Here is a 141,791-nt window from a genome sequence, read left to right on the forward strand (position 1 = left end):
ATTTTCTCAGTAAGATGGTGAAGGTGGTACATTTGTTTCAATAATCACTGCCTGCTAATTCTTAGAGGGCAGCTTGATGTAAATATCCTGCACTCCGCAACAATAGCACTAAGCTGCTCCTTCACTGTGGTGGATAACACTGACAAAACATGGAACATATTATATATAAGGAATGACCTGAGCCATCCATGATAATGTATTCAGCCAACTCTACATCCCGGGTGGGCTGCAGGCACATTTGTGTGTATTAAATTTGAGACAGAACCTTAAAGTTCAGCCAGTTTCAGCCACTGGGACTCATTCCTCTCTCATTCTGTCCCTCACCGTTACATTAATAGTGTAATCAGTAGAGGGGAAATGGGAGCTCCACATGCTATAGATTTTCAACTGTTGGCATTTCACACCTTCTACAAATCAGATTTTCACTCTACTTTGCACATCAACTGCCCAAAGTATGCAGATTTGCCAAAAAATGCTGATCATGGCTGTTAGTCACAAGCGAGACAATCCTGGGTCCCTCGTTTGCGCGGAGGTTTTTGGTGTTCATGAGGCAAAACACAGCTACTGTAAATGTAAAACTCTGTGTTTTCCTGATTTTACCTCAGGATCCTGCTGACAGTGGTGGTGATCTTCCGGATTCTGATTGTGGCGATCGTTGGAGAGACCGTGTACAACGACGAGCAGTCCATGTTTGTGTGTAACACCTTACAGCCCGGCTGCAACCAGGCCTGCTACGACAAGGCTTTCCCCATTTCTCACATCAGGTACTGGGTGTTCCAGATCATCATGGTGTGCTGCCCAAGCCTCTGCTTCATCACCTACTCAGTGCATCAGTCTGCCAAGCAGAAAGAGCGGCGATACTCCACAGTGTACCTGTCCCTGGACAGGGACCAGGACTCTATGAAGAGAGATGACAGCAAGAAGATCAAGAACACCATCATAAATGGGGTTCTGCAGAACACAGAAAACTCCAACAAGGAGGCAGAGCCCGACTGCCTGGAAGTCAAGGACATCCCCAGCTCAGCCATTCGAACTACAAAGTCAAAGATGAGAAGGCAGGAGGGCATCTCCAGGTTCTACATCATCCAGGTGGTGTTCAGGAATGCGTTAGAGATTGGGTTTCTGGTGGGTCAATACTTCCTGTATGGATTCAACGTCCCTGCGGTGTACGAGTGTGATCGATACCCTTGCATAAAAGATGTTGAGTGCTACGTTTCCAGGCCGACAGAAAAGACTGTGTTCCTGGTCTTCATGTTCGCAGTCAGCGGCATTTGCGTGGTGCTGAACCTGGCGGAGCTCAACCACCTTGGCTGGAGGAAGATCAAAACGGCTGTGAGAGGCGTCCAGGCCAGGAGGAAGTCCATTTATGAGATCCGGAACAAAGACTTACCCAGGATGAGTATGCCGAACTTTGGGCGCACGCAGTCCAGTGACTCTGCGTATGTGTAACCGCCTGTTGCACACAACACGAAGATGCTGCAGGACAGCTGTGTAGTCATGAAGGATGACGAATACATTCAGTATAAAAACCCATTTGCATATCACTATTTAATCAAGTGAAGCATTGTCAAACAGGTGTAGTTCTAATCCCATATTGCACAATGTTTTCCAAGATATCAAAGAATTTATTGGTGGTAAAGTGATGTATTTAATCAAGACTTATCAACATGTGAATTTGACAAGATATGGATTTTATGGACAGAGACAAATATGTATCTGCTTGTCAAAGAGGTGACACACTCCATGGTCAAATGTATGTGAACACTACGGCCATATGACGTTACCTGAAGTCACCTTAAGGTTTAGACAGCTGCTCCTGCTCGGCCAGCAGAGCATTAGGAAGGCCCTGAAATGATTTAGGGTGATGAGGCATGGCTCACAGTCAGAGGTCCACTTAATCCCAAAGGCCTGAGCAGGAGCGAAGGTCAGGTCAGCTTCTCCTGTCCAGGCTTGTCAGCTTCTTTTACAAAACACAGAGGATATACAGCGTTAACACAACAAATAAAACCAGTGCTGATGACATCAGAACATATCAACCTCCTACATGTCCCACAGTGCAACTAGAGAGATGGTACTATTGAGACTACCCACCATGGAGCGCCACTAAAACCTGCTTTTAAGGGCTTTTATCCTGTTTACATTTAAACAGCTGGTTAGCATTAAGCTGATGGAGATTCTCAGTCATCCAGGTCTGAAGCAGGGCAACTGGACTTGGAGAGTTTCTTGAGGGTGTTTTGCTGCTCCTCCAAGCAGCTGTTGGGAGCGGGAGTACAGGTTTATATGTGGTCTACCATCTATATTCCCCACCAAAGCAGGATGACCTCCTGCACCTGCGTAATAGGAGTAATAATACACAAGGTGGTATGTGACCAACCCTCGGACTAGCTTGTTTTAAAAGGGAGACGTTTAACCTGGAAGAAATTATAATAATAATAACTTTATTTATAAAGCACTTTTTTAAACACTCAGCTTCAAAGTGCTGTACAATAAAATCCAAGCAGGAACAGCAGAACTTGGTTAAAATACCATCCAGTAACATTCATAAACACAAGGTGAGTCAATAAGACGTAAAACAATTTAAAATATTAAAAATAGAATAAAATACAAAATAATGATAAAAATAAGAATAAAGCATAAAAACAATTAAAAAGCAATAAAGTAAAACAATAAATGAATGGATAAATGAACCAGTTTATGAAAACGCTAAACAATAAAAGTGAGTTTTAAGAAGAGATTTAAAAGAGGTCACTGAGTTAGCCTGCCTGATTTCCTCTGGCAGGGAGTTCCAGATTTTGGGCGCATATGCAGCAAATGCGCGGTCACCTTTTGTAATTAGCCGGGTTGTGGGGACTGATAGGAGGAGTTTTCCAGAGGATCTCAGGCGGAGTTCAGGCTCGTGAGGGGTTAAAAGGTCCTGCATATAGGAGGGGGCGAGGCCATTTATTGCTTTAAAAACCATCAGTAAAATCTTAAAATCAATTCTAAAACTCACAGGGAGCCAGTGAAGGGCAGCTAGAACTGGTGTTATATGGTCACTTCTCCTTGTATGAGTGAGAAGCCTTGCAGCGGCATTCTGTATTAATTGTAGTCTGTGAATGTTATGTTTACTGATACCAGAGTAGAGGGCGTTGCAGTAGTTTAGCCTGGAGGAGATTAGTGCATGTATAATAATAAATTGTTACTCATACATTTGACCATTGAGTGTGTCAGATTTCAGGTGGTTTTCTGACGTCTGGGTGGACGCTGACTAAGTATTCTTGCACTAATAAGCCAAATGAACATGCCTATCCTGAGCTGTGATGATAGTGTTTCAGTGACATTCCAATGGTTCCAAACACCACATTTACAGATAAGCACACAACCCAGCAGGTGAAGTGGTAAGACAGTAGAACAAACGACTTAAATCTCTCATCTTTGATATCTAAATTGTAGGAATCTCATCGTTTTTGGATGCCTGTGTTTGCACCACTGACCTTAACCTGTGATCACTCCTTTGCTTTAGCTGAAGGGGAGTCTGAGTTTTTTTTTTCTGTTACACCCAAGCGCCCATTTCTCTCATGTTTTTTTTGTTTTGTTTGGTTTTCACATCATAAAGTGCCATACATGTACATACATATATATATATATATATATATATATAGATATATTATTGATTTTTTTCAACATGAACAAACATCATGACATCATCTTTCATCTTCAGAGCTGTATGGAAATTGTGCGCTCCTTTGATTTTTAAATTTCAATCTGTAAACACATGCATGTTGATTTTCATCAAGCTGAGCATACATTTGAATTTCAATGAGAAAAAACAGGTGACACATTATTGTCGCTGGTGCTACGAGTATAACCTGAAGTATCGGTCTGTTAAGCGAATGTGAAACCATAATCATCAAAGAGTAATAAAATGGATGCCCATATGAAGAGGAAACGTGTGGTGTGTGGTGTTTATTAGGGGCTTTGTAGCATGCAGGAGACAGTTCTAAACCTGGTGGATCAATGTCTATAACTCTCTGTGTAACCTTGCTACGTTGATAATAATTCTTCTAAAAATAGCTGAAGCCTGAACACACACTGGCTGTGTGCGTATATTTAGAAACTGGCATCCCCTCCCTGCTCTGTAAGCACACTGTCTTTTGTATGCAAAGTGTGGAGACAGATGTGAAGGCTGCAGCCAGCGATGATCCGCTGTGACGAGCTTTGATCCGACGTCAGCGCTTTGTTCTCGCTGTGCTTTTACTTTGAAACATCTCAATGAGTAACAGAGTTCAATGAGTGTAATGAGACTATTTTTATTTTTCGACAAAGACCAGCTGTCATTACAGGCAGTGTAATGTAACATTTATTATCTATTCTATAGAAGCTCACACCAGTCTGATCCACAAGTCTCTGTCTCATAAGGATAGACGTGGTGGAGTTGTGTATACATTTAAGAGGAAGCTACTTTTGGACATTTCTCCTAAAACATCTTTAGAACTCTGGTGGCAAAACAACGAGCAGTGACCTCACCATCCTGTAACATCATGTGCACAATCCTCATGAAAATCTACAGGATGTGGGATGATGCTTTGAGAGTTGACCCCCCCCCCCCCCATGAGATCTAAGAGATCATGACCTGGAAAACAAAACTGTGCATAACCAGGTGAACTCAATCAGCTGGTGAGGCATGGTCGCTTCATTCTAATCATAAGGGAGTGATTTTAACAAGTCCTGACTCACATCAACAGCACGCTGACCCAACGACGCTGACCCAATGATCAGTGGCTAATCATGGCGAAGCAACAAATATCTACAACAGGTAGCTAACAGAGCCATGCTGGAGCCGTAGGGAAGCCCCTTTAAGCACTTTAGATATGTGACAAGACGGGTAGATGGCCTCAGGGCTGACACACACACTCACTCACTAGTGAGATGATATCTCCCAGCTGGTGTGATCCCACACAGAACACTCAACCAGTTGCTATGGTGACCCTGGATGGATGCTACAAACACACCTCTGGCTGTTTACACAACCAGGGAACGAAAAAAAAAAACTTCACATTTAAATATGGATTCTGAGTTGATGAGTTGCTCTGTCCTTCTCTGCTTTCCTTGTATTCATGGATTCTGCCTCACCGTGTTATTTGCGGTTATTTCGTTGTTTCTCATTCGCCTCTCATCTCAGGCCATGTCCACTTTTAGTTCAAACACCATCATATTTAAAATTTAAAAGCACCTGTATTTTCACTGTTCTGGTTTGTGTGAGTGTGTGTTTCCTCAGGGGAGTGTACAAGCCAGCCAGAGCCACTTAGAGCTTCTTCAGACACACAGCCACTCAGCATAAATATTCATAGCATGCAGTGAACATTTTACGATCAATGCCTGCATCTGTCAGATGTAGCGTGGCCACAACGACTGGTTTTGAAAGAAGCTGTTGACCCAGTTTGCTTTTCAGTTGCATTCAAGCTGGTGAATTCAGGACTCTCAGACAACTGGACAGCACATCCAGGAAGTGTACGTGAGCTTAAAATGACCTCTCAATATTCTTTGGTTAGATAGTTGTGTTTATTTGTAATTCTGGGGTCACCTGAGCCAAACCAAGTCATCACTCTTCTGATCTATCTATTGTGACCGTGGAGGTCGACGCACGTGTGGCGGCCTCCTGTCGTACCCTCTTCCATCAAGTCCGATGGCACAAGGAGGTCTTGAATTACCGCCGAGCTCCGAGTTTCACACCAGGAGTCACGGCGTGTACACACAGTGACCTTTACTGCACCGCAGGCATGAGAAGGAACCTCTCTGGATGTAGTAGAGATGTGTTTCTTTATGTGCCACATGTCTCTGAACAACAGAGCGAGGAGCTTTTATTGTGGAAAGAAGCAGCAGGTTTATGAGGGAGGCCAGATTATTCAGAGAACCTAATCCTTATTGGGCTATACCGTCTAAGTGGATTAGTAAACACTGCATCGCTATCACTTCATTTGCAGCGGTAGCCAGCCATGTTACTCTACTACTGATCTTGGCAATGTCACCTACACACTGTCTCTTTTAACCATGCACATGCAGAGAGGAGGAATCTACAGGAAGCGATAGGGTGCAGTTCTGTTTACCCTGAGAGACCTGTGCAATCCACGAGTGTTTTAATTGGTTGATTACCAGCAATGCCAACTTTGCAACTCTTTCTAAAATCACAATTTCAAACAAATAATGGCAGATCCATCACATATTGTCCTGTAAATAAATACGATCAGAAAACATGCAGAAAGAAAAAGTCTAAATTAGTCCACAGTGATATTTTCTGGAGGCACCTGATACAAGCAATGCAATTACAAATGCAACACAACCTCATCTCTCCAAGCTGATCAGCGATAATCAGAACAATCCCTAAATCCTTTTATCGTCTGATTAACCCTGTACACTGAGACTCTGGTGATCTTTTCTCTATACACTTAGAAATGCTACTTCAGGCACAAGATCACCACCTTTTCTATTAAACAGATTTCGTTCCTCTCACCCTGTAGGCTTTTGCTCTGCTGAAGATATTAATAAATGGAACCAACAGCATGTAATTCATCCAAACTCACCAGGCTGATCTGGTCACTAAATCTGCCAGCTTGCTGTTTGCAGATTACATTATTAGCTTATGTACAAAGTCACAACATCTAGATAAATGCAGTGTGGTGTGAGTTACAGCTAGCTGGCTAAAGCTTAGCCTAGCTTAGCTTGCTTGGGAATGCTATCATTAGCAAATATGGCAACGCTGGTTGAGTCTAATCCGAAATGCAAATAATCTTAGTCTGTGTGCATATATGCACTTCATATCAATCCTGTCCTCCTTATGTATAACATTATATTTATTCTTGTTTCTATGATTTATCTGTGACCAACCATGATGTGATAAATCATAAAACCAGACACTATGATAGCTGTTTAAGAGGAGCATGCTGTTTCTTCATACTGCTCCAGCTGCACCTGTCAGCTCCAGCTGCTCTGAGCAGCAGTGAGACTCAGGAGGTCTGTTTTTTAATGTGGGGTCGTGATGATAACAAGAAGGAAGTGTTCTTCCTGGTGCAGCAGTCACAGTTTCTCCTCATTTTTTTAAAAAACTTCAAATGCTTTAGAAATAAATTTAAAATCTCCGTCCTGAGGTCGATGGCCAAGGTTTGAATCAGTAGAGGCAGAATGAAGAGTCGCCTCACACTGATTTATAGCAGATTTCCAGGGTCCCTTCAGTGTGAGGGTCTGATGAAACCTGCGCAATCAATAAGAAAATAGCCAATCAAACAGCAGGCTGGGGTGATATATAGACACACTGTAACTCCTGTCAGCCCATAACTGCTCTGATCCTTGATTGAAAACATCAGAAGGTTTTCATTTATCACATAAACACCGCAGCAGACTGCTCCCCCCCCCCCCCCCCCCCCCCCATGAAACGGGCCATGTATTATTAATCTGAAACTGTTTCAATAATGCAGCATCTATTACACAGCTCTGCACTAATCTAGTTTAATCTGATATAGAGCAGAGTGGCATTCTTCCTTTGGAGAAATGAATGTTAAACACAGGACTGTGATCTCCCCTCCCCCCAGCTAGCATAGATCCACATCAGCAACCACCACCACCGGAGGAACCAGCAACAACGACGTCCACCAAGGAACTGCTCCATAACTTCAATAACTTGGTTTATGAGCATAATCTGAAAAGGGAAACGTTCACTAACACAACACAAAATAAACTCAAAACTAAGGTGCTGTGTTGGTCCGACGTTCCATGCTGTCTGTACTTTGTTTCCTCAGACACGATCCAAGTCCTCTGCATTACTTATAAGCAGTGGTGGAATGTAACTAAGTATTTATACTCTGTTACTGTACTTAAGTAATTTTTTGTATGTATTTATATTTTACTTAAGTAAAAATAATAGTGCATACTTTATACTTTTACTCCATTTCATGTTGCAGCTGTTACCTGTACTTTCTCCTCCACTACATTTCTACAGTGTCTGTAGTTCCTTGTTCCATGTGATGAACACAGTGCTGGACTGATGTGAGGTCAGACTCTGCATGGAGGCAGTGTCACGCTGCCAGCTGTGTTTCTATAATGAGCCTCAGTCATGATGCCGGTGCTCTGGCTCAGTTAGCTAACTAGTTAGCTGCTAGAAATTAAGAAACATGTACATTAACTACACATGGTCCATTTTAATTTGAGATGATTTCTTTGATTATTTTAACCTGTTCAGATCCTTTGCAATGGAAATCAATAATATATATTCAGTGCGTGAGTACTTTTACTTTTAATACTTTAAGTACATTTAAGTATTTAAGTACTTAAGACTTTTACTTAAATAGGATTGTTGATGTAGCACTTCTACTTTTACTTGGGTATATATTTTGCTGGGTATTTGTACTTTTACTTAAGTACCAAGCTTCAGTACTTCCTCCACCACGGCTTATAAGTAAAAACAGATGTAGGGGAGCTACAGATACAGATACAGTGCTGCATAAAGATTTAAACAAGAATATTTGACCAGCCTACTAAAAAAGCCATGCTGTTACCGCTTTGAAACCCTGATCTTCCATTCATGTATCTCTAAAATTGTGTTATGTTATGAGATTCTGTGCTAAAAAAATGTGCTAAAAGTTCGCAACAGGTAAATTCTTACAAGATCCAGCAAATGTTGACTTACAGTCATTTAAACAGGACACTGACTAATTCTGACGAACCCACAGGGGCCTGCTGATACACTGAGTACAGTGATGTATTTTTGTACATGTGGGTTCGAATCATTTCAGCGTGCATAGCAAAACATGTCAACAGAGAGTGAGCAGTGTTTGTTGTGGTTGTGTCCTGTTGCTGGTGCAGCTTTGTCCCTCTGTCTCATTGTGCGTCATGCTGTTTGACATCACGAGTCATCCTGCTGACACGCTGCTTTAGAGGTCACTCCTTGATGAGACGGACTGTCTCACTGTGAAATATGTGCTGTGACATCCCAAGGTGCAACATGCTGACACCTGCACACAACACTACCATCACCCTGGATACCCTGGGCCAGGAGTGGGACTGTCGTGCAGTTGTCGGGAAGAAAAGGATGGTTCACATCCTCACACACAAACTCCCATCAGCCTCCACCACAGCCAGCCAGCCGTATGCAGGATGCAGGGCTGTCAGTGTGTGTGCTGACAGCATGGCCTGTTTGCTGAGGTACATACACTCGACTGCTGGGAGAAGCTTCAGATCAACAGGAGTGTGGGTCAGCCAGCAAAGTTTGGGCCTTTCTCTTTTTCTTAATTTCTGTAGACAGCTCATTTTGAATTAATCTCCCCCTGAGCCATGTGTGGTTAAAATGTGTGCTGTGAATCCCATTAGCTTTAGCTCTAACTACTAGTTAGCACTAATGTAGCTCTTAGCATAAGTTCAATCAGGAGGACTCTGTTTCCCATCATTCACCATTTATCCCGATCCACTCCTAATCTCTCTCCCTCTATCCCTCACTCCACTGCTCCCCCTCTCTTCCGCTCACTTAGTCAGACCCTTAATAGAAAGCACCTCCCTCACCAATCAGCTTTCGCTTTCTGTCCCTCTCCTGACCAATCACAGCGTAGCACGAAATGTAAAAGTCTCCATCTCCTCTCCAGCTTTCTTCTGATCGAACCCGGCAACCCTCCTCCACCCCAAGCTCCACCAGATCCACACCAGTTCAGGCCTCCTATCTCCTGCCCTCCAGCTCTCCAACACCACCAGGTCTAGACCCCGGGGGGGGGGGTCTTCTGATCCAGCGGCCTCTCCTTTTGTGTTTTCCCCCCTTTTATCTTTCTTATTCAGTTCTCTGAGTATCTCATGATTGAAATGAATGTCATTTAGTTTTGATATCTCTGTAGCTTTTTTTGCGATTAGTGATGTTAATTACTCGAGGAGAAGAGCATATAATGACTTTTGTTCAGGCAGCCCCCGCAATTAAATTTCTGTTGTACTGGTTCCATGCACCAAATGGACCGTTTCTAACGTGGCTGCTCAGGCAACGTAATACAAGTGCATTGACGAGCCAAGAAGAGCATTTGCACATCTGTGTAAATGCACAGTGGCACTCAAAGAGGTCTGATTATCCCACTGAAATAACTCATTCACTGTGGGGATGAGTGTCTCATTAGTTGCAATAATATACAGATGGCTTGCGAGAGAGCAAGAGATTTCTATAGAGAAGCCTGTTTATCTGTCACAGGACGTCATCACGTAGACAAAAAAAAGAGGCATGAAAAACAGTAGAAAAGGTCCCCTGAGTGCAACGCAACAACAGCCAGCAAGCTAGCAGGCAGTTATACCCCGTTCACACTGGGGAAATAAATCTGGCTAAAGCGGGATTAGGGCCGCATCCAGATATATCCAGATGGTTTTGGAGTGTGAACACCTCGAATCCGGCTGTATCCAGTTTGATTTCAATTGGCTCAAATCTCAAAACTAAGGTGTTGTGTTGGTCCGATGTTCCATGCTGTCTGTACTTTGTTTCCTCAGACACGATCCAAGTCCTCTGCATTACTTATAAGCAGTGGTGGAATGTAACTAAGTATTTATACTCTGTTACTGTACTTAAGTAATTTTTTGTATGTATTTATATTTTACTTCTAAAAATAATAGTGCATACTTTATACTTTTACTCCATTTCATGTTGCAGCTGTTACCTGTACTTTCTACTCCACTACATTTCTACAGTGTCTGTAGTTCCTTGTTCCATGTGATGAACACAGTGCTGGACTGATGTGAGGTCAGACTCTGCATGGAGGTGGTGTCACGCTGCCAGCTGTGTTTCTATAATGAGCCTCAGTCATGATCCCGGTGCTCTGGCTCAGTTAGCAATTGGCTCAAATCTGGATCAGGTGTGAAAGCAAATGTGGCTAGCGAATCCGGCTAGCGACGTGATACTTCCGGTTAGCTACAAGCTACTTCCGGTTAGCGATGTGCTACTTCCGGTTCACGGGGTGCGACACGGGACAAAAAAACGCACGACGCATGCGCACATGCGGACCGTGGCCTGAGCGGACTCTGTATATTACGAGGCGCCACCTAGTGGTTTGGAGGACCGCAAACAACTTGTGTGATAGCCGCTTGTGTGATAGCCAGATTCGAAAATAGGTCTGAACGTATCCAGCTTAAAGACTATCCAGATATAATCCTACTCTAGCTGGAATGACTTTCTCCAGCTAGAGTCCAGAGAAAGTCCAGTGTGGAGTGGCTAGTCCAGTGTGGATCTAGCCACATTTGAGCCAATCCGGATTGAAATCAAACTGGATACAGCCGGATACGAGGTGTTCACACTCAGAAAAAAAACATCTGGATACATCTGGACGCGGCCCTAATCCCGCTTTAGCCAGATTTATTTCCCCAGTGTGAACTTGGTATTACTGTATATCCAAAACTATGAGGACAAAAGTATGTGGACACCCTTACTGGGTTTCATTATTCGAGTTCTCTTTCCAGTCCATGCAGCATCTGTAAAGTCTGATGATGAATGATTCACCTAATTAATCAATCTTCATTATATGCGTATACATCAATAAATGGACAGTTGGAACTGGAAACAGGAACATTTTCCACTGGTTTGTCCATAAAATGTTGAAATAAATTGATTGATTAATAGTGAACAACTGATCAATGATGCAAACAATCATCAGCATCACCATTTCCTGCCTTTAGAAGTAAAAACAAGGACAACATACACACCAGTACTGGCGTGTTGTAACAGTAGTCATCTATAATAATCTATTATTTTGTCAAAAAGTGATTTGTGATTTGTTCGTCTTCTGATCAAAGAAGGTGTAAAAAAAAATCAAACACAGTCGGCCCTTCTGGTGCACTACAGCAGACAAATGTCTGCTCTGGATGATTACCAGCCTAAAAGTCAGCTTTGTTAGAATTCCTCTTTAACAGGCTTTGTCCCCGTTTCATCTGAGACACCATTAGGCATATTTGGAATTGGTGTTATTCAAAGCAGAGAGTATGATTGTGTCTGGCCTCTTTAATCATCTGGCAGCCAGCGGCATGTGTGGATTAGGGGATTTGCAGCTGCCTCTCTGTCCCATTGTTTTTCAGGTGAAGTAGGCCAGTGGTTTGGGACATTAGGACTAAAGCCAGCCTGACTGCCACAGCCTAAACTGAACTCACTAGAGTCTACTTACAAAAAAAACAACAATACACATTTTAGCAGTCCTCACTGTGACCCTCTTAAAGTTTCCCTCTTACTCTGTGCTTAAAAGTAACTGTCGAAGTTTGGCTTCTTTTCTCCTGCTGGCTGTAGGATGTCATGATGAATGTTACCTGTCTCGCCGCCTCAGGCTCTCTCTGCAGGAGGGTCTGGCACAGGTGAGCACTCAGGTTTACTGTAGCCTGTTGTGGTCTTGGCCCCAGGGTAAACTACCGCTGGCCCCAAAACCACCGAGCTAAGCACTGCCCTCTGCTGTAGAAGACGTCTGTGTGTGTGTGTGTGCGTGTCATCTCTCCATGTGCGGTCGGGGTATTTTTGGAAGCAGTAACAGCTTGGACAAACTGAGTGGCTGTTGTTTTTCTTCTGCATCCAACTGTACAGAAAAATGAGACCAAGATTACTTCTTACAGATATTTGACAGCAAGCCATCATAATTAATATAATAAAATTAAATTTATTTTCCTTTGATGCATGATGCCTTTTGCTGACTGGTGAGTGCAGCTTTGGATGGATACTATAGAGAATGAAAGCGGCACTTAAAATTGGTCATAGTTGGTGTAGCTCAACATGAAGGGTTAAGGGAATGTAACCACTTTTGACTTGTACTAAAAACAGCAATCAAACCAACACACAGTTAAGCTGGCTGACCACCTTATAACATCACTTACACTTTCCTCACATATGCCACTCTGTTCCTAAACTCAGCAAAGAGCGCCACACACCAGTGAGTGCACTGGAGGTAATGCAGGTAAAAAAAAAAAAAATAAAATAAAAATTGTGTACCTTGCCCAAGGACACACAACAATGATTAGGGAGGAGTTGGAATTGAATAACCAACCTTCCAGTTAATGGACAACCCTGCTCTACCACTGAGCCACTACTGCCCTTCAAAATAGTTGCTGGCCCGTACGGGGATCGAACCCGCGACCTTGGCGTTATTAGCACCACGCTCTAACCAACTGAGCTAACCGGCCATAAAAAACTATAATAATCCCATCAGGGATCAGGCTGCCCAGCAAAGAGCACCACACACCAGTGAGTGCACTGGAGGCAATGCAGGTGCCTTGCCCAAGGACACACAACAACGATGACTAGGGAGGAGTTGGGATCGAACCACTAACCTTCCACAGCATCCTCCCAAAGACTTCCTGTAACATGTTTGTCATCTAAAAGAACCTGACCGCTGCAGACAGCAACTGCAACAGCTGTCCCTGCCCAGCACCAGGTGGACCGGCGTTGCTCTCCTCCCTGTTATGTTGGCTTCTGTGCACCCATACGTCGTATAAGCAGCCCTAAATACCTGCGACAAGGCTGTCATGTTGTTCGAGCTCCATCGTCATTTCATCAAATACAACGTGTTTGTAAAAGTCAGCTAAATTTAGTAGGTCTATAAATCTAAAATTGAATTTGTTCAGCCACATTATGTAACCATGCCAGTGAGAGTGGTTATTAAAACTGCAGTGATAGCCTGGGATTCAAGGACATTAGATAAAAATCACAAACAACAATAAGACAGAGACACATCAGATTATGTCCAGAGAATATTAACAGACACACACACCATCAGGCTCTGATAGCACAGCAGGGGTTCAGAGTAATGGCTGCTGGATTATACCACAGATATAAATAGACTGAGAGGAAGTCCAATACAGCAGCAAGTGTGACATATGATGCCGGGTGTAGAGAGCGAACAGGAGATCAGGAGAACACGGAGCTAAATCTCTAAGCGCCGAGGTCAAGTGTCCCTGCTGTCTGTCTGGATTCACCTTTGCGGAGGTAAATTAAAAAAAAACACTCCAGCATGTGGCTGTTTGAAGGGATTCAAACCCAGGTTACCGTGTCCTAGTTGACTTGCAGTATACCTGCCAAATAGCTCGCAGGTAATTTGCTGAGGAGCAGATGCATGGGTTGCTAGGTAATGAAGCAGAGAGCCTGATCTAGAGTCCATATGGCCTTGTCTGAGCTGTACATTTCTCAAAAGCTCCTCTCTCTGTACCTTGCCTTGTCCATGAACCACCACTCCTCAAATAACCCCCCTCTAACACACACACACACAGATACTTATACTCACCAATTTCATAAATCAGCTCTTGTTAGATTACGGATGTTCTCTGCAAAGCTGCTTAACACATTGTCATTCACCTCAGCCATCCCGGCACCAAACACCTGGTCCTGAACAGAAAGGAGTCGTTATTTACTGGACAAAAAGCTAAAAGTCAACCTCTGATCTCTTCTTTAAGAGCTCCTTCTTAAGGAGACTGCTGTTCTCTTTTACACTTTTCACCTTATTGGCTTGAATTCATAAACACTAGTGTAGTGCAGTGAGTAACAGGACTTTTTTCCCGATGTTCTGTTCTCATGTCCTCTCCTCATTTGTCTGCAGCCAGGCGGGCAGAGCTGTGAGGTGTGACCCGACAGCCCTTCGTCTGGGCTTTAAAGGCACCAAGGAGCATTTGTGTGCTCGACTCGAACCTAAACAGCAGCAGCAGCAGCAGCACACACAAGTTGATTGGTTTCTGTGATGGCGTTACTGAGATGGTGTTAACATCTGCAAGTACCTCTTTAGATGGGATTTTTGGCACTGAGCCGGGGTGGATGCAGCTGTCACGACTGGGGGGGGTGGAGGGGTGAAGGGGTGGGGGGTGTCAACTGGTATCGGGGTCAGTTTCTTTCAGGTTGTTTGGACCACCTGACAGTGGAGACCCAGATGTTCGTCTGCTGCTGTAATTCTCTGACAGCAGCCTGAACACAGCTTCCTCCTCAGCTTCCTTTAGAAAAAAAAAAGATGAAAGGACGTTTGTCTTTTAACTTCAGCTCTGACAGAATCCATTTTTTTTAATCTAGTAGGACTTTTTTTGTTGTTGTTTGAATCACATCTTCTCTGTGTAGCCTGCAGATGCTGATGGTTAACAGTATGAAACGGTGTGGAAAACACGCACTACTAAAAACTCATTGTGTCCTGTCACACTAGATAAACACAAAAAAAACACACTCCTTGCTGTCCCACTTTCATCAGCTCCCAATAGTTATGTACATGTGTCCTTAATCCTCCTCCACAGCCGCAGTCATGCTCTTCAGCCACACAAAAACAAAAACAAATTTTCAGTTTTCTTCTGTTTTCAGGCATCATTCTGCTGAAGCATTGATCACACAAGGATCCGTTTTTTTTTTTTAATCACATTGCATGTGATCCTAAAAGGAACATTCAGATTTCACCTCCCTGTTGAGACAACAATGCAAAATGCATGGGCTTCCAGATGTTTGCTGACAGATGTCAGTGTCATGCGAGCATTAATACATAGCTGAAATGCATATGAATGTTCTCCGCTCTCGTGTGAGCATGTATATGTGCATGTTGGAGTCTTGATGTGCCTCTAAGGCTGCTGTGATCCTCTCTCCTCAACGTGCTGATAACCTTCAGCTGCCTGGCAGGGGAAATTTATGGTGAAAACTCATGATCGTGGGAGGATGATAGATGGTTGTGGTGACCCCAGTGACCTTTCCTCTGGCAACAGATTCGGATGTTCACCTCACTGTAAAGCTGGAGCTATACAAGATATAGAATGAGAAGACAAAATAAGGGTTACAGCCAAAAATTGGGGTAAAACATTAACATTTTTGATGCTTCCTGGACTTTTGTATATCAGATTTCCAGTCTTGGAAAACATGAAAACCCCAAAACTCATTTAAAATGAGAAATATAGCTAAATGTTCTGGTACAATAGGAATTGATGAGCCCACACAGGTATTAGTCAACTGCTTTTTAAATAATTTCTTGCCACTAGAGGTTTAATTTAGTATGACAGCATTAACATAGAATTGAGTATACATATATGTGCAGATGTTGTAACAGAGCAGATGGATGATCCTGACACTGCTAATCTCTACATTCATCACTAGACTCCGGATTGTCCTCCTTAAGTTGGAGCCATTCATAATGAGTCACCACTCAGAGCAGAGTGATATTATTGGTCTGCAGCAGGATCGATTTGATGCTAAGTCACACAGCAGCAGCAGCTGTGCAGCCGCGGTGTCACGACCGCAGCTTTCCTGCTGATGCTCGTCAAGAAACCCAGCTCCTCCATCAACATGACACACTGCACACTCACCGCTGTCACCGTCAATGTTAAGACGTATTGACTGGTCACAAGGAGCAGTTTATTCAGAGTGACGTGGAGGCATGAAGACAACACTTAGAGTGGCAGCTAGCTATGCAAACCTTGTGGCTGTTAGAGGCTGTCAAAAATCCCCAAACAGAGGGGGGCAGGTGGATGAAATTTTCCTCCTCCTCTTGTCCTCCTGTCACACCAGTACATCTGTGTTCAAACCATCACTGCACTTTTATATCTTACCTATGATTACATTTGACATTTAAACTACTTGGTTAAGTTCTGGTAACGATCACAGATTGGTGTAGCTCTCGATGAAGGACTATGGGAATGTGTCGGCCAAATACTGACTGGATGAAACCAACACAGACCATCAGGTCCAGCTGTCACATAAGACATCACTTATACACACTTTTCTCTCAGATTTAAAGCAAGTAGCTGCTCCTGCAGTTTGGGTTAACCTTCTCATTCATCCATGGTCAAAATCTCTAAAAAGATGGCCATTAAACCTAAGCATCTATAGAGGAGAAAGGAGAGAGATGTTTTTAAAGTGAAGCCAAAAACACCAGACATTTCCCCATCATTTAACACAAGCCAAACTCTCATTGATAGTCTATAGTTATGTTCTACTATGGCTAATAAAGGATTTGGAAGCCACCCTGTTGTGATGTTCAATTAAAATGATCTCTGATTTAATGATACATAATCATCGACATCTATTAGATGAAATTGAAAGGAATGAATAATCATTGTCTGCAGGTTTGTCTGTACTTTCTTTAGTCTGACCACTGTTAACAAGGTTTTGTTTTGTTTTTATTGTTTGGGCACCATCTAGTGGTCACATGTGAGAAGCAAAAAAAAAACAAAACAAAACAAAAACCTTGAAGTTTTGTTAGAAGTTACTTCTTTAATGTATCAAAGTACATCATCACATAAAGCGACTGAAGGCAGCTTTTCAACTTTCTGACGTTCTCTCAACCTTGATCCACCTACACTTAGATCTCAAAGACCGCCATCACAAGACACATAGACACAGACCAGCAGACAACATACAAGGACATCAACATGTAGGACGACACAAAAGACACTGCACTGTGCACGCATCAGTAAGACAGACGTCATGATACCACACTGTAATATACTCAAATGAAACACATACGTTGCAGAGACGATCAATATATGTGAAGATATTTAACCAATTAAACTGAAATAACAGTTCAATGGCTGTCATAGAAAGGTCTGGAGTGGTCAGGGGTGTTTAAAACCATCATACAAAAAAAAACAACCCACAAATGTCAGTCCAGCTTTCTCATAAAGTAAACAGTAAACCTCTGTACACATTCACACAGCACAGTGCAGATGATCCTCAGTGAGACAGAGGTGTCTCCAACAGGAAAAGCGAGGGTTAAAAAAAAGTCACAAGGACAGAATATTTAGTTCTCACTGCTACACACGGTTGTCAAAGAAGCGTTTTAATCTTTTTTTCTCCACTCAGGAACAGTTAGTGTCCATGTTACAGGAAGACTTCATCCTCATCCTCCAGCAGATCTACTTTGAATACCTCAGGGTCAGCTGTAAAAAAAAAAAAAATACACAATTAAGGTGATAAGTCATTCATTTTGTGGCTGATAGCTGAAATACAAGTAGAAAATCTGGGTGTTCGTGTCACCTTATGAGCGGTGTCTGCAAACTGCTGGGCTTTGTGCATCAGCTCCACCGTCTTGTCCTCAGCACGAGTCAGTCTGTCTCCACGCTCCCCCAGAGACACGGTCATCCTATGGACCACATTACCCACAGTTCTTCTTTTGACAGCGTGCCCAGTCTGATCTGCTCATACATACCAACAACAGTGGACAGATCTGAAGTCTAAAACCAGTTCATATCAGACTGAAGCCACTGACCTGTAAATATGCATATAAACCCATAACCTATAAACTGCCATACCTCCTATCCACTGAAATATAACGCTCATGTTTGCCTTAGCAACTTTCATTCCAACACTCTTTGTATACAAAAGAATGAAATGTTTTAGAATGGGATGTTTAATTAATTTGAAGTACAACCTCACCTAACCACACAGAATATCAATAATACGATTAAGAGTATTATAATAATAAGAGTTCTGTTATCAGAAAATTCAGATCAGCCAATCATTTACTGATGTTTGTCACATGACCACTTGTAATTGAGAGTCAATAATAATGCTTTCCATGTTGTGTTGTCCTTTTTGTTGGACACTAGAATATGTCACAACTGTAGCCTAAATTTAGTGATATAGTTATTTTCAATAGATCCATACATGATGCATTCAAGGACCACAGTTCAACGACATCTGACTTTTCTTCCTGTTACAGTTTGCTGTAACAGTAACATTTTTCATTTTTCATTGCAATGGATGGATGGACAAATGGATGGATGGATGGATGGATAGATGGATAGATGGATGGACGAATGGATGGACGAATGGATGGATGGATGGATGGATGGATGGATGGACGGATGGACGAATGGATGGACAAATGGATGGATGGACGGACGGACGGATGATGGAGTTTTTGGTATTGAAGTGGAAACAATGGGTCATTACTCACACTATTAAACTATCTGTTAAACTAAGGACTATTCTTGTCTAAGAGCCCAGAAACATATCAAAATCGTCTTGGCAGGGCTTAACAGTGAAGTCTGCCTGGCATCATACTGTATCATCATCATCATCATCATCATCATCATCATCATCAACTGAATTAAATGTCACGGTTCGACTGAGGTTAAGTGTAAAACTGTAACATGGTGTCTTGCTGCAGCCTGGCACGTCTCCCGTACATTACGCCGCCGTCAGCGGGTTCAATGGTGTGCCGTGCTCCCTCTCCCTCCAGGCTTCCAAAAGACCGACCATTGTATGGACCTCCCCGAAAAAAAACCAAACAAAGTCCTCTCTCATCCGACATCCACATCACAGAGAGGCTCTTTTTGCAGCAGCAGAGAGGTGCAGCTCAGTGAGCACAATGGACAAAAAGACAGAGAGAAAATGACCCAGAGACACAAGCTATGACCTGAGCAGTATGAAGTGGATGATGAAGGAAACTGGGACACTGAGTTTTTAGTCCCAGAATAAACCGGAAGGAAGGAGTGATAGGTGTTTAGGTCAAGCTAAGTGCTCACAGACGTCCGGAGTTTTTAAAGCGTATTTTTGTGTCTTTAAGTCTATTTTTGTCTCTGTTACATGCTCACAGTGTAAAACTTTTGGAGACAAACATCCCCCACCTGAGAGTCAGTTTAATGGCTGCCTTACCTCGACCTGGTGAACGGCTCTGTTTTGCAGCCATCATGTTCTTCATGCGATTCAAGAAGGCTTTGCAGCGGTAGATGACCAAATTCATGGTGCAGGCATCTGAAATGAAAAGTTTTCATAGTATCAAACTTGACAGAAGAAGTCAATACTTCAAAGAGACTGAAGACAGAATTCTGACTTTTTTCCCGAGTTCAACAAATTTAAATTTTGTAAGTAAAAAAAATAAAAGTAAAAAGTTGGGTTCAAAATTCAAAATGTGATCTTGGAGTTAAAAGTTGGAATTCTGGGATTAAAGTCAAAACTGCACATTTAAAATGAAAATTCAGATGTTAAAGGGTAGGGTAGTAGGGTAGGGCACTTTTTGTTAAATTAGTGTAACTTCTCTTTACAATCCGATTGCAACCAATTAGTTCGGCAGTTTCGCTTTAAAACGAAAAATATGAATCATCTGTGGAAGCTATAAAACGCTAAAAACATCAGCCAATCCTCCGGGTGGACCCTGCACGGAGTATTGGCTGGTTGTCACTCTCTTCCTGCTCTGCACGCACCAGAGAGGTACGTGCATGATGGCCGAAGTCACAGACCGCAGCTCGTCTTCAGGTAATGCGCTTCCATGTGATTGGGAGGCGTGGCTTCGGGGTGAGCTCCGAGAGAAAGGGGCGTGTGTTTACTTTCCAAATCTGGCTGACTCTCACTGAGTTTTCAAAATCTCCTACCCTACCTTTAACATTAAGATTTTTGGTTTAACTTTAATATCAAAAATCTGAATTGTGTGGCTCTAATCTTGAGTAAACCATGTGACCGTACCTCCCGTCAGTTTGGACTGGCAGTTGATGAACTCCGTCTGTTTGGGTGGAACGTAGCTCTTCCGTCTGGCCTGCAGGGTTCTGGATGCAGGGGGGTGACCGCTGGGACCGGCTCTGACCTCATGCTCAGCACTCTGACTCACTTTTCCCCGTTGGCTTGCGATGCTCAGCTTCCCAGGTTTTCCCAGAAGGCCTGCTTTCCCTTCCCAGTAAGCCTGGCAGGCGTGGTAAAGGATCTGGACAAAGATGCATTTCTCTGCCGAGGAGCTGGCCACCCACTGGTCCGCAGTGTTGTCAAACACCAGGTCGAACTCTGGGCTGTCCTGGAAAACAAACTTAATTCATGTGACATTTTATTTGGACCACTGCTGGTGAGAAGAAAATGCCTGAATGCGGCTGACTTTGTTGGGGTTGATGCCGTTGACCTGTCTGAGCTGCTCCACCGTCCACTGAGACCTCCGGGTGAAGGAGGAGGAGCCGTCAAACTGCTTCACCTTTGTGATGAAGAGCTGGTGTGGTCTGGTGTTGGTCACTAGATAAAAAGGATAAAGCATCCTGTAATAATCATTCTGGTTTACTACACTCAAATTCCTGCACTTCAGACACATTCTGTGTTGTTCTGATCTTTCAGTTTCACATTTAGAAGACAAAAACACTTCATTAGAGTTCATATGTTTGACCTCCATTCTGTGGTTGCCATGGTTACCTGTCCCAGCCTCTTCCAAAATGTGGGGAACGCGTTCTGATTACATCAGCTGTTGGACTTTTGTTGATAAAAGTTTAGGGTTAGGGTTAAATAGGGAGCTCTGGAAGTAGGACACACTGAGGAAGAGGAGGTCAATCACACATAATACACTCATTCTAAGCTAAGTTTCCCTTTTAAACACACACACACACACACACACAGACTTTTTAACCTGAAACACAGATGAATGTGGTGTAATCTCCTTTGGCCCCAGGAGGCAGGAAGGACATCCGCTTCCTCTTCCTCCTCTGCACCTCCACCGCCACCAGCAGGCGCTCATTGCGAGGGATGAAGACCTCTTTGTTGATGGCAGACTGAATGTTCATTGTATTCCTGAGACCTGTAGGTGATGGATGGACACGACTGTGTCACTAAACAAATGTCCAGACGGTGCAGGGAGGGACGGAAAGACTAAAAGATAACATCTTTACTAAATAAATTGATTTAATAAAACAATTGTCATTAATACTGAGTTTAAAATAGAAAAGATAACTATAATTTTAACAATATTTGTTTACCCAAATAAACAAATTGAAAAGAATTTAAATTTACTGTCTTCCATAAAACACAATGTGATTGTGCTAAAAGACATTTTTGTGAGACACATTTTGTCTCATATATCTGTTTAAAATTCTTTAATCTACATCCTCACTCTGCACCTTTAGGTCAGAAATTTCACTTACCTGGTCTTGAACTTTTTTTTTCCTCCACCCTATACCTCCTGTGGAAACTCTTGGTCTTCCAATGAGAGCGCAGTGTTAGTTAAAATGTTAAATTAAGCAGCGTGTTAAAGCCATGAAATATTTCCCAGGGTTCTTGGCATGAATTTATATCCGAGGCACACCGAACGGCGTGCCTTGCTGTGAAGGCGCAACTCAAGCGCTGTCCATCCCATTTCAAGTGGCTGACAGACACGTGGTTCAGCCAGAGAACAGTCAGCAGCTGTCTCACAGACAGAGCTCTCTGTGGACACCCAGAGTGCCTCATTATTAAAGACAATATGAAAAAAAAACACACACACACATATTTCTGCAATAATATAACCAAAACATCAGCAGTTAGTGAGCTCACAACAGCTTGGAGGAATTTCAGCCTCAGAAGCCAAAAAATGTTGGGATTACCTCTCATGAACTGCTTGTTTCGGGGGCTTTCACAACATTTTCTTTGTTTAATTCACTGGTATAATTCAGAGTTCATTGTTCCACCAAAGCTGGCTGCTCATCCTGGTTCAGATGCAGCAGAACAGGTCCAAAACCATGATACTACCACCACCGTGTTTTCACAGACAGGATGGGTTCACATACTGGAACACACTGTCGTTCTTTCTCCCAACATCAGGCTTCTTATTTCAGCCAAATAATCCTACTCTGGTCTCATCTGTCCACCAAATATTTTCCCAGCAGCCCCCTGGTTTGTCCACATGAGCTTAATCAGAAATCAGAATCAGAAATGCTTTATTAATCCCAGGGGGAAATTGCTTAAAGTTGCTTATCAAACTATTTTTTTTTTGGGAGAGCAGTGACTTCCTCCTTGCAGCTCTGCCATGCACATCATGGATGTTCAGTGTTCTACTGATGGTGGATTCAGGTACATAACATAAATAAGCGTGTGTGATCTTGTGGCTTATTACATGTTCTAGGAGAGATCTTTGTTGATAGATCATTCCTGGGGAGGGTAACAATGGCATGAAGAAAAAAAAATCATCTGATTATTTCCATGTTTTGTGAAAATAACAGCGTCATTCTACTCTTTGAACTTTTCTCTCGGCTCCACAAGATCCACAAATTCATGCTGCATTTGATGCTTGTGGAAAAACTAGGACATCTGAGCTTTTTGTTTATGTGTAACTTCAAAGATGTTTTTCTTAAATAGACAAAAAAGAACCGAAGGCTGAATGAAAGTGTGTCAGGCTGCTGAGATCAGGCTAAATAAATAAATAAGAGACCAGCCAGGCGAAGGTCATCTTTGTTTTAATGAAAAATCAAATATCTATCAAGGTAAAGAACCACGTCGTCGAAGAAGGAACAGTACAGTGAGGGTAGAAAGGAGGTGAGCATAACCAGAACCTTTCATTGAACTGAGCAAGTGGCCTTAAAGGATTATCTGATTACAGCTGCAGACAGTTAACAGAATAAAGGACTGAAAAACATGGCACTTCACAAAATGTAAACAGTATACTGCCATTTCCAATCAAACGTGTTTGCCAAAAACATTATTCTCTGCTGCATGTGATATGGAAATCTATTTTTTTTTTTTTTGGTTTTTGCCCTGATTGATTACCCTCACAACACGGCCTGTGTTATCAGGAGGACACACTTCTTTGAATTCTTCTTCTTAGATATGGCACAAAAGACAAGGTGCTGCATCATCCCTGTGACGTTTACCACACAGACATGAGTCATGTAAACAAGGTCAGATATGAGGAAGTGCATGTACCTCTTTAAAACTTACTTTAAAACAGAGGTTTTTACACGAGATATAGTTCAAATATGGACTCCTTTGTCAAGCATGAAAATTAGGTTATCTTTATATGGGATCAGTGTGAGTGTGTCAAAGCATTCATGAAGGCAGAGCTGTTCGGAAGTCACATCACAGAACCCGACCGATATTGATTGTTGGTTTTTTTTGGGTGGGGGGGTTTCTGATGTTTTTAATAGAAGAATATGCATTGTTCTGCATTTTTGTTCTGTAAAACTGTCTTTCTGTGATAGGCTGATATCTCCTTTATCATAGGCATAAAACGTATATCTCTGCTGACAGGAGTTAGGAACTTTACATGCATCAGGGAGCAGAAATTCAAACTGGAAAAGGCGGTACTGCAAACGTATCACAACACAATAATGAACATAAATGTAAAAAAAAAAGAAAAAAAAAGATGAGAGAGCGTCATTTATGGCAGGATTGAATGTTTGTCTGTAAGCTGGTCCTAAAATAGGATTTTAATGACCATGGCACAAAACATCATGGCGTTGAATGAGTTGTCACTGGTAAGTCAGTGAGTATTTCATGTCTCACTGACACTGTCACGGTCACCTCTCTGCACTGATTATTGGCCGTCAGCCTCTGTATGTGTGGGGGCATCATAAGCAGGTGCCGTGGTTGTGAAACAAGAGAAGAACAACAGATAGTGAGAGCAGTAAATAGTTAGTTGGCAACTTACAAACATTTGGCCACCATGTCTGTCTCAAACAATGTCTGTGTAAACACGATGATCAAACACACAGGTTATCTCCCCCTATGTGATGATTTTACTATTATGGGGTTGATTTTTTTTTTTTGGCTGAAATCCTTTCTTTCTCAAGCTGATTGTTTTGGAGTCCAAAAAAACCACTTGGTGCTTTTTAAACTTAAGATATTATCGACTCTTTCTGATTATCTGTAAAGTATTCAAGTTTCCAGCTCAGTGTCTAAGTAGGAAAATAAAAGGACATATTTCTCTCAAGCAGGAGACAAGCAGTAGGACTTTCTCTATGGCTACAGTTACAGCAGCAGTACATGGCCAGATGAGTAACCATCAGCTGGACATCACAAGTACGGCGCTTTGCACAGGAAACAGGGGACAGGCTTTGAGCACACACACCTCAGTCAGGGCTGTGCACATGTCCACTCAGTCAGGAGCAAAGGTCACATAGAGGTGTGTAAACTAGAAGGAATTTAGGTGGTGTGTGTGTGTATGCATGTGTGTGTATGCATGTGTGTGTGTGTTTTGGGTCAGTTCAGTTTCACTTCACTTATAAGCACTGCTCAGCTGGAGGTTCAAATTTGAGGATCAAATGTGACCATCAAATTTAACTTTAGTGCATTTAGACTTAACATTTTTCAATCCTTTATATATATATATATATCCTATTTATAATAACCTGCAATATAAAAATAAAAATGTAAAGATAATTTTAAATAATTTCAAAAGTAAATTTTATATACTGTAACCAGTCAAAACTCATACACTATTTATATTTATTATTTTACGTGGCAAAGAATTATTTAAAAAAATTAGAGGATGCAGAATGAGGTCATGTTATTCTATTCCCCATCAGCTGATTGCAACTTCAATTGAAAAGATGTGAGTAGAAAGTGAATTGACCCCCCCTGTGTGTGTGTGTGTTGCCATGGTCACCGTGCACTCCTGTTATGAGGTGTCTGTGTTGTCTTCTGCAGGCTCGTGTGTCTCCTGTGGTCTGTACATAAAGGTGAGGAGAAACAGGGCCACGTCGTAAGAGCACCAATAGGCCGTGTGCGAGGTCACCGCTGACCAATAGCGGCTCTCCACCAAGCCTTCCCGCAGCTCGAAGTCGATTCGTCTCTCCAGCTCCACTGGAAGAGGGAAAAGACAGACTGTAGTGAAACATACAGGGGAGCGATGCGGTTTACATCTGGGTTTCTCCGGCTTACAGGAGGTGCTGTCCATGACGGCTGAGGTGGACTGGGACATGGTAGGCTCCGCCTCGCTCCTCTCCTCCTCTGTTAGGTGTTCCTTGTCCTCGCTCTCTACCACCGTCACTCCTTCCTCTCCCAATGTCACGTTTTCCACATCAGAGGCTCCACCCTCACAGTCTGAAGGCTCCTCCTCAACTCCTCCCACCTGGCCACTGGAACGGGAAAAGCGGGAAAACAGGATTCCTCCGATGCCCTTTCCGATACTGGCGGCACCTGAGGGGCGGCGAGAAGCACTCGTCACATAACATAACTGCGAATCACCTGAAGCGCATTGATCCATGCTGACGCACTGTGCCGTGCTGGAACTCCTCGGAAAAAAGTGGAGGCTGAGCAGCTGTGTTACCCTGACCTCTGCTGGTTCAAACACTTTTTACTTCACTACACTTAGCCGACAGATTTACTCACTAGTTACTTTAAGATACTTTCACCAAACATATAGACTTTGTTTCCTGAAGAGCTCATTCATAATAATCTTATCAGTCAACTCTGAATCTCTGAATGACATTAACCTGTATAAAATCAACCTTTATTGAAAAACGATAACAGTACTCCCCATCTACTGCATAGAGCAGACCTGGGCAAAGCACGGCCCGCGGGTCACACCCGGCCCGCTTGCGTCTTCTATGCGGCCCACGGACCGTGCACACAATATTAAACAAAGGCAGCAAAAGTCAGCTGTTGAGCACGGCACTACCGGTAACATCTTCCCAACCCTCCTTGTCTCTTTCACTCTGCAGTACTGTGTCACCCCCTCTACCCTTTGGAGAGACACGGTCGTGCTGTGTACGCTTTAAAAATGCTGCGCGACTATGCTGAAATGTACGGTAACACACACAGAAACTCTACGGCGCATTCAGATGTTACCGCGGTGCTGCTCTTAAAAAGCTCAGATCTTGCCCGACGTTCAGAACTCTGGGATTTGCTACTTTAACTGGTACTTTAACTCTAATGGTTTTCTTCTGTAAAAATATCTTCACATCATCTGTGCTGCTCTGCACTGTGTGTGTGTTTCAACATACAACCAGCACACACTCAGAGTAGACATGGACACACACAGAGAGGACAGAGGAGGGACCAGTAAATGATTCTTACAGTGATGAAAATGTAACAGGAGCATATTTATAAAAAGGTAGATACTGCACCAGTGGTCTCCAATTTATATTATTATTTATGAAAAAATGTGACCCTTTGCTTTTCTTGTGGAAGTCTATGTGGCCCTCACAAAAAAAAATAAATAATTGTCCGCCCCTGGCATAGAGTAAAATGTTCGTCATCACTTCCGAGGGGCCGAAAACGTTTTGTCAGGAACTAATTGCTTCCATTGATTTGTTTAGGCGATATGTGCTGCCCACTGCTGGTCTTTTTTTTTTACAATATCAGCTAATCGACTTTCTACTGTGACTGACAGTGCTGAGCATTAGTTGGCCTTCACCTCCTTTGCAGGCAGTTTTTCCCCCTTATTTCTTACTTTAAAGCAAAAACAACCATCAATGCAGCCACATCATTCTGTGTATGTGTTCACCCATGATGCTGGCCTTGCCCAGGCTGGTGATGGACTCTCCATAGTGCCGTCGGGCCGGCGGCGGGGAGGTGCAGGGGCTGGGGATGCTCTCCGAGTCTGAGAAAGATGTCGTCTCCTTTGAGGGGTTGAGCAGCGTGGGTCGGATCTGATCATACGGCGTTGGGCTGGAGGTGTTGTACCTGCACCATATGAAATTAACCTCCGATTACTGAAACACAAATTAGCATTGTACTGTATGCCTGGTCTTACCAGTGGATTTGCACAGGTGCGATGTTACTGTAATGCTTTAAGATTAAAGGCTCCAATCTGTATGCCTGAAACAAAAACAAAACGCAGGAGTCAGTGAGGATTTTTTTCACATTTGTTGTAACTGCAGGACGGTCGTTCAGAAGAGAGGCTGATCCTAAAGAGCAGGTCAACGTGTGACCTGAGGAGCAGCTGAGGTGACTGTAGCTCACCACGGGGTCGGTGGGATGGAAGAGGTTGAAGAGGCGTTTACAGATAGACGTCGGGAGGATGTGGTCCTGCACTACATTGTTTCCAGGCCGGATTCCTCGCAGTGCCAGAAAAACAGCCAGAGGGGAACCCATGCAGAAGAAATTTTCTACCTGCAACATAGAAAGTAGCTGCAATTAGGTCACGTGAAAAAAACAAGACTCTCCTCCTCTCAATCAGGTTTCTGAAACTAAATCTGACGCCTATTTATCGGCCATTAATGCTGAACACAACAATAACAACAACAACAACAACATGTGTGACGAATGAATTTTACCTTGAATTTCAAGGCTGGCACTGCAACACAAGCTGAGGTCTGCAAACCCTGGAACTGATCCTCCAGATCCCTCAACCTGGACAGGATGGTGGAGAAAATGAATTGGTGGAGAAACTTCATTAACAGGAATCAAGTAGAGGAATTAAAAACACATTACAGAGATAAGGACATCAGTCTAGTTCAGTTAAATGTATTTTATTTGATTCGTTCAGTTTTTTCATAGTAACAGTTGGAGATTGAGCTGCTGTCGTGATAATAAAATAAAACGTTTAATATTTTGTCAAAATATGCGTCACGGTCGAGTCCTGTGCGCAGGACAGTGTTCGATAGCCTACATGGAATGACATTCCTGACACTTATATGAACATGGAAAAGTTTGCATTCGGAGTCCCGTCGATCTTTGGATCCTCATACTTGTGCGAGCTGGTGTTTTCCATCATGAACTACATAAAAAAAGTAAACACCGCTCCAGCCTCACAGATCAGAGCTCTGAATCCTTCGTGCAAATCAAAGCGACGTCTTACAGCACTGAAATGGACATGATACGCTGTGCAGTGAGGTTCAAGAGCAGAACTCACATTAACCAGGCGAAAGAAATAATTACACAAGCTGTTATTCTGAAAATACAGATTTTTATATCGGACCCTGAACTAACGTGTTTCATTTTCAGGTTGACCTCTGTAGCCCACGGCATGGAGGAAATGAATGACGGCACACTGAAATCAACATAACATACAAACTGGCATTTTCTTGTTTAGACAAATATTATGTATATCTATCTATCAATATAAGCCCTATATATAGATTAATATTTCCTCCGATTTAGTGGTCGTGTAGATTAGTAGTTAGGGGTTTGTGGCCCCAAGTGTGCTCTGTTCAGTGGGAAACAGGCCCAAATGGCTCTTTTAATGCTGAAGGTTGCCGACCCCTGGTCTAGTTATACAGCTACTGCTGTATAGATACATAAAATTGCTTGAGGACAACTAGGGATGTCCCGATCCGATCACGTGATCGGAAATCGGGCCCGATTACGTGATTTCAGACTCGATCGGAATCGGATGTTGCCTCCCGATCAGGACTCGAATATATATATTAGGGCTGTCAAAGTTAACGCCTTCTGTGCAGGGTGGTTCTGTGTCTTGTAGTGTAGGGGTATGACAGTCGCTTTTGGCGCGACAGGTCCTGGGTTCGAGACCTCGATGTGCTGCGTGTGTGAAATCTTCCAGTGCGGCGACACACACACACACACACACGTACACACGTTTTGCCGTAATGAAAGTATCGGATCGGGACTCGGTATCGGCGGATACTCAAAAGCAAATGACTCAGACTCGGACTCGAGGGCAAAAAAACCTGATCGGGACATCCCTAAGGACAACATCAGTTTAAATAAATTTACATCAACTGTTCCTGTTTATCACAACGTGCAGCCAAGCACCGTCGACAGCTGCAGTTCTTTTACAAGTAAACTCCTCAGCCATTAAAGAAGGTCAGAGAATCCAGCCTTCATCGGTGTGTGAATACTGGCATATGTTTGGCCAAGAAGGATCTTGAAAGAGCCTTTTTTTTGTTTTTAAATTAGACAGCATTGTCACACCACTGTGATGCAACTGCTCTGTGCTTGCAGCTGAGCGCACTGCAGACAGCAATAAAATGGTTGTCTGCAAAGCAGGACTCAGCCTGCCTCACAGCTTGGGGATGTCAATAGCTCACACAACCTTTCCCACGGCTTAGAAAAAAGCATTAACGCAGAGTAAAATGCACAAACGTTGGTAGTAATACTGAACCCTTCTGCACTATTTTTAGTACAGTACCTGAGGCGCGTCAGTCTCAGCTGCTCCTGAAGGTTTCGCTCCTCATCTGCAGGCCACCGGGCCTTTGTCTCCTCCGGGTCAGGCGCTTCTTGATGATGAAATCGCACTGGGTCCCAGCCTGTCATGATGTCATAGGTGATGACGCAGCCCAACGAGTGCGACACTATGGACACCTTCCCGTTTTTCTCAAAGTCTGGATTCCGCGTACAGAAGAGCGAGTATAGACGGTTCAGCTCCCGAGTCAAACCCCGGGTAATCTATACAAACACACACACACACACACATGAATATTTGATTCCTCTGAGTCTTAATTAATCATCTGTTACTTCACAGTGAAACAGCCCATACTGTAATTCAGTGCTAGTCAGGCATGTTGGATTAAAACAGCTTATCCAGGATTTAGTTATGAGGGGAGTTGATTCAGACTCCAAAACTCCCAGCAGTTTGACAATGTGCTGCACCAAAGCTGTGAGGGTACAAGAAGGCTGGACCTCGGGCTGGCATGTAACCCAGGCTCACCTCGTCTCTGTACAGAGGACTTGTATAGTACATGATGTCCATGGCGCTGCTGTTTAGCATGTCTCTGAGTCCTCGCACTTTGTCTGGCGTGATGGAGTCCACTGTGTCTGCAGGTAGCACAAACTTTAATTAAAAACAACAAAAACACACATTCTTTATGTGCCTTTGCTTGTTCAGAATCACTAGACATCAGTCACCTCGGATCATCCTCATCATCACTGATGACTGGCTGTCAAATTTTGGGAAAAGTTTCGGACCAATACCTCTGGTCTTCTGCTGTACATATCTAATAATGGCCAATAATGGGGAAACCCCTTTTTTCAGCTTCTATTCTGAAAGAGCAAACTGACCTCCATCCAGGAAGAGTTTCGACCTCCACTCCACAGGAAGGAACTCTACATGCTCTGTGGTGCGATCAGAGAAATGCCTCTCCTCCATCTTTCTGGCAGCATCTCTCATCCTGCTCACCGGGCCAAAAAACAAACAAACAAACAATCACTTGAAGAATCATTTTTAATGGATTCACTTCTAAAAAAAACCAACACATATCTTACATGCTGGTGTTCCTGATGATGCGACCCTGGTCCATCTTCTGGCCAATACCATGCACCACAAAGACGATGTGTGTAGTTTCAGGCGGCGTGTCCTCGGGAGCCGCCTCCTCCACGTAGCCCCGATGGAGACGCGTCCCACTGCTGGAGGCTGACGTGAAGGAGAGAGTGTGACTTTTTTTCCACCAATTCTAAAAAAAAAGCTCATTCAAATGACAACTTTAAAGCTCGCCGGAGCAGTACTACATGTACCTTTTGAGAAACCCAGCTTCTGGGTGACGGTACGTGCGATCTTGGAGGTGGTGGCGTCGCTGTACAGGTACACCTCGTCCACACTGTGCCAGTCCACGTGACTCCTGCTCAGCTTCAGACTGTGAATGGCTAAGAGACAGACAGTTACACTGTGATTAAGAGCGACTGACACACTTCCTCGAGCGCAATTAATTCATCCTCCCTCATGAGAGTGTGCGGAATGTGTGTGAAACTCTGCTTTTAGAAGTTACACACTCAGCGCCTCCACCTCTCTCAGGTGAGCTTCCTATTGGTTCAGCAGGAGTCAGCTAAAATAACATCACCTGACTTGTTTTGTGGCCTTGCTCTGAATAGCTGCACCTGCAGCTTCTATAGACATTCCACACACACTACTGTCTGCTACACACACACACACACACAGCTTTTCTAGATCTAAATTCTTGCATTCCATACAGTCTTTGCTGTCCACGGTGGTGGTGGTGGTCACAGCCTCCATCTCGTAGGTGTCTCTCATCTGTTGCCCACGGAAACGCGCAAGGTGCTCCAGCTCGATGAGGTCACTCTCATCTTCGTCCAGGGGAAGCCACGTTCCGTCGATGAACCACTGACCTCTCATCACAGGGATTCGGTCTTGCTCTGAGGGAAGGGGAGGCGCAAAAAGAAATGATATTAAAGAAGTGGAAGACATGAGCTGTGTTCCACTCAGATTTCTAATAGGGGAAAAAAATAATGGTATTGAAACCACCTGACGTGGCAGTTTGGATAAAACACAATCACACACACAAGCTGCCCATCACATTTACTATTGGCCAACAGGCATTAACCCCTGGTTCAGCGCCACACTCACTTTAACAGGCAACTGTGTGTTTTCAGTGTGTTTGTGTGCCACAACATTTCCAGTGAATATGAAACAATCTGTGAGTTGTTCGGGTCAGCTTTGTGAAGGAAAGATATTTTACTAAACTCACTCAAATATCATCATCAGTGATAGATAATAATCACTTCCCCACCATTAATATTGACTTCACCTAATGGCAAAACCATCAATGTATCAATTATTTATATTGTTGAACAAGTAAAAATGCAAAATACCCTCAGGTTACAGCTTCACATCACTGTAAACTGTGTATTTTTGCGCATTTTAATCACTGTTTTACGCACAAAATGCACATTTTTTTTTACTACACTTCTCTCTGTGACAGTTTCAGCACTGAGTGTGAGACTGAACTGCAGCAGCTTAGTGCTCATGGTCACTCATTAAAAACAGCTTTTATCATAACGGATAGAAATCAGTGGCATGCTCACGGTTCCAGTACACGGGGTAGCATTCCTTCTCTCTGATGTCCACTTCATACAGCCCCCCTCTGACGCACACTGCCTCCACGTTGATGCTGATGTCCTCCGGATCTTTCACCTCCTCTGACACCGAGCACCGCTGACCTCCGCCCGGCTGCTGCTGCACCACCGCTGCTGTTGGCTCCGGCCGGTCCACGGCACAGCTTTCCGGATGACTCTCCCCGGACCGGGTTCCCTCCTTCCCGTCGGCCTCGGCTGAATCAACGGGGCGTCTGACCTTGTCAGGGTCCTGTTCACAAAACCTCCGATACACAATCTCGATTTTCAAAGAATCGTGTCCGACGAAAGGTTTCCACGTCCGCTTGTCTTCTTTGTAAAACCACCGGACCTCCTCTGGTCCGAGCTCCGTCACTATCTCACCACGATGCCTGGAGCTATTGGACCGTATGCGTTTCTTGGTTGTGACATTTCCATCGCTTTCCGTGTAGTTCGGATCGATGTCCAGATACGAGGAGGCAGGATACTCCTCCCCAGTCAGGCCCAGCATCATGCCATCCTGGGATAACCGGTGTGAGTCCGCCCTTAGCAGCGGCAGGTGTCGGTCCATGCCCGGCGGCTGCACTGGGTCCCTGTCCACGGCACCAACACTGTCTCCCATCGGATTGTCGTCGTAGCCGGACACAAACACATCATTTGCCATATCCCATTCACTACTGCTGACAGAGTTATTCTCCGAGCTCTGCTGGCGGATGGTCGGTTTCTCCTTCACTTCATTGCTCATCGTGTAGCCGCGACTTAATACATCAAAACAGTCTAGTAAAAAAAAAAAAAAGAATCACACTGATGTCCCTGCCATCAGACAATCACACCATATTAACGGGTCTTTCCCTCCAGCTGGAAACATCTGTATGCCGGGTATGTTTTGACCTAACAACGGTATATTTAACATTATAGCTACATCATGTAAAAACTACATAAATGACACATGTACCCCCTGAGAGTACACATCGCCGTTTTTTCGCCTTGGCTGCCCGGAATAATTAATGAACAAGCTAGGAGGATGGAAGCTGCTCCATGTTGTCAAGTTACACCCGGAAATACCGCACTTCCTGTTGAAACTTTCAAAATAAAGTTCAAGATGAAGAAGACGCGGATAGAACCACTAATTTCATACAAAACTCAACACACAAATATCGATTACCTTCAGGTATACATTTAAAACTGCTTGAACCGTTGCGTGGTGTTATATGTATTCCCAGCATAGATTCGCGACCATAGACCGTCCATGAAAGATGGACGCCATTGTGGCGCCACACATTAGTTTGTAAACTCCCGTTTTGAAGGCTCGATGTATTTACTTCCTGGTCGCCATCTTGACACATTTGGAGCCTGGAGTGACCATATTTGGATCGAGGGGGGCGGATCTGACCGGGAAGACGTGGACCGTACACCCGCCCCATCTACACCGGCGAGTCTTCATCAAGCTAACACCCCCCGCCCCACCTGGTTCTGTTCTACCAGACGCAGTTTGCGACGCGTTGCGCCGAAGGTGTGGTTCTATTTTGGCGCTTTGTCGAGCCCGTGTGACTCGTCAATTTACACCAAACAGACCGGAAGCAAGACACCAGAACAGCAGAGTGTATCCGGTCAACTTTCAAAATAAAACACCATGATGGCACCAAATTGACCGTACTGTGATTAACTTACGTGTGTGTTTTGCCAAATAAACGTTTTAAATAGCGACTTGCTCTGTTGTCTAACAACAGAAGCAAATTACAAAAAACAGCTTTATTATTGGGTGCAAAAATGAGAAACAAATGATCAATCTACTAATCTAATAATTTACTGTATTTGGCCTATTTCTATGGTTTTAGCTACAGCATAAAATAATGCATAATGTTTTAAAATCTTACATTTGGACACTGCATCATAGGCCATGGTGCTAAGAACAGTAAACAGGACTGATGAAGCCTTCAAGTCATTCAGGTCAAAGCAGTGATCATAGTCCATGGGCCAGACGAGATGTCGGTACCACTCAAGGTGGCAAAGGTTCTGCAAAGTGACAAAGTTTCACCTCATTAACAATAAAATAACACAAAAAGAATCAGATACATGAATAAGATAATAAACTGTCTACATTAACAAGTGAAACAGCGACCTCTGCTGTCTGTAAGTAAAACCGAATAAAAAGCTTACAGCACCTGGTATTCCCAGGCGGTCTCCCATCCAAGTACTGACCAGGCCCGAGTCTGCTTAGCTTCCGAGATCAGACGAGATCGGGCGTTCTCAGGCTGGTGTGGCCGTAAGCGAGAAAAAGTTTCACTATTATCTTTTTTTTTATACATGTTGATCATCTACAGAATGCATATCTTGATCATATTTATGTCCAGTTATGACTTTTATTGTTGTGTTTTACACAACAATAAACATCTTATTTTTGTTACCAACAACGAACCAGAAGTGCTAACCTGTCATGTAAGTTTAGTAATATAATAACAATGAGCATAATGTTTTACAATGAATTTAAAATGAGTTTGAAGCTAAAATTAACACGTAATGCGTATCACAAATTGTAGCATTTTTATCTCCTTTGGGCCACCGTAGTTGTGTCTGAGGAGTTCCTGTCATGGCCGCCACGGGAACTGTTTACTTTAGCATTTCATAATAAACTGGCTTATTCTTAAATATTATGAAATGGCAGCTGTTTTTCTGGTCACTCTGTATGAATACTCACCTGTTTTCTACATTAGTGTGGTTTCTCTTTGTTTCATTGTAACCGCCGCCATGGTGCTTGGCTGGTAAGTGATACTTAGCCGAGTTAGCTTAGCCATCGTCATAACAACAGCAGTTTGATACATAATTTTCACAAATCAGCTCCACACGAGACTCCATTGGGTTTAATCGGTTTGAGCTAGCTTTGTTTATAGTTTTAACTTGATGAAGTGGCGCTTTTAACATAATTACCACGGCGAAAAGTCAATGTTTCTTCTCGATAGCTACATGATAAAGTACCATAGCATCACTGTATTGAAGTACCACAGACAGATCTGTTATCACATAAGGATTTAAATTATTAGTTAGCCACATTCCACACTGTCACTGTAGTAGTTGTAACTACCTGGCTGTAGACCTAAGGTGCTTTTTGTTTCTCTGTTAGGGATGTAATAGAGAAGCTGTAAGACCAAACCTAAACACTTCCGCATTTTTGCTCACTCTGCTTCCTGTCCTGTAGGGTTGGTTTTGATGTTCCAGTGATCCTTCGCAGCTCTGATGAATCAGAGTCCACTGCACCAACCCCTGAGAAACAAATGGTGCAGGTGACCAATCCCTTCGCCCTGGAGTTGGGATCTGGGCCAGAATGTGTCGCTGGTGAGGAGAATCATCTTCAGAAGCATATTGCACTCAGTGGGAATAGTGGAAGTAGTAGCCTATGTTGGCTTAAAATGTCTGATGATGCTGAGATCATATCAGTGATGCACAGCTGTAAACATGCAGGATATTAAATACTTAAATAACTGCTTCCAGTTGTAGCTCTTTGTGTTGTGTCCCAGGCTAACATAAGCAAACATACCTTTGCAGATGGTGTATCATTGAAGCCTTGCTGTCTGGAATCCTGCGTCCTGAGCTGTTTTTGGGGCTGTGAGGTCAGTGCCCTGCAGGGAGCACTACAGGTCCACCAGTACGGCCCAAGACTCAGCACGCCGCAGCTTTTTCAGGAGGCCATACACCATCGCTACCGCTGGCATCAGAGCTTCCAGTATCCTTTACATTACTAAAAATGGCTAAAACAAAAAACACTTACTCTGCCTCTGAGCCTAGCCTAGTTTTGTTGTATTTACAGTACTGGGTGGGTGCTTTAAACACTAAAGGATTCTTTTAAGATCAGAATTTTCTCTCTCTTAGTGAATCTCAGACTGTTTCCCCAAAGTGTTTTGGAGTAGATACTATAATAATCACTGATGCAACAACAGGTCCCCTGGGGTTAGCCTCTTTGACCCCATTCTCCCAGTATTGGCAGTGATGACAGAGAGGAACGCCACTCACAGATTCCCAAGGAGTTGGGGATCACAGATTTTGGGCCGTTGCCCAGACAACGCTACCCTCTTGTGGCTGTGTTGACGTTGGCGGAAGCAGAAGCCAGGGACATATACAACATTGTGAGTTCATTCACTGATAATTGGGGAAGTGTGCTAGTTTCTTGTATGATGGTCTTAGGAGACTTAGTGCTGCCTTTTCTTTTTTCAGGTGGCCAGTGTGACAGTCATTCATGTTCCTGATGACAAACACAATCTTTCTGCCCGGGTTCTATTTCAATACCTACTCACCTCACAAGGAAACATGTATGAGTTAAAGGTAGGTCACATTTCCTCCCGAACTGAAACAGTCATGTGCTCTACATCTTATACATAATGTGGAATAATGTGATATGTACCTGCCTCCTGTCATTTGCAGCCTCTCTTCATGTCAGCTGACAGTGGAGGGGTGTCTGGGCCTCCTGACTCAGAGCCGAGTCCTCAGCCCAGTGAACCCAAGACAGATGCCAGCAGCATAGAGCAGGATTCAGTGCTGAAGGAGGGTGAGGACTGGACAGAGGGGATGGGCAGAGACTGTGTGGTGTGTCAGAATGCAGCAGTGAACAGAGTGCTGCTGCCCTGCCGACACGCCTGTGTGTGCGACAGCTGCGTGTCACACTTCCAGCACTGCCCCATCTGCAGAGCCTTTGTCCTGGAGTCCTTCGCCCTGGCGCAGGGATGTCACACTGAGCCAGTGAATGCGATGTGAGTTCAGCTGGACTGTAGAGACATGCTAAAATCATCTTTCACTGCATGGCACACTTTTGATGAAAGAAAATTCAATTTTTAGGCAGCAAATGGCACTATGAAGGAGTTAGACGAGGCCGAGTTCAGAGTGTCAGACTTGCAGAGCAGCTGCCTCTTTACAGACACCACTAAATACGTTTGGCCATTGAACAAAATGTAACCCTATTCCTACAATCCAGCCAAACCGTTTGAGTGGAAGCTTTTGGAACCTAGGTGATTGTACTGTACATCGAATCAGGAAATCCAAACTCTGAATTTATCCAGTCTATATGGTAAGCAATAGCAGGCGTTAAGATTTTACAGAAATGTAAAGTCAGTCACATGACACAGCAGGTCATGTCATAGTTGGTTTTATGTTCGTAAGGAATGTACTTAAGAGATTTTGGTATTTGATATACTTATTTATTATTGTTTCATTCTGTGCATGTGTTTTAGATTATTGTGAGTTGACCTATTTTAAACTGACTTAACTCAGTATTTATTAACGGGACTGTAAATTGCGGCAAGTAAGCATTAAAACAGATGAGTATTTATCAGTATGTGTTTGTTAATTCTATATACCTGGAAAATTGAAGATTAGCTCTATCTAGTCACAGCCGCTCCTGACTTCTCTCTTGATACTTGATGATTGATTAAGCAGCAGTGGCTCTGTGGTAGAGCAGGGTTGTCCAATAACAGAAGGTTGGTGGTTCAATCCCAACTCCTCCCTAGTCATTGTTGCATGTTGCGTGTTGCTGGGCAGCCTTAAGTAATTTCCCTGATGGGATTATTAAAGTATTTCAAAATCCAAAAAAGATACTTGATTCATTACATCTTTTCCAGTATGTGGTCTGCTTACCTTATATTGTCATGCTCCAGTTCTGCTTTGAAATGATGTTACAAGGCCAAGAGAACAGGTTTAGGCATTTGAACAGTCAGCCACAATAATCAGCTCAAACTGGACATTGCTATGAGCTGTTATTAAAATATTTAGGCTGCTAGCTACCCTACACTTTCAGATTAAAAAAAAAAGCCTCCTAGTACGTGGTATGTGTAATACCGACTTAACCAAGTGTGGACATAGTGGTGTTAAGAGAGCAATGCTCACGTCGTACAGACCTTTTTCCACTCTTAATTATATCGAGGCTATAACAACTGAGTATTTCCAGTAGTGACGACTGTCTTAACAGACAAGTCTCCTGCTGTCATTACAAACACGCAGCAGACAGCTCCATCACACTTGAATCCTCTAAGAGAAAGGAATAAATGCCAAAACACTGAAGTTAAGATATACTGGTATATTCCATGACATGAACTTATTTTACACAAGTGTTTTGTGGGATGCCAGAATGATCGGCTTGTATGGTAGCTCAAACCAAAAAGTGGAAAAAAGAAGTGACTGAGTAAAAGTCACTTTTGGCATCTGGAAGGACAATGTACTTTACCCCCCTAATATTGCTTCCCACAAACATAAACTTTTCTGGCTTTGAGTTACGGTACACAGCAAATCCATAACGATGCAATGAAAAACAACAGGTAGAGAAAAGAATGACAGGAGGGTTTATACAGGCTTGTAGTCCAGCTTGGACTCCAGCTTCTTCGAATCGGCCACCTTCCGCACAGCTTTCATGAAGTCTTCTTGAGTGACATACTCTCGGTCGGAGCGAATTGCAAACAGTCCTGCAAACACGGGTCCACATGAAAAGAGCCGTCAAAGGGTGATGTAAACAGACTGGAACTAATGTGATGATGCTGAGTGATGTACCTGCTTCTGTGCACACGTTTCTCAGATCAGCTCCATTGAAACCATCCGACAGCTTTACAATAGCTTCAAAATCTGAAAATAACCAAGACAGTATTCTCAGTACAGCATGAAGCTTCGGGTAAATAAATTGAAAACATTCAGGCACTTTGCTTTGTGGAACTGTCACACTGCTGACAGAAAGGCATCCAGCCAGACACGGTATGTGTGACATTGTGATGGCAGCAACACAAAAGCAGCACAGCAAGATGTATGAACAGTCACTGCGCACTAACCTATTTCTCCATGCTTGGTGATGGGACTGGAGTGGATCTTGAGGATATCCAAACGCGCCTGTTCATTGGGCAGTTCAATGTCTGTAGAAGAGAAAAGAACAGTTTTTGCTTTGTTCGATCACAGACATAGCACAGATAAAAAGCAACAAAGAGGAGAGCTTACGAATTTTACGGTCCAGCCTGCCGGGTCGCAGCAGAGCGGGGTCCAGAGTGTCAGGTCTGTTGGTGGCCATGATCATCTTGACTCTGTGCAGTGTGTCAAAGCCATCCATCTGGTTCAACAGCTAGGATTACAAAAGAAACGCAACTGTATGTTTCAGTCATGTGTCCACTGTTTGTCCTTCTATTTCTGTATTCTCTTTTGCGAATAAAAGAGAGTCAAAGTGTGTCCAATTATTGACATCAGAGTGCCCTGGGCTCCAAATAATCTCGTGTACTCTCGCAAAAAACACAACTGGTCGGGAGTAGAGATGTTTTTATTCCCAGATTCAAACAGTCCAGTCAACTTCAACAACAACAGGTTAAAAAAAACCCTGGCTTGTGTAAACACACTGCTCGAACTAACCACTGACATTGTCAATACAAGGAAGTAACATTGCTGTAACACTGTTTGAAAGCATGTAAAAACTATAGATGGGAAAGTTTTGGGAAAATAACTTACCTCCATGAGAGTCCTTTGAATTTCTCTGTCAGCAGAGGTTCCCTCAGAGAAACGACGACCACCTAGAGGGGACAACATTTTATTTTTTATTTTTTTGTTTTCATTTATTTTATGTTTAGTTGTATATTGACATCACTCTTTAGCTTATTTAGCTAAAATATCTGCATTTATAGCATCTATTGAGATGAATAAAGCTCAGACTGAAATAAAATCCCATCTACACCATGTCATCATTAACAGTACAAAATTATGGGAAAATTTACATAACGGCAACAGGCAAGTTTAAAAAAATGACAGTGGAAAGCTTAGGTTGCAGCTTCCAGCAAGGTAAAAAATAAAATCCATACATTTAAAAACAATTTAAACTTCCACATTACTGACCAATGGCATCAATCTCGTCCATAAAGATGATGCATGGCTGGTGGTCCCTGGCGTAGTTGAACATTTCTCTGATCAGCCTGGCACTTTCACCAATGTACTTGTCCACGATGGAGCTTGACACTACCTATAACACCAACAGAGACAGACATTATCAGCTTAAAGCCTGCACTGCAGTGTGAGACTACATGCTACTACAAGGTATATACAGCAATCCTTAAGTTAAATTTAATACCTTTTTTTACTACCTTTAGATTTTTTAAAAACTATCACGACATCACGAGTTGCAAGTGTTAATCAACAACCTTTTATCATGTGTACAATGAATTTGACATAAAATGCTATACACAACAGTAGATTTAAAGACTCACTAATGTAACGGTTGTTGCTGGAGCCGTAACGTGTACCGTGGCACTAGTTTGTGGTGGTGGTGGTGCAGCAGCACAGAAAGTTGAGAGTGGTAGAGTTAACTGCTCTCGCCCACCGTGCATGTACGTTTAGTGGATTGCATATGCAACCGAAGCGCGTTAGCTCCCATCTAATGACATTTATATGTTTTTATCATTGACAGTAAAAACTATGGACAGAGCTTCCGTGACGTCACCCGTTTGTTTCTGAAGAGCGGTTTTGAGTCTCAGTGGGAGGTTCCGGGACGTGATGACCGCCGCCATGTTGGCAGCGTCACGTCAACTAAAATTCCGAATATGGACAAAGAGGGGGAGCACGAGCGGGGTTTAGGGGGGCGGGCGATCGTGGAAGCAGGAAACTCACGCTGTGATACGGCAACTGTCTGTCACTCAAGCGGCAACGCCCATAATTATGCGTAATTTTAAGTCCGAATACAATTGAAACGAGTGAGTTGTAAAAAAATTCACCCCCCGTACAATTGACACTAGAAGAGAACCTATCATCTGAGACCACAGCGATTTTTTGTACCAGGCTGTAAACATGTTCTTTTCTGCTGTGAAATCGGCCATTTTAACATGGGAGTCTATGGGAAATTACTCGCTTTTGGAGCCAACCCCCAGCTGTTGCAGCGTGAATTACAAGTTTTGACACTTCCGCATGGGCTTCCACTTTGAGCCCCGAAGGTTGCCGCTTGGTTTTTATAAACCGAACAATAAACCTGAGGTTATTCCCTACTACAGGCCTGAGCCAGTCCTTAAATGCTGGGTCTTCCACCCAGCTGTCAGAAAACTTGTACATTGAAGATATGCCTAGCAAACCAAAAATGTAAGCCGCCAGCTGAGCGTGCAGTGTTTGAAATGTCGAACAACAACTGAATATGACGTCAAACAGCTAAGACGAGGATCTAGATATGACTAAAGCCCACCCAGTTAAACAAACTAACGCAAACTTTAGCAGATAGAATTTCAATAAAAATAGGACACCTCATAGTCTGGAAAAAAATAATACCTATTTTAAAAACATAATACCTCTAAAACAAAATATAACACTCTTAACTGCCTTAAATGATGATCACCTTTTAATACTTTTTTAAAACCCCACGGACACCCTGTAATAGCACCACTCACCTTAAGAAAGTTGCAGTCCAGCTGACTGGCCACAGCTCTTGCAAGAAGAGTCTTTCCAGTGCCTGTTTCAGAGGGAAATTGTCAATATAAAAAACAAATACAAATACTGACCTGATGTACTGGACACACAGTTTTAAAAAATTACATAAAAAAATACCTGCTTAAATGATTTTTTGTGTATTTATTAACAAACGTTATGAGCAAGCATTTAGTAACCAACCTGGGGGCCCATAAAGCAGGCAACCTTTGGGAGGAATGATGCCGACTCTCTGGAAGAGCTCAGGGTTGGTCAGAGGCAGTTCGATCACCTACCACAACAAGACAGAACAATTGTACAGGGATTAATGGACAAGAAAATGCATCATGGTCACCTTGCCCTTCTGATCTAAAACTGAACCTCCCCCAAACTCAGCTATATCTACACATACTGCACACCTGCCTACAGAAATACTGTACACAAGTAACACAGTCTGAGGAAGAGCTAAAAATACATCTACACACATCTAACTACATGCTAACATGTACCTCTCTCAGCTCACGGATCTGTTCAGACAAGCCTCCAATCTCAGAGTAGGAGACGCTGCCTGGGTCCTCATGGGACATGTTATACACAAGAGGGTCCACCTCCCTGGGCAGGTACCTATGAAAGAACGAGACACACACATGGCAGCATCATTCAAACACTAGCTGTGTATAGAAACCAACAGTGCAGTGACTTTATTGCAGCACAATCAAAGGGTGTAGTTTAGGAATAGTATACTTTTACTGATTTGTACAATTTGATCCTTTAAAAGCCTGTGATACACCAATATCAAGTCTTATCCAACCTACCTCATTATAGTAAGCGTAGTCATATCCAAAGCAACTCTGGTGCCTGGCTTCAGCTGTGATTTATCCAACTAGGGTGAAAAACATAACAGATTAAAGACACATTCTACAACCTGTTGTCCACTTTAACTGTGACAAACTTTATACATTGTGTATTTCATCTAAATAGGCAAAAATATATAAGAATAATAAGATTATTTAGGCAATGCAAACACTGTATTTTAAGAGAAGTTGTTATGGACCAAAAAAATGGTTGATGAGTACCTACCTGTCTGCGACATCCCACCACGTATCTGGGGCCATTGGTGGCCTTGACAATGACTGGAAATGAACACACACGCTTATTAGCATCACACCAACACATGGCCTTGCAAGAAAAAGGATGTAATCTGATATCTGATAATGAACTTACATTTCTCCTCTGTCAGTTGTTTGAGCACTTCTCCAACAATCTGCAGTGAAGAGAAGCAGTTAGAAAAAGGACATATCAAATTCTGACTTTCCTCCTTCTGTCCTGAAACCTTCATATCTGCCACAGAATTCTTACCTGACCGACACTCTGCAGAGCCTTTAGGTCGTTCTCTGATTTCTCGTACTGTTTAGTTTGCTCTCTCAGCTGTTCTCTCACTAGAAACCCAAACAGAACTGATACTCAAAACACATACTTTAAATGACACATTATTTAACTCAAACACACACAAGAATCAACGGGTTTAGAGACATGTCAACATCAGCTATCAGCTATCGTTGACGTGAACGTTAGCTATCAGACGTTAGCTTCACGAAAATAGTTGGATAACGTACCAGCTGTGGTAATAACGTAACAAAGCAATGATCTTCACATCTTGGCATTTGAAATGTATTAACCACCATACTGTAAATCATCATATTACTACTGTTTGTCTACTCGGTGTAAGCTAAGATAGCACTGTTAGCCAAAACCGGTTTTCTTCCATTCATTTCTACGAGCATGCTAACTGCATGACAAAGCACAAGCTAGCTCTCCAGCTAGCTGATGTTGGTTATCAAATAATATTTATCAGATTAATTCAACCAAACTGTGCACTCAAAACACGGTGACAATGTCAAAGTTAAACAGTCCCTTACATTCTTTTAATCGTCCGTCAACTTCTTTATGTTCCAGTAATTTTTTCCTGTAGTCTTGCAACGCTTTCTCTCTCGTATCCGCCATGATGCCCTGTTGAATCCTGGGAAATTGCAGCGTCAGTACGTTGTTTGCTTGTTTGTTGTCAGGGCCGCCCCCTGGCTGCGAGAGTGGGTGAAATGTGCAGATACAGGCTAAAATAAATATATAATAAAAAGTGACACATTATAATGCATTTATAAAATAATATACTATTGCTGTGTTAGTAATATAAGTGCACATTTTTTCATAATTTGTAAAGCTTTTGTGTTGCACCTCATGTTGAAATCTACTATCCTAAATGCACAATTAAATAACAAGACAGTACACAAATGTTTCACATAATTTATTAACAGTTAGGCAGATTGCTTTATTTATCACAGATAGTCAGATAAATTGACCACTGCAGACTGTAGATTTAGAGAAATTTTAAAAAAAAACCAGTAGGGGGCGTTCAAGCTAAACATGAAAACACACTGTGAGCAATCTCTATTGTAGCATCCTGTGAAAAAAAATTGTAAAGCAAGGAGAGACAAGCACATTGGGACTCAGTATAACTTTTAATCAGCATTATTTAATCTTCAATAATCCTGTGAGATTATGCAGATTAGTAAGTAAACCAGCAATGTCCCCCTAATAACACTTCCACAGAACCGTCAGTTAAGAAATGTGGTGATACTAATGAGGAAAAGAAAGGAATGAGACTACGCCGGACGGGGACATCAGTGAATCTTGTTTTGCAGTATATAGTTCAGGCCCTAAAATAAACAGCAGCAGCTAGAGTTTACATTTCCACTCAAAATGATGGATTGAGTGTGTACAACAACAACAGATCGGACGACTGACTCTGCTCATCTTTCTGAAAACTGAAGCCGGCCAGCAGCTTTTGGGAGTCAAAACATCATGTAAACACTGTTCTGGGATCTGGCATGTGATCGCCTCAGGCCTTCTTCCTTATCATTTCCTGTAAGTGAGCATGGGAACCAAGCCCATACAACATGGATGTCAGGATATCATGGATTTTTACTGCTGCTTGTTTCCTTACGAAACTCCCTTTCCGTGCTTTTCTTTGCCATTACATTAGGCACACAGAGACGTAATTGCAAAAAGCAAACACTGTCGTTGCACGTCTGTGCTTATACATGCTGTTTTTAAGCGTTCACATGCATTCACATTGACAAGTATGGCAACTTGAAATGAGAGACACTTATCACCCTGATCACCATCTTGTTCTACGCAGCTGAAGAGGTGGGACCAACAATTCAATTTCAAACATGTGAAAATAGCAGCAGAGTTACATTTAAATATAGTTTGGGAGGCATCCAAACTGAGACACCACACACACAGCTTTCACGCAGCTTCCAGGAAATGATGCACATTCTCTTCATTCTCGACTGGTACACCAAATGTTTGACACGCTAAAAGGGTCGAGTACACAAAATGTACATCAATCAGCTGGGGAGGAGGTCAGGATTCAAATGCATCTCAGAACAGCAAACCAACATTATTCAATGCATCACATGTAGAGACATTTTTAAATGTATTCAGAGAAGACAGGCCCCTAAATTTAGAGATTTCAACATTCGACATAATATTTAGCTGCAAACTTAGACTAAACTTCAACATCAAAGAGATTTTTGTTTTGCATTTATACAGGAAGTGGTTTTAAAAAGGCTGTATTGTGTTCTACATCTGTCACGTTCATAGCGTACTGTAGGTTGCTTAATCTGATATAAATCCATCTACCAATAAAGGTCATATCAGCATGAACCACTGCTTTGTTCATGTTCTTCAGTTCGACGTTAAAATAACTTCCTCAAAGTTTTATTTTAATGTGACTCTCACACACATAATAACCATATCATTCCAAACACAGAAGAAGAAGAAAAAGAAGAAGTTATCAAGTTTAATGGGACTTGAGAGAAAATACAATAAAGCTCCATTAACAGTTTTTAAAGCAGCCACATGCCGTTGTCAGCAGACTGATTTGTGAGAAAGTGCCGTGCTTCGTAACAGATGCACGTGTACAGAGGTCACCACTGATCATCACTGACCTCTGTACACACATCACTCCTATTCTTTCTGAGTTTATGTGTGAACTTTGATCAACTTTCCTTGTTTACCATTAAAAAAAAACTATGGACAGACTTGCCCCAATCAATTCAGACATGTGAAAACAATTGTGGAAAAAAAAGGATCTGCTTCATTTATAACGTCTTGGCTATAATTCAATGAAAACAACCATGGACCCATGGAGAGAATGATTTGTTAAATTTCCACTGAAACAGGAAGGGCCACACCGTGTAACGCTCATTTAAAAAAAATCACTGTGTGTGACTTATGCCTGTATAAGAAGGTTAAAAATGGTAAACATACATACACAATGTCTGGTTTCTATGGAGTCACACGGCAAAAATACACTAATAACACTTATCTGCTGTCAAACAAATACCAATACTACACCAGTGCATGCCAGTTTTTTTTGCTATTTTTATACATAATTGCTTTGTACTGTGCTCCTATAGCAACCACAATTATGTATGATTACAGCACAGCACTTCATGATGAGAGCAGCCGTCTAAAATACACAAAAGTGATCCCATTCTAGAGCAAAATTCACCTTTAAGTGCTCCCATTTCTAGATAAATGAAGATAAAATAACTGGTTAAGCAAAGTTCTGAATAGCTAAGGGTGCGGGTGCACTTCAGGCAGTGTGTGGGTGTCGCATCAGATGGCAAGCTGACAATATTAGGATCAGTCCAAACACACTCAGCTGCTCTCTACTAATTTGTCCATATTAGGACAGGTAAGACTTTCTCAGAAAAAGATACACAAAGTTCTTCTGAAAACCCGTCTTCAGATAAGACTTTGGGAGAAACCACCAAAACCAACATACAAATGCAAAAATCCAAATCACTGTCATGTCTAATATTTTTTCAGCTCAACTGTAATATGAGGAGGCTGTACAATAACAGCTTAGGCTTGGCATAGGAACTAAATTTATATGATAATGTATTAAATATTGTTATTGACCATAAGTTATCGTATGATGTTAACACACAGTTATATTCATGCCTTATATACTGTATGTATAGAATCAATCAAGGTGTGTGAGTGCATGTGCTGCCTGAGGCATGTTAAAGTCAGGCCATGCTGATGGATTGATAGATGATCAAAGTAGTATTGTGACTTTAAGGGAAGCTGTTGCATGCATGTAATGCTCGTGGTTTCCAGTACTGTGACGCCCTCAATCTGATAAAGGTGTTTACTGTCAAAAAGCTGTAATAATGTATTTTACATACACTACCAGTCCAAAGCTTCCAGTTTTTTATTGAAATTCAAGCAGGTCAAATCCAAATATACTGTATATATATATATATATATATATATATATATATATATATATATATATATATATATATATATATAGGTTGAAATGTGGTGAAATGCCTGAGGTTAAAAAAAATAAGGTAGTGTTACATTAAAAATAATGTACATGGCAGATGGCCTTGGGTAAACAGCTTAAAGCTGTTCTGCCGCGGTGGAGGTTGATCAATCCTTGAACGTTGGTGCTACTGATTCCTACAGGTGTTCACACTGGTTACTTACAAACCTCTGTGTCTGCATAACAGTGGTTGTGAGCATTGTTTGAACAGTGTTGTACTGCAGAAAGGCCGTTGACAATGGAAGAGACAGACCATTATGACACTTAAACATGTAGGTCATTTCTACAGAGACACTGTGAAGAAAGTCAAGGTGTCAGTTGGTTCAGATTCCTTCTACTTCAGTTCTGATGACGCTGCGTGTTTAACATTTTTAAGACAATTCTACAAGTCCAGTCGCCTTGCTTCAACGTTCTGAACTCTGACAGGATGATGTCTGGCAGACACAAAACCACAACGGAATCAGAAGACAACAGCTTGCATAATAGGTGGCAACAGTTTCAACTGCGGAGAGAAGATGTGGATGGCGCTGACATACTTTCATTTCAGAGGACAATGAGACATTAAACTGCATAATTTACAATAGAAACTGGAAAACTGGTAGTGTTGATAATGAAACGCTCTGTGTTTTGTTTTGTTTTTTGGTCATTGCAGTCACTCAGTGATTCAGGGATCACACAGAGCAGGTCACCCCACGGCTCCACCACTAACAAAAAGCAGCTGTCACATGACTTCTCAGTCCAAAGAAACAGTCATTTCCTGTTTCAATCTGTGGCAAGATCTGCTCTCTTTTGACAGCCTGCGCTTAAACACAGAGACTCTGACTCCACAGGCCTAACAGGTATACAGAGTAACTTATCCATACCCACTGTCCGCATCATTGCCCCGCTCCCGGAGGCCTCCTATCAGTCTGTTTGGCCTGACCGCTCCGATCAGCCCCCCAGGCTTCCATGGACTTTTTGGGTCTCATCTTCCTCCAGATGACCTTGATGACGGAGGGCCGGAGGATGATGAAGACCCAGGGGTTGATGATCGAGTGGCAGGACAGAAAACGTAAAGCTTTGAGGTCCTCAGCATCATTTACCTTGGTGGTGGTTGTGATGTGTATGTACACCCTGAGCTGCAGATGGCGGTTAAGAAAGAGGAAATTGAAATGGGAGGATCAGAACAGGAGTAGTACAATACATTGCACAAGGGAAAGAAAACATTTCCAGGTCTTTGTACAATATAAAAAAATGCAACAAACCCAAGAAATCTGTGTGTACTTAAGTACGAAATTATAAGATTTGTATTGAATATGGAGAGAATATTAAGCAGGTTGCAGCTCACCTGAGGCGATGATAATTGCTGACTAGGCTAAACACAAACTTTTTTTATTCCCAAATATGTTCCAAACATTTCCAAATCCTTACTATTAAGGGGAAGGTGCAGAAGATGAAGACCACGGTAATGATGACCAGCGGCAGGAGATGCTCCACTTCCTCTGTCATAGACAGAGACGTCCGGAAGGACTGAGGAGACGCTCCGGTTCGACGTGCTTGTCGTCTCCGGTACATCATAACCAAGAGGTAGATGACAGAAATGTTGCACACCACCGTGCTCGAGGTCATGATGAGCATGAGAGATGCGTAAATTACGACGTAAACCCTTTTTTCAACGTTCATCTTCAGGAAACACCAGGTCCCCGGACAGTACTGCACGTACTGACCTGCACTGATCAGCAAAGGAGCGACACAGAAAAGGACGCTACACACGTAGATGAGAGCAATAGTGATGTAACCACGAAAAATGCTGAGGTGTCTCTCGTAAAAGTAAGGCTGAGCCAGGGAGAAATACCGCTCCAGCGCCGTTACGCACAGGATGGCCAGCGTGGAGAGGCTCAGAAAAGTCATACTGAATCCGAAGTAAGAGCAGAGCTCCCGGTTTGAACTCATTCCTAGAAGAGTCTTCCTCCGAGCGTATGCTGACAGAACCACAGGACTGACGGAGAGGGAGCCGAGCAGGTCCGTCATGAGGAGCGTAGTCACCAGGACCTGGTACAAGGACGGGGTGCTCTTCTTCCGTCGAACTTTCATTAACACCAGCGCCACAGTATCGCCCACGACACCGGCCACGAACATGATCGCTGAGGTGATGGGCTGGCTGTCAGGGTCCACCTCGGTAATGTTTTGACATCTGTGGTGGTCTGAGAACCCGTTGAATCCCTCCGAAAGACCCATTGGAACGTCGATCGGCTCAGTTAAAAAAAAGCACGCTGCACTCACGGATCTCGAGTTCACAGTTCTCAGATCTCAGATCTCCGTCCCCCCCCCCACCCCAATCCCACGTTATTTTACGCACGCGGTTTTAATTTTTCCGGTATCAGATAGGCTACTGAGTCATAGTGCATAACTATACAGAAAAAAATCTCCAGCTGAACTTTATTAACAGTGCCTTAAATAAGTCAGGTGTTTCATTCAGTACATCCAACATGAATTGATGTGAACTTTGTGTAACTAAACACTGAAGTGTCACAATCATACCTCATAAATCAATAAACCGGTCTGATGACTGGCTCTTTGGCTGTGTGACATTGAAGCTCCATTAATTTTTTAAAAACTTTATATCTACATAACTGCACCAAAGGGTAAAACAAACGCCTCGTATGTACAAATAAGTGACAAAAAAAATCTGATTCTGGTTAAAGTGGGCGTGCTGTGGCTGCAGGAAATTAGGTCAAGGCTAAATATCATCCCATTGATCTCCTTGACAACCTGATTACAGGCAGTCTGCCTCTGCGTTGACCATTTTTTTATCGTAATGTTTGCTGCCATCTCTTCTGTGAAAATGTCTGAAGGCCGTCTGGGTCAACCATTTAATGTGTCCCCCCGGTCCTGTGTCTGCCAGGAAATGACCTCTGCTGCCTTTGTGTCATTTGGCACAGATGAGTGAATGCAACCCAGTAAAATTAAAAAAACAAGAGAATGTAAACATTCCTGTGCTGTGCAGCTTTGCACAGATTTCAGTCAGCTGAATAATAGCTCTGGTTTGAAACTTTCTGAGATGGAACTCCCTCAAATCATCTCCTGCCCACATCAGATAAATGGAGACCTCTTCTGGTGGTAAAGATGAGAAACACACCATAAGTGGAAGGTTTGTCTCCTTCACTGCACTACAACACATAACAGAGCGTTACATTTATGAGGCTGATAGTTGAGGAAGTAAAACACTGACACAGGCCCCGTTCACACTGCAGAAAGTCAATCCAGTTAGAGTAGGATTGAATCCGGATAGCCTTTAAGCTGGATACGTTCAGACACCACAAGCGTGTCTGCTAGGTAGTTATATACAGAGTCCATTCAGGCCGAGATAGGACCATGCACGTGCATGAGTTGTGCGTTGTTTTTTTGTTGTTGTTTTTTGGCCCGTGTCGCTTGTTCTTTCATTGTTTTCAGTTTAAAAAGCAGTTTATTCCTTTCTAGCTACATCGAAAATAACTCGGGGCAAACATGTCATAGTTCGACGGTTGTTTACATACGGTTCTGTACGCGACCCGGACACTGTACCCTTGAACCAGAAGTCTCACGTTGCTAGCCGGAATCGCTAGCCGCATTTGCGTTCAGACCTGAGGCAGATGTAAGCCAATCCGGCTAGATCCACCTCCAAGAGCTGGATTGAAATCACTCTAGATATATCCGGATTTGTGTTGTTCAGACTCAGAAAAAAACTATCTGGATATATCCAGATAGGGCCCGAATCCTGCTCTAGCCGGATTGATTTCCCCAGTGTGAACGGGGCCTGATCAGTGACTGGATCGAGGAAGTGGTTCCCATTTTTAAGGAAGGTGACCAGAGTGGGTGTTCAGACTACAAGGGGAGCCCACTCCTCAACCTCCATGGTACGGTCTAAGCAGGGGTGCCCGAGAAGAGAGTCCAGTCAACAGTCCAATCTCAAATCCAGGAGGAACAGTGTGGGTTGGTCCTGGCCCTAGAACAGTGGACCAGTTCTTGACCCTCAATAGTGTCCTCTAAAGAAATGATCACTACATTCAGTGGCAGTATACAGACATGAACTCACTGGTATTGCTGTCAGCTTTACAGTCAGTGTCACTGCTGGTTAGAAAATGCCATCTACTGTGGACTTTCGCTGTCTCCACTAGGACAAGTTGGCACTAAACACGTTGGGAAATGTGTACATACAATTGTCCATCTGTTCAAAATATGCTAACTACAGTCAGTGTTTCATTTCCTTATTAAATGTAAGTACTTATCTCCTAAAGCTACATGCTAATTTTGAGAAAACTGTGTGCTGTGCAGTTTATGATGTCGAATTTCTCATGTAAAAGTACAAAGTAAATCTTTTGTATAATTTCCTGCATCCTGCAGATGGCACCAAGAACCAACATTTTGCATCTTCAACATGTTGTGATCTTCTGTATGGAATATACTGTATGTTGAATGAATACATATGTTAATGTGCTGTCCAAATTGGCGTTATGTGTACAATGTGTCCATCTTTGACAAATCCTCAGTAGATTATGAAGTCACGTGTGGACAAAAAGATATTTAAACACTGAGCTTATTTTTTTTTTAAAAAAAAACTGGAGTAGGGGTCTGGTGCAATGGCTGGCAAAGGCCAGGCCAGAGAGGTGACGCTTGTATTTTGGCTGACCCTCCATCAAGACTGTAGCCATATTGTTCCTTTCCAGTAATTGCATGTGGTTATGTAATTATGCTGTGATATGCTAAGTAGGGCAGAGTGTGACCCACAGACCATGGACGATGGAATTTCAGGCCATAATGACTGATATTTACATGCCTCTCACCCAAATATGCCTGACGCAGACTATTATTCTGCCTCCATGTATTTGACAGCAGCTCTATAAACATCAGAATTTGTAACCGCCGTAACAATAGCATACTTCCACATGTCTTCATTGTGCATTCTTCTTTTACACTGCAAGATGTAGCCATATGTCTTCTTGTAGGTAACAGATGCCCATGTATTTGTTTCAGTAGTGGCTGCGTTGTACAACATCACTGATCCCAGAGTCTGGGTTAGGTCAGTTTGGCTTCTGTCTAAGGGGAAACCAGAGTGTCCTGTCTCTCTTTTCTTTGATGTCTAAAAACAGAACGCCTCCTTTAAGCATCAGGAAACCTTGTCACAAGAAGAATGGATGGAAGCTGCAGGGCTTGAACCTTAGTCCTGGTCCTTCTTGAGCTGTCCATTCAAACACTAAACAGCAGCTTGTGTTTTTTTTTAATGTTGAGTGCTAAGCTGTGGGTTGGAGTGAGCGGCTCTCTCACAGCCCCTCTGACCCCAATGCTGTCATAGCTGGTAATTAGAGGGCAGACCCCAGGCCTCAGCTTCCCACTAATCACCATAAAACTGACCATATAGGCCTCAGCATTTCCACCTCTCCAAGGGTGGAGATGGAGGTTTACTTGTCTTGTCTTTCCCAGGCAGTTTGGATGAGTCATGAGATGGTTGCCAGTGGACTGAAGTTCACCACTTTTTGCTCCCCTGCAGTACAAATGCCTTAATGACCTATTTAGCCACTTGTTTGAGACATGTAAAAATGTATCTGTGAGGTGCTGGCTAGTGTGCTTAGGAGAATGAAACATGAAGAGTTTGTGAGCTTATGTTAACCACAGACATGTGGTAACACAAACTGACTTGAAGATGAAGTTCTGGAGCTTATTCATAACCAGAAACTGGACTATAATTAAAACCCTTTACAAAAAATGATTTGCATTTTTTTTGTTTAAAGGTCAGTGTGACCTTATGAAACTCATTTGTGATGACGATTTATGTCTGAGGTTGATGGACATCTTCAATGATCTCTTAAAGGTTATGCAGAAAAATAACTTGTTTTTTGTCTTCATAAGGACAGGACAGATGTTTGGTGGAGGCAACAACAGCATAAAATACATTTTGGCTCTATATTTCCATGCATTATATGCTGCCTCCTGCCTCATGCCATAAGACTGTACAATACCTCATCTCTGTGCCAGAGATAACATGGACTCACTGTGGTTAGGGACAGTTTTTGCACAATTTCTAACTTTCAAACTGCACACTGTTGTTCTTGTATATCATATCATATCATATCATATCATTTGTTCATACCAAATTGCACAATCCGATTTATGTATACCTGCATTACAAATTGCACATTATTGCTTCTGCACGTTTATTTTTTTTATTTTGCTGTTAATGATGTTTATACTGTTTAATTTTTACAGTTAGAGATATATATTTTTATTTTTAAGTATGCTTGAGTGCCTGTATTCTGCTGCTGCAATAGTGAAATTTCCCAGCTTGGGATGAATAAAGTATTTTCTATTCTATTCTATTCTATTCTATATAGTTTGTGCATTATATGTTGTATGTATTTAAAGGGGAAGATTTTAAATATTTGAATTTATAGCATGCATGGAAACAGTGTGCAAGAATAACACACACACACACACACACACACACACACACATATATATATATATATATATATATATATATATATATATATATATATATATATATATATATATATATATACATATATATATATATATATATATATACATATATATATATATATATATATATATATATATATATATATATATATATATATATATATATATATATATACAATTTATTTTTGAAATTAGAAAAGGAAAACAAGTGTGCAGCGTGTCACCGGAAGTCCGCCTCCCACGTAATCATGGACGCTGCAGCCTGAAGAGACACCGAGCTGCTCGGCGCTGCAGCGACACAGAGGGGGCTCTCCACCGAGCTGAGACACCGACGTGTGGACGAGCATTCATAACCAGCAGCATAAGCAGCTCACATTCTGATTTTTAAGCAACAAAACATGACAGCGTCTGCTATGTCTCCTTTCTTGGAGTACGGAGAAGTATCTAAAAAGGTAAAAGTCTCCTTTACTGAAGGGGGGAAATGGACGACGGACTTTTTTTTTCCTTTTCTACAGTAATAATGCTAACGTTAGCCTAGCCACTTTATAAGTTTGGTGTAAAGTTTTTAAGGGTAGTAATTTGCATAAGTCACATTAAAGTTGGATATTTACTGTACTCGCTAGTCGTGTCGTTTATAGTTAACACCGCTTTAAGTTGAGTTTCTTTCTCGGTACTAGCTAATGTTAGCAAAGCGGTAGTTCGAAACGTAACGTTACATTGAGTGTGACGCACAGACTAGATGGTGTTTGTATTAACTTTTATACTAAAATGAATTAAAGTACCGCAACATAAGTGTTGTGGGGCAACATGTTTCCCTGTTTAATGTGTTGTTAGGGGCTTTAATGTTGTCATAAATAGTCTACGATCACCCAGTGTTAGCCATTTAGCGTTAATTAGCCTGCTAGCTTACGTTGCATCTGCCGTCTCCTATATGAACTTTGTGTTGTGTTAGCTAGTTAACCGTCATGTTGCCCTTGTGATGAAGCAATAAAGGTTTTTCGATTGCAGCATATAGTTTTATCAGGTTAGCGGTACTCTTTTTTTACTTTTAACTGCCTGGAGTCTGGGACACTTTTAGAAACGTATGCAGAAAACTGCAAATAAGGAGTTATGTTACAGCCTCTACTTGCACACAGTCAGGTTAACTCAGGTGTGTTTATGTGGCTGCTTGTTTGACATGGAGGCCAAATGGCTGACTTGTATTTGGGTAGTCTTAATTATATTAATGGATGAGATCACAACAGAGCACAAAGTTAGCACATCATATTTTTGTTTTGTTGAAGTAATAAAGTGCTGTTAGATACTAATGCATGAGTTATGTTATTATTAAAGAAGCGTATCCACAGAAATGTTAACAGACACTACGCATTTGATGACATCATCAGCCATCTATCTGTTTAGCACAGAGCATGGGGTGAAGTTCCCCTTTAAACTAACAGTCTGATGTTCCTTCTTACAGAACAACAACATCCTAAACGGCAGTCTTGGTGGACCTCAGCTGATGTCTGTCCCATGCTCCAGCCCCAACCTCCCCCCTTGCACCACTGCTGGGTCTGTGCTGGACAAGAAGGTGGTGGGGGCCCCCTCTGCAGCTGGCATATTCCAACGGTCTCACTCAGTCAGCTTGCCCAGTGCCAAGTTCAGCCACAACCAGTTTGTCAACAGCCTTAAAATGGAGTCCTCACTGGGTTTGAGCAGCACATGTAGCAGCAGCAACAAGGAGAATCGGTTTCGTGAACGCTCCTTCTCAGAGCTGAACGACCGGTTGCGCCCTGGCAGTCAGGTATGTGTGGGAGGAAGCAGCCAAGTCAACTCAAGCCGCTATAAAACGGAGCTGTGCCGACCCTTTGAGGAAAATGGCACCTGCAAGTATGGAGACAAGTGCCAGTTTGCTCATGGAATACATGAGCTGCGCAGCCTGAGCCGCCATCCAAAGTACAAGACTGAGCTGTGCCGCACCTTTCACACCATTGGTTTCTGCCCATATGGCCCCCGCTGCCACTTCATCCACAACGCAGACGAGCGCCGCGGGCCCTCTCTTGCCTCTGGCTTCAACAAGCTGGAGCGTCCTCGGCTGCAGCACAGCTTCAGTTTTGCCGGTTTCCCCAGTTCTGGTGGTGCACAAGACAGCCCCACCTCAGTCACACCTCCACCCATGTTGTCTTTGGAAGACATGACAGAGTGGCAGAACAACCCCTTCACCTACTCCAGCCAAGAGCTTGCCAGCCTGTTCGGCCCCAGTTTGGGCCCCTCTAATGCATCAGAATCTCAGGGTCCAACCCCTCCTTCCCCGACCACCAGCAGTTTTTTCAAGCCCTCATCAGAGAGCCCTCCAACCCCACCAGATTCTCTGTCTGACATGGAGGGCTACCAGAGCAGTGTGGGCAGTCAGAGCGGCTCCGAGTCCCCAATCCTGGATGCCTCACACCGCCTCCCCATCTTTAGCACTCTGTCTATCTCTGATGATTAAAGTGCCTGCGTCTCTGGGCTGGGAATGGAAGGACGGAGGAATAGCATTCAGCTGGTCTCTCCTCTCAGCCCTGTTTACAGGAGAAGCAGGTCAATCTGTGAATCCCATCAGGTGCCTTCTCTATTGTGAGGATTATCTTTTACCTTACCTTTAGGGACCCAGCACCAAACAAAGTCTTTCCAGAAATCACAGGCCCTGTTGTTGGTGCTGCTGGATAAAGTTAATTGTCAGACATAATAACATAGCCCAGAGATTGTATTAGTAGGTTAATATAATTCATATGCAGTCAGTGTGTGTCAGCACAGGGTGTCTTGGTGCTGTGCATCCTCATCCAGATGTTGTAATGATCACGATGTGCAACCTTTACACCCTCATGGCCTTATGACAGTTCAGTATTCAGTCTTCACCAGTATCCTCTCCTTAAAAATGAACAAGTCCGTAGACAGTAAAACTATAAAAGTGCCTTAGAGTTTATCAATGTAAAGCCAACACGTTTCACCTCTAATTATGACCAGCTTCCCCGTTGCTCCTCTACGTAGTGATGATTGTGTGTTTTTAAGAGGCTGACTCACAAATTGTGTCCCTTCACGCAGGCTGGAATGCTGGTGCTATGTGCCTTGTTTTACTGAGCTGGTGGTCAGTGGTCATTCACTATTTACTGCAGAGTTATGTGGAAATGTAGCTCTTTTAAACAGCCAGTGTTGTTGCTTTGAATGTTAAAACAATCTCTGAACAGGATTCAAAATTATGTTTCAAATTGGAGCATGAGTTAAAGGGCAGTTTCACTCAAAATTGAGAAGAAAACATGCACTCGCATTCCTCCAGTAAACATGCAATCCATGGAGTCTCTGGCAACGGCTCTCACAGGGACTATTTCTTGTGTAGAAAGTGTCTGTTTGTGCTAAAGTTGGTGGCTTAACAGAGGACCTGTGGGTGTTTTTTCTTTTTTTAAATTTGGGTGAAGCGACTCTTTAACAAAGCACTGAGCTCTTAGGTGATGTCTCAGTCAGCTGACTAAAATCAAATGCTTCTGCTGATTCCACCACGTTCAATATTATGTTATTATTTACTTTATTTCACTACTTATTTATCAAAGTATATTTATTGCTGATCTTAAGCATTTTTATTTTGTATTTATCTGGTTAATGAAACAATAGAATATATATTTTCATTTTTTGTTAAATTATGATCTTCCGTATTAATCACAAGATTGTGAAGACCTGTTTTTTTTCCACAGTTAATGTATTATTCTGCAATGACATTTTTTTTGTAACACTTTAATTTAAAACACAAAGATTTAGTATTTTTATTTATTTGTTCATCCCAAATGTTGGACTGATGGTTGAGGTTCTCTTTTTTTTTGCTGTCTGAGGGGCACAAATGCACTGGAAAATGTGTACCAGTGCATACCGGAGGCTATAAACATCTGCAGCTGCCATTATTGTAAAAAAAGCTAAAACAGTATTTGCTAATTAATCAGGTGTCAAAGCTAGTTGCATATAATTGTTTATGGTCATATTTAAAAAAAATGCACTCAGAGTGCCAGTGGGTCTGATTTATAAAGGTTCTCAGGACCAGTGTACACATCCTCTGGCTCTCCCAAGACAATCCAGGAGCCGCAGGAGTTTTAAAAGTCATTATTTATGTTGATCTGTAAAATTTGTGCAGGAGCCCTGTTTACATCTCCATCTGCACCATATAGAATGACATTTCCAGACTGGAATGCTTCACAAACTTAAAACTGTAGGTGTTTGCTTGCCTCTCATTTCTGGCACAGTTCTGGGTAGCATCATCTTAAACTCTCTGGAAGATAGACGAGGTGTTGTCCTCACTGGGATGAATTTTCTATTTGATTATCAAAGTCACTGAATCAATTTTACTGTGTCAGAAAGAATATTATAAGCTCTTATTTTGAAAGGATAACAGAAGCATGGTATCATGCACAAACTTTCTCGCACTTTGAATCATAATGATGGTTGCCTTTAACCACTTTTTCCCTAAGAAGTGCCTATAGATACATTCCAGGTTTCCCAATGTTTTTGTGTTCTCTTTCTTTTTTCTTTTTTTTATTATAACAGCAGATGAAAGCATATATATAAATATGTTCCTGCTGGCTAGATGTTAACATCATTGACACATGAAGCACCTGTTGAATGTACTCTCCAGAAGCTGTTGCTGACACTACAGTAATTGCTTTGTTCATGGTTTATTTTGTAATGAAAGATTGCAGTTAAAACCAATAAAATGTTATTTATATATGTGTGAGGCCTTTTTTTTAAAGGTAGTTGTCATTTTGTTGAGAATTATGGCAACACTGTGGAGGAAACAAACCCATGTGTATATTAGGTACTCTTGCAGCCATGCAGAGTTGCATATATATATATCTCATAGTGCATTTCTGAAGTTAATGAACCAACCACTGTTGCTCAGACTCACGTCCTCAAGGAAAAGTCCATAATTGGACTAAACATAAGCTCATGGAAGAGAGTTTCTGACTCCCCTTAAGTACTCTGACCCCTAAACCAACAAACATCTCTTGTGTTGCTTACCCTCCATAATCCATCTCAGAGCCCGACTCACTCTTTTACCCCTGCTGTCTATGAACTTGTGAACTACAGAAAAAAATAAACGGGAACAAACCATAGCAGCAGCAGGGTGGCTCACAGAGTGTTCAATGACTGTATTCCTAATAGGTTGTTATGAACCAACTATAATTCATTCTCTTCCAGCCACCAGCCAGTAAGTCTCTGCTTTGATTGCCTTCCACCTGCTGGTGCTTAGCCTCACTCCCAGGCAGCAAGACTTTCTCCAACCTGGTAACCATCAACCTGATCCAGTTCCAGACTTAGATTGCCCCCTCTTTGGGCCCTAGTCTGTTCCCCCCCCCCCCCCCCCCCCCTTATTTCCCATTTTAATCCTGATGTGCCTCTTGCCTTGAAGTACATTAAGGATTTGTTTCTTTAAATTTGCCTGGAACATAATCAATAAGAAGATAATGAAGAAGGAATGTTTTGAAATGTTCTGCCTTTCTCTGTTTGATGCTTGATGAAAAAATTGTGCCTTACTGCCACCAGCTGGTATATATAAACTTGTGATCATGATAAATAAAAAATACACAAAAAATACACTTTCATTTAATCAAAAATTAAATATCTCTTGGTTAATAATGTTTGCTTTTGTCAGCAAAATTTACATCATGGTAATATATAGATATTATTGTCTCTCTTCTATTGTGTCTCCCTCCTGTTTTTTTCTTGAATTAGATAAAAACATTCTTTGTTTATCTTCCTATTAATCATGCCATATTTTCTCTGCACTTAATTACTCAGACTTACATGTTGATCTGTTAAATAGCTTATAATAGTTAAATAGCTGTATAAATTAAATATTAAATTAACTATTAAATATAATAGTTAAATAGCTGTGTACTTCATGTTTGTAGTGTATTTATTTCTTTATATATGAAAAAATAATCATTTCATTTTCCTGTAATAAAATATATAATATACATAATTATACTTATATTTATTTATTTATTTATTTATTTATTTATGTCCAATTTTTCTGTGAAATTAACCGTTAATGTATTGGCACGTTAAGAAAATGCTATTTAATTTTCTTTTGAACTCCAATAAAGCTCAAAGTAAGTATTTCCTGTAAAGCCGGTGGGCGGTCCTAGCAGCGTTTACGTCACTTTTGTCTTGTCCAATCCGTGAGCTACGTGTATCACGCCGCGGGTTCACAGGTCAGAGGTACCAGGAGAGAAAGGAAGATGGCGGCAGGCAGAATGAGCTTCAGGCAACGCTGATGCAGATTTAGCAGGCAGATAACTACTTAGCGGTTGTACGCCTGTACTCCACATTCACTTCCCTCTTCTTAAAGACGCCGAGTGGAAGGAATACGGGCACTAATGCCGCTGCTCTACAGCTTGTTGTGGCGGTTCCTGCTGGTCCTAGTCCACGTCAACAGAGCGATTGTCTCCTGGCTCCGTGTCCGTCTTCGGAGCTGGAAGGGCCGGCTCTGGGAGCGGGCAGTGGCCGCTTTGCTACTTCCCTTTGCCCTGACTGGGTTCCCGGACCACCAGAAGAAGTTGAATCATAACTCGGATGCTAACGCAACCCCCGTAACTGGAAACCGCACAGACAGTCGCCGGTTACGGTGGCTGTCAGACGGCAAGTCTTTGGAGAAGCTGCCGGTGCACATCGGCTTATTGGTAGCGGAAGAAGAGCCCAGTTATACGGACATAGCTAACCTGGTGGTCTGGTGTATGGCTGTCGGTATATCGTATGTCAGCGTCTACGATAATCACGGTAATCATGTTACTGGTTTATATCATACTGTACCTAACTTAAGTGACATTTAGTATGTCAAATGCATAAAAAAGTAAATATACAAATCATATTTTATCTTAACTCACTGTCATATTTACAAGCTTGTGTGATTTTTAGCAGAATAAACCTTTAATTATGTCTCATCTGTCCAGATTTGTGCAAGTAGAAAAATGATCCTCCCTCCCAGCAACTCTGTGGCTTATTTGAGGAATGACATGTGACTGTAGAGGTTATATGAGTTTGTTCCACTTTATGTGCCTCAACTGTACAGACAGACATTTTCCATTTATGTTATTCTAGGGGAAAAAAGATCAGTTTTATATTATATCTGATATATTGTAATGCATAGTTTTATGTATTCAGTATGACACATCAGGTGTCTATTTAAAGTCAGGGTTGTATTTTTATAGGAGCTCTGAAATGTTGGATCAGACACCGACTCTGAGATGAATGAAATAATGGGCGTCGCCCTCATATTATGTCTTTTTTTTGTTCTCCCCTCAGGTATTTTCCGGAAGAACAACTCCCGTCTGCTAGAGGAGATTATAAAACAGCAACAGGAGTTGCTGGGTGTAGAAGGATCGAAATACGGTGTGGAGTTCCTGAGCAACGGGACTGACAAACATGGTAAGAACTTTAAACCTGCTTCATGTGAACTACGCATACATACTACAGCGCAGAGGAAAATGTTTCCTGATCATCTTTGATGTGTTTTGTAAGAACTGATTAACCTAAAAAAAGTGCAATAAATGTCACATGACCAGGACAGCACTGTTGTGTATCTCTGTTTTCCTCCTGATACTCGATTCTTTCAGTACACAAAAGGCAGAAAGTGACACCGTCAAACCTGCACCCACAGGTTTCTATCTCTCACACCAGTTTAACACAGTGACTGACACACGCTGTCCTCTCATCCAATGGAATGTATTTTTGTGATGGTAATATCTTGTCTTCAGGAAGCTGCACAGCAGGTGCAGCTGGTTTGTTCAGAGTCTGAATAGAACCCCTGCAATGCTGACGGCTGAATTTTGAGATAGGCATGTTATTTAAAAAAAAAAATAAAATAAAATAAAATAAATCACACCATCGCACATGTGTCAGTTGTGTCCTGCAGGCCCACGGTGAAGGTGCTGTCTCCAGAGGACGGGAAGCAGAGAATTGTCCAGGTGGCGCAGCAGCTCTGCCGCTCTGTGGAGAACAAAGAGAAGAGTTCCAAAGACATCAGCGTCTCCATGTTGGACATACTTCTCAGAGGTAAGTCTGTTTCCATGCTATAGATGTATTATATATGACATATACCGTATTTTCCGGACTATAAGTCGCACTGTTTTTCATCCTTTGGCTGGGTATGAGACTTATACTCAGGTGCGACTTATCTATGAAAAAATATACAATTAGCGGTAGTTAGCCTTGTGTCCTGACGTCCCATTACAGATACAATGGTAGCTGTTCTGTCCCTCTCCTTACGGTTCTCTTCCACCTCCAGTTGTCCACTTTGCATTCCGAGCACAGGTGACGCGCACATTCATGGAACGTGTGTTTGCAGCTGAGCCGATAGGCCGACAGGTCGCTAATTCCAGACAGCTATATGAGCACACAGTAGTCAGCCTTTTACTCATTTACAGGATGTTTATAGGAAATTCTGTGCGGTGAAGCTAATCATTTCTCCGTGTGAGGACTTGTTGAAATGCGTGTGTCTCACTCTCAGTGTTCTGCAGCCGCACCACTTAAGTTAAGAGGAATGTGAAGAGCGTTACGCTAAAAACGTAGTGATTTTCGCTGGCCCACTGGTGCGACTAATAGTCCAGTGCGACTTATCTATGGTTTTTTTTCTTCTTCATTACGCATTTTTTGGCTGATGCGACTTATACTTCGGTGCGACCTATAGTCCGGAAAATACGGTACTATTGTCGATGTGTCTTTTTTACTACAAGGTCACATGACTCACCACCACCACACAGTGAATCATTTTTTCCTGTTAGGCAATTAAACTGTGATGTGACACTATCATCTCTGTCTGGTACAAAGGGCAGTGTGTCTGTTTGCTCCTCTTCCACATTTTCTGGCCATGGTCCCAACAACAGCAACAAGTGACATGAATGATGTTATTTTGTCAATAATGACTCATTAAATATTAATTGGAGAGCCATCAGCTTTAAAATAACGTGGACAAGCGATGGTTGGAAAAAGATCACTGAGGGAATTGAAGTGAGTCGCTTTTGCTGCACTCCTGTTTTGATTAATCAGCAAAGGCCACATTGGAGATGGCTGCCCTCCAAATCTGGTTTGACACCCACCCTCACCTCACCCTTTAGATGCTACTTCTGGAGAGGCAGCTTAGATTTCACCATTGAACTCTTGTAAATTATATTTCATCACTTCTTGGAGGACCAGGGTGCCAACAGCATCTCCACGGGTGTTTGTAATTTATGGCTACACTGTACAAAGACATGTAGCCATGATAGTACTGTTTCCAAAGAGGTTCTGGACTTTATATCACAGTAAAAAATGAGCTCACATAACTGGTTCATATAGTTAAGGCACTTATGCTGATGGGATGCTGTCTGTGTTTGTGTCCTCTTTCCAGAGTCAAAGAATGTTCCAGACCCGGATCTGGTGGTGAAGTTTGGTCCTGTGGACAGCACGCTGGGCTTCCTTCCCTGGCACATCAGGCTCACTGAATTCATGTAAGTTAATGTCTGTCTTTGCCATTTTGAAAAATACAAATGTAGTAAAAAACCAGACTTGGCCTCTAGATGGCACTGCTTAGCTGCGATGTGTTCTGCCCCCCCCCTCCCCCAGCTCCCTGCCCTCCCACAGAAACATCTCCTATGAGGACCTGTTCGGCGCCCTGCAGCAGTACAGCGTCTGTCAGCAGCGACTCGGACAGTGATGTGCAGCACAGCGTCATGTTCTCTGGAAAGGAAGCAGTGTGGGGTTCACACACAGTCAGAGCAGAGTCCGGACAGCTGACGACTCCCTCTTGCCTCGCTGTGCTCCTCATCACATCTGAACCTCTAACACACAGTACGAAACGGAAACCAGGAAACATAGCCAGCTCACTTCCTGCCACCAGCTCTTGAGTTATAATAAACTCACATTCCAAGACGTGCGGAACATGCCTTGCAAACGGAGATAAATTAGCACATCACACACTAACATGAGAAGACTGTCTGCACAGACTCGGTGTACTACTACAGACCCTGTTCTGTCCTCTTAAACCCTCTGGCTCACAGTTTGTAATTCACCCTCCAGCTGCTATTTACTGCTGAAGAATTAGAAAATGAACTGCCTTCAGACAGCAGACTGTAAAGAAGAAACAAGGCTTTGTGTCCGTCCTCGTGAGGCATCCTGGGAAATACAGCTGCATTTCAAGAAAGAGGCTCGACCATGAGCTGAACGGCAGAAGATGTTCGCAGTCAATAATGTGTAAATATGAGAAATCCATGTGGCTCTGTGTTTGACCCTGTGGCCTCCAGCTTGCTGTCATGTGTGTCTTACGTACTGTTGCTTCAGGCACATACAGAAGTTGTTTAAGGTTTCTGTTGTCAAATAAAAGAAATGCACTGTCCACGTGTCGGCCGACACTCAGAGAAGAGTCAGCCTCACCTGGTTCTGATTGGAGGATTTAAAGATTTATCTGTTATACAAGTAAACACGGTGATTGAGAAAACTGAAAAATGCTATATGGAGTAAAAAACGGGTGTGTATTTTGTTTATATTTGTGTCTATATTTCTGCATAAAAATGACCCAAAACATCCCAGTCAAACAAATGACAACTTTGTCATTCATGCATTCCAGAAAAAATCCAATTTTACATCTTACAAAAGGAGATGAACCTGGAGGAGTTCTAGTTAAACAACAGCGATCTATAAGTCTCATCTCAAGTGTATATTGACATAACCGAAGGACATTTCAATCATGAGAGACTCAGCGAACTGAATGAGAAAGAATTTATTAATACAATAATTGTGAATGTGCATTGGCGTTCTAGACCCCGTCGTGAGGACCATGTCTGAAAGGGGGGAAATCTCGAGCGGAGAGGCCGCTGGTGGTGGTGTAGGAACAGGAGAGAGGAGGCCTTGAACTGCATGGATTGGGAGGTGCTTGGGGTGAAGGAGGGTTGCCGGATTCGATCAGGAGGCAGCTGGAGAAGAGACGGAAGCTTTTAAATTTCATGCTACCCTATGATTGGGCAGGAGAGGGACAGATCGACAGCTGATTGGTGAGGGAGGTGCCATCTATACACCGGACTATGTGGGAGGTCAGGTAGAGGGAGGTGCAGGGCAGTGAAAGAGAGAGAGAGTGCGAGGATGGTGAAAAGGGAGAGGGAAGCGGATAGAGATAAGTGGTGGATGATGTGAAATAAGAGTCTTCATGACTGAACTTACACCGAGAGCTACATTTCTGAGGACTTCATACAAACAGTTGTTGCTGCTCAGACTGAGAAAAGGTTACACAACCATCTTAAAGAGTCTGGACTCCACATATCCACAGACAGACAGTGTACAAATAAGAGGCAATTCAAGTCCATTGTTTGCCTCCAGTGGTCTATCACTCCATAAACAACTCATGTAATAGGCTGCAAGGTCACAAAGGAACCCAGAGTAAGCACCAAGCAGCTAAAGGCCTCTCTCACATTGGCTAATGTTCCTGAATCCACCATACTTAACAACATGATGTGCATGGCAGAGCTGCAAGGAGAAAGTCACTGCTGCCCAAAAAGAACACTGCAGCCTGTCTGCACTTTGATAAAGCTCATGTGGAGCCACCCCATCAGTGAAACACGGTGGTGGTAGTATCATGGTTCGGATCTGTTCTGCTGCATCTGAACCAGGATGAGGAGCCAGCTTTGGTGGAACAATGAACTCTGAATTATATCAAGTAAATCCAACACGGAAATGTCAGACATCTGTGTGTGAGTTTAAGACAAAGTGGAAGATGCAGCAAAACAGCAACCACACGTCATTTTACAAACAAACGGTTAAAGAAAAACAAAGTACATGTTCACTGTCCCACTATTTTATTACAGTATACCGTATCTTCTATGTTTCCTTTCTAATTTTACAAAGCAACACTTTGTACCATCTATAATACATTTCCAGGTCCACATTACGTCTTCATTCCAGGAGCGTGTCTGGGTGAAACGACGCCATCTAGTGGTGATATTGGCTTCATGTTAAATGTAAGACCTGGTTCTGAATCCCGTAGTTTCCAATCAGGGAAGGGCACCCCAGCAGCAGGATCAGGTCTGATCTGCATTGAGCAGCTGCTGTGTTTCCCCTCTGATCTGCGCACTGCTGCCCGCAACACCGACACCAAGGCAGGGTCCGCAGCTCCGCCGCCGCCGCTGAGGTGAGCCAGCTCCGCCGTCCCCTCCTCCTCCCTCTCCTCCTCCACCTCCTCCTCCGGTACTCCTCGGAGCAGAATGCGCTGATCCCCGCTCACTCTGAAGAAGGATGATTTCTGTCGTCTCCACTGTTGAGAGCGTTCCCAGAGGTACGGGCACCCCGGCTCCGAGCATTTACCAGCGGATCAGGAAGGTCTTAACCAGGTAAGACGATGGTGACGGGCTGCGCTGATATGAAGCGAGCATCCTTTTACATTCACTCCACGCTCATCACTGCGGGCACGGAGTCAGTTTTCCTTTTGTTTCATGCACAAATCTGCAACAGCACGCACGTCATATTCTGTCTGTGGTGCAACAGATGTCAATATATAATGTCCACAGACCCTCCATCCATAGTGCGTGCTTGTCTGTCTGTGTCTGTGTGCGCGCGTATGAGTATGGGTACAGTCGGGGCATTCCTACACCCCATGTTACTGGAGCAGAGCCTGGATTCAGGGTACTGGTTCGATGCCTGCTGGCTGCCATGGTGGATCTGTCATCCTCTGCACAATGACTGCTGTTCTTATCCTCATTCATCTCTACACACCTGTGTGTCTCTGAAGTGCACATACTATGAAACACACACGCACACACACACACACTGACCACTGTCTCGACAACTCAAGGTGTGTGTGTGTCAAAAAATCCAGAAAAAGTGTGTTGGCTTGCGTGCTATGAAACATGACAAGATGTAGTAGAACATCCTGGTACTTTTGGCATACTACATTTTGACATTTTGGACATACTGGTTATCTTTATAACATCCTAAATGGTCCAGAAGTATGGACACTGGAGCCCTATAGTTGTGTTGTCTGTTGCAGCACTTGCGTTTTATTTGGTTGTGTTGATGAAGATGTGTTCTTAATATTCTGACGCTGTTTAAAGGGTTAAAATGCAATTAAAGCACCACCACTCTGTCCCTGTCTCTTGTGCTTTGCAGGGACCTCTTGGTGACCTTGGCCCTGGGTCAGGTCCTGTCCCTGTTAATCTGTGCTATTGGTCTGACCAGCAAGTACTTGGCTGATGACTTCCACGCTAACACACCAGTGTTCCAGAGTTTCCTCAACTACATTCTGCTGTTTCTGGTCTACACCACCACGTTAGCAGTCAGGCAAGGTAAAGACACACTTTGTCCTCCACACTTGTCTCTTCTGCTGCCTGAGGCACTGTCTCAGCAGTTCATCCCAGGAGTCCACCCTTCTGATGTATCCTGGACATTTTCAAATGGCTTCAGCAGCCACTGGACCTTGATGTGACCTACAGTCATCCTTGAGAAACCAATGAAAAAAAAGGCAATTTCAGAGCCAAGTGAGTGATAGCAGTCTGGGGAGAACAGGGCAAACACAAAACTGCAGGAAAAAAAATTAGCATCAAGTAGCAACCTCGAGCTAATGGACAAGAACCAAAATCTGCAGTTCCTCTAGTATCCACTTGAGGTTGGCTCCAAAAGCAGGGAGCACACAGGGAACAACGCAGGGAACACAGAGGGACCAATACAGGAAGAATATAAGGACCAACACAGGGAACACACAGGGACCAATGCAGGGACCAACACAGGGACCAATGCAGGAAGCACACAGGGACCAATGCAGGAAGCACACAGGGACCAAAGCAGGGAACACACAGGGAACAACGCAAGGAACACAGAGGGACCAATACAGGAAGAACATAAGGACCAACACAGGGACCACGCAGGGACCAATGCAGGAAGCACACAGGGACCAATGCAGGAAGCACACAGGGACCAACACAGGGAACACAGAGGGACCAATGCAGGGAAATCACCAGTAGCAAAAAGAACAAACTTAAAAAGGAGCACAGGACTGAAATACAAAGAGGGCAACAAGACACAGGCGAAAACAATCAGGGCAGGCAGGTAATTAACAAGGAGGGAAACACAAGAGGAAGTAAAACTGGATTTTTCAAATTAAAACAGGAAACACAAGGAAACAAATCTCAAAAGGCAAAACCTAAATAAACCAGGAAAATAACACATAACAGACTAAACCAGAAAACTAAAGCCAGAATGCAACCACACTATGGAGCATGACAACTGAACAGCAGAAATAAACATGTTTACAACCTAGAATTCAGATCTCGTGCTTCCTACGCATTTTCTGCCAAGATTCTGACGGCCAGAGCCTCCCACACTGAGCTTCAAAGACGTTATATTTGACACACTGATACTTTGGTATTCTTATAAATTCTCTCTCTCTCTCTCTCTGTCTGTCTTACCAGGGGAAGGGAACTTACTGGCTATTCTGAAGCAGCGCTGGTGGAAATACATGATTCTAGGTTTAGTAGACATTGAGGCCAACTATCTGATCCTTAAGGCTTACCAGTACACCACACTCTCCAGTGTACAGGTTAGTATGGAAGAAGGATTTGAATTCGAGATGAAGCATGAAAGGAGTCATCCTCATGTCTGTTTGTCTTCCTCCATTCTTCCTCTCAGCTGTTAGACTGCTTTGTCATCCCAGTGGTTCTGCTGCTTTCCTGGTTCTTTCTCCTGGTGAGGTATAAGGCTGTCCACTTTGTGGGGGCAGGGCTGTGTTTACTGGGCATCGGCTGCATGGTAGGAGCCGACGTTCTGCTGGGCCGGCAGCAAGGCCTTGGTGAGTTCTCACAGAGTTCCACCCCACAGGTGCTACTGCTGGTGTGCTGGAGCTCACACAGTTTTTCTGTCTCTTGTTCCGTCCAGGTGAGCAGAAACTGTTCGGGGATCTTTTGGTTTTAGGTGGAGCAACGCTGTACGGCATCTCCAACGTGTGTGAGGAGTTCATCGTGAAGAACCTGAGCCGCGTGGAGTTCCTCGGCATGATGGGACTGTTCGGATCCTTCTTCAGCGGCATTCAACTGTGAGTTGAGCGACTTCACAATCTGTACAAGTGACTCAGTCATTTTCCTAGTTGGATCCAGTTTGCATGTGGGAATCTGCAGAATCAAGTGGCCACTTGCGTGAGCCAATCCCCCGAGACTTCCATGTTAAAATGTCCATCTGTATGGCAGAAAAAAACATTAAACCAAGCTTTGCATTTCTGTGTGGCAGCTTGCATTAGCCAAAAAAAATAGGGGTGGAGGTCTACAAAGTGGGGCTTTGGCTGGAGTCCTTCGAAAAACCAATTTGTGACATCACTGAGTGTTCAGCCATCTTGATTTTCAACTCTACGGTCATGGTTAACACGTCCTCATTTGGCTGATAGTACACCTGCCACATATGACACATGGTTGCGTTATGCTCATGGCACAAAGGATCGTATTGCCTGACGTCATTCAATCACGGGACAACTACAGTCCCAAAAGTCCATGTTAGGAAGCAGATTGGGGATGGTGGGATTACATGCAATGTGTACCAGACCTCAACTCTTTGAGACCTTTAAACACTGCAAGCTGTTTTGTATTTTTTTTAATTTAACCGGCCGTTAAATTCTGTTTTTAAAGGTAGGGTAGGAGATTTCATTCTGATGCACTTTTTGTTAAATTAGTGTAACTTCTCTTTACAATCCGATAGCAACCGATTAGTTCGGCAGTTTCGCTTTAAAACGATGAATATGAATCATCTGTGGAAGCTATAAAACACTAAAAACATCAGCCAATCCTCCGGGTGGACCCTGCACAGAGTATTGGCTGGTTGTCACTCTCTTCCTGCTCTGCACGCACCAGAGAGGTACGTGCATGATGGCCGAAGTCACAGACCGCAGCTCATCTTCAGGTAATGCACGTCCATGTGATTGGGAGGCGTGGCTTCACATCACATCACAATGTTCCGCAAAAACTCTGGGCTGACAATATATAACAATAATTTGAAAGGTTTTTACTTCCTGTTTTTATTATTATTATTTTATTATGTCTTGTTCCTTACTTTGGGTTTCAGATATAGATATACTTAGAAAAATAGTGCAGTGATTGTTCTCTTTGGATACAGACCTATTCACAGTGGATTATGTTGTTTGTGTAGCTGGGCACAAAGTGCTTTATTTTGCAGGAAGTTTGAGGTGTTTTACACGTTGGCCGTGTTAATCGAATCAGGAGCAGTTTTGTAGGCGGACAGCCTTTTTCTTACAATGACAGCAGGAAGAGTAATTGTGCCGAAACATTTTATGAATTCCTCACACAAGATGAATTATTAGATGATTGAAAGTGGATGAATGACTCACTGTTGTAACATACAGCAAACACAGTGAACGGACTGTAGCAGCTATGAATGAGTGGATTGTGCAGGATGGAGAATGGTTCGAATGTCTGCAGCTTTGAAGATGAATTTGCGCCCTGGAGGGACTTTCCTTGTGGAAACTGCAGACCGTCCATACTGCATGTGTAGGAAATGTTGACTCTTGTAATCTGCCTGTTTATGTCGTAGGGCCATCATGGAGCACAAGGAGCTGCTGAAGGTGCCCTGGGACTGGCAAATAGGTAAGAGTTTGTTTGTTTTTCTAGGCTTTTCTAAGACTACTTCTATTTTTTTAGATTGCTGTTCGGTTAGATTTAGAAGAAACCTCATAGTTTGGATCTCAGTTACCATGGTAACAACTCCCACCCCTTCTTCCAATAGGATAGTCACAGCCTCATGCCGTCTATTCCTGCAGTTGAAGCACCCATGGCATGCATTCACTTTATGAATCTAATGAAAAACAATATTCTCTGTGCATCTGCAGGACTGTTGTACATCGGTTTCAGCGCCTTCATGTTCTGCCTGTACAGCTTCATGCCCGTGGTGATGAAGAGGACCAGTGCCACCTCAGTCAATCTCTCTCTGCTCACAGCCGACCTGTACAGCCTCTTCTGTGGACTCTTCCTCTTTCACTACAAGGTAACCAAACAGCCAAGAATATACTACAGGAGACACAGCGTGACACCGGTGTCTGCAATTTACGAGCAGTAGGTCCCAACGCAGAATACCACCAGTCAGAATAATAACGGACTGAGCTGTGCTGACTCATTCATGACACATCATGTGGAACTCTCAGACGTTAAAATAGAAGAGTTATTGCAACCTTAAAGACTCTCAGTCTTTTTTTGGTGCCACGTTGCCAGTCATGACTCAGATAGCTGTCTCTGTGTATGTGTATGAAATAACACAGTGAGGTCTCACTCCTCATAAAGTATGTGAAACCACATACAGTGCAGCACAGTGCAGTACTTCTTCTGACCTGACGTGCATGGAGGTCTACTCACGTTTTAACCATTGATAGAGTATCCATGACATCACCCGTTTGTTTATGAAGAGCCGTTTTGAGGCTCGGTGGGAGGCGCCGGGACATTCTGATTGCCGCCATGTTGGCAGCGTCACGTCCGCCAAAACTCCAAATATGGACAAAGAGGGGGGGCACGAGCGGAGTTTAGGGGGGCGGGCGATTGTGGAAGTAGGAAACTCGCGCTGTGATATGCCAACCGTCTGTGCCTCAAGCAGCAACGCCCATAATTATGTGTAATTTTAAATCCGAATACAATTGAAACGAGTTGTAAAAAAATTCACCCCCCATACAATTGACACTAGAAGAGAACCTATCATTTGAGACCAGAATGTTTTTTGTACCAGGCTGTAAACATGTTCATTTCTGCTGTGAAGTCGGCCATTTTAACATGGCAGTCTATGGGAAATGACTCGCTGCTGGAGCCAGCCCCCAGTGGTTGCAGCATGAACTACAAGTTTTGACACTTCCGCAAGGGCTTTAAGTCTGAGCCACGAAGGTTGCCGCTTGGTTTTAAGTGGGCCTCTAGTGGCCAGTGCAGGAACTTCAGATTTTCTCACTGGAGGGGCTTTGCTGAGTGGGCAAAAGAGATAAATTAGCATGTTGTAGGGTCAGCTGATGGTCAGTGTGGACACTACATGAACTAAAACTTGATGCATTCTTCTGAGATTCAACAGGTGTGACGACCCAATGAGATGAAGTTGAAGAACATTCTGTGTTACAAACCATCTGGTGCATCAGCTGAGGCTCAGATTCTTCCATATTTTACTGAATTTTCAGCAGGATGTAGGCACTAGCCTAAGTCTTCCCGTCTCTGTGTTGCAGTTCTCTGGCCTCTACCTGTTGTCTTTCTTCATCATTATCTTGGGCTTGGTCCTTTACTCGTCCTCGTCCACCTACGTTGCCCAGGACCCGCGTGTCTACAAGCAGTTCAGGAACACAGGCGGTCAACCGGCTTCCGACCCGTCCCCACTTAGTCCCGGAATCCTGGAGCCCTCCGTCACCTACACCAGCCTGAGTCTGGAGCCGGGGGACGAGCTTCCTGTGCGTGTGGCCTAAGGTGGGGTGACCTGCGGGAGCTTGGTCCAGATCAGTGAGTCAGCTGCAGTCAGCCGCCTGATTTCTCACAGTTGTGTACTTTAGGAATAGTGCTGCTGGCTCTTCTCAGTGTGCTGAGCGAGGCAGTAGGGTGATCAGCCCGGTAGATCCAGGCTTTCATTTCATGGCCTGTGTTGAAGGACGTTGCCATCCCCCTCAGTGAAGACACATCCATGTACCCACATACTGTATGTACCTGATCAATGACTGAGCAGAATGTAATCAAAACAAATATGTGAAGTTCACTGTGATCAAAGACTGTGAGTAGACAGTAGTGACTGTAAAGGATCAATCATGTAAATAGATGCTATTGTACTTTATTTAATCCCGTTTTCTTTTTATATCTGTGTACAGTTAGTACCTGTAAATGCTCAAATTGCACTCCGAGTGTTAAAATGAAGACAGCTGGACGCACATTTTTAAAAATCCTTCCTCAGTTTCAACAGGCTGTTGAAAGTCTGAGGCTTCTAGTCTGTTCCTGTGCGGCAGTTGATGGCGTTGTAAGAGGTTAATAGTTGACCGCCTGCACTGTTGTAGTGATGATTCTTCCACTTCAGACAGCTCAATTGAAACATCCACCTTGTCTGAACGAACGCGTCCTCATAGAGAGCAGTATTGACTTCCTGTCTGTCTGACTGACAGGACAACCAAACACCTTAGACACTAGCAGTGCAGTCTAATGTAAAACCTGTGCAGCAGGAGGAAACAAAAAAAAGCCTCCTCTATAAGAGCTGAAGTTATCTTCAGGTCAGGACTCAGCAGTCCAACAACTGAAGGAGACACATTTTTTGGACAAAGATGTCTCAAAGGAAGCCTTTAAATAAAGATGAGGTGGTTCTGAGTCATGACCCACCTAATAAATGACCGGACACTAAATATTCATTTACTAGACTTCTTGAGAGGATTGGACCCGATCACCTCCCAGGTATTCATAGCAACACTTAGATCTGCATCCCTCCCGTCTGTCCCTCACATCTATTCACGATGTGAAGATGTCATCACAGGAAGTCCAGTTGTCTTCAGTTTGACACTTAAATATTTTCCATGACTAGTATCAATGAGAGACGTGAAGTTTCACTGTTGTTTTCATATTTTACATCGTCAGACTAACAGTATTTTTAAATTCATCTGCTCAAAATCCATAGCAGGTTCTGTAAATAATTCACATCTCTGTATTTTTCCACTGGTGGATATTTTATTATATGTGTATATATTTAGCCTTCATACATGTGAGCAGACAAAAAAAAAAAACATCTGATAAAAAAAAAATTGGCCTAAATACAACCAAGGCGGGTGAGTGTGAGGATTTAAAGACATGTTTGTTAGATTGGATCTTTTTTCAGACAGGGGAGAGGCTGTCTGTCACTCTGTTGGCTCCCTGTGTTATTTAACCTACATCTGTCAGAATGTAGCAGCTCACCTGCTGCCATAAACCCCCAGTTTATAAGCTCCAGAACAGACACACACACACAACAGACAAGTGTACAAAATTATACTTATACTAAACCAGTTCTCACATCCATGTTAATATTCATTTCCTCACACACACACACTCACAGGTAGGGCAGCAGTGGCTCAGTGGTAGCGCTGGGTTGTCCGATAACCGGAAGGTTGGTGGTTCGATCCCAACTCCTCCCTAGTCATTGTTGTGTGTCCTTTACCCTACCTGCCTCTTTGCTGGGCAGCCTTAAGCAACTTCCCTGATGGGATTATTAAAGTATTTAAAAAAAAAAATTCAAACTCTTCTCTAATATACAGTAGGACATGGTAGGGAACAGCACATAGTATCACTGTGACAGGTATGGTTCAATTTAAGCTATCCCCTCAGAACCCCAAGACTGTGTGTGTGCATATGACTCAACAAACATGTTTAATTTCTCACTACATTTTTTTATTATTTCCTATAGAGGTGCAGGACTGTGCAGAACCCACAGAGACTAAAAACACATGTGATAAGTTTGGGGGTTCTGAGGGTTCAACAGTTGTTGAAAGGAGATTTTGAATTCTAGACAGGGTCAAATATTTTATGTAGCTCTATGAAAACAGGTTTTGTATGTTATTTTTTTTGTTTCTTGAAAAATATATGACTCAGGTTTTGAAATAAATTTTTGATGATTAAATTAGAATAAACAACAGACTGTGGAGCACAGTGTTATGTCCTGAGGTCTACAGACACCCGGGACATAACATGTGCTGCACTCTTCATCGCCACTCTCAAAAAAGTTAGCCAACCACAAGTGCTTAACTTGTTAACTTATTTACAAATTACCTTAACGGACAAAAAGAGCGTGAAGAACTCGGCAGCAATCAAACTAACACAACACAACTAAAAAACACCCCCAATTAAACACAAAGAAAACATGGCACAAAGTGAAGAGTGGAGGCAAGTAAGAGAAAAGAGAATGCGTGCAGCTACCACCAGCAGCAGCTGGACCAATCATAGAACACCACCTCTTCCTTGTTAAACTCTCACACACACACACACACACACAATCAAGGAAGGGAGAACTGTCACCAGGCAATCACTACTACAGTAATACACAACAACAGATGACCCAGGGTCACCACAGCAGTGACCGTGGCCCCTGGGATTTATTGGAACCAGCTGCTCTTTCTCACTTCCCCAAACACAAGTCTTCCATACTGCAGATATAGTTTGTGCAGGATTATCGTAGTTCTGTAATCACATGAGAAAAAAAAAGTTGTTTCAGTGTCACTAAAACGTGAAGAATAGCTGTTACAAATCGAATTACGGTTTCACGACAATAAAAGCTTTACGATGTTTCCTTGTATAGTTGTATATGATGTGTAATTCAAATGTGCTTGCTTTTCCTCAGACAGACGCCTTAGCACCAAAGCCCTGTCTGTTTCTGGTCTGACATGATGGACTAGCTTGTGCTGCAGGTCTAGATGGAAATCTGACTTGTTTTCTGTTCAAAATGTCAAAAAAATATTCTGCAGTGTACTTTTGATTGACAGGAGAACCATGAGCTGGATCAGTGGCTGCATCATCTCCAGCGTGGACCTCCTCTTTTGATTATAGCTTTTGTATCCTGTTTGGACTGACTGTCGACAAATGTGCTCACTATGAAGTAACTTGTTGTAAATAAAGAGTGTTTGTCAGAGCGCTCGGTCCGTCGTCTTTGACCATGATCACGATCACAGCTGTCAGCAGTGGTGGAGGAAGTACTGAAGCTTGGTACTTAAGTACAACTACCCAGCAAAATATATACTTAAGTAAAAGTGCTACATCAACACTCCTACTTAAGTAAAAGTCTTAAGTACTTTTAAATGTACTTAAAGTATTAAAAGTAAAAGTACTCACACACTGAATATATATGACTGATTTCCATTGCAAAGGATCCGAACAGGTTAAAATAATCAAAGAAATCATCTCAAATTAAAATGGACCATGTGTAGTCAATGTACATGTTCAGTCCAGAAGCAGCTATGGACAGGTCTGTGTGTCATGAGGCAGGCTGTGGGCATCAAGTGAACAGAGAGGCTGCTGATAACAAACAGGCATTCAGCATGTTTACTGTGTCAGTGTTCCTGCTGTAGATTCATGTTAATCAGACATTAATGGATGGATCTGTGTTAGCAGACAGCAGCTAACTAGTTAGCTAACTGAGCCAGAGCACCGGCATCATGACTGAGGCTCATTATAGAAACACAGCTGGCAGCGTGACACCACCTCCATGCAGAGTCTGACCTCACATCAGTCCAGCACTGTGTTCATCACATGGAACAAGGAACTACAGACACTGTAGAAATGTAGTGGAGTAGAAAGTACAGGTAACAGCTGCAAAATGTAATGGAGTAAAAGTATAAAGTATGCACTATTATTTTTACTTAAGTAAAGTATAAATACATAAAAATTTACTTAAGTACGGCAACGAAGTACAAATACTTAGTTACTTCCCACCACTGGCTGTCAATGAGCAGGAGATGATCAGACACACTCACGCCTACAGTAACTTTAGAGACCATCAAGCTAACTTGCATGTCTTTAGTGTGTGGGAGGGAAGCTGCAGAACACAGCAAACACAATCAGAACCGAACCTGGAACCTTCTTGCTGTGAGGTGACTAATGTAAGCAAGAACCAAAACAAACATGGCTTCTCTTTTTGTCAGTTATATTTAATGGGTTACAACATACCGTTAGATAAAGAGAAAAAACATCTGAATAAAAGCACAGGTGAGACAGCTACAGCTAAACACTATCAAATAACTTAAAACATTTTCAAGCAATCGGTTTGTTTTTTTACATTTAAAGTCAAAGTATAATGCAAATCAGGAGCAACAAAAACAGTAATACCTCTGTGGAGTATGTGCGGAGGAAGCTGCATAAGGAAAGCAGATTACTAACACCACACACACAACACTGCGCATGCAGAGGTCAGCGATCAACTAACAGTGGGTGGGGCCATCTGGCAATGAACAATTCCAATCCTCCTGATGGCAGCACAGTCAAAGCAAGTTTCTCATGGTAATACTACAGTACAGAGGACAGCCAATCAAAGCCACCATCCATTAACTACTGTTACTGTCACATCAAGTTTTCAAGGAGAAGCATGCAGCTTTTTTTTTTTAACTTCATAGAAACAAAACAAAGTCACTCACTGGGTTAAACACGACGTATTTACAAGTGCAGCCGCATGGGGAAAGGACCACAGGCTGCTGAGGATTCACAATGATCATATTACACCAGATGAGGCGAGGCTGCTTCTACCAACGCAAAGGTCCAGCCCCGTCTCCTCCAGCAACATGGTTAGCTACCTACTGTTTTACTGAAACAAAACACAGGTGAAGCAGAGCATGAATGTGTGTGTATGAGCAGCAGGATGCTGTGTATGTGTGTGTGTGTATGTCCTTCAGTCAAAGTCTCTGTTGACCAGGACTATCGGGGCCACCAGTGTCCACACGTAGAGGGCGATGCAGATCCAGCTGGAGGAGATCTTCACCCACACAGACGGCCACTTGCTGGTCATGGCCTTGTAGTTAGCATCGGGGCTGTAAGTACAGACATTGGTTTGTATTCTACTGCCCTGCAACTCCTCCAATTAGTTTCCACAACCACACGTAGACCTACCTGTACCAGTTGGTGAGCGTCATCATGATGTAGAGCGAAGCCAAGAACAGCATGAAATGGAAGAATGAGTAGGAGTAAGTGACTCCGTCCTTCTCATTGTCCACGGCTCGGTTCAGATTGCCGTCCTCCTCGAAGTTCTCGGTCTGAGGCCCGTCCTCGATCAGAGCGGACTCGTCGCTGGTCAGAGTCAGCTTGTTGACCTGCGCGTTGGATGAATTACGAATGCTGATGGACAAACAAGAGGATGATTAAGTCATTTCACGCAGCAGTAACCAGCCTGCAGGTTGAAATGTTTTGATAAAGAAGCTGAGTTCCTCACCTGGAGTAGAGGACACACATGAGGAAAAGGATCAGTCCCACAATCCCTTGGGCATCCCACCACTGAACCACCTGGTCCTGACCAGCAGGACTGGTGGTGTTCAGCCCGATAATACCCAGCAGGCTGGGGTTACAGTTCCTGTCTGAAGGACACAAAGAGGATACGTTCCTCAAATAAGGTCTTTGACCACCTGTAATAATGACGATCTACGTAGCTACAGCGATGAAACAGAAAACATGGAAATCTAACACTGCAGAGTCAAAGTTGCCATAAACTTTTTTTTTTAATTTAAAAATCTAAAATGTAATGTGACTATTGTCTGTTTTCCCCTCTACTAAGGCCTGGTAATATGTAATGCATTACCATCACCACAAGGTGGCAGTAATGCCTCTGAAAAACAGACATTAAACAAGAAAAGCTTGAAGAGGGTGCTGGTGAAATGTGTGAGGTGCTAACCCTGCAGAACATGTTGATGATGGTGGTGGTGGTGACTTCACAGCCACATAAAAATGTTCAAGTTAGTGAGTCCGTTAGCGAGTTGCTCTCTTTCCCCAATAGAGTATTAGATTAGATTAGTATTTTTTTAAATGTAACCATTATTTAACCTCTCTTTTGCAGGAGAGGAGGAGGACGAGTGGCCAAGATAGGCAGCAGCTCAGGTGTCAATCAAACTTACAAGCCAACAAAGTCAAATAAAAACATGCTGCTATAAAGTTTACAGACTATCAAATATTAAAACAATACTAGAAATATATAAATAACGCACATAAGGCACAGATATGAGCAAATTAAAATGCCAATCATCAAACAAAGCAGCTACATCCCAATGTTTCAGCTTCCTTATCATTTAACATCCTTATAAGAGAATCTAAAGAGGCCAGTTCCTTCAATTTTAAAACATTTTGTAAAAGATTCCAAGCGGTTCCAATTGAATCAGCCAATACAAGAATTAAATCTGATAATGATACCCGGCAAACGTGTTGTCTACTGCTTCTACACACGGGAAATCAGACAGAAAAATGACAGCAAAGCTCTGCAGGTGGGGTGAGTGACCTGTGGAGCCTGCTGAGCTACCCTTCCACGATTTAAAGTACCCACAATACTGTGGCTAGAATGTATAAAAAGATGTTCTTACCAGGCTCATTGGTCATGGCAGACCAGGTCAGGTACATGGTGTACAGGGTAACCAAAGAGGACTGCAGCAGGCCAGACCGAGGCTGGGACTCCTTCACACAAGAGAGCAGGAAAAATAATGAACCTCAGAGCAGCAGCTTGTGTGATAAAAACACAGTCTCAAAAACAGAGAAGTGGTCTGAACCTGGATCTGTGGCAGGATGGACAAGACGGAGGCACCGACGCAGAGCAGCATATTGATGCTGATGAAGACCTTGTTCTCAGTACAGCCATCAGAGTGGGTGTAGTAGACGTAGAACATGACCAGAGACACCAGAGACAACAGGTAATTCAGTGCAGTGGCCGACAGCAGAGCTGCGAAGAGAGAATTTGTCACATAAGACTGCATGAAAAATAAACCGGCTCTATTTCTGCATGTTTCTGTAGCTCGCCTCATACCTGCATACCAGCAGCGAGAGTTGCCCTCCTCCATCTTCTCCACCCAGGACTCGTTCCAAGAATGGGCAAAGTCAATGAGCAAAACCAGCTGGATGAGGATGAAGCAGAAAGCTCCAGCCATGCCGACGTAGAACCACACTGGTGGAAAAACAGAGCGAGAGGCCTTCATGACACCTGCCTCCAATGCTGGAATGATTATAATGATGAGTTAGTCACCAGTTGTGAAGGGACCCTCTGAGATAAAAAAGGACCCGATAGTGATGGCAGCAGCTGCGGCAAACTTGAAGAACCAAAACCTGAAAGAGTCAAAGATTTTAAATTGAAAGAAATCTCTTTGTTGGTGCAGTTAAAATGTCACGATGGGGAGAACCTGGGTGGGATGCAGACTCACCCGTTGTGCAGCGCAGCACGGGGGTCCTGGCTGCTCTTGACTTTGATCATCAGCAGAGAGAAAAGAAGAAAGAACATGGCCATTCCGAAGCAAATACGGTACACAGCTTTGTAGCCCACCAGCACGTCGCAGTTCACGTGACCCTCCACACCAGGAATGGACGAGCCCATCCCTCCTTCACAGAAACCTGGGATCTGCAGCAGCACAAGAACACATGGTGGGACTCAGAAGGCCGACACATCAGTTTTGGTGACCTCTAGCCATTCATAAGTTTTGTTGCTAAAGACCTGGGCTACTGAGAGACCTCCCATCATGCAAGTTTTGCCTCCTTGCCCAGTGTTTACTGCCTTATAGTCATCTATTCCAGGTCCTATAAATACACAACTGATAATAACAAACAGTGTTATAAAATGTAATTAGGACTTCCAGGAAACCTCTTGAGCCAGTCCCATTAGCCAAACATGATTACTAATCTTTTAACAGGAGCACCAAGGTGATCTGGCAGTGGGATTAACAACACCCAAAGTTGCGTCATTAAAAGGAATTGCTTGGCTTTCGGTCATGAAAGCGATTAAATTTAAGTCAAGACAATAAAATTAAACTACAGCAAAAAAAAAAAAGTCCAAAGTTACATCGTTTTATCAAAGCCAGAAAAATCAATGATCCTTGAATCCACTGTGTATGGTGATGATGGAAAAATTTATATATCGTGTTTTTCTACACGTCTCAAATTAAAATAAAAATCACCAAAAATAAATTCTTTGAACAAGATTCTGTATAAAAAAAAACAAATTCTGCACGCCTCACTGCTCCTAGGAAGCCACGCTGAGTCACTTGTGAGCAACAGCAGTGTAACAAAAATGGAAGTTTATTGCTGATTTGCAGACTTTTTATAGTTTCTGTGCAGAGCAGAATGAAAACCTGGTGTGTCGAAGCAGGCGCAGGGTTCTTGCAGGTTTCAGTAAGTTAAACTTAAGACCTTTCAAGACCATTGTGAATGAAATTTTAGACCAACACGACGCAACACCCGAAACAAGATGCTGCAAATATCAGTACAACTGTTGTAGTCAGACGTTTTGTAATTGAGTGAAGAATCCTAAGCACCTCCGATTTTGATGTGTCATTGGAACCAAATGTAGCTCGAAGGTCGTTAGTCGAAGCGGTAGTAGTGACACTGTGCTGGAGTGCAGAGGGACCGGGCGCTATACAAAACTGGGTGATAGCTTGAGCCCACTGAAGGCTTTTTACAGCAAGCTGGTGCTTGTTCACCTTCGAGTAAGACTTTTTACACCCAAGGCCCCTAACCGGATGGTCCTCTTGCAAGGTTTACAACGAGCTTGCTGGTTGCAAGGAACGGCTCGCAACCAGTGACGAAAATGTTCGCTGTTATCAAGCCAGGCCTCGCTGAAAACACACGTCCCCGTGTTTTCTACGACAAGAAGGCGAAGTGACTGACGGCAAACTGACCAGCAGTTATCGTGGGGTTTGTAGTGCCACGTTCCAACAACGGTAGCTGTCCAAGCCCCTTGGAAAGAGAGACAATGCAAAAGCAGCTTCTGATTGTGGCGCTTTACTCTGATTTCATGCGGCCAACACTTCTCAGGAATGAACAAAAGCAAAAAAAAAAATAAAACATTAAGACTTGACAAGATTAAATTTAAGACCTTTGGGTAAAATCTGGTCGAACCCCGTTATATTTGTTCTTCCAAACACCAGTAACACCAAGGGGTTCTTGTAAGTGTTGAATAATATGTGAGACGATCTATTTCATTTATTAACGTGAGGACCTCTATGTACCTTCTTTAGCTGGCCCTCCATGCCAGGCATCAACATGATACAGGCAACACCCACTCCCATCAGCAGGAACAAGGCGTAGATGAGACGAGTCACAGTGGAGTTGTTTCCACTGGGGCAGCATCGACACAGCAGACAGGGGGCGCTGCCGCACAGGCACGGGATCTGTATACACACAAACCTGATTTAGTCGCTTAAGAAAGAGATATTTATAAAGCTTGTTAGGTAACGGGTGGAAGATAAACCTCCTCCTGGCATGTACAGCCTGTGTGTGTGTGTGTGTCCGGTCTGCTTTCACATGTCGCAATGATAAATGCTCATATCAGACCCTGTTTACAACGCTGCGGTGTTGCAACAGCTTACGTTATACTTGAGTGCTTTGTTGACAACATAAACAGCTACATGTTTACACAGCTAGCTAACACAGAAGCTAGTAAAAACAGACAGAAATGCTAAGTCACGAATGTAGCTAGTGTGCGTCATCCGAGTGTAACAAAAACAACAAGGCACTTCGTCGAGGCTCGACTGGCTTTTGTTAAGTAGGTTTAGCTGATATACAAACAAAAAAAAATAAAATTCACTTAAACAAATCACGGCTAACTAGCTGGTTATCTTTTGTTTATGTCTGCGCCACAGGCTAACACCACGGCGGCCTGTCTTTTTGTAACTGCGCAGTCATGGTAGCACAAATAGAAACAGAGAAAAGCCGCGACGACGCACTAACAGTATTGTTTTCAATGTAAAATAAATTTACAGTAATAGTGTGAGTAAAAGACTACTCACCCAGCTCGCCATGGAGCACAGCCCTAAAACGGCTCCCATGATGGCTGATGTTTATTCTTTTCTCGTCTAGTGCTAGATGGCTGATGTTTTCCTAGAAGATGGATGGTGTCCTGCTTTTCTTCTTCTACGGTGTTTATTATGGCTTAAAGCTTATAGGTTCACTGCCGCCACCTACCGGACTGGAGTGGGAAGCAAAGATAGATTTATTTACATACCTGTGTCCTTTGTTGTGTTTTCTCAATTTTACTTACCGGTACATAATGGGTTAAAATAAAATGTTGATGTTTGTTTTTTATTATGTACATAGCGCATTTTTTTCCAGCTAGGGTTCCTATATTACTATAGATTAATTTGCTCCTTTGACATAATGTTAAAAATGTTTGTTGACATCATGTAATAAACTGCTGACTTCAAGAACAACGGCACTCGGAGCACTTGTGTTTATTGTTTTACTGTTGAAGGAATGCAGGTTGTAAGATGGACACGGCACATTCTCTACAGCTTTTCTTCTCACCACATCATGCACACATGCCCGTACTGTACAGCCTTCTTCATAAGCCTTCCCCAGCTCTGCAACAGTAATAGAAAGTGAAAAGCAGACAGTATTTTGAACAGTGAAATGACACTGACCAAAGTTAATTTTCACTATTTTCTTCTCCTAAAATTCCATCAAATAAATGTAACAAAATTCACTTTTTTCCATTTAAAACTGAGAGAAAAGAAGCCCTAAGTGAACACACCACTACATGAAGGAATGTAGAGTCTCGGCTCTGTAGACATACATGTAGCAAAAGATAGACAAAATTCAGAATAAATAGATTTTCAGATGTATATACAAAGACTCAGTCTGTTAATCCGTGCCTCCACGCTGATGTAGCAGGACAAGATGTGATGTAGTTGTTACTGATGGGAGATGATGCTGAAGAGGAGGCTAAGCTAACATCTTCTTCTATCACAGGCTCACCAAGTGTGCTGATGGAAAAGTATCCAGAGACCTGTGCTTTCAGGGCATTTTTAAATTTGAGACCTTTGCATTGACTAAAAGTGTAGTAATAGATCCATTTCATCACTTTCAGGCTCTTTGTTTCCAATTCCCTTTGGGTTTACTACAGCCTTCCCTTTAAAAGCAGTGTTTAAAAGTGTGTTTAACCTGTTGATGTTTGTCATCTTTGTACAAACAATCACTTCACACTAAACCACAGGGGTTCATCACTGGAAACATGGCAAGGTTGGTTTGTAATCTATGGTATGGGTATTTTTTTATGGTATCAAATAGATTGCATCGTTGCAGAATACCAAATCAGAACAGGAGCCAATTTTTGGTACCTGAAAGCACCTGGGGACGAGAGAAAAACAACACCTACAATGTCAAGGTAACGTCTAAGAAGTAGTGCATTTTTTAACCGTATTTGATGAAAATGAGGCTCTCATTCATTGCAAAAGTCTTAAATATAAAATGCATGCAGCTCCTCCTCCGCCAGTTCTGTTGCTGCTTCTCAATGAACAAACGAAAATAACAGGATGTGAACATAGGAATGAGGGGTTAAGTCTTTGTGAGCGGCATCTGTGTGACGCTGCTCACACTCGGGTCAGCTGGGTGGAGTCGGTCTCAGGTGCAGCAGGGCTCAGTTCACACAGGTAGAAGAGTGTTTCCTCGCTGGCTTCTGCTTCGGTCAGAGGCTCCAGGCGAATCATGGCACTGCGCGGAGGATCCTTCGACTCCAGGCATGTGTCCAGCAGATCTGTGGGTGGCTCGGCCCCAATGGAGACACTGGAGCTGGAGGAAGGCTGGAGGAGGTGGGTGCTGCTGGAGGAACAGGGGCTGCCGTAGCTAGTGCCCAGATCCATGTCTGGTGGAGGGGTGCAGCCGTCAAGAAACGCCAGCAGGGGGCAGGAGGTGTACTGGATTAGCTGCTTATCTGAAGACAAGATTAGGAAATATACTTTTCAACACTGCACAGGAAACCTTCACATGTCTAAACAGATGTGTGATCCCACCCCACACTGACCTGTGTTATGTTCCTCTATCCTGTCTTTATTTAGCTGTGCAGTGTTTTCTTTGGAGGACAGACATTCCTGAAAACACAGGAATACACAGAGGAAATGATACAAAACGTCAGAAAAAGAACAATACGCACATGAGTTCATACATCTGTATTTACACTGGAAGTATGGTTAATCTGTCAACATGTCATTTCATTGTTTTTTTTTTTTTTCATTCAGTATATCTGCAGTGCTGAAATGAACCTGATTAGATTCTGTATGTTGTCTTTGGCCCCGTTCACACTGGAGAAAGTCATTCCAGCTAGAGTAGGATTGAGCCCAGACAGCCTTTAAGCTGGATGCGTTCAGACCTATTTTCAAATCTGGCTAGCACACACTTGTGTCCACACTCAATCCGGCTTCATCCAGCATGTTTGCTGTCCTCCAAACCACTAGGTGGCGCCTCGTAATATACAGAGTCCGTTCACGTCACGGTAGGACCGCGTGTGCGCATGCGTCATGCGTTTTTTTGTCCCGTGTCGCGCCCCGTGAACCGGAAGTAGCACATCACTAACCGGAAGTAGCATGTTGCTAGCCGGATTCGCTCGCCACATTTGCGTTCACACCTGAGCCACATTTGAGCCAATCAAATGTGGATTGAAATCAAACTGGACACAGCCGGATTCGAGGTGTGCACACTCACACACACACCAGTGTGAACAGGGTAATAGTGTGTATGTGATGCTATTTTACCATTAGGGCATCAAACTCAATGCCAAACTGTTTTCCATATAGCATGGCCTGGAAGTCCTCCAGACTGCAGTCGATACTGTCCAGATAGTCCATGAGCTCCACCCTGACAAGACACAAACACTCCATCAACACATGCAGATCTTATCATAATTATAATAATAAACCATTTGCTAAGTATATGTACAACAAAAGCGATTATATTTAGGGTTAACACTTACTTTCCCAGCAGGTTGATGTTCTGTGATATTGCTCCATTCTCATTCAGTATGGAATCCATCATCTTCACAGGGTCCTCCAAACTCAGGCCTGAGGGTTTATTGAGCTGCAGGGCACTGCTTGTTGGTCGGCTGTCTAAAGTGCAGCTGCTGCTGCTGCTGCTGCTCTTCTGGCTGTCATCTGTCGCTGCTGCAGCAGCTGCTGCTGCTAACATATCAGCCTCCGTCTGTTTGATGTCATTTGTGCAGGTGGTGTTCACCTCCGTCTCAGCTGGCTGCACCATGCAGCTTTCCAGCTCTACTTCTACGATTTCTACATCACTGAGAGGGGACAGTTTAAAAAAAATGACCAACGTAAAACAGCGGTTAACATCTGATTCAGCATCTATCAGTGTGAAAGCAGCAGAAACACAGTGAGAACATCACTGACTGGGTCAAAGGTAAACAGTCCTACCCTTGCTCGTAGGCTCTGGGTGATTCTTCTGTGATGTCAGCTGTCACATCTATCTCATTCTCAGTCAAGTCACAGATGATGACGTCATCTGACATCTCAGAGCCCTTCACGCCGTTCAAACTGTTGACAGATGACTAGACGGGACACACACACACAGACAGAACTGGACTTCAGAAAAGTTCCTCTCATGGTCATGTGGAAATTTTATTTTCACAAGAATTGTCATGGAAGAATGTTCAAAACGTTCAACATCAGATTTCATTCATTGCTGAAGTTATTTTTATAATATAAGTTCTAAGATCCCTTGAAAAAAAGGATACACAACCAAAATAAACCATGCAGTCCTGAAAAAGCACACTATAAGGAACTGGTACTAAAAGGCACATATGATTAATTATAATAAATAACATTTTACTGACCTGTTCAACACAAACTTTGTCATCGTAGATCTGATGAATGTATTTGGGTTTCTTTCCATTGCTGTTCATAAGTATGGGCCTGGCAGAGAAAAGAAAACAGAAACATTCAATCCCATGGAAGTCACAGGAAGAACATGACCATTACATGGCCATCTCAGTTGTAACACAATGTGAACTCACCGTTTACGTTTTAAATTCAGGATGCGGTTGTTCTGCACCAACGTAACGATGAACTGTATCAACTGCAAAAACAAATAAATACATAAAGTAACAGCAGTGACTGAGATTCACAGAATCCCTTTTTTTTTAAATGCACACCGAACATCATCTTGTGATAAACAACTCACAGACTAGAAACAACAGGCCTCATATTCTCACCTTTTTGATGAGCTGCTGTTGCTGCGAATGTTTCTGTCTCAGGTCTGAGATCTCCCTCCACAGGGCCTCATTCTCCCTAAACAACAAAAACAGGTGATGTTTACGGTCAACAAAACTTCCGAACTTCATTATCCTCCAGTAACGTCAGGTTACATCTTTCTGTGTCTGTGCAAATTTGAGAGCTAAGGTGAGGGTGGGTGCCATCCAGACATCCTGTAGAACAGGGGGTCTTAAATGTTTTGGCAGGCTTTTCCATTAAGCCAACAAAGGGAACAGTTGGAACAAGTTACTGCAACAAAAGACAAGTTTCTCTACAGACCTAGTGAATACAAGCTGCACACTCACCTTTTGAGTGTTGCCAGCCGGGCATCAATGGTCTCCTGTTTGCTGTGAACATTCTGAACATTTGCCAGTATCTTGGACAGATCTTCCTGTCGGATCTTGCCGTCATCTGGTCGGGAATTAGACACCTGGAAAGCAGGAATTACAGTCAAATCTAACGCTCTAGACATCCAAATAGAGGGGTCTTTGGATGGCTTTTTAAATCATTATTTCTGCTGCTCACTGAAGACTCTCACTTTTCTCTTGATGTTTTCCAGCAGATCGTCCTGGCCTTGTTTGAAGTAGGGGTGCTGAAACTCCACCGGACCATCTCTCTCCTGTTTCACAATGCCTGTGTCGATGTGCATCACCTTACGGAATCCATCTGAACACACACACACACAGCCAGAGGCGTAAATTTTACGTGGGAAACACGTGCACATGTAAACACAAAGCTGTAAATATTTGGGCAGTCACACTTTAACCAGATGTTCCACTGTCTCTGATGGATGCATGCAAAATTATGATAATAAATGTGATGAATCAAATTCAGAAGAAGAAACGATTAGGCTGATCCAGCACCTTTGATCAATCAGCAACAAATTAAGAGCGTTATCTTACACATATTGAGCTGTCTGATGAAACTGGCCATGTTGTTGTGCTTGAAGAACTTGGGGAGGATTTCCTTGGCAAAGCGCTGCTCATCCAAAACAAGGAAGCTGTTGCCCTCCTGGAGAACAATCAACATCAACATGATGGTCAGAACAGCTGCTCAGAGGACTACTAAATTCTTTTTTGAGGGCAGTGGGCTCAGAAAATTCATTGACACAGGTTTCAGCAATGATTTTAGTCGCATCATATGTTTATTCTATGTGTACACACATACACTGCCAAAAGCATATGATCCAAAGGACCATAACGCCAAGTTAGAAGCAGAATTGAAGCTGAAAGTCTAGTCATCATCATCACAACTTAAATGCTTCACGTCTTTCTGAGGCAAAAAAGGTCTTATAATAAGTGTCTCATTGGTTCTAGTAGGCAACAAATAATAGTACACTGAACAAGGGGAGAATAATGAGAGTATCATGTCATGTAATGTGTCGTGGGAGTGTTGGATTATGCAACGGTGCATTCTGACTTCTCTGACCCTCAGTATAAAGGAAGGCTACATCTGCATACACATGTTAAAAAAAAAAAAAAGTACCGTCAGCAAGTGAGCACCATTGACCATTTTGGAAACATCCTCCATTGCCTCGAAAGAGCAGAAGAGGAAACGGCACAAACTCTGATGTCACAAGCCAAAAAATACACCAACACTGCCAATGGGTGTCGAAACTCTGAGGGGAGTTTTTTTAAAGGGTCAGGTCACAGTGACCAGAAGCAGCTTCTGTAAAATACCTATGTACATGTAGATATGGTTCTACTCAAAGGGAGCAGTCGTTATAAAAGCTTTGAGCATTTTAAAACCAAAATAAGATGGTTGAAGATGATACAGGACTACTTGTCCTAAAGAATCCTAGCCCATTCTTCTTTGGTGGATCTCTCAAGATCCTCCAGATTTCTCAGATCTCCTGGCATGGGCCCGGGTCCTTAGTACACCAGATTTTCAATCAGATTTAAGTAAGGGCTTTATGCAGGCATGTCAGTGAACCGTGTTCCCACATCTCTTCTTTTTCACATCTCTGTGACAGAAGAACTCTAGCTGTGTTTCATCTGACCAAATGACTTCCAGTATGTTTAATCTGTGTCCAGGTTGTCTCTAGCATGCTTCAGTCTGGCTTTGACATGTCTTTTCTGCAGCCTAGCAGTACATTCCTGTGCAGGACTCTCTTCTGACATTACAAAAATGTATTCCAGAATCGGCTAAATCCTTCACTAGTGTCTTGGCAGTTCAAGTCTCTGAATAAAAACATGACAACACGTCTGTAACATTGGACTGTACCCTGCCCATACTGACTGTTTACATGCAGTAACACAGGAACTGCAATATTTTGTTTACAGTTCTATGCATCTTAATATTCAATCCAATAACTGCACATGTACCATGCCGTTTACCTCCTCAGTTTTGTTTTTAATGATTCATTCTCTGCTCAATTTGCACAACAGCTGATGTAGCACACATGCACATTTATATGTAGATAGCTCCACTTACTTCCATACTTTATATTTTATTATGTGTAGTTTTTTGCATTTTTGCTCTTCAAATTGTTTAAATTATTGTATTTTTTTGTGGTACCTTAAACCTTTATGGCATTCAGTATGAGCCGCAAAGTAAGAATTTCATAGTACAGGGAAACCAGTTTCCTTACTGTGCATATGACAACAAACACTTTCAATCTGAATCTTGAATCTTATCATTGCATACCAGTGATTTGTACTATGGCTCAACACAGAGGGCAGTTCTTAAGGGGGCTAATAATACTGACCCTGGCAGTACGTAATAACATTTGTTTGCTTTATGAAACAGCACTTGGGAAATATCTTAAAAAAAAACTTTTTCATGGTGGGGTAATAATTTTGTCTCCTACTGTATGATGCCAAAAAATAATAAATATAGCATTTCACACAAGACACTGTAATCCATATTACACTTTGTCTGACCCATTGTGAACAAAAAAGGCAAACAAATATAAAATATGAGTCCCCTTATCAATAATTAAATGCTCGAGGACGCTTGTCCTTTGTATCATGTTATTATGGTGCACACAGACTGACTAAAACTGATTTTTTTTAAACAGAATTATTGTCTTTCAGTAGCATTTCTACTTAAGGACATGGGCAGACACTTATTTATTCACAGCCCAAAAGTGAACGGACCCTTGCAGGGCGCAGGGGCTGGAGTTAGCTTGCTAACCAGCAGGTACACACTGGTGCAAACATGACTAGCTAGCTGCTAGTTTTCTGTAATTCTTTACAACGGATTACAAACGTGATAAATACTCACATAATTAATCTGTTTATCGCGTGGTGTAGTAAAACAGACACACACGCCACGCTAAATGAAGGCTAATCTCTCTAGCTAGTTGTTTCTTTGGCTAGCATGCTAACGGTACGACAATATTTTTTGTTTAGCGTTACCTGGCTCCAGCAGATTAATTCATTGGTGTCTGCATCCTCGACCAGCGTCCACAGCTTGGTGAGGAAAGCCGGGACGTTCGAGTTGTGTTTCATCATAGGAAAATAGCGTCTGATACACTTTTTAAAACGAAATCCGCAGTGTCTGTTTTGTACGCTGTAGGAAAAAGCTTGGTCAACTCTGCTTTGAAGAAAATGTCATTGCCTTACAACTTCCGGTTTCGGGGAAAAGCGAGCTGATTGGTCGAAAAGAATTTTACGTAAGTCTCCTCACGTGGAGTTCCATGCAAACACAGAGAGAGTTGGCACGTTTCCCCCCTTGTCTACATTCAAACCTATAGAAACGAAAAATATTAATTAATATTATTGTACACATAAAACGACAAAATGAACATATTGGCTACTATTTAAAAAAACATATGAACACTTAGACAACACAAAAACATATGTATATACATAATATTTGTGTTGTTTACACAGAGAAATCAGAGTTAAATGTTGAGATTTGTCCCAGATTCAGTCACCTCATGCATTCATAAATGAGACAATATACATTAAAATAACCAAAATATAAAGAGGAGCAGGTATTATGCAGGTGTACTGTCAGTACTGCAATGTCTGTGCTGATGTAAACATTGTGCTATGTGTGTTTGTTTAACGTGCCGGTGGCTGTAGGATAAAAACTTTAAGTATTGTGGTGTTTTAGCAGCTCTGTGTCACACCAACTCTCACATTTATTTAATGTCATTAACTACTTTTCTGCAGGTATCTCCGGTTAAGTGCCTGCACTAAGTTAAGGGTTTTTTATTTTTTTAATGATGCCTCTTCATTCTCTACCTGGCATCAGCAGAAGGGTCCCCTCATATGATTCTACTTCAGATTTTTTTTCCTGTTGTTTCTTGCTCAGTAGGTCTGACTCTGTTTTTATGTAAATCAGCAGGGGTATATAAATAAAATACAATTTAAAACCGGCCTTTCTAATTAGCTTATCTGCAGTTTGTGGTTTAATTTCCTGGAAAACTTTATTGACAGCGTTCACACATGTGTATGAGGTCATTCACTACTTAAACAGCCTGGTTAGCAATAACCAAAGCATCCATTTAAACAAAGGAACCATCCACTGCCTCTGCAACAGCTAAATATAAACTACATGTTCTCATATATATCCTCCTGTATGATGACCTTTATGGTACAGATGCATTTCACTGTTTGATCACTAGATGGAACCCTTGTAGCACATCTAAACTTTACTGACCTGAAGCTGTGTGTCAGAGCTGATGTATGTAACATTTACTGTTATAACTGTTACTGCTACACACAGTCTGTCAGGTATCTGCCTTTAGTCCTGCTCTTCACAACTTGTTCTACTTCCTGTTGCATGCTCACAGGCTGCAATTATACCAAAAATCTATGATGTGGGTTAGCACTGCTATAGGCTGTAGCTAAGCTAAAAAGAAGGGACAACTTGCCTTTAAAAACATCTATGATGATAATGAACTCCATTTAGTCACAGTGGCCTTTCAATCGCCACAACATACTGAGTTTAAACATGCAGTCTAGACATGGTTATATTGTTGTGTTAAGTCAGCAGAGGCTATAGCTGTGCTGCATTTGAAAGAATCAGTAAGTGGCTGCATGGGCCTAACTTTCAGGTTAGTATACCCATCACTGCTGAGTGAGGCTGACAAGTGTTGGGCTAATTGGATTGGAGGGTAATATTACATCAAAAGATGTCACCCGCTCCTTTAAAATGGCTGTAATTAGTGCATTCTTTAACTCGGACACAGGGGAGATTATGGAGGAGAAGGAATCAGGGCGCATTACAACCACCCAGGTGATGCATTATGAGGAGGTTTCATGACAAACTGCACACACTCCAGATGCTATAGGGGTTTCTCTAGAGTTCACCTCACCTTTACTTATAGACGCTGCTGAGAGACACATAAATATATCCAGGCAGCAATCTCAGATTGAGGCAGAATCAGTTGTTTAATCTCTATTTCTCTTTTTTTCCTTTCTTTTCTTGGTGTAGTATATTTTATTGGGCATATTTCGCACGTAAATCACACATTTAGCTTCATTCCTCTGCCCTGGAAGTTGCTGCTTGGACACAGTTCATTCACTAACACGTGACTATTACACTATTTTTCCTCTGGGAGTCGTCACTCACACAGACACTCTTCATTAGAGGTAATGTGATTACAGGTCACTGTAGGCACTTAAAACAAACTGTATTAGTGTATCTGATGTTTGCCTGACCCTGAAAGAGATGCCATATTGAACATATTGTTCCTTTAAATGTTTTTTTTTTTTTTTTTTTAAACAGGCTGGATCTGTCAAACGTGTCGGAAATGTGTTTATAGCAGTTCTGAATGGCCACACACTGGACGCCTGAGTGAAATGCTGGCTGTGATAGAAAAGGGAGGGGGCCACGAAATTGTTTAAAAAATAACAGCACTCATTTTTCTCTCCAGAGAGGCTTTCATGGTGCCAACGCAAGAGCCTGTTAAAAGATCTCATAACTGACCTTTGGCCGCGACTTAAAGAGTTTTTTTTTTTTATTTTTATTCCCAGGAATTTGATGACATGCAGCACAGTTATGTCACAAGACTTGCTGTAAGTTTTATGTTAGGTAGACCCAAAAAAAAATCCTGACTAATACCCAAACCTGGCCTGTGTGTGTGTGTGTGGTTTCAGAGCAGGTAAGAGTCTGCAGACTGAACTGTTCTGTGGAGCTGGAACACAGAGTGGTTGGAAAGAACAGACATTTTCCATTGGATGGAGAACTTGGACATTGGTTTTATAGGTGTTGTTCTCTCTCATTACTTGATTAATATTGAAGTCTAGCAGGACAAAAAAGACGGCGAGGAGAAAAAAAAAAGAGTGGCATTACTGCTGACCTCAGCAGATTTATTTTTTAGCTTAATGAATAAATATGTTTCGGAGTCAGCCAAACAGGTATTAAGCATCCTAGACTGCCAAATCATGAATTTTACTGCACTTTCAAACAATCTTTGATTAAGTGTAACTCAATAGGTATGCCTCCTCATATTAACTGGTTCTGTATTTCAATGCCTCCTTTTCCCAGCACAAAATTGAAAATAAATGATCTCACCAGAAAAGCCTTTGTATTTGTAACCTTTGCATTGTAGCGCAGCAATAAAACACACCTTAGCTGTTTTTGTACTGTGCCTGTTTGTCTCCCGTCTATCAGGAAGTTCTTTGTCAAAATATTATAAAGCCTGTATATTTTATATATATTTTTTTTCTTTGGATGGTTTAAAAGTACCTGAGGGCCACACTCAACAACAAAGAGGTTAGGTTAAGGTTTAGAAAATGCATGTATTACATCAATGAGTGTCCTCAATAGAGAAAGACAGGATGCTGTAATAATAATAATAATACATTAGGAGCTTCATCATAAGAAAAGCACCTCACTTAAGCAGCATGATCAGGGCACAGTTACTATGGTTTATCCCTGATTTCCAGTGGTGGAAAGTAACCAAGTATTTATACTTCGTTTCTGTAATTTTTATGTATTTATACTTTACTTAAGTAAAAATACGAGTGCATACTTTATACTTTTACTCCATTACATGTTGCAGCTGGTACCTGTACTTTCTACTCCACTACATTTCTACAGTGTCTGTAGTTACTTTTTCCATGTGATGAACACAGTGCTGGACTGATGTGAGGTCAGACTCTGCATGGAGGTGGTGTCACGCTGCCAGCTGTGTTTCTATAATGAGCCTCAGTCATGATGCCGGTGCTCTGGCTCAGTTAGCTAACTAGTTAGCTGCTGTCTGCTAACACAGGTCCATCCATTAATGTCTGATGAACATGAATCATAACATGAATCTACAGCAGGAACACTGACACAGTTAAAATGCTGAATGCCTGTTTGTTATCAGCAGCCTCTCTGTTCACTTGATGCCCACAGCCTGCCTCATGACACACAGACCTGTCCATAGCTGCTTCTGGACTGAACATGTACATTAACTACACATGATCCATTTTAATTTAAGATGATTTCTTTGATTATTTTAACCTGTTCAGATCCTTTGCAATGGAAATCAATAATATATATTCAGTGTGTGAGTACTTTTACTTTTAATACTTTAAGTACATTTAAAAGTACTTAAGACTTTTACTTAAATGGGAGTGTTGATGTAGCACTTCTACTTTTACTTAAGTATATATTTTGCTGGGTACTTTCACTTAAGTACCAAGCTTCAGTACTTCCTCCACCACTGCTGATGTCCCATAGTTCTCATAGGCATGGTCTGATCTAACTGTAATTATACCCTAAACAGTCCTTTACACTGCAGGATGATCTTGGCTCTTGACTACAAGTTAGTAGTCCACTGACACACTGCTGTAGCCGAAGGCCTACTTAATAGTTTAATAATACATGATTTTATACGTTGCATGACAGATACCTGAGCGCCCTCTAAATCCTTTTTCCCCCTGCACAGTATTAGCCATTGATAAATAAAGCTAAACTTGTACCCACCAGCCCAATTTGCCACTGGGTCTCCTGACACCCCAAAGTAATGTCACTTATTTTTTTACATTTTTGTACTCTTCACTGTTTATAATTAATATCAATATGTAGACCCATATTTCGAATTGTTAACCGTGACTCAGGATGGCTGCTCTCACTTTTGTGACATCACAACAGAACTGTGTGGGCGTGAATAAATCAAGTTTCTACATTATTTTCCTACACATCAACTTATTGAGGTTTTAAAGCTGAAAGTTGCTTTTGAGGCTCAAGGGCCTCCTGCAGATGCCTGTAACGGTTGAAAGGTTGATTCATGTAGCATCATGGGTCACCTGACAGGCAAGGTTAGAGCATTATACAGACCGAGTTTAAGATGCATTACCTTGTCTCATCATCTCATAGAGAACAGACAGTTTGAAATTTTATGTTCAGGTCAGACTGCCAGAAGGAGTTAGGAAAACAGTGGAAACAAGAGCCAATTACATACACACACACACATTTAAAGTACAAAAACGTTGATCATGGACAATCGGTGCAATCATTTCTATCAGCACTGACACACGTGACAAGTGACTGACAACCCCTGCAGGAATCCATCCTACATGAAGGATGCAGAACACTGCATGTCCTCCCCTCTAGCTGCAGGTCTGTGATGGGTCATGTGAAACTGTGAGAACTCTTCCCAGCTCCAACCATCCTTGTAAATGTGTTATAGTGCTAGCACACAATACAAAAAGTCATAGCCATAAAATGTTAATGTGATTGCTTTAAAACGCGTGTGCCAGCTGCCTCCTGCTTTTTGATTGTATGCATATTCATTTTGTTTCCACTAATGCTCCCTGTAATACACTAGCAGACACAGACAGTGCATAGACACGTTCATTTGTTGGTCCCAGGTGTCTTATTAGGAAATGCATTTTCAGACATAGAGCTAATCCGCTGGACACAACGCTGGTCATATTTGTAGGACACAGAGGTGTGAATGTTATGTAATGTTTTCATGTACTAGTGTGAATGCATGTGTCTTTAATTGTGTATATGTGTGTGTCTGTGTGTGTGTGTGTGGTGATTATGGGGTTGCGTGGGCGAAAGTAGCAGAGCAAAACCATATGGAAGCACCCAAATGTACCATTCTCTCATCTGCCAATTGAAAGCAAAAGCTCAGTCAGGTGGGAAACTACAAAGACAGGATATCATTAGTGAGGGCTGAAGTCACAACACTGCATGAAATGAGGTCAGTCCTGAGCAGATGGTGGGAGAGGAGTAAATACAAAATACACACCAGAAGAGGAAAAAAACCAACAAAAAAACGCAGAATGGTTCTTGCAATTTGTCCAACACACTTTGATATTGGACGATTCTGCAAACTCCAAATTACATTCAGCGAAAACAAATGTTTTTTATTCATTCTTAATGACGCTCATTATTCTCACTAAAGCAAAGTTAACCCTTATATGTAAACCTCACTTTAATATATGTATAAGTTATGCTACATCAATTTCTCTTGCAGCTAACATTAAACACAGTGGGACAGGAACCATGCATGTGTGCGTCTTCGTACCTTTTTGTGGGCATGACACACACAAGTGTTCTGCTGTCTCCATCACAATAAACACAGAATTAATCATATTAGCTAAAATGATCAGTCTGCGGTGAGAATAATACAGATATTTATTGGTTAAAGAGATAGCTCTTTTTTTGGGAATAGCTTGTTGTGATGGACATAACCTGTGCCAACTTACTCAATATTGAGGACAATCCAAACAAGCATGGTTGGTGTAGACAGCGCCCTCTTGTGGCTGTGTGAATGTAGGGCTGATTACCAAGGAAATGGCAGAGAAATTTGTTGCAGATGAGAGAAATTTACTCTCTCAAAAGTTTCTTACCAAGTATTTTGGTCTAAACTATTTCCTGTTCACATGTCCATATAAAGGGCACTTGTATTAAAAAAAAGGGAGTGTATTTTGATGAGGTGTAGGTACAGCAAAGGCACAGGGAACTTCAATAATCTTTGTCCTTGGAGCTTCGCTTCATTATGGCAGACCACTGTGATTTATGAGTCAAGTGTGTCGTGGCAAAAATAAAGATTCTGAAAAGACTAAGCAAATGCATGGAGAGAAGCACATAAACAGGTGTCACACAGCTCTCAGTGGTTCTCCACCGAGCAGGAGGCGGTTATCGTGTTTTCCCGTGTTATAGGTCGCACCGGAGTATAAGTCGCACCAGCTAAAAAAATGCATAACGAAGAAGAAAAAACCATAGATAAGTCGCACCGGACTATTATTCGCACCAGCGGGCCAGCGTAAATCACTACGTCTTTAGCGTAACGTTGCCTCTTGAATTCCTCTTAACTTAAGTAGTATGGCTGCAGGGCGCTGAGCGTGAGACACACGCATTTCAACCAGTCCTCACGCAGAAAAATGATTCGCTTCACTGCACAGAAATATCTATAAACATCCTGTAAATGAGTAAAAAGCAGACTACAGAAAATAGAATTCCTTGTTGCCAGGTGAGGTCTGAGGCTCAGCTGCAAGCACACGTTCCATGAACGTGCGCGTCACCTATGCTCGGAATGCAAAGTGTGGACAAGCTGGAGGTGGAAGAGAGCCGTCAGGAGAGGGACAGAACAGCTACCATTACATCTGTGATGGGACGTCAGGACACAAGGCTAACACATTATATATTATAATATATAAGTCGCACCTGAGTACAAGTCGCATACCCAGCCAAAGGATGAACAAAGTGTATGGTTTGTTATGTATGCATGTTTTATATCTTTAAAATGTCCTTCAACTCCTTCAACTTCCACCATTGTGGCTGCAAACAATGACCCTCTATGAGTGTGATGCAGGTGCAGTTCTTCTCTATCTATCACATAGACATGTGTAGATAGATTAGCTCTAACAAGGCAGTATACAAGGACAAATGATATGATTCAGTTTTTTCCCACCACAATTGATAATGAAGGGATGGATAAGAGTCAGTGATGGGAAGTGGCATGCACCCAGTGTACAGTCAGCTGACAGCTACTGCTGTTCGAGCAGGAACTGCCTCTGTGTGTGGACTCTGTATGCAGAGTGATCACAAATACCATTAAAGTGAAGTGGAAGGAAAGTCACACAGTCTTTGTATCATTAGTTTGTCGATTTGTTTCTACCAGAGTTACCACGGCATCACCAATCCCACCCCCACCCGTGGGTGCACTTCAGGAAGCCAGGTTCTTCCTTTGTCTCGGTGCTGTTTTTTGGTCTTTTGACCGGGCAGCCCCCCTATTGTGAAGCTACTTAGACATTCTGAAAACGTCTTCTACCCTTCTTCAAGAGTAAGAGAGAATTCACATGTTTCTCTCTCTCTCTCTCTCTCTCTAACCACTGGAGACGATAACCTTTGTGAGTTAATCACTGCATTTGACTGTGCTGGACTTTTACAGCCTGAGTAACATGGCTGAGGCTTGATGAAATAGTGGAAGCTGCTGCTGGGCCTCAGATGAAGAGTAATTCAACAATGGGCTCTTCTTCTGTGGTCCTGTGAAAGGCCTCTCCAGCAGAATTGTGACTTCTAATGAAGCAGATTGAGTTATTGAAGCTATAAATACTCTTTAGACAAACATTTGTTGAGTGGATAAAGGAGGGTCTGTTCACCACCGTTGTGTGCATGTGTGTGTGTCTGTGTGTATGGTTGGCCTATCTGCATCTATTGGTACTCTGTTGTGCATGGAGGATTGTGAGGTGATGGAGTAGATAATGAAGCTGTTACAGCTCTGTAGTGGTAATCAGCAGGAACATGCTAAACTATAAGCGCTGTAATATCTATTGTCCATTCACACCCATTCAATAGGTGCTGTTAGATGAACGGTGTGTGTTAAATGTCTGTGTGTGACTGACTTACACTATTTTTAATGGCAATGTTCTGACACCCTTGGGAGTAAATGTGTTTGTACAGAAACAAAACAAAACTATTACACAACACTGCGTTTCTTCACCTCAAAAGCACACGTGTATCTGCCAACTAGGTGATCCAAACACAAAACCACTACAAAGAGAATAACAAAATAACAACAAAGAGACACAAAACAATCAAAGAGACACAAAAAATGACCAAAAAGAGACACAACTACTACAAAGAGACGATATTTAACCACAAAGAGTCACAAAATAACAACAAAGAGACACAAAACAACCAAAAAAATGACCAAAAAGAGACAAAACCACTACAAAGAAACAAAACTACTACACAACACTGTGTTTCTTCACCTCCTCAAAAGCACACATGTATCTGCCAACTAGGTGATCCAAACACAAAACCACTACAAAGAAACAAAACTACTACACAAAGTACAATCACAGACATAAGACAACCACAAAGAGACGCAAAGGCGCCACAAATAGAAATAAAACTACAAAACCCTATATTGTAAAGATTATATTACGGCATTCTAATTGATGTACATTAAAACCATCAAAACCATCACAGACACTAAGGCATATACATAACAGCAAAGACAAAAAACAACCAAAGAAACACAAAAACCTCCACAAACAGAAACAAAGGTATAACAAAGACACACAATACAACAAACTAGAGACATAGAATAACCACAAAAACACACAAATCAACCACAAAGAGAAACAAAACTACATCAAAAATAAAAAATAAGGCACCACAAAGAGACAAAAAAACAGCCAAGGAGACAAAAAACCACCACAAACAGAAAACAAAGGTACAACAACTACCACAGAGACATAAAACGACAACAAAGTACCCAAAACCACCACAACACGACACAAAACTATGACAGAGACACAGTAGCCTGAAACACAACGCTAATAAAAAGTCTGATAACTGATACACACATACTGACTCACAACATGTTCACATTCATGTAATTGCCTTCAGTTTTGACACCAAAATATCCACCTTTTCAGTGAGCTGTGAACACAACATGGTTTTCTGAGTATCACAGTTTCTTAGAAAAGAAATGAAGAGAGAGGGGGGGGGGCTGTTGCTCTTAGATACTGGAGTGAATCACCATCACATTATAACCATCAGCAATGAAGTAAAATAAACATTTATTTATGTGAGAAGTGTGAGGTAACATCTTAGCACAGCATTCCTTTTTATTTTAGTTGCACAAATGTTCCATTCTCTGCAGCAATGATTAGAAGAACGAGGCAAATAAATTGGGATTTACAGGTTTGGCAGTCACATTCCAAACTCGCAGTACACGTGTAATGTGGCTAAACCTGCATCAATAAATGAAGCAAGAACTTCATGGGGACTAGTTAAAGGAATCACGGTTTTGTTTCACACCATTAGTGCTTCTATTTTTAAGTGAATGTAGTTGCCCCCAATTTAGCTCCCTGTTAATTGGCAGCATATGTGTTGAGGTGTTAATCCAATTAGAGTAGCAAATACCATTGAGAATGTCACATTGGCATCTTGTTTGGGGGTTAGTGCTAATAGTATAAAGTGATTGCATATTACTGCTGATCTGGATTGGCAAGTATCAGGTTTAAGCCGTGTTATTAATCTGATATTATCCTGGTCGTACTGTTCTGACCATGCGGAACAGAGTTATTGAGCATATTGAGCGGTGCACATGTGTGGCCCTTTTGTTTGTTAGATGTAAATTAGCTATATTTATGCAGTGATATTTTTAACCTTAATGAACGGATCACTTCATGTATTTTCTCATAAAATGTCCTGTATACACATACTTTGGATTCAATGTGCAGGTAAAAGCTAAATCACACTTCAAGTGACTGGATATTCAAACCTGTTTTTGCATCAGCCCTCCTCAATGTTATACAAACAGTAATGAACGTTTATGTGCTTATAAAGACAGTGCTTCCAAGTACATTGTTTAAGTTAGTATTTTCAAGTCCTCTTTTACAAATTACAAAATGCAAGATGGCTCCATTAGATGTTATTTTTCTGTGTCTGTTATTCTACTGGACCGAAACTACTGAGACTACTTGCAGCAAAACATGGGCTCAAACAGGTGTTGACGTACACTTAAAATATTGCTGCTGATTCATTGGAGACGGAGGTTGGAAGTGGTGAAAGTTTTAGGTTTTAAGTGAACTCATTTTGTATGGAAATGCAGAAAGTTGTTGTATGTTTAGGTTGGGGAGTCCGAGGTTTGAGTCCTCCTGACACTCGGAGCTGTTTTGTTTTCACCGTGGTGACATTAAACACAGGGAAAGGGTTTTGTAAAGATCATCAAAACCTAAGAGTTCATGACATTTCAACATAACAAGGAAAGCTGTGCCATCACTGTCCCCACATAGAGAAACAGCTGGAGGAATACGCACACATACCCTTTTTAGGGTACATACCCTTTTTAGGGTATGTGTGAACTGAAACTGAAAAATAACTTAAATATCCACCTCCTGTTTTATTTTCCTGGTGAGGAGCAGCTGTAAAAAGCACAAAACACAGCACAGCTTGCTGACAATTTTACTAAAAACAGATACAAGAACTTCCTGTATCTGCGTCACATGGTCTCCTTCCCTGCCCCGCCCCCTCTTAGAAAACCTGATTAAAGAATAATTGTGATTATTAGATTATGTCACCTTCTTATCACTGTACTAAATTATTGATCGATTTGGTACACACACTAAAGCAGTGTTTTTTTATAGATAACTTATTTGTAAAGCCAAACATGGCTGCTAGCTGTGTAAATATCTCAAAACCTTTCTACGCCAGTTATATAAATAATATCAAATTGTTTCCTCCTGCTGCTACATGAACACAATATTATGTGATCTAGTTGTGTTTGGCAAATGAGCTCTCAGTAAATCATACATATTATTGTTCTGTATTTCAGCTGTAGTTATGAAACGTGCTGAAGTTTGGTTGATCTAAGGTTTAGAGGTTCATTAATTTATAAATCATGAGAAAGAAAATGTTCAGCTGAAGCTGCATGTCTGCTGTGCAGACCAACAAACCCTGAGCAGAAAGGAGCTGCAGGAACAGATGAAGTTCAAATGTAGATCTTTCACCAAAATCATCAAAGGTCTGTTTGCACAAAGGTGGAAATATTCTGCTTTGGTGCTGTGTGGCCTGTATCACAGGAAACGCTGCAGTGCACTCCGGACCTCAGCCAAGAAAAATCTGGCCTCTACAACAGCACAAATTTCCAACGCAGACCTCAAAATCCAGCAAGAAAATCTGCGGGGAGATCTTAATTCCAAACGTGTTTTGAATTTAATGCGAGGTATCTGTTTGTCGATAATGCATAATTACCAAGGTTAGCAATTGTAGAGTGGAAACCACACATTTGGAAAGAAAAATGAGGCGATGTCTGTGTATGATTTTCATATCATGAGATCAGAAAAAAGCTATGGTACACAAACTGGGTACCATGGCAACACAGGTGATGGACAGACAGACTGAACCCTGTCGGATGTGGATGTAATCCTGAATTATTAACTGCTTTTTTAACTCTTCATCCCAGACCTTTAACTAAGCAGCTTCTTCACTGTAACCACAGCAAACCATCAGGAATGTTAATGTCCCGATGGATCCTCCCTAATGGCGTCTCCTCGGCCACATGTGACATATCCTGCGGTCGCGCAGAAGAACTGACAGGAAGAGGGGGGAAAAAAAATAATGGGAGACTGCGTAAAAAAAAGGAAGCAGTGTGTTGGACAGCAAGGTGTAATTGCATGTTTACTCGGCAGCGGCAGAGCTATATGCTTGTTTGGTGGTGGGAGGCAGTGTGTGTGTGTGTACAGCGTGTGCATGCGTGTGGTCAGGGAAAGCACTTGATTTGTTCTGTATCAAACCAGCGGATATGCACAATGACCCTGTAACATGCATGCACTTATCAAACTGTAAACCTCGGGCTGTATATCCTTAACTGTGTGGGAAACAGTGTCAGCCCTCAGAGGGCTTGAATTGTTTCTGTGTATTTACATGGTTTTTAAACAGCTCAGTGCTACATCTCACATCTCACAGCTTTGGTTGTGCACATTGTCACCAGCTGCGAGGCAATGAACCACAAAACTGGGTCACTTTCTCTGTCTGCGTTTGGTGAAATCATTTTTGAGGATTAGCGGATATCATACAGAAAAGTACTTGACTTAAAGCTTTAATTGCTACCTTCTGAGAGGTCCTTTCCCAGGGATTCCTTTTCCCCTTAAAGCAAGGATTTGTTCTCTCTGTGACAGCGTTAGAGTAATGAGTAGCTCCCACAGAAAGCCACTGTGTTGAATAATTGACTGTAAACACTCAGGGAATGTTAATTAAGCCTCTCACAAAACCAAACACATTCAGTGGGTAATTTTGTGCTCAGGGGACAGTGAAACCTCATGCAGCTGAGAACATGTGAAGCTACAAACACGACCTCCATGCGTCCATCGGTGGACTCCTGAAGCTGTCGCAGGTTGAAAAACGACGACGGACAATGCACCCATTCAGTTAGCACAAATGTAACCATGTGTGGTGTCTGTCTGTGGTATTTACTGTAAAATCAGTGTGTAGTCCGCCATTGGTGACTTGAGGTGGGGTAGAGATGTGTTCATGAGCTGGAAGGAAAGCACTGGATTCACAGAACCATGAGAAGGAAAGGAATCCAACTTAAACCTGGGATCAGGTGGATTTCTAAGACAGTGAAGAGAGTCAAACCAACTATCCACCAACTATCCTCAAACTGGGTTAAAGTTTGAATGAAAAGATAAAAGGTCTAATTCTGTGTACTTATCCATCCTTTAAACTCTGCTGCAGACTGTAGTTAGAGCTTTCACACATGTCCAACAAGTGTTTGGTCATCTGCTGTCCACACACTGGCTGTCTGGTTCAAAGACTGCACCATGTGACCACATTTGCACAAAGACGCCAGAGGCGTTTCTGCTGTTTCTTCCTCAGTCAGAACATGTTGTACAGTTTCATCAGTCTTCATCAGAGGTTGATTTCAATGACAGCTTTACTGTGACACATTAAAAAGGTGCAACTAAAAGCATTCTTCAAGGCTTCAATAAACTCATAACAAACATGTTAGGTCAGAACCAAATAGTCCGTGGGAGATGTGAGTTTCCTCTGTGTGTGCGTCTGTGTGACGGCAATTCAAAGCATGTGTGTTTGAGCCGTAACAGTGCCAGATATCAGTGTGAAGCACAACATCAACAGTCTAAAATGAATAAAACAAACCTGTGCTTAGCCACGTGCACACTTATGAAATGTCCACTCAACTTTGGGGGATGATTCACTTTTAGAACCAGCCTCCAGTGGCCACTTGAGGAACTACGGCAGTTTTATGAACTTGTGTCATCATTTCTTAGCCTTCTTTCTTTTAATGTTACAGAGCTATTGTCAGTGCTGCTAATGTAGTCTGATGGCGTTTGTTTTCAGTATCTGCCACATCTGTGCCAGTTAAGTTTTTTTTTGTTTTTTTACTAGCGTCACTTTGGCAACAAAATGCACCACCAGCGTCCTTTAAAAGGAAGTGCGGTTACCATATATAGTCGATAAGGGGTGTGCTCTTAGGTAAATGGCGTCTGGTCTTTGCACACCATTTAGAATATAGGGAGGCATCACAGTACAGTACAACAAGGATACACATGCTGTACATTTAGGAAATGTGATGAAAATATGTAGAAATTAGTCATAGAATTGATTGTGTGACTGTTTGTGGTAAATTTAATCACAATCTCCAACATACCAACAGAATATAAAGTGCAAATATATATCAATAAAAGAAGCATGACACACAACATGAATCTTTTTGGTGTGTTTTATCTCAAATGAACCTGTTCTGTGAGTCTCTCATCTTTCATCTCTTAGTTGGGCTAACAGTTTACTGCTAAGCTTTGTTTTCTAATCATGGTTTTGTTTATAGGTTGTTTTCACATCTGACTGCTTTTGTAATAGAAAACATTTCAGTAGAATCGCTGCATGCACGTGTTGCTGTGGTCTGTTTGGGATCCCTGTGCTTGGGCTAAGACTTGTTCCGAGGTGATTCCAGGTTGTCCTGGAGAACAGTATTCTCTGCTCCAAACTAATCCTCTCCTTTACACTCTGGGCTTGTGTGTGTGTGTGTGTGGTCTCAATGTACCAAGTCCTGGCAAAAAAAATGTGTCCAGCAGAGGGCCTTCTTTTATCATACAGAGAGCTGTAGAGGACAAAGGTTAAAGTTTTGTACTGTAAACTTCCTCTGCACACACACATAAACCATGAAGTGTAATGTGTGTGTGTAATCCCTGTTTTCTGGTCTGCTGGAATCTAAGATTAAAAGAAAGCAGCTCCAGTATTTCTGTCTGTAACACTTTAAGGCCCTGATCCTTCAGTGCCCTGAGATGACCTGTGTTATAAACTGGTGAAAGAAACTGAACTGCTTGATCTATCAAATGTTTCAGTGAACGAACAGAAAACAAATTACATCACAGAAAATGTCATAAAATGTGTTTATTAGACTCCAGAAAGACATAATCACTCTGCTTTTATTGTAGGATGTAGATATAGTCTGATATTCCATCTCAGCTGTATTAAGGCGTTGACGGCATGAACTAATAAAACCTTTACCAAAATACTCCCATTCGTCTTTATTCTTTTCTTCTTCTCAGTGCTTTATCGTTAACATTTAGGACAATAAAAACAACTATAAAAGTAATAGACTTTAATTATAAAGTACTTTTGAAAACCAGGATTAGCCAAAATATGACACGCTCATCCAAATGACAGCAAACTCCACACAGCATCGCGGTCGCTCCAACCCTGGGAAAACACGTTTCTCTAAACATCACTGGAAACTCAGCCTTCAAGAGAAGATTGACAAAGACGCACGTAATTATGTACTATCTTCTCCTTCTACGATAAGGATATTCCAAAAACAAAAAAAAACAAAACATGTTTTCCCTTCAAACCCAACAACTCCAACAATACAGGCGCTCTCTTGCTCACAATAAGAAAGCCCGCCTCTACCGCTCTGGTAGTGAATTGCACTGCGAAAAGAAACAGACTCAGAAGTTCGGAGGGTTTACGACACAATCGGACATCTGCGGAGGTACGCTGTTGATTCACGCAGAAGAATAAATCAGGCTTTTGATTGACCTCTGATGGTTGATAGCTGCTAACGACACGATTCGTCATATGAGTCCGAGTCTTTGCCTCATAAAATACAACAACATATGACTACAGAAACAAGGTATTCATATCCAGCAAATAGAGCAACACATACAGCAATCAGTCCAAAGAGGTGACCGTGACAATAGCCCCCTGATTCCTTGCTTTTTTTTTTCCAAACACACTTCCAGCTTGAAACATTTCAGGCATCAGCTCTTTGTTGCCACATTGTTCACTCTTGTTGTCCAATGCTTCTAAGATGTACGATGTCCCCAAGATGAACACAGATGGACATTAGTAAGGCGATGGAAATACCAACCTATCAGAGCGTATATTGCATGCTGGCTGTTGGATGGCCATGAAAACAAGGTCTTGTTCTTGTAAGTAGATCAGAGAATGGTATTTTTACAATCCATAATAAAACCTTTAAGAACAGAAGGTTCGTCACAGTGGACGCAGTTTTGGGTGATACCATTTAATTTGATTTTGAAGATGAGCAGAACTTTTTATTTTGCTTTACACAAACAGCTGTCCTATTGAAATTTCAACCACCAATGCTAAACTTGTTGGACTGTAAGGTAAGCTAAATATCTGAATTGGTGAATGATCACATTAGACACTACCTTGGACTACTGATAAAGTCACCTGAACCTGAATTGGAAGGGGTTGTTTCACATTTTCCTCTGATTGAGCAAACATCTGTGTCTTCATTCACTTTAGAAAATTCCACAGTCAATGAGAGTAACAGGACAGAGATTAGATTAGATTAGATTAGATTCCTACACACGAAAAAGCCATGCTATTTCCAGAAGGATGGTGGCACAATAGTGCAGTGGTTGGTGGTCATCCCACAGTGTGATGGTTTCTGGTTCAAATTCCTTCAAATCATTCTGTGAGGAGTTTGCTCGCTTTTCAAAGTGCATACTTGGGGTTTTCTTCAGGTATTCTGGCTTCTTTGCACGTTTGGTTAATTGTCCACTATTAACTGTCCCCAGTTGGTTAAATACTTAATTGCATCCAATTCACCAAACCACAGGTGTGAATGTTTGTTTGTCTTTTTTATGTTAGCTCTGTGAAAGACTGATGACCTGTCCAGGTTGTACCCTGCTCAGCTTGGACAGGCTCCTGTAACCCTGTGGGACAGCACAAAGGGGGTTAGGAAAATGGATGGACGGCTTGAAGTATCCATCCATCTGTCTGTCTGTCTCTTCTCGGGCCCCTAAGAGGACTCTTTGGGTCACCAGCAATTGATTGTGATTCTTATCCTAAATTCAATTTTTATTCTACAATCTGCTTGCTAACCAGCCCATAAGCCCCTTGTTGCTATTTAAAATTTGGCATGACGCTGTTTCTTTCTGATTTATCTTCGTTTGAATCATCTTTACTGTTTTTAGCCCCAAACTGGAACCTTTTGTGAATAAACGACTGAGGCACGACAACAGGACCTTTACCTAGAACCTATCAATGCTGTTTAATAATCCATCAATGCAATGATGTAATGATTTAACCTTGAGGACAAATCTGTGGATCCTGAATGAAGAATGCACAGTTAAAATGTTACATTCACTAAAATAACACACATCAAAAGAACCTATAAAAATATGAATCCAGTGCAAAAGACTGATGTGTCAGGTGGACTGAACACATGTCTGCAGTAGTAGCAACTCACTCTACAGACTCCAAAACATTCCGATCCATTTCTTTGAACTCTGCTCTCAGAAACACTACCTATAAAACAATGCTTTAATTTCCTGGGGTCTTAGGGCAGCAGAGCTACCAGACAACCTCAATAAAGAGCAGCAAATCTCCTGTAAATTTAATTTAAAGCATCTTATCCCCCCTGTGTAGAAACACTCGCACACAAACCTCGGCTAATGTGCTGTAAAAGATTGGCAGACATATGACAAGCAGGTATGAGATGAGTCATAAAGGTGAGAGCAGAAAACAATGGAAAAAGATTTATATCCTTGATCTGGCCTTTATTTAAATCCAGAAAAGCCCTGTGAATGTTTATGTTTCCATACATAAAATGTTAGTTTAACATTAACTTTAACTTAACCTTAAATGAAGCATCTCATTGGGACGATGGGGGAGATTATGGAGACAATGTTCAATATTTGCTTTCTCATATAAAGCTCCCAAAAACAAATTTAACACTTGATTCAAGGCTCAAATAGAGCCTTTATAGGCTGACTTGCCTCTAGTGGCCACTAAGGGTACTACAGGTTCATGTGAGTTTTCTTAATTTCCCAGAGATTTCATTCTGATGCACTTTATTTTTTGTTAGATTAGTGTAACTTTTCTTTACAATCCGATAGCAACCAATTAGTTCGGCAGTTTCGCATTAAAACAGAGAATATGAATCATCTGTGGAAGCTATAAAACACTAAAAACATCAGCCAATCCTCTGGGTGGACCCTGCGCGGAGTATTGGCTGGTTGTCACTCTCTTCCTGCACGATGGCCGAAGTCACAGACCGCAGCTCGTCTTCAGGTAATGCGCGTCCATGTGATTGGGAGGCGTGTCTTCGGGTTGAGCTCCGAGAGAAAGGAGCGTGTGTTTACTTTCTAAATCTGGCTGACTCTCACTGAGTTTTCAAAATCTCCTACCCTACCTTTAAGAGCTCTGTTAAATCTTGGCTAAACTCCCAAAACAGGCAAAAACGTGGAGCTGAGGTGGGCGAGTTGCAGAAGCAGGACTTAGGCACTGAGGTCTGCTCTCAACTTTCTTGCTGCAGGTGCTCAAATGGATGTTGCAGTTTGCAAGTTTAACTCAGGGACTTGTTGTTGATGCTGCTTCTGAAGCGAGCGCTTGGTCAGGAGTGTAACATTCAGATGAGAGCAAGTTTCCCTGAAAAATCAATTACTGGTTTCCTTTAACTGCTCCTGCAGCTTTATTAAAGGGCTTTTCAACACTCTTAATAGCTGGTGTTATGCAACACCCTCTGGTATCCCCAGATGTCTTTTGTTCCTGCGTGTGTTTTTTAAAGCCTATCACTGAGAGTATGGATAATGTGTGTGTGCGTATTCCCTGCGCATCAGTATGTTTGTGCTGTTTGAATTTGGCCAACAGGACGGAGACAAAGCTGTTGCTAAGCTGGTTCGTTTGCTGCTGAAGAAATGCAGTGTTTGTGCTGGGTTGTTTGGGTGCCACCTCCCTGGTGATGCCCTGGGCACTGGCACCCTGACCAGGCCTCTCTTGGCTGTGAGCTGCCTGGAAGTGGGTGCTCCGCTGCTTTCCCTGCAGGTTCAGTCTTCACACTTTGACTCCTCACTGACTAATATTTTTTATTCAATCTTGGTTTCAAACCCTGAGAGTGATTTAATCAATTCATTGATTTGAGAGTCCATGCATGGATAGATTGTGTGTGTATGTGTGTCCAGAGCATAATGGTAGTCAGGCTCATAATGAGGCTCAGGGCCCCTCTGACCAGGCCATTGAAACACTGGGCAGACACTTGGCACCCATGGGATACTGCATCATTTGGACAATTTGGACAAAAGGGTATTCATGGGCACATATATACGGACTGATGGATCCCCTCCTCTTCTTGTTCGTGCACACACACACACACACACAAACATGCCTCACATATGGCCAAACACTGCAGGCAGTAGTGAAACTATTTCTTAGCATAAAGATAATGTTCTGTCTACTTTCTGCACCGTTAAGGCTGTTGTTTATTGTTTGTTGTTCTCATCAAAAGTACAAGACACAGTTACAAGTTCTTCTTCCACTAAGTCCTAAATTAGAGGGAAATTTGCAACTGATCAGAAGCTTTTGACCGTATTACATGCTCATCATCTCATTATGAGGAACAGTCTGTCACAGATGAAGAATGTGAGAAGTGACCTGAAGTTAAAACCCCGTTGTTTGTGTGCACCCTCATGCTGCACGTGTGCACATGTTAGCATCCTGGGCAGTCATGGCCAATTCCGAGTCCTCAGTTACCCTAAGATTCACTTTTTTCCTACGTAGGGAAAGCCAGAGCACCCAGAGAAAACATGCAAACTCCACACTGACTACTAATTCTTCTTCCCGTTTTGTGGCACTGAGGACAGATTCTAGAATAGATTCTACACTGACTCACTATCCCACCTTGTGGTAGTACATAAGTATACAGATAGCATTTAGCTGGTCTAACTGCTAACTTCAGTAGAAACCTTTGCAGCACAATACATAGTAACCGTCACTGCTTTTGTGTAAGGACTTCAAAGGCAATGCTTATTAAAATCTACACTGCACCATCTTACATATCACTTGCGCATTCTTGCACACAAACAGCGGCAGGATGAAGTGTTAAAATTGATGAGTTTATGAACCAGCTAATTTCAAAAGGACAAATCCAAACAGATTAGGGCTGCACAGCTTAATTATGGGCAGATATTTGCCTTAAAATAACATTTATCAGCAGATAAGTTGACACTAATGACTACTCCCTGTGATGAAATTAGATATAAAATGGCTTACACATCTAGCCACAGCTCTCCAGGGGGTAGACTGACAGAGACGTCAGGGTGCGCCTACAGCCTCTCCGACCACCACCGGTTCATTCATATGCATTCATACACCAGTGAGTGCACTGGAGGCAATGTGGGTAAAGTGCCTTGCCTAAGGACACACAACAGCGACTTTCTGGTTATTGGACAACCCTGCTCTACCACCGAGCCACTGCTGCCCTCGCATGTTTGTGTGTGGAAGTCGACTACCTGTATAGGTAAGTATCCAGGCTAACCTCTCCCTGCAACCCCACTCATGAAACTGTAGATATTGGGAGTGCACAACCAAGGTGTGGCATCTCTTTATCTCCTGTATGCACTCGAGGACAATATGAACTCACAATAGCACTGAGTGGTGATCTAGTCACAGATGTGTAACTCTACAGATGACACGGAGACACACCTTACCTCGCAGGCTTCTTCACATTACATCCGAGCAGCCGCCTCTCAGCAGCCGCCAGTAAACAACTATGAAATATGAACCACAGCAGCCAACATGTGCAGCCAAAGTGTGCGAGTGCTGCCACGACATGCGGATATTTTTGCTCACTGGTAAAAGAAGGCTTTCTCAGGCCTGTAATCAAATACACACAGCACACATGCACACAAATAAATAAATTGCAACACATCATCCCTGCTAGTATTCCTCCTGTGACCACATAAAAAGCCACTTGCTGAAGATTCTGTGGGCCTCTCTGACACTAGTGCTCTGACCCATTTGAGACTCCAAAAGATCTCTGAAGGTGGGGTGCGGTGTCTCCATGGAGACGACTTGTTTTTTTCAGCACATCAGATTGGACTGTTCTGTTGTTGGACATGTTCCTCAAACAATTCCTGAATAATATCTACAGTATGACAGGCTGCAGAATGTTGTTAAGTATTGATTCACAGATTTAATCCTTTGCAAGGTATACTGGGATTCAAGATCAATCAAATCACATGACTGCTTTGATGTGTTGTGTAGTGGAAGGTGCACACAGTGAGACGGAGGAACAGACAGACTGGGCCATTCTTGGTGGGCTGAGGTGTACTGAAGACTGGTACAAAGTGTAGCACCAGGGTGTACCAGGTCTTGTCTGCTTTCCCACCAATGCCCTCCATGACCTCTACTCTCCCAGACAGCAACTGTGGAAATTCACAGGTTGTCAAATTTTCCTAGAACTTCAGCCTCATTCCCAAACAGACGAGTACGTTAGACCATCACATGGCTATGTTAGCCACCAGGCTAAGGATTAGGTTTTTACAACATGCAGTCTTGCTTTGTAGGCAATTTTTTTTTGCCAAAAATGGGGAAAGCACAAGCCTTTAGATCTTTAAAATGTTTTCATTTTTTTCAATTTTATCCCTACAGTAAAGTGGGCATGATGCAATTACTAAATGGATAACACACAGTTTTTGCTGTACACTCTACTCAAGGACACAGAAGCCACTTTTGTACAGGGATTGTGATATAAAGCTGGACTTCATCAAAGCCTTTATAGTCTCTTTTAGCCACTTGTTACCAAGCACAGACAGCACAGAGATTTTACAGCAGACTTCATACTAAACTCTAAGATGACTGTGCTCATCTGCAGCTGCAGGTTGCTAGGCAACAGAAGCAGTGCATCACAATAAACAGGAAGTCTTCCACAGACCAGACCCTTGGTGTGACCTTCGTGGCCTTCACCTGCAGCCTATGAAGCACAGGCTGTGTGCACTGTAGGACAGTGTGCTTGTGGACAGTGAAAACCACCATAATGCCTTCCTTAATTTTCACGCAACCGTTGGTTCGTGTTAGCACTCATGCTAAATGTTTACAGAGCACCTGTCGACATGTTCTCAACAAATAACACACATTATGAACTCAGATGATACTTTTGATGTTTGCTGTAAATACTTCCTCATGGACATTCAACATAAATGCGGTCAAGATGCTGCTCTGAGGAGAGTTCAGTCACAGAGCTGAAAATAGCTCCATCTTTATTGAATTATGATATTATGAAGCAGGGTGATGCAAGCAAACCCATCTGCAGTCCAAGAAATGCTAATTGTGTTTAATCCATGTGTGTGACTAACAACACACTCTGTGCTGAAGAGACAACACCCAAGCACATGTGGAAGAGGTTGTGGATCACAGTGATTGGATTAACGTGACCTTAAGTGAGGCGCAGACACACACACACAAACACACACACAACCACATACTGCTGTTGAGATGAGTAATAGCGATAACATGGGATGTCTTCCACTGTGATCGGCTGAAGATCAAACACTGTCTGTAGTGCAGCTGGCCTGCTCCACAGTCCCATATGTGGTGTGGTGGAAGATGCAGTGGAAGGTGAGCGCACACACACACACACACCGCAAGAAGAGGTGCTTTTAGTTCAAGGGTGATACTGGGTGATTACTGTTAAATACCAGACTGATGTGAGGTGATGCAAGAAGCAGTCCCCTCATCATCAGCTAAAGATTTGCATTTCTATAGGCTTATAAGATGACATATTCAATCAATCAATCAATATCTGTCATGGCCTCAACGGCCAATTTTTGATCGGATCTTGTTGTTTGTTGTTGGCTTCTTTTGCGTGTCGATTTTTTCTGTTTGTCTTTTGTTTACCTCCGAGTTTAACCAGGACATAGCTGGGATGTTGAGGTTTCTAAATCAGCACCATCCTTGTCTGGTTTTTGGGTCCACTCTGTAGTCCCCACCTGGCATGAGGTACTTTTTTTTCTCTGCTGAAAATCAGCCAGAAAGAGTTTCTATGTTCGCCTAAGACAACGCTTCCTCACACATAAAATCAGCTGGCATTTTTGCTTTACAAAAATTCTCAGATGTAGATGACACTGCAGTGCTCTCCTGCAAGAGACGTGACCCAGAACCTTAGCAGGCAGTTATTGAATGGGGCAGGTTGTCCCACTAATTGAGAGTCTGCGCTGGTCTTTCTAACCTACTGATGTGGGAGTAGAGTGTTACCGCCTGGGTCAGTGCTCTGCTCTTCCAGTTGACAGATAAAGCAGATTAGTGCAGAATTCTCTGAGAACTGTGAGGCATCTGCTCTAAAACTAAATCAAAATCACACATTGTTTTGTGTCCTCGTCAAAGTATAAAGCTCTCCCAGCTCTGTCTGTCTTCACTTCAGCTGTAACCAAACTTTTCTTGAGCTTGTTTTCTTCAGCCTATGGCAGAGTGTTTCCACAAATGTACAAAGCCTGCATGTTTGGCTCTTAATGAAAAAAGTAACACTGCAATGAATGGTCCAATAAAAACAACGAGGTATTCTCAGCCCAATCTGAGAGCTGCTCTGTAATCTCTGAATCAATTTTATTACACCCAACGGTTTTATGATGCAGTCCACCGGTATGTGCAATGAAAGCAGCTCTCAGCAGAGCAGCTCTCATCTTACTTGCTGTTTGAAAGTGGTTGGAGGTTTCACTGCCGGACAGTTCACACCGTCAGTGCCAGATACAAATGGCCGCAGAAATTTGGTGAAAAAAAAAAAAAAAAAAAAACTCCTTCTGGACTGCAGCTGCATGTAGGTTTAATGAGTGAGTCAGCGCTGGCTGTGATGAATTAAGCACCCCCTGTACAGCTTACACAATTTATTTAAAGGAACAGTGTGTTGGATTTAGTGCCACCTTGTGGAGAGATTACAGATTGCAACTAACTGAATATCTTAGGCCCCGTTCACATGGCTAGAGCGGGATTCGGGCAGTATCTGGATATATCCGGATCGTTGTATTCTGAGTGTTAACACCGTGAATCCGGTTATATCCAGCTTGATTTCAATCCACCTCTCGGAGGTGGATCTAGCCGGATTGACTCAAATGTGGCTCAGGTCTGAACGCAAATGCAGCTAGCGAATCCCGCTAGCGACGTGATACTTCCAGGTCGTGTACAAAAGCTGTGTGTAAACAACCGTCGAACTACAACAGCTTTGCCCTGAGTTTATTTTCGACAGGGCTACAAAGGAATAAACTGCTTTTTAAACCGAAAAAAAAACCGAAGAAACGAGCGACATGAGACAAAAAAAAGCACAACAAATGCGCACACACGGTCCTACCGCGCCCTGAACAGACTATGTATATTACGAGGTGCCACCTAGCGGTTTGGAGGACAAAGAACAAGCCGGATTTAGCTGGATTGAGCGCGGACATGCCAGATTTGAAAATAGGTCTGAACGTATCCATCTTAAAGGCTATCTGGATTCAATCCTACTCTAGCTGGATAGACTTTCTCCAGTGTGAACGGGGCCTTACTGTTCACTTGTAAATTTCAGTTGATAGGTGCTTCGACGCTCACCATTCTTGGCAGAGTCCACCTCAATCCAAAAACAGTCAAAGGGAGTATAAATTGAAGTAAATTTATACTCCCTTTGCCTGTCAATTCCCCCTGGGATTAAAAAAGTATTTCTGATTCTGCATGAATAAAGGGACTGCAGGATGGATAGGATCAGCTCTACTCCAGAACTGGAGCCTGTGCCAAATGTATAATCGTAGCAGATAAGGCCCTTCTGTTTGTGGCCCTGTCCCTGGCAAACGCTCGCCTGTTACATTCAATAGTCTGTAAATCAAAATCATACTTATTCAGGGCTGAAGATACAACAGAGACCTCAGTTTAATTAATGAATATAGACAGATCAGAGCCTTCAAATGTATAATTGCCTGTCATTAAAAAAACACACATATTTGAAAATACTTCTCCACTATTAAGTTTTCATTTTTTTTGGTACAGGCAGTCTGTCGAACTGCTAACTCACCAGATGCTACCAGGCATCAAAGGGATGAAGAGTGGCGATGATCATCCTGAATGCACTCTGTAGTCCATCAGATAACCAAGAGGGAATGTTGGATCAACAGGTGGAAATTCTTTGGAAAGTTCAGGCACTCTCAAAAAAAAAATACTTGATATCCATCACCAATCACATCAACAAGCTGTATGATGTGTTGGGAGAACAATATGCCAGACTCTGAGGAGTCGCTGTATGTAGGCTAGTAACAGGTAGCCTTCAAAGAATAAAACTGTATTTTAATATGATAATATACCACTTGGCCAGACTGCTCTGACACATAAACCTGTAGCTGCTCTGCTGCATTATGCATTTCAAGTTCAGTTCAGTCCTGTATCTGAAATGTGGCACAAATTGGTGATTACTTACTTTGTTTCCAGTGATAGAAACTGAATAAAGGGTATTACTGCCTCTTATATGTAATTCAGGTTTAATAGCAAAGGCAGTCTGATGATGCTCAGAGAGGAATATTACAAACAGGTGTGTGCACACAGGTATGCAGCTTTTTCATTTGGTGGGAAAGTACAGGAATGTCATATATAGGCTAGCGGTATGCAGGATATGTGTGTGAGTGTGTGTGTGTGTGTGTATGAGTGTATTCTTGATACGATCTGGTTAGGCTGTTTGAACTGTCAGTTAAAAACAAACTTTTTAGTATGTAGTATTATAATAAAAATAAAAAAAAAAATCTTCCATGGTGAATGTCTTTTGTTGATACTAGTCTGGTTGTCACTCTGCCTGCAGAGAGACCATATTTAAGACCAGTCTTGGTTGTCTTTGAAGAAATAGAAAGTGACGGCCCTTATGTACACAGTGAGCTAATTATTAAATTTTAGGTCTTTGAACGTGTAAACACATAAATAGTACAAGAAAGTGAAAAAGATTTTTCAGTGCACACATCATTTTTTAAAAAGGAGAATTCAGTTTTATTTTCCATTGATGTTAGCCAGATTTCTAGATTGATGTGCAACAAGTGGAAAGTTCAGGAGGGATCTTAAAACTGCATGTAGATAGATCCAAGCTGGCCGAAATCACTACATGCTTGTCCACAAAAGACAACAATAGAGGATTTATAACCCTTTTGTTGAACTCAGTGACCCCCTCATGACTGTATAAGAGGCTGTATAAAAGTTCAAGAGTACTCTCTGTAAAAGCCTTCCTTTTTTTTAGTTTAATACTGTTACTGTACCTCTGATTTGGTGCTGCAGTAGTCCAATTAGGAGAAAATAGGAAACTGCTGCCACCCAAAACCAGTTCTTTAATGCTAATAAAATTGACCTGTTATTCTTGTGACAGCATCACATGGGCTCTTTATGTAGAGAGTGTGTGTGTGAGAGAGAGAGAGGGTCAGTGGGGTAAGGAGGATCACATGGTTTGTTGAAAGAGGGCTAACTTTTGTCACTTTTTTAAGAATATTAGACTTGACCCCCTGTGTTTTGTGCAGGGGCTCAGTTCCTCATGTGAGTGTGTTCATGTCTTGAGTCAGAGCAGAAATTTCTGCTTTGATTTTCAGAAGAATCATCATTTGCATTCAAATCATTAGCGACTCTGAACATTGAGCCATGTCTGAATAGTTATGCTTGGCCTGTTAATGGCAGCCTGAAGCATTGGCCCTGACAGGCAGGCTGGCGTCAAGGTTGGCAGAGAGACACTGAGAGAGGGAAGTTGGCACGAAAAGAGAGGATCTGAACCGCTGCCAGTTTTTTCTGCTTAAATGAAGAACGAACAGCAGAGAGCGGCTCAGTTGTCCGGACCATTAAAACAGCACAACACTGTTTTCTATGTTCTGTGTGTGTGTGTTGGTGTGTGTGTGTGTGTGTGTGTGTGAGAGATCAAAACTCTTTTATTTCCCCTTTACATCAAGTTCAATAACTGTTCCCTGGTTGTTAGCATGCACACAGAGATTCAGGACAACGTTGCAGAGGCTCTTTCCTGCTGGAACTTTGCAGCTTTGAATACAAATCTGCTCAGACATTAGAGCTAAAACTCCTCCTGTCACCATGTTTACAGAATCAAGACAGATCGATGCTGCACCAAGGACATGAACCTAACTGAGTGCAGCCCCTTTCAAACATGCCGAGCACTCGGGTGACTCCATTGTCTGGACTTAAACTCAATTGTCCGACTCACCGGACATTAACTGTTCTTTAACCTGCTTAAACCGATTAAGATGGTTTTGCATTAACAGCAATACAGGTGTCAGTGATACTGATGACATAACGCTCAGTGTCATACTTTTCTCTTCTGGCCTGTTTATTGCGCTCCATTCTCTAGTTAAGATCGCACATGCATTTGAGTCATCCTGTTTTCATGCTCTCCTGAGGCATTCTAGCCATGTGTGAACAGGACACATCTGACAACATCCTGACCTGACCTATCTGACTTTAACTGGGTTTTAAATGTGAAAATGGCTCCCGTGTCGGTAGCATTAACATCCAAAATCATAGAGAATAACAGATACTGGATGACTCCACCTTTGATTTTGACCTTTAGTGACGTACGCCTGACGTACGCTGTGGACCAGTTGCGTGGAGTCCCTTTTGTGTTCATACTGAAAACATAGAGGTACAGAGCATTGCAGACCTGCTCAGGCCATGAAGGAGGGACCATTCACACATACAATTACTTAGTTAAGAGTTCATAAGACAACAAAGATTTTTTAAACAGGAAATAGATGCTTTATGTAAGAAAAAATGCTTCCTGGTATAAAAAGTGTAAGGATGGTGATTGTTGAGTGTGAGGTTGCATAGATAAGTGGTTCTTGAAAATGCAGCTAAACACAAACATGCATTTTTTTAACTTAAATGTGTTAAACTTAAAATACATTTATTGCATGCACAACTGGATGTTTGTATTGCCATGACAACAGCCAGTTTCTCCTCATTGCTGGCAAAGATGCTACATTAGAACATTTGACCTCAGTGTCCGACCGCATTCTGGATCCTTGGACCATGTGACCACAGTCATAACAGCATGGCAATCATACGCATGTTACAGCAACGCTTAGAGGTGAAGTTCTACAAAGACTAACTGCTCTTTTGGGTTTCTCTGATAGTTTTTCCAACAGTGAGATATGTAAATGTTTGTGTGTCTGAGTCTGTGTTACCAACGCTCAGGCCAAACTAGAAGGAAGTCATTTTTCACAGCATAAACAGCACTTCTTGATGACTAACCCTTGTTGTTGAACCTAATGTGTCCAGCGCTGGTTTCAAATGGAAAAAATATTAATTTTTAGCATTGTGGCGTGTTAACACCGCAGAGTATTTGTGAAAAAGACCACAGAGTCTCCTTTACTTTTTTGCAGAATTAGTGTGTGTGGCCAGATGGCCCGCAGGCATCGCATGAGATCCACATCCTCACGTCTTTCATCACCTGCATGTAGAGCTGCCTGTGTTTTGATCTACGTCTCTCTTTTTCCTCTCACTGACATGATCTCTAAACACCAAGTCACCATTTGCGTAGATGGAGGTATTGGACTTTAACTTGTCGACCAGTGGGAGAACTTGGAAAAAGTGCCACAAAAACAGTTCACATCCAACCAAAGCAAACCGCTACGTTGACCCTTTCCAGATCAGAAGCTTAGTTTACCTGTAATTAGTAGTCTGTAATTCTTGTCAGCCTACATATGCACACGAGGGGCACGTTCACAACAAGATGGTGGCAAGGATGGCACTTGCGGGAGACATTACCAGCATACTTCAACATAAGAACGTGGAGGGGTGGATTGTTGCTCTAACTTTGCTACGTGCTTTCACCCAGGATTAGGGGTGGGCGATATGGCAAAAATTTTATATCATGATTCTTTAATGATAAAATCACGATCTCGATTTTATCATGATTTGTTTTTACATTGACACTAATTTGCATGATTCTGAGTAAATGACTTAAGGTAGCCTTAGGCAGATTTTAAAGGCAAACAAAAACTCTGATAACGTGCACTCAGTATTAGTTTTCAATAAACATGAAAATGTAAATAACAATTACAGAACAAATATTTATTATTCAATATATTATTATTCAACAGTCATTTAAACAGACTGAAGTGTGCCTCCTAAGGTTAAACAATAAATACAGTATTGAGACTTAAGTAACTCCTAAAGTTCAATGTGATTTAGAACAAATGATCAAATTTTAATGGGAATCATATCTAAGGACAAACGGAGCTGCTGCTGTCAGGTCTGTCCACCGTTTACTAGAGTCCTCATGGAGCCTCTTCATCAAATGCCTGCGTTATTGTTTTGGTGACGTCATTAGCTGTTGCCTCTGTCTGCATCTGATGTACACACACGGCCCTCCCACACGCACGGCCCTGAAGGGCAAACGGCAAGGTCAGTTAAGGCCTGGATGGAGAACTAGAACATTCGAAACATGCCTTGGCCTGCTCAATCACCAGATATAAATCCAATTGAAAATCTGTGGAAAATCATCAAACTGAAAATGGAGAACCACAAGCCAAAAAACAAAGAAAACCTGTTTGAATTTCTGCAACTGCTGTGACAGCATGTCAGAAGCTGGTGGAGAGCATGCCAAGACGCATGGCTGCAGTCTTCAAAAACAACGGTTGTGCAATCAAGTACTAACTTCTGTGTGTATCATGTGACTAAAACAGGCAGAAAAGAAAACATGGGATGCCTAAAAGCACTGTTTTTTGCTATTTTTGTTGTCATCACTATATTTGTGTAAACAAATGTACCTTTACTTATACCAGGCATTAAAATGAATAAGAAATTGAAGAAAACACACCTGGTCTGTTTTTTCCATGACTGTACTTATAATTGACCCATTCCATCCATCCTTGTGTATTGTTCAGTGTCCTGTAGTTTTATGTCTGACCAGCAGAGGGTGTTTGTATATTCAGGAGTTTAGTGATTTGCCTTCTTGTGTATGACAGCCAGAAGAAAAGCGGAGTTCCAGCACACAGATGGAAGACAGACAAACATGGCCGAGCAACCACCCTCTACATGGTGGAACATTTTACTAGAATATCTCTATTTAATCTGAATGCTTATTATGTGTGTGTGTGTGTGTGTGCGCGCGAGTGTGACTGTGTGTGCTGCTGTTAGATGACAGGAACTTCTCACCATGGGAACTGTGTGAAGGGAACACAGGATTCCGGCAAGACTCACAGAACACACACACACACTGAATTGTGTTTGTATATAAACATGCCTCATATCCTCCCCTCTGTAGTGGAAACGTGCAAATCATCCACAATTATGCTTGAGGAAGGTGGGAGCTGGTCTCTCGAACAGTCCCAGGGACTAAGTGATATCTCGCTTTGTTGCTTAAAGAAATTAGGACAGACTGTGATGACGTCTTTAAGAGAACTGGACTAGAGGGGTTTGGCCTTCTTTCATGGATCTGTGCATAAGCAAAAAAAGAAAATGCTAAGATGCTAACTCATTCCTGTAGCCTGTCACATTTGCCTTCTTAAGCCTGAAATACTGCTGTATGATGACCCCAATGGCCCTAGCAAAGAACCCTGTGGTACACCATAAAAAAACCTTTTGTATCTGATGACTTCCTGACATGATTTGGGGCAAAAGGAATTAACTTTCCAACGTATCTGTTTACTACAGTGATTAAATATGACTAATTTGCCTGGCATTCTTCAGTGTTCATTCAAAAGCCCACAACATTATGAGGTAGTCACACATGAACCACAAAGCCCACAAAGTCACCCTATCATTCTACATTTCCTCTGGTCGTGTTTGCTATCAGCAAAAGGAAAAGACGTTCATAACAACATGAAGAACATAAACATAAGCGTATGTGCTTTCTGGTACAAAGGCTCCTTTCCCCAGGGACCACTTTGACAGAGCGACTGTTTCCGCTGTGCACACTTGTTTCCTGTGTGGAAGAACTGAATCAGCATACGCCAAAACTTTAAAAATACTTATAAGATGTCATTCTGTGCTTCGATCCATGTAGAGGGCAATCACACAGTTTTGAGTGTCATATTGTTTTGCTCACTCATGTCTGATTCTTGTGTTGCAGCCCCTCCCCTGTAGGATAACCCTTTAGTTTTCCTTTGGAAATGGGTTGAGTAAGACAAAATAATGATAAGAGGACTACCAGAAGTGAAGAAAGATGCCAGTGGAAAAAAAAAAACAAAAAGAGCTGAGATGAAAGTAACAAAGAGAAGTTTGTAGGGGAGGAATTAAGCTGATTACAAAGGACAAAAGAAGAAAAATAAACATGTATAAGCCTGAGAGCGACTTCCTTCTGTCTCCTTTCAAGTATTCAAATTTGCATAGAAAAACTTCAAAAGGTCAATTAGAAATGGGCGTGATGGGTGTGGCCAACACCCAGATCACGACAAAAGTCTGAGGACATCTGGTGGATGAATGAGGTAATGCAGGAGGTAAATGCAGAAACAAACGACACCAGGTCGTTTACATTAATTGACTTGACTTGATAACATAAATTGTTATTGTTGCACACACAGATCAATGAATGGAAATAATAATATAATCTACTGTATACTCAGGAAAATACATGCACACCCACCCACTATTGCAGGACACTGATTGGTCCACATCTTGCCACAAAGTGACATCACAAAGCTGCCTCACAAGTTGATATCATACCTGTTCATTTCACTTAAAATGGAAAAATTAACATATAGTTCCTGGCAGGTTTAATAATAAGGTCACTCTTTCAGATGATAACATGTTTGTTGTTTAAAAAAAAACAGCTGACAGATATGATGTTGCTTAATTCAGTGCTGTTCCAGGTTGCTCAATGAGAAAGGGCTGACTGCCTAAAGGCAATTTCTCTGTTGCATAATCCTCTTTAGGTTGATATAAGTGATTAACAAAGTCACGTACATCCAACTAAGAATCATTATCTTCTCTCGCTCAGTGAGTGCCAGGACATATACAGTGCAGCAGAGCCTCAGACTCTGCGTTATTGTGTTTGTCCCTGAAGAGGAAATGGGGTTACAAAGATTTGACCTCGAGGAGAACTCCAGGCCATGAGGAGGATTAAGCCAGGCGAGGCATCACAGGACAATTGGAAGATAATGTGCCGTGTTGTCGAGCCTTTTGACGTCAGCATAGGAATAAACTGTGTCTAGACTCGCTTGATGCAGTATTATTTTGTGGCAGAATGGAATTTTGCTGACCAAAGTGCGGGTGAATGAGGCCAATGGCTTTCAGTCATGAAGACTAGAGGCCACTTTTTTTTTTACAGAGAGGGAGAATGGCTACTGCATAAATGCTTATTATTAAAGCAGCCTGGTAGTGTGTACTTGTTACACTTCATTTACATCATCATTTCCTCTGTGTACTGCAGCAGACGCATCATGGCACCATCAGTACTAATCCTGCTTATCTTCCATAGATTTAAGGGCAATTATCTGATGGGATTTGGAATCAAATTTAAAATATATATATATATATATATTTTTGCCAAAAGTTCAACAACGGGAAGTATTATTTTGTTTGTCTTGGATCGTTTTGTTTTCCATGTCTGCTGACTGTCGGTTGTGGCTGTGAGTCAGAGGAATGTTGGAGCAGCTCTGTAACATTTCCTGGTCACCAGAAGTGCTGGATAAATGCAGTGGCCTTTAACAAACAGTCAAAATGAAACAAACAGGGATTCATAGAAGGGCCGTTGTTTCATTTTACTAGAGTAAAAGGTTGCACATTATCAGGCGTTACATAAAATTATCACTGCCACCGCTGTGCTACATCTGTTTTGAGCCCATTGTCTGATTGTTCTTCCTGTTTCTTTTAGGGATGATGAACTTTGTATCCAGCACTCTCCTGATCACGTGAGGCCTAAAAAACCTTGCTGACAAAAAGAAGCTGCAGACAATAGCTTCCATTAGCTGCCCATGCCTGATACCAGGCAGCTCTGCACTGCTGTGAGCAGGAGGCCACATCCACCAGATACGACACGTTTCATGCTAAAGGAACAACGCCGATGTATTGACCGACATACAACATTATGCTGCACTAACAGAACAGACGATCGTATTGATTCATGTCATCTAACATGAACATCAACCTGATGTTAATGTGTTCCGGGTGAGGACGGGGTGGCCTAATTCTTCTGCTCATAAAGGTAACAGAAATTCCAGCATTAAGCCGCAAAAATCTGTGAACATGCAAAAAAATAACAGAAGTATAATTTAACACCATAATCTGCAAAGTTTCCTTGTAAGAGTTGAATCTGAAACCCAAACCAAAATCTAACATGGCATCTATTCACCTCACACATGCTGTCATTGATGGACAAAGGAGGGTGCAGGCATTTTTTGTAATCACTTCTATGGAACCAAAAACAAATGGATGCTTAATCTTCATCTTGTGTTTGTTGTCTCCGCCAGCAAATCCTTTGCCAACCCATGAGTTCAGAGCCCTTCTGGTAGCAGTTACTCGATTACTCTAAACAGAGACTGCAGAGGAACAAAAACCTAAACCCTAACCCTAACACACACAACACAAGTTCCCAGAGAGGACAATTCAGCCTCATCACTTCACCTGCAACATGGAAATACACAGGCCCATCTCCACCAGCTTGACAGGACAGTCAAGGTCCTCCTGTGGGGGGGTCTTTGATTTGTGTTTGAAGTTGAGAGCCCTGCGTCACACATGCTGACGCTTCCTATGTGCTGATGTCAACCACACGGTCCATCCAAAGCTAACAGCCTCACAGCTCACAGCGCTACCTCTGTGTGTGTGTGTGTGTGTGAATGAAAACACTCTTCTTATGAGCGACCAGAACACAAAAACACCACTTTCTTCAGTCCAGCATGTTTAGACTGGCTGTAAACAGTCATTATCTGTGAAAAAAAGGACAATGACTGTTTACCCTCATTGTCTCTGATGCACATTGAGTTTACAGCCTCTTTCTAAAGACTAGTTAGCATAAGCCAATTTCCAAGTAGTCCTACGCACCATTTAGGCTGACACAACACGCATCCTGCCAAATATGCAAAAAAAAAAAAAAAATCATGTTTGCTGCAGGACTTTTTTCGATGGCTGGAGAAAGAGAGAGAGGCTCATCGTTCAAATCAATATATAACGTGCACCTGCATGGCTACAGATACACAGCAGTTACATTTCTCAATGACGTGATTGATGCAAGTAACTATTTAGCTGCAATGATGCTGATCCAAAGGAGGTCAATCATGGCTCAATTCTAAATTGCTACACTAGTAAGGAAAAATATAAGTCTTATCGTTGTGTATTTATCTGATCAGACCAAAAAAAGCCATGCATTAGTGTGTGTGTGTGTGTGTGTTAGTGTGGTGCTGCCTGCTGGTTTAAAGTACTGGCACCGGTTTTTATATCAGTTCCAATGTGCCAAAATGTGAGAAAGTGTACAGTGTAAGATGCTTTTTCTTTCCATTTAACAATTTTTCAAGGAAAGTTCTCACATACTAACTCTTTAATTAGTATGCAGTACAAGCTCTTTGTCTAGTTTTTGTGTAGACAGACATGTCTGGCACTCTTGGCTTTCAACTCCAATGTGTTATGTATATCCTGGCAAATCCTGCCTTTATTCAAGCAGGCCCACACAAGGATATTAGCAGTAGCTATAAATGCTTGGATGGGGCAAGAAGCACACTTTACATTTTCAATTGCTAAATTGGGTATAAAGAAGAGTTTTACTGTGCAGCTAACAGTGCTATTTTCAAACTATTACTGCATACACTTATGTAGTGTATGTGGTCTGTGTGCTTAGTAAGGGAGAGGGTTTGTGTGCATGTGTGTGTGTGTGTGTCGGTGTCTATATAAGGCAGTTGAAAAGGCAGGAAGCAACAGTGCTGTTTTCAATTAGCATGCCAGTCTGAAAGTCATGTCGGGGTGGGAGGACTTTACAAGCAGCCACACTACATACTCCATGAATGAGAGGGCGAGAGACATACAGAGGAGAGAGCAACACATTTCCATTTCTACACTAGCTTCTGCCGCTACACGTATATATAACATGCCGTAAAAGCCTGTTTGTGTGTGAGTGTGAGTGAGAGAGAGGGAAAGTCTGAGAAACTGGGTGTGTCTTTGGTCAGCTGAAGGTAAAGTGTGTGCATGTGTGTGTGTGTTCATAAGTGTGAAGCCCTTCTTCATTTCTTCCAAAGAGCTGGGGCATGTGAGGACACACAACGCCAAGCTGTCAGCAGATCTTAACCCCAAACTTTGTTATTTTTTATTCATTCACTCGTTCCAGTAATAATGCTGCCCTTTAAAAAAAACAAAAAACATGCGCTTACTCATAGAGCTGTCAACATAACTGGCTGCTCTAGCTTCAGCTTGGTGACAAGTTTATGGTTTAAATGGAGCAAAACAAATGTTTTGCTACACATGATGTATAGAGTATGAAAAAATTCCACCTGTTATAACATAGAATCCAAAATACAAGGTGGGCAACCAGAAATTTGGTATTAAAATAATGTCTAGGAAGTGTCCGGTATAGGTCAAAGGTCAATGTCACCTCATCCTATGTTACCTGATCATTATGTCTTTAACCCTTTCATTATTATAACTATAACAGTTCTCCTTTTTTAATGATTCTGTCAGAAAATGTTCTTTGTATTAATTATTTTCCCTGTTTTTCTTGACAGATGAAATATAACTTTCAAAAGCTGCCACATATTTGCTATTATGTTATAAATGCTCAGAACAGTGTGTAATAACAAGAAAAGAAAAAAACAAAACTGATTTGAATTCATCAAATTTCTCTTTATAAATAACTATAAGTGTTCAGCAACAAGACAAGACAAGAGATTACAAAAATTAAACTCAAACTATTTCACATCAACTCTCCTACGCTCCACAAACCTCCCGCCCCTGGCACACACACAATTTGGTCATTACCGTAATGGAAGTAATAGTGATCGAAAGAGCCGTTTCTCAGCTTTTTTACCCAATAGTGCGAACATAACCAGAGCTATGGTAGTCTGAACAGCGCATGTCAATTTCTGTTGCTGGTGACAGCTCGGTTTTAGGAGGGTTAATTGGGCTGAAATTTGAAGGTCAAAGGTCAATGTGACCTCACAACAAAATCACTAATTATTGGCCATAATTAATATGCACAATAATTGTGACAAAACCTTAAAGAAGATGCTCAGTAACGACATTTGACATATTTCAAAGGCTTTACGTCACGTCACGTATGTGAGTTTGAACAAATATTGTTTTGACCTGCAGCTTCACCGGAGGCATACAACCATACATGGTAAGTGTAGTATACACACACACACACTATATATGTCGTGTTTGTGTGTTTTGAATTTCAACCCTGTGACATGCTATAGCTCAGAGCAGCTTGCTGTCTAAATAATAAAAGCATTACAACCTAAGCCAGAAAGGCATGTAGAGTTAAAGGCATATTGCCTTTTCATAAAACGGAGCACTGGGATTGAGAGGAGACCTTGGAGGGGTTTCTGGGTACTTTGCTGCTCAGAGGAAGAGGCAAAATGAGCTTTTCATTCCAAGTTTGGCACAGTCTCTATCAAAGTGGGTCTTAAAAGAGGCAGTATGGAGGTAGGGCTTCTCAGTGTGCTTTTCACGTTTTCCCAGGCACATCCAAAATAAAAGTCCCACAGTGCTTTTGTTGCTGATGGTTGCACAACTACAGCAGGACTACCTGGTGTTTTTTTCATGGATCTGTGAAGCTGAAGGACTCCTGTTAACTTCTAGAAGGCACAGATGCATTAATTTAAAACAAAAGTGAGCCCATTGATTTTTATCTTGGACCATTTTAACCATTTCCTGGAAGCTGCAGCATCCATAGCTCCACATGCTGCAAATATAAACCCTAACGGCTACATTTTTACATGTTTTCACTCACATGTTTGGCTTGAATCCAATCCAAAACATACACTAGGACAATGCCAGTGAACAATGTGTGTGTATTTATATATATGTGTGTGTGTGTGTGTGTGTGTGTGTGTGTGTGTGTGACAACCTCGGAAACCCCATCTGCCTGCCATAGAATGAAAATCTCCCCCCACACACACACACACTAATCCCTGTGGCCTCCTTGTTTTCAGCGTCATGTAACTTCTTTACAGGTGACTGAGTGACCCCTGCCTTGAGATTAACTAATTTCTTTAACAACTCTGAGCAGCATGTCACATTTACTACTGTCTCTGCCTGCAGACATGACTGCCAAACCAGGGAGCTGATCTCATATGTATTATGTGTATGTGTGTGTGTGTGAGAGAGAGAGAAAGGAAGCCTATGTTGTCATGTGACTTTGATTGGCTACTGTCCACTAGAATGATATCAAACAAGATTATTGTCAAAGGGCAGGCCGGCGCTCTGTGATAAGTCACCTGTATAACATGTAATGAACATTTTCACTGAAATTAATGTAAATATATAGAGATGTAAATAGACAGATTTTAGTTGAAGCACGGCCGTCGTTGTCAGCGTCTTGCGACCAAAGATAAGCTGAGATAAAATTCTAGTGGTGTCAGAAATTTAGGATGACTGTTTCACAGCTGCTACGACCTGTCACTCCACGTCCACATCCTCCTCCTCCTCCTCCTCGCATATTGACGTACGTTGTAACCTGCGATCGCCTGCAATTCAATAAATGGTCATCGTACGATCTGCACACATCAAACTTGACATCGTACCAAAGTTTATTAGATTCACGTCGCGTACCGTGTCATGCAATTGTCCTATCAGATTTCTGTAGAGGTCATTAGAGCTTGTTGACAAGGAGTTCACAGCAGTACAGCAGAGAGAGTTATGTGTCCTGTTGCGAGCCACTACCAGGCAAACATTACTATAAATGATGGATTAACACATTGCTAGATGCTATGTGTGTACATTGTCATGGTATTTTTTTGAAACTTTTCTAATAGTGTCTCTGGTTTGTTGATGAGCTGTTTTGTATCTCAAAACATCACCCAGGCAGACACACATTGCCAAAGAAGAAATGAATAGGCATAAAACTGGTGGTTGAACCTGTGATCTGAACAGACTTTTGGATCTCTTCAGAAAAACCTGTGACATGAAGGATTACTTTGTCGTTTAAAGAGGTCTTTGTTTAAGGGAAACAAGAGACAAAACTGCAGATTGAAAAACGAAAAACGCTGCCGACAGCATGCACTACCTTATGTACCTTATGGGCAATAATATATGGTGGTTAATGTGGCCTTTGCCCTTCTCATCCTCGGTAGAAACACAGCTCTGTGAGGATTTGGCATCACTTGTAGAGTATTGGACTGACTCTTCAGGCTACTTTTCCTTTTTTTATTATGACTCTAGAGAAAGGTAAGTACTACAATTTCACTAAATATAATGGATATTCATATTTAAATTTAAACATACACTTGTGTATATGTACATTACTCTGCCGCTGTAACAACCTAATCTTGCAGCAGGGATTAATTAATAAACATTCTTAATCTTAACTGAAAATTAGGACCAAAAAAAGAGCCTAACTTTTACATTTATTTGCCAGATTTTTAAATCATGTCTCTTTCAAAGCCAGAAACCCGGAGCCACTCTAAGACAGCTTAGTCAGCAGAGGGAGAGCATCTGAGAGCAGATCTTAGGGATTGTTTGAGGGATTCAGAAGCAGACTGAGCTGAGTTACAGGGTGTAATTTAGATGTGAGGAGGCAGAGCTCAGCGTGTGGGCTAATTTAACTCCCAGTGGTTAGGGTTAAAAGAAACCAGTATTGACTTGGTAGGAGGTAGGAGATGGAATATGAAAACTGATCTGCCTTTTAATGGACACTATCCACCCAGACTTCCTTCCCGAGAGGTTTTTGTGGTGCCATAAGAACGTCACACCACACCCGCCTCAGTCAGATCCATCATGTCCTGTAATGGTTTCTTATTAAATACTTTGTCTGAATTAAACAATATTATAAAAACTGGAGCACGGAAAACATTTTAGCTAGCCATGACCAGGAACTAAACATAAAACATGGTTCTTGACTGTTATCAATGACACAGAAAGACTCTGTGCACTTCATGGACTGCACACATTTCTGTAGTCAGCCTGTCTGCACTGTAATTATACAAGAAAGTAAGAAAGCAACAAATGATTCATACTTCATGTGACTCATTGCTGTAAACTGGCTATTATGTTGCTAGAATAGCTGCTGTTTAAATATGTAAAAAAAACAAAACAAAGATGTAATGTTTCGACCGATGATACGTTTTATTTTATTGCATAGACCAGGTGAACATGAGGACGTGCACCACTCATTGCTGGTCGGAGTTATTTAGTGTAAAGCTGTACAAGTAAGGATGTTCGACGGATTAATTCTTTACCCAGAAAGACACTACAACGTCTTTGTATTGATGCTAGTTAGCTTCTCGACCTGTGCTTGATATACACTAGTGCTGCAACTAATCACTATTTCAATAGTCCATATCGGGCCAAAGCACAACTGAAGCCAAATCTGAACAGTTACGCCGACACGAATTAACAAACAGCTTGTCCAAATTTTGAACTCGGGACCTCTTGCACCCAAAGCACCAATCTTCCCACTACACCACGAGCCAGAGAACCATTCTCTGCTGCAAATGCGTTACACTTGCATGCTATGCGATGACATCACTAACAACCCATCAACTACTAAATTAGTTGTCGACGAATTTTGCCGCCGACGCAGCCCTAACATACACACACAGAAATTAGGTTCCATGGGTGTACAGGTTCTTGCACAGCTCAATATGTGCGTATGAGTGATGCAAGCGAAGTGTGTTTTTGGACAGTCCTCTCCTACATCATGCCAACATACCAATGCCTCACATGGACTCAGGATGAAACTATTCTAATGTCGATGGATGTTTGAATGGCCCTTAGACAACCTTTCACCTGACAAACTTCGCTGCTAAAAACATGTCTTTAGTCTGTCATCCCTATGTCTTGCGATCTTCACTAAAAGACTCTGCCCACCAGCTTGACAAAAACTGTTGCATGACCCAACGCAGAGCAGTCTTACGGCTTGTTAATCCTTATGGGACCAAGCACAGAAGTGCCACTTAGTTGTTTGTATTTGTTCTTTCTGCCTCTCATGGCGATTTCTTCGGCTGGTGATTCTTTCTTAAGAGGTTGCTTGGGTGGCAAGCCTTTACAAATGTAGTGCTCCCCTCAGTAGTCATATTGATGAGGGCAGGGCTTTTAAAATATCTATCAAATGTTCCTTAACCCTGATGAACACAGTTCTAATTATTATCTTGGATCGCACAATATACACATGTAGTGTTTTTAACCCACCTATGAAATCAGATCGCATATGTCTCCCTAATACTAATGAACTAATACTAGTGAACTAAGACAGCGAAAATAAAATTGAAAATGTTCTTTTGAGACCTCAAAATAAAACGATCCTCCTTGAGGAAAACACTTAATCTATATGAATACATAAACACAATACAACCTTTTGTTTTTTAACCCTCCAATGAATTCAGAAAAGCTCAGTTTACCAACTTCAAGGTCACTTGACATAAATTGTGGGCCCACACACACCTTAATGCTCTGTCTACAAAACCGGCAGCTAAGATTATTACAAAATAAAATGTACAGTAGCAGACCTGATGGCTGCTTCACACAGCAGCGAGCAAAATAATATAAATACCTGAGTTAATGTTCTGTCCCGTCCTTCCTCCAACAGTCCCAGGAACTCTGTCTTCAGGTCGAAAACAGCAGATAAACTCCTCAAACGGTTCAACTAAGGGAGTCAAACTTGAGCTGGAAAAAGTCTGTTCACCTGAGATGAACTGACTTGAGTCTGTTCCTCAAGGTGGCTACACGTTAGCTTTAGGGTTAGCACAAAACGTAAACACTCTGAACACCGTGTAGAACTTCCTCCCCTCTCTAAATATGCTGCTCGTCTCTCTTCTCACAGATTGTCATACAAACAACTTTAAGACACAACTTACACACCGTGTTGCTGCTAACTTCCACATTAAATCTCCTTTTATGTTTCTCCGACCGCTCTCTGCTAGCCTGTGTCTCACTCTCTCTCGTCCGTGCTGAAACACCTGACGTTTTCATAATTTACATAAAACAATAAACATGTAATACTTTTTAAAAACGGCTTTTTACCCTTTTTAATCACATTGTTTTAAATGCTTTTAATCATCACTCATTAAATGTTTTCAAGCTCTTTCTCTCTCCATGGACCAAGGGCTGAATAGAAGCCATATTGGCTCACTAGCCCATCTAGTGGCAAAAAGTGGTAATGTGCAAACTGGTTAGTCTGCAACACAATAAACAGATATATGTGGTATAGCTGTTATATCGTCACACTGTTGATTTGCTGCAGTCATCCATCTTCAAACTGCTTATCCAGGGCCGGGTGCAGCAGTCTAAGCAAAGACACCCAGACTTCCCTCTCACCGGACACTTCTTCCAGCTCTTCCGAGGGAATCCTGAGGCATTCCCAGGTCAACTGAGAGACATAGTCTCCCCACCGTGTCCTGGGTCTCCCCAGTGGGACATGCACTGAACAATTTATTGTTGCAATCTTAAAAGTTTAGGTGTTGTTTGTGTTATGTTTTCACAAAAGTAAATTTTTTTTGCTTGATATTCTGATTAGAAGTATTTCAGACTGTGTTTAAACATGCTCCCCTTCAGGGGGAGAAACGGCAAAGGCAGGCTCTCAGCATGATCCTAATTACACTCAAATGACTTCTTTACTGTGGCTTGAGAATAAATCTGGGACAAATTCAACCCACAAATGACACCCACCAATTACAAAGTTAAAAAGTACAAAATCTGTTCACATAGTTATAATCCACTGTCATTCAGCTGGGTTATTTAATTGATGCCAGTTTGACTTGATTACTGATTGTTTTAATTGGTTTGCGTGTGTGTGAGAGAGAGAGAGCCAAAACAACACAAGGCAACACAAGACAAAAATAAAATAAAAGTCGCTGTGTTGATCTGTTAAATATATGTTTAAAATGTCATATGAAACATGTTTTTATTTGAAGATGAAATGCATCTGTGTCGTCAGAGCTTCTGTCTAGTCTTTTAGCTGAGACGTTAGATGTTAATTCTGATCATCCTGCTCCAGGTTCAAGTCAACAGCACATTTCAAACTCACTTCCTGGAGCATTGGTCATGCAGTTACAGGCAGCCTGGATGTGTTTATGTCCCCCGGTCAGGTCTGAGCTGGCAGCCTGCGTATGCCAGTGGGCCTGACAGGCCTCCTCCAGGCTCTCTCTAATAGGTGCTAATTGCATTCCGTCCTCGCTGGTCAGTAGCACCGAAGGAATGTGGCTGTTATTATGGTAGAGCTTTGGAGCCATGGGCCATCAGCACATTCTTCTGAACTTAATCAAAACACGCCTCCTACACCACAAAGGTGTGAAACAGGCTTCTGAGAAAGCAGCCCCAGGGCAAGGCTTTCTGATCAGCGTACAAGAAGAGGACGATGGTAAGGAGGAAATAACACAGCAACAACACATAACTGTTGGTATTAACCTGAAACGGGCTGGTGTGGCTGCTTTAAAGTGTCAGAAATATGGAAATTAAAACATGAAACCTTACAGTCAGTCTGACTTCTTAGGAGTATATTTTATTTGGACCATCTTTTGCTGTTGTTATAAAACTATAAATCATGAAAAAAAGCTAATTTCTTTGAATTATATGTAAAATAAAGCTATGTTTATAACATTTCCCAACCTTAAGGCTTAGGATTTGTTGTATTTTCCGTGGTATGTTCAAGGACCACTGGAAAATTAAAAGTCTAGCTCTGTGTAAGGAGGTACTAGGTTACTGGTTCAGTTGAACTTATTGGCTTTTTCTAAATCTTTCAGCCATGTCTGTTGGCCTTTCTCAGTAAATGAAGCTGCTGCGTTGCCGCGGAGACGGATTTGTTGGATCACGGAGGACCTTCAAACATCTAAGAGACAGTGCTTACACCTCCTCCTCCTCCTCCCGTGTACAACCTCCTAGCAAGTTTTTAATATTGTCTCGAATGACAAGATATTAATTTATTCTTCTTTGTTGATTTTGAAGCCTATATGGACTGGTTCCAGTGAATCACAAAACAAACAAGCGCGACAGAAGTATGGGTGTAAAAGGGATTTTGTTGGAAAAACAGAGATCAGGTCTGGTTAGTCAGCCTTGGATTTCTGTTAGCTTTTCCACTGGCTGGCTGGCTGGCCTGCTGGTCATTGTGTGTGTGAGGACTGGAACCCCGCCAGGGGAGGACAGCAGAGGATGCAGTATATTAAAGTAAAACACTGGCTCCCACACAGTGAAGATGGCAGCAGCGCGCTCACCCGGGGAAACATTATCAGCGTTAATACTTGTGGGAACTGCTATCACACCGAACGGAGCCGTTTCATAACCGACCTGCGGCCTGTGGGAGACACACAGAGGGGCTCTCACTATTTGTGTTTGTACGTGTGTTATTAAGTTACAGCAGAGACGGGGGATGACCCTAGATCAGAGCGACCCCCGTCCTCCCTCCTCCATGAAAACACTGAAGGGAAGTTGGCTGCATTGGTGCCGCCGCCCCCTCTCACTCCCACCAGGTCACTGTGAGCTGATGACCAGAGAGGAAGAACATTAACTCTCTTATCCTTCCTGCCTCTGCCCAGCTCGTTTATCTGCTTCCCAGTATTGTTTGCCACCACACAGCTGATGAGTAACACGCACACGACAAATGTGAATCTGTTGTGGAGCAGTGGTTTATTTAAAGACAGTATGACTTGTACAGGGGATGGGTTTTGTTTTACTGAAAGTGACGCTGTATGAGGCTAACGCTGGATGCTCGGATGCCACATCCGGAGAAGGTGAATTTATAGTTGGATTTTCTGAGAACATATTGCAGTAATGTCAAAAAAAGTGATTTAAGTATAGACACATTAAGTGAAGGCATTCTTAAAATATGAGGAGTGAACGATGAGAATCCAAACCATGCCTCTTCCCAGCAGCAGCAGCAGCAGTCCTTCTTACGGGCTGGACAGTCCGACAGTGTAATTACATGTAAGCGCTGCTAAATGGTCTGTTTTTTTTGTCAACAGAAGCTGTCAGCCTAGCTTATTTTTTTTTTAAAATTTTGTCTTCTAAGCCACTTGAAACTGAAGCTGATTACTGGTATACATACATACAGGTATACATGTCCCCCAGCTTTAGTGTCGGACACCAAATTTGGCTACTAACAGAACCAGCCTCTCTCTCTCTCTCTCTCTCTCTCTCACACACACACACACACTCTGTCAGTCCTGCTCACCTCCTATTAGCATTAGCCCAGTTACAGATCTCTCCTCTAATGAGAACTAATGAGGGAAAGAATAATTCTTAACTCTCTAAACCCTTGATTACGGTCTAGGTTTAACACTCAACGAGAGATGCTAAGTTGTTAGCACCACAATGAACTATTATTTTTTATCATTTAAGCCTGTTAAACTTAAATACAGCTGGGTGCCATCAGCATAGCAATAGAAGTGTGATACAATATTATTATTTATATCATATTTCCCAGGGGAAGCATGTATACCTGAATCAGTCCAAACACAGAACCCCCTGGCACTTTGATTAAAGAAGTGTGGGACTCTAGACAGTAATGACACCAGAAGACAAATAGGATTTGTCCAGAAATATGACACCATAATAATACTCATGCTAACATCAATCTGTTTCCTGGGGTTATACCTCTATGACATTAGCTGCAGATTTCAACCTTATTTATAACAAAATCAGAAAGCAGACTGCATACAGGTTTTTACTTGAGCTTAATGAATAACAGCCTCTGCTGTTATTCTCTGCTACATTTCCACACCAGCTGGTTCAGTGGGATGCAGCAGCATGGAGCCAAAGCTCAGTGGTCACTGCCCTGTTATTCAATTCAAAGTGAAGGGATTCTACTGTTACTGTCATATCAGAGGCCCCTTCACAAACGGAGAGGAGGAAGATAACAGCGCTCTCAGGCAGCGCAGATGGCTCTGTCCGTCAATAAACAGTCTCAGATCTTTGCTGTTGGCTGTTTGAGCAGATGTGTCAAGTCAAATAAATAGAAGGGAGAGTCCATTAAATCCAGATCTCCCCCCGTGAGAGCAACACAAGTATGTTTTTGTTGTTTTTTTGGTGTTAACATCAGATGTTAACATCAGACGAGGGAAGTCTTTACATTTCTGTTATAAAGTGTGTCTTATAATAATGCAGTTAAATATGAATACAGCAGGTCCTTTGTCCATTTCGATGATTTCCATATTAACAACAAGCCGTTTATCATCACAAACCAAGGTCAAGTTCCATGATTGTGGTTTGAGCTAAATGCTAAGACCAGCATGCGGGTGCCAAGTTATCTGTCCAATAGCTGTTGAGATACTTCAGTCTGGACTAAAATTGATTACCATCCCATGTGCCATGCGAGCAAGCGAAGCTAAAAGAGCAACCCTTTTAGGTGTAATTGCATACTTCTGAAACCTGTCTAAATCAAAGGCTAATCTTCTTTTGCAGTGATGACAAAGCTGAGACTGTTTCAAGTAAGAGATAAAATCTGAGTCGTGTTGTATGACAAACGGAAGCAGATGGTTGTGCTGTGAGCTCGCAGTGAACTGTGGTCTACAGACACCACTAATCAAGTTTATAAAATGTTTCTACATCATACAGGAGGAGCCATGCGGTCACACATATGCACGCAAATGCATGCAAACACAAAACCGCATCTATTGGCCCTGTCTACTTTTAAGTTGGAGTCCCAATACTTACTCACACCACTAGACCAGATTCCACCAAGTGTTTGCATGCAGGTATGTGCTTCGTGTATGTGGTCCTCTCTCTTTAATGACCTGCAGCACAAAGGGAACAGCGGCTGCGGAACAGGGACATTTATGTATCTAGCGGTAGAACTTTTGTAGGTCTGAATTTTAGTGAATCGAGACAGACTTCCCAAATTATCCTCATAAACTTTATGCATATCCACTGGAGTGGTTTAAAGATTAAATACGGGAAACAAACCCCATATTTAATGATCACTTTTCATGTTATAAAACAAAGAGTGATGGAAGGTTGACATGGGTTAACAATGTCATTTTCGGGTTTCTCTGAGAAAAATGTGCAGATGTGTTTGAAGTATAGGACCTTGTAGGAGGCGATAAATCTCAAACAGCGCGGTGTTAGTATAGTGTCATGACCACCCTCATGTTATTGTCACTGTGGAACATGACGATTGAGGGGAGCTTGGGAACCGCTGACTAGCTTTGTTCTCTGCCATTGTTCGTCTTCAGGATGTCCTTCAGGAATGTTACACAGGAGGTCAGAGGAGCAGCCCTGTATTACTCTCTGGAAGGAAGCCAGAAGGGTCCACAACGGCTCTGATGTCCCTCCTGGAAGACCAGCAACAAAACAGGCTACCTCTGTTCCGAACTCGTTATAAAGTGCACTTTATAAAAAGTTTGGAACAGAGGGACTTTTTTTCCCCAATCATATCACATCCTTTCTCATCAGTTTTAATTGGATTACAAATTGCCGCTCACAATGACGCTTCCTGTACGTGAGGCAATGACACACTCCCAGATCCAGTGACCTATGAACACTTTCTGTTAGGGATGTCCCGATCAGGTTTTTTTGCCCTTGAGTCCGAATCCGAGTCATTTGATTTGAGTATCTGCCGATACCGGGTCCCGATCCGATACTTAAAAATTCACTCGTTGCAGCAAAACGTGTGTGTGTGTGTCCAGAGTGCCACGCTAGGTGATTTCAGACGCGCAGCAACTCATCGAGACCTCGAACCCAGGACCTCTCACACCAAAACCAACTGTCATACCCCTACACTACAGGACACAGAGCCACCCTGCACAGAAGGCGTTAACTTTGAGAGCCCTAATAAATATATATCCGAGTCCTGATCGGGAGGCAACATCCGATTCCGATCGAGTCTGAAATCACGTAATCGGGCCAGATTTCGGATCACATGATCGGATCGGGACATCCCTACTTTCAGTTAAGTCTAGTTCAGTTTAAGGAGGACCCAAACACAGTTAAAGCTTAGAAAAACCCTTACAAAACCCAAAAGCAAACACTAAAACACTCAAACCCAAAGTTCAAGCAAAAGTGAACATAAATGCAATCCGAGGAGAAACACTGGAGACACAAGGACACTAGAAACACAGGTAGAAAAAGACAAAGAGGAGGACAAGGCTTAAATACTAAGAGGGTAACAGGCACAGGTGAGAACAATGAGGGCGATGCAGGCAATCAATAAGGCAGGAAACACAGGAGGAAGTAAAACACACAGTTACACATGACCCTAGACTTTCAAAGTAAAACAGGAAACAAACCAAGATACAAATATACTAAAATAACCAGGGGATCAGTGAAAAACCGCAGATTTCAATCAAAACAAAGCCAACCAAACTAGGGATCATGACACTTTCCACCTGCTTCACACTGCAGGATGTACACACATACAGTCCAGGCATTTGTTGCCTGTGAAACATAAAGATGGTCTACGTGTAGTGCTAACCTTTAGAACTAAGAAACAAGAGGTGGAAGGCTGAGGCTGGGTCCAAATGTGAATGTCCTGGTAGAAAGCTCCACCTGGGAACCAGAAACATTGTATTACTAAGGTGGTAACACCGTCTGTGTGTGTGTGTGACTGAGTCTTTAATTGTTACTGCAGCTGACAGAGTGAGGGTAGGACTCAGTATAAAGGAAGCCTGAGCAGCAGGTTAGCAGCTCCAGAGCTTCATGTGTGTCGACACAGGATGCATTCAGGCGCAGCATTTGGAGGTACTCACAGTTCAATAAACAATCACTGTAATTATGGGCGTAAATGCAGCAAAGTAGACTTGGAGGCACACAAATACGGTACTTTAGCTTGCATAAACATGCACAGTGCGGTGCTGCTGGAGGCAGCTGGGTTGTTGGAGAGGGCAGGCTGTCAGGCTTGAGAGGTGATGGATGGACAACTGAAAGTGTGGCATACTCAACATGTCATCACAAATGAAGCCCAATGGGTCCATTTCTGGCTCTCTGTGGATATGAAAATATTCGGCCAGGTTGCCCAGGCGATACATCGGCAATGGGGTTGATGTGCACAGGTATAGAAAACTTTTCTGCAGCTTTTCTCCAGACTTTCATCAAATGGGATAGTGTGCTTGTCACCAAAAGGGGCTATTAGTGTCCTTTACTTGGGTATCTAATGACAGATTAGCCATTAAACCTATTTAGCAAAGACTGTAGCACCAACCTTTATCTCAGCATTACATATTTGTGGGGGTAAAATGGTCCTTTTTACTATGGCAAATGTGAGAAACCCTGCTTCTAAAAACACATTTGAAAAGCACTATATTATTATTATTATTATTATTATTATTATTATATACAGCTGTCGTTTCAGAGGCTGTGAAGTCGACCTCTTTTTTCCTTGTGATGACAGGCCGTCGTAGACACTGTTAGTCTGCAGTAGCATTTTAACTGTCAAGAGATTCTATTGAAATCACTTCAAATAACACTGTTAAAAAAAAAAAAAAAAACGATGCACAGCTGCCTAAAAAAACCCAAGGATGAAGTTCAACAATAGTCAAATCTGTCATTCATTGACTCTGCAGATGTGGATTTATTAAAAAAAGCTATTGTTGGACATGGGATTTTATGGATTTCCTGAGTGGATTGGCCTCTCAGACAATGGGCTACCCCCATAGAGTTTCAACTCCAAATTACAACCAGTGATGGTTGGAAACATCTGTCCTCAGTGTGGTTTCCTCTGCTCTCTGTTCCCTGTTAATGAAGCCTGTCTGCACTGTTATTTGTTCTCATTGACTCCATGGTACTCTGACAGAGCAAGGAGGGCACGATTTGATAACTTGGTCATTATGTGTATGTGTGTGTGTGTACAAAGCGAGCTGGAGAGGCAATTACATGAAGAAGCAACCCATGACGGCATTTACTGTTCTCATATGCAAGGCATAGAGGAGGACTGAATGGGACCAGACAACCCAAAATGTCAACACACAACACATGGAGGCATGCTTAGTTGCACGCATACACACACACACAAACACACACACACCTCTTCCATTATGTGCATGTAGCTGTGCTGGTGCTAGACTAGACAGTCTCCTTGCTCGTCTATCTTTATGTTTCAGTCAGCAGTGTGTAATCGGCTCTGTGCTGTATCATCATCCAGTCTGAGAGCAGTAATTATCTCAGTACGTGGATGTCAGTGCAAACATCAAACCCTCTGTTAGTGCTCGGCTGGCTGCTGGGATCACATGGTAAATAATGATCATTCTCATTTGATATTCTTACCCGCTTATGTTGTGGCTGAATCACTGTTCTTCAGTCCTATAGGAGGTACTTAAATCATTGAGATAATTACTATCATCTTTTGCAGGCTTCATGCTGTATTTAAAAAGCTGGGCGACTACAATATGAGACACAGTGACTATCATGAAACGGTTTATAAACAGCTGACATGACAAAAGCTGAACTTTCAGTGGCCACTCTGAGGTCTGATAATTATATTTAAAGCATTATTACAATATGACTTCTGCTACTTTTTCCACCCTCGGAAAATACAATGTTCCTAAAAACCCTCAAGAGTTCAGTCGGCTGTTGTATTAGACCTCCAGAGTGTGGCGCTGTGATACACGCACTAGTCCCAGGATGACACAGACATGGCCAGGTGCAGCCTCCGTTCACCATCTTCAAGGTGTGCATCTCATCTCCCATTTTAGCCATTAGCTGCCAACTTCAGTCTCCTGGATGCACATAGTATTCAAGCCTGTGGTTGGGCGATTATATGTGTGTAAAATCATCTGGTTCGGGGAGGGATTGATCGCCATGGTAGCCAAGAACATGGAACAGAAGCTTGTATCATATAGTGAAATTGTAAAAAATATTTTCCTAACCAAGTTCTTAGACTTACCAAGAACAGAGCTTCTATTATTGCTTCCTTTTTTAATCAATATAGAATATCTGTTAATAATGTTTATAGTGGACCCAATAACCCGCAATAGGCGAAATGTGTGAAGTAGTCAGCTTTATTTTTACTGTAAAACCCCTTAACTACACACTTTATACACTTTTCTCAGACAGACATTAACTTTCTCACATTTTTCTCACTTGTTTAAACACTCACAAAGTTCAAACCTTCATAGAAAAATAAGCGTTGTAGCTAAGGACCACTGTATACTGTTTATACTGTTTATTTCTACCGTCAGAGGTATATTTTCAGTTTGCTAAGTGCCTGTATATTACTGCTGCAGTAGCAAGTTTGGGATAAATAAAGTATTTCTATTCTATTCTATTCTATTCTATTCTATTCTATTCTATTCTATTCTATGACCCAAGGCCCTGCACCACCCTGCGGCCTGGTTGTTGTCTTCCCTGACGTCTGAAAGAGCTAATTCAGCACTTGTAGAACTAGACGAGGTCAGATTTAATCCAAATCTATAAAATGAACACTGTTTCTCAGATTAGATACAAAGTTGTGAAAGAAAAAAAAAAAAAAAACTTCCAATGTGCTAAAATGTAACTTGATGTGCTGTAAATCGGAACAGTTATCCTCGTATCTCACTGAGGGCAGCCTAAATAACACATGCATGACCCTGTGGTCAGGAGCTGCAGTTGTAAAGCGGTTCTTGACAGCCACGGGGTTCAAGCACTATGACACTAACTGCACTAAGACAAAAATGTCTGTAGGAAACCCAGCCCAAGCTTGTTATGTTCCCACCATATCAATTATTTCGAGAGTGTGAAGAAAGAAAATAACAGAGCAGACACCCAAAAAGCTGCTGTTTATGACCTGGAGAAACAGACATTTAAAAAAAAAAAAAAAAGGCTGAACTCTCTCCACCCTCATCCTCGGCAGCTGGCACCACACCTAGAGGTCAGGACCTCTTTTCAAACGGCACAGAGTAGTCTCCACATAGGTCTGCCCGGTTTGAACCTCCTATTACAACAATAATAGGAGATGTTCACTCCAAATACATGGAACAATAATCTGCTGCTGGCAGATATGTTGCTTTTCCTACAAACTGCTCACATGGCTCCAGTCACCTGGTCTGGAATAACAAGAGGAACCGGCACTGGCACCATAGTGTCCCTAGACACAGACACACACACACACACACACACACACACACAGAAAGCCACATGTTATACTATACGCAACTATCCATGTTTTTATAGGTGAGTCTCATCCTGTGCATCAATCCCGAGAGACCTAAATGTGTGTGTGTATATACAGCCAAATCTAACCTCTAACTTAGGACGTTTCATCATGTCTCAATTAAAAAAAAAATCCCTAACATGATTCTGAAAAAGAAAATCTCCACTTCTCAATGCAGCTGAGATGACCATGATTGACCCTTGCAACTAGTAGTTACATGATGAGAATATATCACATTTTTGCAGCCTTTCTCCTGTCACTGTGCAGCACAGAGTGAAACCTGGGTTGTAAAAATTAAAGTAACCTCTTCTTTAATCTCAGATTAATGTGCACAGATTAATGATGTGGAAAATAAAATGTCAATATCTCTGCTACCTGTCTTCTCCTTGCAACCCCCGACACCAAAAATAACTGATACTGTTAGCTCAGTCCCAAATAAAGGAGGAGACAACCGCACCCTCCAAATGTCTCATACTGGCTACAGTTGTTCAGTACATGCACACACAGGAGAGCTGAACTATCTCAGCTTGTTCTTGGTAACAAGATAAAGTCTTTAATGACATTAATTAGATCGTACATTCTATCACATTAAAAATGTGACATAACTGAGCAGCATCTCACTGTAATCTGTCTGTGGGATGAGTTTTTTTTAACAGGTTTTAGGTTTTTTTCCCCTCCTCTGGCCTGTAAAAGAAAACAATTACCCACTCCAGAGAAACAGATAAGATGGTGACGTGTTTGTGCAGGTCCTAATAAAATTTGGCGATTCTAATTAAAAGACATACAAACAACACGTCATGTATTATGTTAGCTGATAACTGAGTATGTGTGAGGCACTTATTCAATAAAACCACGGCGTTGTCACTTTATGGTGTTACAACATAATGTCGCAAACTTTATATCTTCTCAGATACAGTGTTGTTTGTTCAGCGGTGTGTGTGTGTGTGTGTGTGTGAGGGGCTGCATCAAATTTATGTGTTTTTATGAAGTGTTTTTCTTCTCTTGTGTGAATTTCTGCTTTGAGATGATTACATCGTGATTGAAAGACTGCAGGTGTTACATCAGGACACACACAGCACCTGAAGACAAGGCTGAAGTGTATGTGTCTGTATATCAGTGTACAGTGGTGGCTGATTCAGTTTTTGTTTTTTTTACAGAAACAAATCTGGCAGCCGTGGTTGCCCGATTGTAAGAATAATGCAGCTGTACAGGGAAATCAATCGTAGGATGAGTATTACAGTTAACTGTTACATTTAATATGAGCACATTCTAAGTAACATGTTGTGTATCTGTGTTGAGG

The 141,791-nt window shown here is 42.2% G+C and overlaps 11 protein-coding genes and 2 non-coding genes across 16 annotated transcripts in view; 5 read left to right on the forward strand and 8 right to left on the reverse strand.

Moving 5' to 3' along the window:
• The window catches only part of gjd2b (gap junction protein delta 2b), a 1,789-nt gene extending 340 nt beyond the window's left edge, over positions 1-1,449 (forward strand). The window contains exon 2 of the mRNA XM_028397673.1: positions 606-1,449. Coding sequence (XP_028253474.1) covers positions 606-1,449 — 844 coding nt within the window. The remainder of the gene's footprint in view (positions 1-605) is intronic.
• An 11,620-nt stretch (positions 1,450-13,069) lies between these two features.
• Positions 13,070-13,143, reverse strand: trnai-aau (transfer RNA isoleucine (anticodon AAU)). The gene has a single exon. It is a non-coding gene; the product is annotated as a tRNA-Ile (tRNA).
• A 4,022-nt stretch (positions 13,144-17,165) lies between these two features.
• Positions 17,166-22,000, reverse strand: stxbp6l (syntaxin binding protein 6 (amisyn), like). 2 transcript variants are annotated; one of them, XM_028397674.1, is made up of 7 exons: positions 21,805-22,000; positions 21,294-21,461; positions 20,778-20,908; positions 20,378-20,699; positions 19,571-19,669; positions 17,948-18,105; positions 17,166-17,850 (listed from the first exon to the last, which is right to left on the reverse strand). In XM_028397674.1, exons 2-7 carry the CDS (start codon positions 21,445-21,447, stop codon positions 17,827-17,829), a joined length of 888 nt encoding a protein of 295 aa, XP_028253475.1. In that variant the 5' UTR covers positions 21,448-21,461; positions 21,805-22,000; the 3' UTR covers positions 17,166-17,826. The 2 variants fall into 2 exon arrangements, with proteins under 2 accessions (XP_028253475.1, XP_028253476.1); XM_028397675.1 differs by lacking the exon at positions 17,166-17,850 and having other exon boundaries at positions 17,948-18,053.
• Positions 22,001-23,075: 1,075 nt separating this feature from the next.
• On the reverse strand, positions 23,076-34,303 carry ddhd1b (DDHD domain containing 1b). 2 transcript variants are annotated; one of them, XM_028397639.1, is made up of 14 exons: positions 34,198-34,303; positions 32,294-33,097; positions 31,442-31,624; positions 30,989-31,117; positions 30,740-30,887; positions 30,536-30,645; positions 30,186-30,292; positions 29,667-29,923; positions 27,853-27,928; positions 27,539-27,688; positions 27,330-27,394; positions 27,081-27,259; positions 25,514-25,771; positions 23,076-25,435 (listed from the first exon to the last, which is right to left on the reverse strand). In XM_028397639.1, exons 1-14 carry the CDS (start codon positions 34,292-34,294, stop codon positions 25,251-25,253), a joined length of 2,748 nt encoding a protein of 915 aa, XP_028253440.1. In that variant the 5' UTR covers positions 34,295-34,303; the 3' UTR covers positions 23,076-25,250. The 2 variants fall into 2 exon arrangements, with proteins under 2 accessions (XP_028253440.1, XP_028253441.1); XM_028397640.1 differs by lacking the exon at positions 34,198-34,303 and adding an exon at positions 33,486-33,642.
• Positions 34,304-34,473: 170 nt separating this feature from the next.
• LOC114429279 (5S ribosomal RNA) lies at positions 34,474-34,592 on the reverse strand. The gene has a single exon (XR_003669653.1). It is a non-coding gene; the product is annotated as a 5S ribosomal RNA (ribosomal RNA).
• A 309-nt stretch (positions 34,593-34,901) lies between these two features.
• On the forward strand, positions 34,902-37,643 carry cgrrf1 (cell growth regulator with ring finger domain 1). Its single transcript, XM_028397672.1, has 6 exons — positions 34,902-35,082; positions 35,517-35,653; positions 35,864-36,041; positions 36,294-36,441; positions 36,530-36,637; positions 36,737-37,643. Exons 1-6 carry the CDS (start codon positions 34,979-34,981, stop codon positions 37,064-37,066), a joined length of 1,005 nt encoding a protein of 334 aa, XP_028253473.1. The 5' UTR covers positions 34,902-34,978; the 3' UTR covers positions 37,067-37,643.
• A 723-nt stretch (positions 37,644-38,366) lies between these two features.
• On the reverse strand, positions 38,367-43,777 carry psmc6 (proteasome 26S subunit, ATPase 6). Its single transcript, XM_028397664.1, has 14 exons — positions 43,630-43,777; positions 43,070-43,149; positions 42,935-42,974; positions 42,791-42,843; positions 42,526-42,593; positions 42,220-42,334; positions 41,915-42,002; positions 41,695-41,756; positions 40,163-40,286; positions 39,782-39,843; positions 39,284-39,404; positions 39,121-39,201; positions 38,849-38,920; positions 38,367-38,763 (listed from the first exon to the last, which is right to left on the reverse strand). Exons 1-14 carry the CDS (start codon positions 43,712-43,714, stop codon positions 38,645-38,647), a joined length of 1,170 nt encoding a protein of 389 aa, XP_028253465.1. The 5' UTR covers positions 43,715-43,777; the 3' UTR covers positions 38,367-38,644.
• A 341-nt stretch (positions 43,778-44,118) lies between these two features.
• Positions 44,119-49,404, reverse strand: ptger2b (prostaglandin E receptor 2b (subtype EP2)). Its single transcript, XM_028397671.1, has 2 exons — positions 48,522-49,404; positions 44,119-48,229 (listed from the first exon to the last, which is right to left on the reverse strand). Exons 1-2 carry the CDS (start codon positions 49,326-49,328, stop codon positions 47,987-47,989), a joined length of 1,050 nt encoding a protein of 349 aa, XP_028253472.1. The 5' UTR covers positions 49,329-49,404; the 3' UTR covers positions 44,119-47,986.
• Positions 49,405-53,830: 4,426 nt separating this feature from the next.
• Positions 53,831-58,293, forward strand: zfp36l1b (zinc finger protein 36, C3H type-like 1b). The gene is made up of 2 exons (XM_028397668.1): positions 53,831-54,019; positions 55,027-58,293. Exons 1-2 carry the CDS (start codon positions 53,966-53,968, stop codon positions 56,035-56,037), a joined length of 1,065 nt encoding a protein of 354 aa, XP_028253469.1. The 5' UTR covers positions 53,831-53,965; the 3' UTR covers positions 56,038-58,293.
• A 1,490-nt stretch (positions 58,294-59,783) lies between these two features.
• nus1 (NUS1 dehydrodolichyl diphosphate synthase subunit) lies at positions 59,784-64,115 on the forward strand. Its single transcript, XM_028397676.1, has 5 exons — positions 59,784-60,347; positions 60,873-60,995; positions 61,470-61,622; positions 62,956-63,055; positions 63,171-64,115. Exons 1-5 carry the CDS (start codon positions 59,948-59,950, stop codon positions 63,259-63,261), a joined length of 867 nt encoding a protein of 288 aa, XP_028253477.1. The 5' UTR covers positions 59,784-59,947; the 3' UTR covers positions 63,262-64,115.
• A 1,713-nt stretch (positions 64,116-65,828) lies between these two features.
• Positions 65,829-75,068, forward strand: slc35f1 (solute carrier family 35 member F1). The gene is made up of 8 exons (XM_028397666.1): positions 65,829-65,923; positions 66,699-66,874; positions 67,997-68,124; positions 68,214-68,373; positions 68,460-68,616; positions 70,119-70,171; positions 70,414-70,568; positions 71,776-75,068. The coding sequence occupies exons 1-8, from the start codon at positions 65,829-65,831 to the stop codon at positions 72,007-72,009; spliced, it is 1,158 nt and encodes a 385-aa protein (XP_028253467.1). The 3' UTR covers positions 72,010-75,068.
• Positions 68,796-89,808, reverse strand: hsf2 (heat shock transcription factor 2). 2 transcript variants are annotated; one of them, XR_003669619.1, is made up of 13 exons: positions 89,601-89,808; positions 87,144-87,252; positions 86,780-86,907; positions 86,547-86,671; positions 86,202-86,277; positions 86,004-86,065; positions 85,824-85,902; positions 85,405-85,538; positions 84,954-85,271; positions 84,736-84,838; positions 84,009-84,075; positions 83,360-83,918; positions 68,796-68,807 (listed from the first exon to the last, which is right to left on the reverse strand). XR_003669619.1 is itself a non-coding variant. In XM_028397657.1 (12 exons), the coding sequence occupies exons 1-12, from the start codon at positions 89,694-89,696 to the stop codon at positions 83,578-83,580; spliced, it is 1,638 nt and encodes a 545-aa protein (XP_028253458.1). In that variant the 5' UTR covers positions 89,697-89,808; the 3' UTR covers positions 82,435-83,577. The 2 variants fall into 2 exon arrangements, 1 of the variants encoding a protein (XP_028253458.1); XM_028397657.1 differs by lacking the exon at positions 68,796-68,807 and having other exon boundaries at positions 82,435-83,918.
• On the reverse strand, positions 76,171-82,157 carry serinc1 (serine incorporator 1). The gene is made up of 10 exons (XM_028397658.1): positions 82,000-82,157; positions 81,220-81,381; positions 79,423-79,616; positions 79,248-79,327; positions 79,032-79,169; positions 78,778-78,947; positions 78,595-78,685; positions 77,460-77,601; positions 77,141-77,365; positions 76,171-77,061 (listed from the first exon to the last, which is right to left on the reverse strand). The coding sequence occupies exons 1-10, from the start codon at positions 82,036-82,038 to the stop codon at positions 76,923-76,925; spliced, it is 1,380 nt and encodes a 459-aa protein (XP_028253459.1). The 5' UTR covers positions 82,039-82,157; the 3' UTR covers positions 76,171-76,922.
• Positions 89,809-141,791: the final 51,983 nt, after the last annotated feature.

Source organism: Parambassis ranga, chromosome 24, assembly GCF_900634625.1.
Source record: "Parambassis ranga chromosome 24, fParRan2.1, whole genome shotgun sequence".
In the NCBI taxonomy this organism is placed as follows: domain Eukaryota; kingdom Metazoa; phylum Chordata; class Actinopteri; family Ambassidae; genus Parambassis; species Parambassis ranga.

What these genes read in the sequence shown, in the direction of transcription:
- stxbp6l (XM_028397674.1), bottom strand. Translation starts at nt 21,447, where the DNA reads ATGAACATTCAGTCTGCCATCAACAAAGAGGTCTTCATCCCTCGCAAT. An exon ending in CACATTCATCTGTGTTTCAG is followed by an intron (nt 20,909 to 21,293) that starts GTTAAAAAGTCT and finishes CTTTTTATCTAG; the next exon opens with TGACCAACACCAGACCACAC. An exon ending in GAGCCGTTCACCAGGTCGAG is followed by an intron (nt 18,106 to 19,570) that starts GTAAGGCAGCCA and finishes ATGTATGAGCAG; the next exon opens with ATCAGACTGGGCACGCTGTC.
- serinc1 (XM_028397658.1), bottom strand. Translation starts at nt 82,038, where the DNA reads ATGGGAGCCGTTTTAGGGCTGTGCTCCATGGCGAGCTGG. An exon ending in TGCCATGACCAATGAGCCTG is followed by an intron (nt 77,602 to 78,594) that starts GTAAGAACATCT and finishes TGTGTCCTTCAG; the next exon opens with ACAGGAACTGTAACCCCAGC. An exon ending in ACGCTCACCAACTGGTACAG is followed by an intron (nt 77,062 to 77,140) that starts GTAGGTCTACGT and finishes CTGTACTTACAG; the next exon opens with CCCCGATGCTAACTACAAGG.
- psmc6 (XM_028397664.1), bottom strand. Translation starts at nt 43,714, where the DNA reads ATGGCGGATACGAGAGAGAAAGCGTTGCAAGACTACAGGAAAAAATTA. An exon ending in CAGGCTGGACCGTAAAATTC is followed by an intron (nt 39,202 to 39,283) that starts GTAAGCTCTCCT and finishes TCTCTTCTACAG; the next exon opens with ACATTGAACTGCCCAATGAA. An exon ending in CACCAAGCATGGAGAAATAG is followed by an intron (nt 38,921 to 39,120) that starts GTTAGTGCGCAG and finishes GGTTATTTTCAG; the next exon opens with ATTTTGAAGCTATTGTAAAG.
- hsf2 (XM_028397657.1), bottom strand. Translation starts at nt 89,696, where the DNA reads ATGATGAAACACAACTCGAACGTCCCGGCTTTCCTCACCAAGCTGTGG. An exon ending in AATTAATCTGCTGGAGCCAG is followed by an intron (nt 87,253 to 89,600) that starts GTAACGCTAAAC and finishes ATTGTTCTCCAG; the next exon opens with GAGGGCAACAGCTTCCTTGT. An exon ending in TTGAGTTTGATGCCCTAATG is followed by an intron (nt 84,076 to 84,735) that starts GTAAAATAGCAT and finishes CTGTGTTTTCAG; the next exon opens with GAATGTCTGTCCTCCAAAGA.
- ddhd1b (XM_028397639.1), bottom strand. Translation starts at nt 34,294, where the DNA reads ATGGACTATGATCACTGCTTTGACCTGAATGACTTGAAGGCTTCATCA. An exon ending in ATCATCAGGAACACCAGCAT is followed by an intron (nt 30,646 to 30,739) that starts GTAAGATATGTG and finishes CCCGGTGAGCAG; the next exon opens with GATGAGAGATGCTGCCAGAA. An exon ending in GTCCTCTGTACAGAGACGAG is followed by an intron (nt 29,924 to 30,185) that starts GTGAGCCTGGGT and finishes GTGTTTGTATAG; the next exon opens with ATTACCCGGGGTTTGACTCG.
- cgrrf1 (XM_028397672.1), top strand. Translation starts at nt 34,979, where the DNA reads ATGGCAGCTGTTTTTCTGGTCACTCTGTATGAATACTCACCTGTTTTC. An exon ending in GCCGCCATGGTGCTTGGCTG is followed by an intron (nt 35,083 to 35,516) that starts GTAAGTGATACT and finishes CCTGTCCTGTAG; the next exon opens with GGTTGGTTTTGATGTTCCAG. An exon ending in CGCTGGCATCAGAGCTTCCA is followed by an intron (nt 36,042 to 36,293) that starts GTATCCTTTACA and finishes CCATTCTCCCAG; the next exon opens with TATTGGCAGTGATGACAGAG.
- ptger2b (XM_028397671.1), bottom strand. Translation starts at nt 49,328, where the DNA reads ATGGGTCTTTCGGAGGGATTCAACGGGTTCTCAGACCACCACAGATGT. An exon ending in TCTGCACCTTCCCCTTAATA is followed by an intron (nt 48,230 to 48,521) that starts GTAAGGATTTGG and finishes CGCCATCTGCAG; the next exon opens with CTCAGGGTGTACATACACAT.
- slc35f1 (XM_028397666.1), top strand. Translation starts at nt 65,829, where the DNA reads ATGATTTCTGTCGTCTCCACTGTTGAGAGCGTTCCCAGAGGTACGGGC. An exon ending in GGGCCGGCAGCAAGGCCTTG is followed by an intron (nt 68,374 to 68,459) that starts GTGAGTTCTCAC and finishes TGTTCCGTCCAG; the next exon opens with GTGAGCAGAAACTGTTCGGG. An exon ending in TCTTCCTCTTTCACTACAAG is followed by an intron (nt 70,569 to 71,775) that starts GTAACCAAACAG and finishes TCTGTGTTGCAG; the next exon opens with TTCTCTGGCCTCTACCTGTT.
- nus1 (XM_028397676.1), top strand. Translation starts at nt 59,948, where the DNA reads ATGCCGCTGCTCTACAGCTTGTTGTGGCGGTTCCTGCTGGTCCTAGTC. An exon ending in CAGCGTCTACGATAATCACG is followed by an intron (nt 60,348 to 60,872) that starts GTAATCATGTTA and finishes TTCTCCCCTCAG; the next exon opens with GTATTTTCCGGAAGAACAAC. An exon ending in GTTGGACATACTTCTCAGAG is followed by an intron (nt 61,623 to 62,955) that starts GTAAGTCTGTTT and finishes TCCTCTTTCCAG; the next exon opens with AGTCAAAGAATGTTCCAGAC.
- zfp36l1b (XM_028397668.1), top strand. Translation starts at nt 53,966, where the DNA reads ATGACAGCGTCTGCTATGTCTCCTTTCTTGGAGTACGGAGAAGTATCT. An exon ending in ACGGAGAAGTATCTAAAAAG is followed by an intron (nt 54,020 to 55,026) that starts GTAAAAGTCTCC and finishes TCCTTCTTACAG; the next exon opens with AACAACAACATCCTAAACGG.